Source organism: Lycium barbarum, chromosome 5 (genome assembly GCF_019175385.1).
Source record: "Lycium barbarum isolate Lr01 chromosome 5, ASM1917538v2, whole genome shotgun sequence".
Taxonomy (NCBI): domain Eukaryota; kingdom Viridiplantae; phylum Streptophyta; class Magnoliopsida; order Solanales; family Solanaceae; genus Lycium; species Lycium barbarum.
The window spans coordinates 35,697,875-35,842,053 of NC_083341.1; positions in this window are offsets into that span (position 1 = coordinate 35,697,875).

Sequence of the window (144,179 nt, forward strand, 5' to 3'; positions counted from 1 at the left end):
ATGGACTGATGCTTGTGAACGCAGTTTCCAAGAATTGAAGTATAGATTAACTTTAGCCTCAGTCCTGACACTCCCAGAAGGGCCAGATGGTTATGTGGTGTATTGTGATGCCTCTGGTGTTAGGTTTGGCTGTGTGTTGATGCAGCACGACAAAGTTATTGCCTATGCTTCCCGGCAGCTGCGAAAACATGAAAAGAATTATCCGACCCATGATCTTGAATTGGCCGCAATAATTCATGCACTAAAGATGTGGAGACACTATTTGTATGGCGTTCATGTTGACATTTATACAGATCATAAGAGTCTCCAATATATTTTCAAACAGAAGGAGTTGAATCTTCGGCAGAGGTGGTGGTTGGAATTATTAAATAATTATGATGTGAGTATCTTGTACCACCCCGGGAAGGCGAATGTAGTAGTTGATGCACTTAGCCATAAATCAGTGGGAATTCTATGTGAGGTTCCTTCAGAGAAGAAAGAATTAATTCGTGAGCTCCACCAACTTGCTAGCATCGGAGTTCGCCTAATTGATTCAGGCAATTCAGGAATTGGTATTCACAACCCAACTGCTTCGTCCTTAGGTATGGAGGTAAAAGAGCGCCAATATGAAGATCCCCAGTTAAGCCACCATAGAGATACATTCCATGAGAAAGAGTAGTCGCTATTTGAAATTTTTGCAGATGGAGTTCTTAGATACCGAGACAGGCTATGTGTTCCAAATGTGGCAGAATTACGTCATCGAATTCTAGAAAAAGCTCATTACACTCCGTATTCTATTCACCCAAGGGCGATAAAGATGTATCACGATCGTAAGCTAATGTATTGGTGGGATGGAATGAAGAAGGACATAGTAGCATTTGTAGCTCAATGCCAAATTGCCAACAAGTGAAGATCGAACATCAAAAGAGAGGAGGATTATTGCAGGCTATGAAGATTCCAACTTGGAAATGGGAAGTGATTAACATGGATTTCATTGTAGGGTTACCTCGCTCCCAAAGCAAGTATGACTCCATATGGGTGATCGTGGACAGACTCACGAAATCAGCTCATTTTCTTCCAGTCAAAACCACATATTTGGCAGAAGATTATGCAAGGTTGTACCTTAAAGAGATTGTGCGACTTCATGGTGTCCCGATATCTATTATTACAGATAGGGGAGCACAATTTACAGCCAAATTCTTGAAGTCTTTCCAAGAAGGTTTGTGTTATATCCCGTATTTTTATACGTCGAATTATTCGCAAGCTAATCAACATAAGTTAAGGACGGGATTCTTTTTGGATATGAAATAAGTGCCTTTAATTTTCGATTTTAACTAGTACACAAATTGCTTATAAATTTTATTTAGTGTAGAAATATTATTGGGGATTAGGGACTAATTAATTACTATTAGATTATTAAAGTAGGGATTAGTGATTAATTAACACTAATTAAGTTAATTATATCTTGTGGGCCCCACCCGTTTTTAAAAATAAAATAAAATAATAATAATAAAAAAAAGCAACCTTGGTGAGTCATAGGGGGGTAACACGTGTCCATTGGAAGGGCATCATATATATAGCTCTGATGATGAACAAATTGGATAATTCATTTTCATTTCACAAGGTTAAATTTGAAGAAAAAGGAGAAAGAACATTGCCATGGCTGCCAAGCCCTCGGCCAGCCATGGCTGTTGAGAAAAAATTATTTTGTTGCTTGTTTTGATTAAGTTCCAAGTGATTTTCAAGTTCAAGAAGGTGATAGCAACATTGGGTATTGAATTGAGGAAGAAGAAATAGTGAAATTGGAGCAAATAAGTGTAGAATTTCCTCCGAATAAATTAAGGTAAGATTTTCTTATTTTATGGTATAATTGTATTAATGGTGTTGTAATAGAAGGATTAAAATTGGATTGGATGAAATTTGAAGTAAGAAATTGCATGAAATCGTTGATATTAGGAGTTGTAGTTGTTATATGTAATTGTTGAGTTGAAAGGATTAAAAGTATGATTTATGTCCATATGATGTTGTTCGTGTTGTGGTCGTGTTGTCGTTGATGTGGATTCTAAATTTGGAAGAAAGAAGTGTATAACGTATCGTATACAAAGCGTATGTTGGTTTGTTTGGCGTATAATCTTAAAACGTTAATGATTTGAATTGGAAAAGGATTAAGAAGGGTTGTCGGATTGTTTGAATTGTTTATGGACTGAATTGTAAGGGTTTTATATGCATATCTCTATTACTGTCATTGTTGGTATTGCTGTGATAACAGGAGGTTAATTGGAAGTTCGGTTTAGGCGAGTATATAGGGGAAATGCTGCCCGGTTTCCGTTAAGTTCTTAACTAATGAAAATCCTAATCAAGAAAGTATGAATTAGAAAATGATTCCTATAAGTGATTGGTTACAGATTTATAAGCTAGAAAGTATAATTTACTAACGATAGCGTTACTTTCATATTAAATAGGCTAAAGAGGAGACGAAGAGAACTTGATTACGATTAACCTTTAGCAGGTATGTGAAGTTATTCTTTCTTTCTTTTTGGCATGATCTTTATGGAACGATCAGACGACGTGTATATAGTTCCAAAGAAAATCCCTATTCTTAGAGCCATTAGGATGGCTAATGTTCTTGACGCCCAGAACTTACTTTATTATGTTTTGATACGTACTTATGATATATGAAGTTCTATTTGATATGTTCCCTAGTGACACTCGAAAGATACTTGATATGACTATTGTCCTGATTTTCAAATGATGGTTCATTTTGATTATTCTATTGGGTCTCAGATATAATTTAGTTTGCATATGGTTGCTCACTACTCTGCTCGTACATGCCTCAATATGTCTTTCATTGAGTCCCGGGCCAGGATACGTTCTCGTGCACAGTTTCTTTGCATTGTTCACCGTGTCCCTCACTAGAGGGCCGGGATACGTTATATATATATATATATATGATGAGGTGATGGTGTGATGATGTGATTATGGCGCCAAGGATGGTATGTGGCGACCTTATTCACCGAGTCCCATAATGGGCCAGATATGATATACGATATTGATATGCATGATTTTCATTTCATAAGGCAAGTGTATTGATATTTTAGGAGTCATACTTGTTTCTGGTAATCTCTATTTCAGTTCTGATCCTCTTTATTGTATTCCATGCTTTATATACTCAATACATATGCCGTACTGACCCCCTTTCTTCGGGGGGAGGGGGGGGAGGGGGGCTGCGTTTCATGGTCGCAGGTACAGACGCTCGATTCGGTGATCCCCCAGCTTAGGATTTCCAATCAGCTGTCTTGGAGAGCTCCGTTGTTCTGGAGCCTAGACTTTTGGTACAGATCTTCCGATGTATTTATATATGTCTGTCCAGGGGTACGACGGGGCCCTGTCCCGTCATATTTCACTGTTAGTACTCTGAGAGGTCTGTAGACATGTGTGTGGGTTGTATATAGATTATGATCAGCTGTGTCTATATAGTTGTTGTGGATGTTTCTGTTTGTTGTGGCAGCCTCGTCGGCTTGCGTATCATATTATGTTTTGATTAGTTGTGACTCTTCAGGAGACAGGTTATCTGAATATATATATATATATGACGACATTATGAACCTTTGGAGTTCTTTTGCAAGTTTCCACATTGTCTATACTGTCAGTCTGAATATGTCTAACAGGTACGCATACGAGTGTCCAGCTCGGACACTAGTCATGGCCCACGGGGCTGGGTCGTGACAAAAGTGGTATCAGAGCAGTTCATCCTCGGAGTGTCTACAGACCGTGTCTAGTAGAGTCTTGTTTAGCGGTGTGTTGTGCACCACATCTATAAACAGGACGCTACAGGACATTTAGGATATTATCTTTCCTTCTGTCTTAAATCGTGCGATAGAGCCAGAACCTAGGAAATATTGTTTCTGACCCCTTTTCCTGTAGGTAGGTGCAGATTGGAGAGGAATGAAAAGGTCAGCTTTAGATAGTGAGGGTGCTAAGAAGGCCCCTAGAGTAAGTTCAGGACCCCAAGCTCCAGGACCGAGTAGGAGGAGCCTCAGTTTTTCTATCGAGACTGACCCCTCGTAGGACCCAGCGATAATTCCTCTAGAGTTTTTGATATCCATGGAGGCGGTCCCTGAAGCCATACCAGTTGCTCCTATGGCAGATGACCACGTTAGACCGGCTACCCCGGTAAGTGTTACAGATTACTCCAACCCCCTATCCTGGTCATCGGTAAACCAGGAGTTGCCCGATTATCTACATCCCCCGGACTCAGATGAGGAAGCCGATGAAGGCCAGACGAGTAGATGGCAGGCAGACGATGACGAGGAGCACACTTCACCTTCTAGATCACCAGATCAGACTAGAGACTGATCGACTATAGGTATATGAGGCTTTATTGAAATTTCCTATGTATGTGCATTTGCTATAGATTATTACCTAATAGCGGCGAGCGGAAATCAAAGGGGCCGACAACCAAGTATTGATAAGTCGACAACCAAATATTTATAAGTAACAGCGACCAAGGTGTTCCCATCACCATGCGAATTTTTGAAATCTAGGATGGAAGGTGCGGGTGAAGGTTGGATGTCGAGGTTACGTTATGAGAATTTGTATATACAGAATGGCAAACTGGCCATCATCAGGGTAAGTAATGGTAAGTGTAATAGGAAAATGGATTGAATGTGTATATATATTGTTGATAAGTTCAGTTATAAGGTGTGCACATAAGAAGCTAAAGGGATCAATAACGGTAAGCGGAATATATGTTAGATATAGTGTGAATGCTGCAGGTATGATTGAAACCTGCAGTTAAAGATTGAAAGGGAAAGTAAACAGGAAAGTATAACAGGTACGGTTGAGTTGGACATACGAGGTAAGTTATCATTTTCATACTGTTGTGGATATAGGGAGCCCTGTGTGGCTATGATATGATATATATGTATGTATGTTGGCCCTGTGAGGCATTGTTATTATTTCCTGCGTGCAAGTTTTGAGATAGTACGAAATACAGAGGAAACTCTGCCAAAATTTTCCTAGAAATAATAAAAAAATGTTAGGACAATTTGGAAGGGCTTGTGATAATAAAATATAATTTAGGAAGGGCTGGCAAACCTTAATAGGGTGTTATATTAAGGTGTCAACTGAATTGATCAGCAGGGATAAATTACTACGAGTTTACAGTTAAAAGGAGTAATAGTATGATTGAGACAAGAGTATGGAGGAGGAAGGATTGTGACGAATACGAATGTATTGATAAGAAAGCCTAGTGAGGAAGTGATTAAAAGAGATGATGTGATCTATGCGACTAAAGTGGAAGGGTAAATGTTTAATGGAAAGGCAAAGTATAGAACGAATGAGAAAGACTTATAAAGTTCTATAGGGAAAGTTAAGAATAAAGATTATGCGATAACGGAAATGAAAGCGAGAACAAGAAAAGAAGGAGGTAATTAAAAGAAGGAAATAAGAAGGAAGCGAGCGAGATAACAGTGTAGTAATAGGTTGTGACATGTATAGCTGAGGACACTAATAATATAAGTGACAGAACTGTGAAAGACCAAACTATATGAAGATGAGCAACGAAGCAGAATGAGTGCCAGAAAATGACTGGGATGATAAGAACAAATAGGGATGAACAGAATACATTTTGAAAATGAGACAGGGATTATACAGAAGTAGTGTTTTCTGAAGGATACAGGAGTAGCATGAGATTCCTCGTGCACAAAATAAAGGATGGACATAGACTGGAGAAATGAAAGGAATACTAAAGAAATCATCCAAGATAGACATAATCAATTGAGTACGAGTATAAAATAGGAGGGGAAATATATAGCTACGAACTTAGAGGTGCAGTACGACGACAAGGTGATAAGATAAGACCATTATTAAGACAAAATTGATATGGTTTTGAGTACGTTAGAAGTTAGTGTTAGGTATACCACAATGGTAAAAGAGCATAACGAGTAAAGGGGTACTATGTGTATATGACTTCACCTCGGAAATAGTGAAACAAATAAGGTATTGTGAATTTATTAGAGGAATAGATGATATAGGTTGGGGTAAAGATAATGTTACAAGAGAGCTTGGGACACTTATCATCAGAATATAAGTGCTACCAAATTGAGAATTTGGAATGACTACAAGTACTAATTAATTATTGATTGGAGTAAATAGAATATGGCCTTGGATAAATTGCTACATCGATTGCATTACTCGAGTACGGATTATCTGATGAGATTTTGCACTATATATAGAAAGGTTCTCGTCGCTTCGTGATTTTGTTAAGGTTTCGTACGTGGGTGATCAAGTTATAAATGATAAAGAAAAGACATGGATATGGTATAGCATACTAAGCGAATTGAAAAAAAAAAGATCATATGAGTTTGAAAATGGAAATGGGGACATAGAGCAGAATATAAATAGATAATGGTATAAGTACACCCTTAAGGGGGGAAGCGGATAAAAGAAATGCAAGTGTAAGATATAAACAATTGATATTATAATATATTTGATACAAATACTTAAACATCAAGTGAGATCCCTTGCTGAAACAAATTAGTAAGATTTGAAGGCCAGCAATAAACAGATAGAAGTCAGGATGGTATTTGAGACAAGACCAAGGATCATTTGTAAAGATCTTGTATGATATGACATTAGGAAGTGGGTACTTGTAAAAAGAAAGAGTACGACAAGAGAATGGTAACGAGTAACTTAAGAGATATTATAAAGGATAGCTACGGTATACGGGGTTAAAGGCTAAGATGTTGGCAATAGAGTTGTTCGCTAATGATATTGCGACTTATAAGTAGTAAGGAGAAGGGGTAAAGAATCTCCTATAGTAGGATACGAGAAAATCAAAGGGTGAATAAAGGAGGGGAAAGAAGTATGATAAGATAAACTACGAGCGCGTTTTAGTACGGATGAATTAAGTAGAGCATAATGAATCAGGAGAAGGAAAAGCTATGACTAAGATTGGATATGCTTTATATAAGTTGTACAAGAATAGTTATACAACTTACGCATGTTTGTATGCTAAGGATAAGACCAAGTGAGTACTTGATAAGAAGAGTAAGGATTCAGTAATATCAATGCGGTTGTGATATTTGGGGTACATTAAGGAAGGATGTAAATGTCACACCCTAATCTCACTAGGGTGTGATGGGCACCCGACCCTTACTTAGAGCCGAGCGAACCCTCTGACTCTTAATACATACATAACCTCTTTGAACTTTTAAATCAAATAAACATGAAATACATAGTAAGACATTCAGAAATATTCTTTTTCTTTGTTCTCAAATCAAACAAAATTTGTAATCATATGGAAATTTATCACATAACACAGAATGACACATCGGCTGATGGAGTCGCTTCCAAAACTGACATTCTATACCTACGACTCTGTCATCGCACATTTGTACCATATTTCAAATTATACTATTTTATATTCTGCCAAAAATCAGGCAGCATCTCCCCTGTTTATATACCTAGCCCGAATTCCAATTCAGCAACCAACAATATCAACAACAATACCAATAATATTAACATCATTTCCAATACCGACGTATACCATAAAACAGCCCGCACACTGTTTTCTAAATTTCTCAACTAACCAAATTTGAGATATAGCTATTTCATAATTTTATTTCCGCAAAGACGTTGAAGTTAATACCAATAACATCAATACTTACATCCTACAAGATAAATAAATAAATATACATTTTATCAAAAATTCTCCTCACGCCTCAAACCATAATCCAACCACACCGATAAACGAATTTATCACACTATTTTCTCCGTTCTAGTTCGGTTAAACTCTAAATAAACTTGCTAGCAATGAAAAGGAACCTTAATCTTACCTCAAGTGTGCAGCCACCACGTCCACCCTCTTCTTTTTGGTTGATGTTTAGGTCAAATTGAAGACAACGCGACGTACAACACTTTTCTCTTCATGAGCTTCGGGATTCGGGGCTCAGATTTCGATCAAAATTGGTTTTTCTTCTCCAAGACTCTTTTTCTCTCTCTCTCTCCAGAATTTTATGGGTGTTTTGGTCTGAAAAATGAGGAGAAAGGGCTGAAATCTCATTTAAATAGGCATGGGTCATGAGCCTAACCCGGTTGGGCCCGGATTGGGCCTAGCCCACTGACCTTTCTTCCTTAAAAAGTCCATATCTCCTTATCCCGACGTCGCCTGTGGACCCACGAGCTATGGTTGGAAAGCTAATTCAATTATCTACAACTTTAATTCTGAGAGATTTTTCCAAATTCCCAAACACCGATGGGGTTATGGACTCCCGAAGTCAGATCACCCAAAAACGTAACTTAAAAATATTTGTTTGGAGGGCTTCCACTTTGATTTGGCTCATGGGTTCTTCTTGAGTTGTGCTTAACTTCACATATGTGGTTCATATAACTTGTCACGTGTTCCTAAAAAAAATCTCGATGTGCGGGCCCCACCTCCGCTTACGACTAATCCGACGTGCAAAAATACGAAATATAATACTATCAACGTGAGTTTAAATTATGTAGTAACAACGTGATTGTCAATGTCTGAGGAAGCACATGTCAGGCTAAGGCTCTGAAAATGCGGGGTATAACAGTAAAAATGGTTTAAGCCAAATTACTGAGATAGAATTAGTACTAAGGGCAAATAGGACATGGCCATAGTTGAGCCCTGATACTGATTGAAAGATACGAGAGGAGAAGGCGAGGTTAAGCATGAAGACTAGTAAGACGATGCTAAGGTATTTCTTGGGCTAATTTGAGAACCCACGTATATTCATGTAAGATTGCAACATGATGCGTGATAGGAAAACTAAGAGTAAAATATGAATGAAGAGGCAATAGAAGAGTTTGAATGAAAGATAAAGAAACGACACGAGATGATATGCCTAAAGCGTTACAAGTTGGATCAAGGGGAAACTGCGAAGTGGTAGAAGCGAGATGAACAGAACGAGCTGATTAATAGAAGACAGTGAATTTATATATCAAATCCGGAACTCTTTTAGAATTATACCGGTTAACAATAGACAGATCATAGGCCAGCTATGTAAAGTTATAATATGAGGAAACCCCCGCGCTACTTGATAGCCAACTCTAAGAATTGAGATTAAGAGCTAAAAAGTAGGGTGACAATTAAAAGTCCTTTAAAGAAGTCGAGAAGTGATACATGATACCGAAGATTCCAGAAGATGGGCTGTAACAGCGAAGCAATATAAGGTTATTAAAGTAAAATAATGTACACCTTGGAAAAAATTTATTCGTAGAGTCTGCGAAGAGCCTACAGGTTACCAGAGGCATGAAACATTACAGGGATGGTAAAAGTCTAATAAATCAACAAGGGGCGTCTACGCGTTATAAAATCTTATATAAAGATTAAGAGGTAAGACGAAGTGAACGAAACGTCTTAAGGGAGTAACTTATATAGGAAGAAGGAGTATATCTATGACTAAGTGCACCAGAAAGAGAATAAAATTTCGGCAGAAGAGCTCGCAATACAACTGTCAACCAACTATGAAATAAAGAGGAGAGTAAAGACAATGACGCGAAATTACTACCTCGAGTGGCAATAACAAGAGGAAATATTATGGGAATAGTTACTTAGAGATCTGGAATGCGTCATAATAAATTGAAGGGAATCGACCAACGAAAAGGGCATGTGAAGGGCATAATTCAATAAAAGGACACCTGAGGAAGTATTGGGACTACAGGACTGGTTTAACATTCGGGGATGAATGTTCTAAAGGGGGGAAGGATGTTATATCCCGTATTTTTATACGTCGAATTATTCGCAAGCTAATCGACATAAGTTAAGGACGGGATTCTTTTTGGATATGAAATAACTGCCTTTAATTTTCGATTTTAACTAGTACACAAATTGCTTATAAATTTATTTAGTGTAGAAATATTATTGGGGATTAGGGACTAATTAATTATGATTAGATTATTAAAGTAGGGATTAGTGATTAATTAATACTAATTAAGTTAATTATATCTTGTGGGCCCCACCCATTTTTTTGAAAACAAAATAATAAGAAAAAGCAACATTGGTGAGTCATAGGGGGGTAACACGTGTCCATTGGAAGGGCATCATATATACAGCTTGGATGATGAACAAATTGGATAATTCATTTTCATTTCACAAGGTTAAAGTTGAAGAAAAAGGAGAAAGAACATTACCATGGCTGCCAAGCCCTCGGCCAGCCATGGCTGTTGAGAAAAAATTATTTTGTTGCTTGTTTTGATTAAGTTCCAAGTGATTTTCAAGTTCAAGGAGGTGATAGCAATATTGGGTATTGAATTGAGGAAGAAGAAATAGTGAAATTGGAGCAAATAAGTGTAGAATTTCCTCCGAATAAATTAAGGTAAGATTTTCTTATTTTATGGTATAATTGTATTAATGGTGTTGTAATGGAAGGATCAAAATTGGATTGGATGAAATTTGAAGTAAGAAATTGCATGAAATCATTGATATTAGGAGTTGTGGTTGTTATATGGAATTGTTGAGTTGAAAGGATTAAAAGTATGATTTATGTCCATATGATGTTGTTCGTGTTGTGGTCGTGTTGTCATTGACGTGGATTCTAAATTTGGAAGAAAGAAGTGTATAACGTATCGTATACAAAGCGTATGTTGGTTTGTTTGGTGTATAATCTTAAAACGTTAATGATTTGAATTGGAAAAGGATTAAGAAGGGTTGTCGGATTGTTTGAATTGTTTATGGACTGAATTGTAAGGGTTTTATATGCATATCTCTATTACTGTCATTGTTGGTATTGCTGTGATAACAGGAGGTTAATTGGTAGTTCGGGTTAGGCGAGTATATAGGGGAAATGCTGCCCGGTTTCCGTTAAGTTCTTAACTAATGAAAATCCTAATCAAGAAAGTATGAATTAGAAAATGATTCCTATAAGTGATTGGTTACAGATTTATAAGCTGGAAAGTATAATTTACTAACGATAGTGTTACTTTCATATTAAATAGGCTAAAGAGGCGACGAAGCGAACTTAATTACGATTAACCTTTAGCAGGTATGTTAAGTTATCCTTTCTTTATTTTTTGCATGATCTTTATGGAACGATCAGACGACGTGTATATAGTTCCAAAGAAAATTCCTATTCTTAGAGCCATTAGGATGGCTAATGTTCTTGACTCCCAGAACTTACTTTATTATGTTTTGATACGTACTTATGATTTCTGAAGTTCTATTTGATATGTTCCCTAGTGACACTCGAAAGAAACTTGATATGACTATTGTCCTGATTTTCAAATGATGGTTCATTTTGATTATTCTATTGGGTCTCACATATAATTTAGTTTGCATATGGTTGCTCACTAAACTGCTCGTGCATGCCTCAATATGTCTTTTACTGAGTCCCGGGCCAGGATACGTTCTGGTGCACAGTTTCTTTGCATTGTTCACTGAGTCCCTCACTAGAGGGCCGGGATACGTTATATATATATATATATATATATATATGACGTGATGGTGTGATGATGTGATGATGTGATGGTGTGATGATGTGATTATGGCGCCAAGGATGGTATGTGGCGACCTTATTCACCGAGTCCCATAATGGGCTGGATATGATATACGATATTGATATGCATGATTTTCATTTCATAAGGCAAGTGTATTGATATTTTAGAAGTCAGACTTGTTTCTGGTAATCTCTATTTCAGTTTTGATCATCTTTATTGTATTCCATGCTTTATATACTCAGTACATATTCCGTACTGACCCCCTTTCTTCGGGGGGGGGGGGGGGGGGGGGCTGCGTTTCATGCCCGCAGGTACAGACGCTCGATTCGGTGATCCCCCAGCTTAGGATTTCCAGTCAGCTGTCTTGGAGAGCTCCGTTGTTCCGGAGCCTAGACTTTTGGTACAGATCTTCTGATGTATTTATATATGTCTGTCCAGGGGTACGACGGGGCCCTGTCCCATCATATTTCACTGTTAGTATTCTTAGAGGTCGGTAGACATGTGTGTGGGTTGTATATAGATTATGATCAGTTGTGTCTATATAGTTGTTGTGGATGTTTCTGTTTGTTGTGGCTGCCTCGTCGGCTTGCGTATCATATTATGTTTTGATTAGTTGTGACTCCTCAGGAGACAGGTTATCTGAATATATAGATATTTGACGACGTTATGAACCTTTGGAGTTCTTTTGCAAGTTTCCACATTTTCTATAGTGTCAGTCTGAATATGTCTAACAGGTACGCATACGAGTGTCCAGCTCGGACACTAGTCATGGCCCACGGGGCTGGGTCGTGACATTTTGGGTACTCAAGTAAGGCTTAGCACAGTGTTTCATCCACAAACTGATGGGCAAGCCGAACGCACTATTCAGACCTTGGAAGATATGTTACAGGCATGTATGCTAGATTTCGGTTGTAATTGGGATGGCCACCTACCTCTTATTGAGTTTGCATACAATAATAGTTATATTCCATTATTCAGATGGCCCCGTATGAAGCTCTGTATGGAAGGAAGTGTAGATCCCCAATTGGGTGGTTTGAAGTAGGAGAGCTACAGCTAATAAGTCCTGAGTTGATTCAACAAGCAGTGGAGAAGTTCATGGTTATCCGAGATCGACTAGTGACACCTCAAAGTCGCCCGAAATCTTATACGGACAACCGTCAGCAAGACTTAGAATTCCAAGTTGATGATTGGGTATTCTTAAAGGTATCACCGATGAAAGGTGTGATGAGATTTGGCAAGAAGGGAAAAGTGATTCCTCGATACATTGGACCTTATAAGATTGTCCGCAAGATAGGACAAGTAGCATATGAACTGGATCTACCCTCAGAACTGAATCAGTCCATACAGTCTTTCACGTATCAATGCTCCGTAAGTGTGTTGGAGATCCTACTAGGATCGTGCCGGTAGATGATGTTCAGGTTACAGAAAATTTGACTTATGAGGAGGTACCCATCGCTATACTAGATAGGCAAGTACGGAGACTTAGGAACAAAAAAGTAGCTTCAGTCAAGGTCTTATGGAGAAACAATAACCGAGAGGAGATGACTTGGGAAGCAGAAGAAAACATGAAGTCCAAGTACCTCTACATGTTTCTACCCCCAGAAGAGATTCAAGATAAATATTAAACATTATGAGGTACGTAATGCTTTCTTTTATGCTTTTGGTTGTGTGTGGCCACAATTTCTTGTTATTGTGTTGTATCCCTGTGAGGCGTTGTTATTGTGGGTTGTTGTTACAGGATGGTAGCGCTATAATACATGGGAACTCTGGCGAAATTTTCATAGAATTCCCGGGAACTTAACATTCGAGGACAGATGTTTTTAAAGGTGAAGAATGTTACACTTCGGAAAATTTCATGTCGTTAAACAGTAAATATACTAAAGAAGGGTGAGGCATATATGATGTTTCCGCAAGTAAGAAATAGTACTTAACGGTTCCCATTAAGATTCCAAAGACGTTTAAAGCAAGGGAAGAGAGTTCGTTAAGAAAGGCAAAGTATACGTTGTGTTTCGGAAAGGATTTGCAAAGTACCGAGTTAATGTTGACTTAATTATGTCTTAAAGAAGTGTTATAACTCCCCTTAGATTGTTAATGAAGTGTTAAACAAGTGCTAAGAAAGTTCCATAAGAATTGGAGGCAAAACGAGTCGACGAGGATGAGTTTCGGGAAATTGTGGATTGTATGGTCCCTTATACGGACCATATAAAAGATACGTCCCGTATATCAGCCTGTAGAATCCTCCCAGAAGAGGATGAGATTCTAGAAGCATTATACGGTCACATAGAGGGACCGTATAAATTATACGGATCGTATAAAATGGTCGGGACAGATTTTAAGTTTTATAAAGGAGGCCCAAGTTCATTTATTTCATTTCCCATCTTCTCTCCAACACTCTCCACACCTATAGAACTTTCCACACTCTTCATTTACAAGAATCCAAGATAAATCAAAGATCAACATCACTAATCCAAGGGAATGAAGTGTAAGGGAGTCTCTAGGGTTGCCTAAAGTCAAGAAATCTCTTTGGATTGAAGCTAAGGTTTTTCGTCAAGGGAAGTATTTTCATCTAAACACCATTCCCACATTATCAAAGGTAAGTTTTATGATCATTTCATGTTATTTAGAATATTGAGGGGTTGAAAGACTTGGATTATGGAAGAAAATAGTATATGGAGCTCAAATGTGAAAATAATGATATTCTTAAATAGTAGTTGACATGAATCATGACTCTTGATGTATTATGAGAAAAATCTTGTTGTAAACGATACAAATGATGTTGAGAAGTATAATATGAAAACGAATACGATGTTGTGTGATAATGTTGGTTATGGGTGATTTGAAATGGGATTGGAAGAATTGAATAAGGTATAGTTTGATAAAGGTTGTTGATCGTGATATATGAATGTTGTTTTTGACGTTTGGGAGTTGTTATATCGTATGGAGAAAGTTGTATAAATAAAGGAGATGCTGTTTAATTTTCATTAGCTTTAGCTTAAGATTAAGGACGTTTCCAACTATCTAATTCTAGTACGAATTCCTTTGAATGTAGAATTATGAACTTGGAAGGAAGCGTATAGTCGGCAAGTTAGAAAGGCATAAAGGTATGTAAGGCTAGTCCCTACTTTTCTAAGGCATGATTCCTTTGACATGATTCCCTTTATCTTTCCATGACCTTCTTACATTCCGGAAAATATATGTCAATGTCTGTAAAAAGCTTTTTATGAGATAAAGGTTACGCTATGTGAGATACAGCTTACGCGATGTTATGAATCTAATAATGATTATGATGAGTCTAAGCCTAGAGATCCTAAAGTATGTGACATGATATTTCCACGAAGTTAATGATCCTTATACGGTTTCTTTGATGTTATTCATTATTGTTATACCCACCTTGTGATGCTAGTTCCTTCAAGGTGGGGTATGATGATTATGATTGTTCCATAATGGAATCGGGGGTTCTTGACCTTACGTCGCCTCGATAGAGTTATAGTTGTCTTTAAGTTCTTATGCATGCTTTATGAGATGTATATGATGATGAGATTACACCGTGCCTATAAGGCCGGACATGTCACCGCTAATGCGGGATGCTTATGATTACACCGTGCCTAAGTGGCAGGACATGTCACCGCGAAGGCGGGCTGCTTGTGAGTACACCGTGCCTAGAGGGTCGGACATGACACCACTAGTGGGCGGCGGGTGATAGTTACCCAGACGCGGGTTAACAATGATGGTATGTATGATATGCATACTTGTGTTTTCCTTTTAAAGGTTAAGCAGGTTATATCTTCAGCTCATGTTTCATTGTTTCTTCACTATGCTATTACTATTCATGCCTTACAGTAAAATGTTCGTATTGACGTCCTTTCTCTTTGGACGCTTTGTTCATGCCCACAGGTAGACAGGGAGATGGTGCGGATCCGTAGAAGCTTATCAGCAGATTCACAAGAGCACTCCACTATTTCGAAGGTTCTACTTATGATCATATTCTTTTGTGTATATATATTTTGGGCACGACGGGCTCCTGTCCCGTCCTTATGTCTAGTACTCTAGTAGAGGCTCGTAGATATGTAAGTGGGGGTAGTTGATGTTCCATGACGATCACATTGTACTTTTGTATATCATTTATGTAGCCATGAGGGCTTATTTATATAGATATGGGTTGCGTTGGAGACTATATATGTTCAAGTTGAGTATGATGATTAGCCTAATGAGAGGTGCTCGGTAGTCAGCTCCGGGTACCCGTCATGGCCCCCTAGTCGGGTCGTGACACTATTGTACTCTTCAATCCCCGAACTGCAATATAGAATGTATACTGCTTTAGCATTCAGTTCCATCATTCTAAAATCTTTCACAGAGAATTCCTCTTTCGTTTTGATACTCTTTGAGCCATCAAGTTTGATTAGAGTGAGGACAAGTGGTCCTCGTGTGGTGATTAACTAGAGATCATCGTCCATTCCCATCAAATACGTCTCCATGTCATTCTTCCACAGTGCAAAGTGTTCTCCTTTGAAACATGGTGGCCTATCAATTGATCTCCCTTCACTGAGTTCTGTAGATGGTGCAACTTCTCCTAAGGTGTTAGCCTCTTTGAGGAGAACCTGCTCTGATACCACTTGTTAGGTTGCACAACCTACTTTCTATCCTATTCAATATCCAATTTTTGCCTATAGGATGGAACACGTTGCTCTACCTATTCTATACTAGCGTCTTGCAGAATATAATTTGTAGGTAAATAAGAGCACAATGAATTTTACGTGGAAACCACCTAGCTCACAAGGGCGATAAAAACCACGACCCAAACCTCTGTCGGATTTGCCACAAACTCCACTACAATGGTGAGCCTCTGCAAATCCAAGTTACAGAATCTGTAACCTAGGATCTAACCTCTGATCCCAATATCACTAATCTCCCTAGACAAGTAAGCAACCTTCGAGTCTATCCCTAACTTGAAGTTTAATTTACAGTGTTTTTGTATCTACCTGTAATGCTTCTAATAAAGTGAATGAAGATGAAACTCGATAGCCCAACCTAATACAAGTTTTCTAGACTCAAGAATTATAAAACATAACCCTATTCTACAGCTTCTTCAATCTTCTTCTTCTACTAAGGACAGACGTTTAGATTCTGAATATTCTTGGTATCTTCGTCGATTGCTCAATATTCTGTAATCTCTCTTTTTGGATGAGAAAACCTTTTTCTTGGTAAGACCTGGATATATACAGCATTGAGTGCACATCAAGTCGGCAAACGCGCCTCTCCGAGTAGGCCCATGCAATATATTAGGGGTTGTGTTGTATTGGGATTCTTTCCTTTTGGAAAGACTTCATTGTCCTTAGAGGAGTCTGAAGAGCCTTGTTTAATTATGACAATGAATTCTATAAACTTTACCGTAGAGTCTTTACCATGAATCTGTAAATCCTAATTCTTATAGGACATGTGCTGGAACACGTTCACAAACCTATTTCATCCACCTAGTTTGTCCGCCTTTGAATCTTTGCATTGTCTGAGATGGAACATGTTCCTGAACCTATTTTATCATCCGCTTCTCGTTCATTCCTCTGACTCTATCTTGAGCCTGGTTTTGTGATGGGTGATGGATGATGGAACATGTTGACAGACCTATTTCATTGCATCATGCTATTTACTCTGTGTCTGTATTCTTCACTTGGATTTTTTCCTTGCTCGAATAAATTATGTCTTCAGCCTTTTCTAGCTCTGTGACTCTGATCATATTTTTGCACTGTGCTGGAACGTGTTTGCAGACACAGTTCATATGTTTTGTCTATAAATCTCTTTATTTGAACAAACTACTTCTAAGTCAACTTCACCATTTTAACTCATAATCTCCTCTCTCCTGATTCATTAATCAACTACTTTTGATGGCTCTTTGTGACAAAACATGTTTTCATACTTGTTCTATTCTTTAATAAGCAGCACCGTGACTAAGTCATCTTCATCTCCTTGTATCTGCATTTGTCTTTGTGATAGATCATGTATGTAGATGGTTCATTCTCTCTCGTATCTTGTCATTGCACTTGTCTTTGCATAGGCACACATGTTTGCAATCTGGGTTCATGTGTATGTTATTTTCTGTAGCTTCTTTGCAATGGAACATGCCTATGGACATGTTCTAACTAGCTTATGTTTCTTGCTTTGTCAGGCCATTTACATTGTCTAGAACCTCTACCTTCATCTCAACGAACTGTCTAGCTTTTTTTAATTACCTTGTCAATTATCTCCTGTATCTAGACCTGGTTCCTTTGCATTTTAGGTTTCCATCATCAATCATCAAAACCTCACACATGGCTTTATGCTAACACATCTCTGAGTGTAAATTCGAATCAGGTAAGGACTGTTACTATATCGATTCCTGAGGACACAAATTTCCTTTCTAGGCCCGTTGGTGTTGCAAACTACCTAAGACATCTAATCTCCTAATCAGACAAAGAGAAAATGAAAGAGGTTTCTGTGAAGTGTCTCATCAACGATGGCATGCACGCCACTAGCCAAGTAAGGCTTTCTTTATCACATATCTCGTACCTAATTCTTTTTCTTTTCATATTTTTTTATTTTCAAACCACTTGTTTCCTATTCAGGTTGGGGTTCTCATCGGTAAAGGCCTACACCTTTGCATCGATGATTTTGATAAGTTGAATGCCCAGTTGGGTGACATAAGGATTGAGCTTGAATTAAACAAGTCCGAGATGAGCAGAATAGATTCTCAATTGACTGGAGATCTCCCGATCTGGAACTGTCACGACCCGACTAGGGGGCCATGACGGGTACCCGAAGCTGACAACCGAGCACCACTCATTACGCTAGTCATCATACTCATCCTGAACACATATAAACTCCAAGACCAAACATAAAGATCCATAAGCCCTCACAGCTGCCAAAAATGATATACAATAGTATACAATGTAGTCACCATGGGTCATCCACTAGCCACACGTACGTATCTACGAGCCTCTACTAGAGTACTAGACATAAGGACGGGATAGGACCCCGCCGTGCCCAAATATATATACACAAAATACTGAATCAAAATGGCACCTCCGGAATAATGGAGTGCTCCTGAAAATCTGCTGGTGAACTCCTATGAATCTGGGCCACCTCCCTGTCTACCTGTGGGCATGAAGACAGCGTCCAAAAAGAAAGGATGTTAGTGTGAACATTGTACTGAGTATATAAGGCAAGAATAATACTAACATAATAGAGAAATACTGGAGCATGGGGTGAAGTACAACCTGCTTAGCCTTTTAAAGAAAACACATGTTATACATATCATATATACCATCATCGTTAACCCGCGTCCGGGTAACCATCGCATGCCGCCCACTAGTGGTGTCATGTCCGACCCTCCAAGAATGGTGTAATCATAAGCAGCCAGCATTAGCGGTGACATGTCCAACCATCTAGGCATGGTGGAATCGAATGCAGCCCGCCTTCGCAGTGATATGTCCGGCCCTCTAGGCACGGTATAATCATATGCACCCCGCCTTCGCGGTGACATGTCCGGCTATTTTAAGCACGGTGTAATCGTATCATCATTTACTTATCATATGACATGCATAAAAACTCCAAGAAAAACTATAACTCTATCGGGGTGATGTAAGGTCGAGAACCCTCGATTTCCATTATGGAGCAATCATAATCACCATGCCTCACCTTGGAGAAACTAGCATCATAAGGTGGGTCTAGCAATAATGAATAACATCAAAAAAACCGTATAAGGATCATTAACTTCGTGGAAATATCGTTTCATGGGCTTTAGGATCTCTAGGCATAGACTCATCATCATCATTATTAGATTCATAACATAGCATAAGCTTTATCTCATAGAAAGATCTTTATAAACATTGACTCATATTTTCCGGAATGTAAGAAGGTCATGGAAAGAAAAAGGGAATCATGTCATAGGAATCATGCCTTAGAAATGTAGGGACAAGCCTTACATACCTTTGCGTCTCTCCAACTTTATTAATCAAATGCGTTCCTCCAATGTTCACGATTCTACATTCAAGTGAATTCGTACTAGAATTAGATAATCGGAAACGTACTTAAGTTTAAGCTAAGGCTAACGAAAATTGGGTAGCATCTCCTTTGTTAATACAGCTTTCTCCATGTAACGTAACAACTCCCAAACATCAACAATACGCCCACAATATCATGATCAATGATCTTTGTTAAGTTAGTCATTATTCATCTCTCAAAATTTCCTCTTAAAGTCATTCATAACCATGGTTATCACCCAATGTCGTACTCATCCACATATAATGTTTCTCCCATATTCTTAATATCATTTATAACATAATTATACTCGTAATATGTCAAGAATCATGATTCATGTGGAGCTACTACTGAAAAATACTACTATTTTCATATTTGTAACCTATTTTCTACTTCCTTCCATAATCTAAGTCTTTCAACCTCTCAATACTCTAAATAACATGAAATGATCATAAGACTCACCTCTGATTTTGTAGAAATAATTTTTGGATGGAAATGCTTCACTTAAAGAAAAACCCTAGCTTCAATCCAAAGAGATTTCTTGACTTCTAGCAACCCCAAGGAGCTTCCTTGCACTTGATTCCCTTGGTTTGATGAAGTTGATCTTTGATTTCCCTTAGATATGTGTTGGTATGGTGTAGAGAGAGTTCTATAGGTTTCTTGAGGTGTGGAGAGAAAATGAGAAAATGAAGGAAATGAAATTGGAGCCTCCCTTTATAAAATTAAAAATCTGTCCGTCGGGTGTTATAAGGACACAATACGGTCCGTATAACTTATATGGTCTGTATATGTGGCAGTATAATGCTTCCAGTGGAGGACCCTTCTTTGGGCAGGTTATACGGTCCCTTATACGGACCGTATAAATTATACGGGATGTATAATTTGGCCGTACAACTTCCAGTTTTCCGAAGTTGCTCTCGTCGTTTCGTTTGATCTCCAATCCTTGTGGAACCTTCTTAGCACTTGTTTAAAACTTCATAAACCATCTAAGAAGCGTTATAACTTTACCTCAAGACATTATTAAATCAACATTAGCTCGGTACTTTGCAAAGCCATTTCCAAAACACGGCTTATGCTTGACATTCTTCAACGAACTTTGTTCTCTTGCCCCAAATGCCTTTGGAATCTTAATTAGGACCATTAAATACTACTTCTTACTTATAGAAACATCAAATAATTCTCACACTGTCATAGTCTATCTACCACATAACGACATGAAATTTTACGAGGTGTAACAGGAACGCTGAACTTGAGCAGGTTAAAAAGGACCTTCAACAGGACAACTAGGATCTCAAGAAATCCAATGATGAAAAATAAGCCTTCAGCCAACAAGCCAATCAGCTTCAGAAAAATCTCAACAAGCTTCAATTTGAATTTGATGCACAAGAGAAAGAATTGCATTCAAATATTCGAAGGGAGTCTACTCATGATGCCAAAGTTCGAAGACTCAATGTCGAACTCTCTGTTATTGATAATGAATGGGAGGCAATGGAGCAAGAACAAAATCATTATCTTGCATTGTGGAAAGATCAGAGTTACCAGTAGTCCTTGGCTATTAAAGGATTAGAAGCTGATTTGGCTGCCCGGACCAAAGAGAACAATGTTCTCAAAGCCCAATGTGATGAAGCTCTTTTGTAATGAGATGAGGCTCGTTCATACGTTGATGCCCAAGAGTCTTGGGTTATTTTTCATGTTGAGTATACCACTAGGAAAGTTCGGAGGTTCACTCTTGAACAAGCCATAAATGGCATTGAAAACCTCGAAGACAAAATTTAAGAAGCTCGTAGGCTTGAACTTAAAGCCTTTGAAGGATTGCCTCTTCCAATTAAAATTACTAACAAAGGCCTTGTATTTATGCTTATGAATAGGATGTCTCCTATTCATCTCAAGCATATTTGTTGCAAATTTTAACAAAGGCTTTAATTACCTTGATATGAAAAACCAAGTTAAATTAAGCCTAAATATTTGCTGAGAAAAAGTCTTTTATTGACTAGTGAATATCTCTTTGCAAATTACAATCATAGTCAAACTTAAAACAAAAGGGCTGCTTTGACTTCACCAGATTACTTTTCTTTTGACTTGTTTAGAGCCTAGAAACAATCCCCAGTATTCTAAGATATTACAATTTTCCTTCTGAGGTTACAGTATCCTCCACCCCCCCCCCCCCCCCCCCTCAAAAATGTTTGAGTATGAAACATGAGGACTCAAATAATATTTGATCCCTCCTTCGACATTCCCCAATATAAAATTTAGGCACTCTTTCGAGAAGCACTTCAGCAATCCGCTTCTTCCCTTACTTGGACCAAATTGGATATCCGTTCTGCTAAACTTAACACATTTTACATTGCTTCTACATTAAAAACCTTGCCGGAAAAACCATTTTTGGGACAAAAATCGGTCTAAGGGAAAAAGAGTGCAGCATGTGTTTTCAGTACATTGCGAACGGTTTCTGAATTGACTTTTTCTTTTCACGTACAAACACTTTTTCCTAAAAAACAAGATAGAATTCACCCAATCAATAGCAAAAACTGCACGTACCTTTAACAATAGTGCCGCTTCAAGTGACTGATGTTCCAATTGTTAGATAACTTTGTTTCATCTTCCATTTCTAGTTGATACGAACCCTTTCTCGTGACGCTTGCTATTCGGTAAGGTCCCTCCAAATTTGGACCCAGCTTTCCAGTGTTTAAGTCTCTAGTGTAAAGGGTGACCTTTCGTAAGACCAAATCTCCTACTTGAAAGTATCTGTGCTTAGTCCAGCGGTTATAATATTTTCCCATTCTTTGCTTTTGCACAAAGATTCAGAGCAAGGACATCTCCCTATGCTCTTCAGCTAGGTCCAAGTTGGCTGATAACGTTTCATTGTTGTCTTATTCATTCCCATAGGTATACCGTAAAGATGGTTCCCCAATTTCTATCAGAATTAAGGCCCCAGCCCTGTATACTAATGAAAATGGTGTTTATCTGGTGCTAATTGTTTTATCGTTCTGTGGGCCCATAGCATTTCTGGCAGCACTTCTCTCTACCTTCCTTTTGAAGATTCTAACCTTTTCCTAAAACTCTATACAATTGTTTTGTTTGTTGATTCCACTTGACGGTTTGCACTTGGGTGGTATGAAGTTGAAGTGATTCGTTTGATTTTTAACCTATCAAAGGATTTTTTTTACCCTGTTTCCCATAAACGGTGGCCCGATATCACAAGAAATCACCTGCTGGATTCCAAATGACAAAGTATGTGATCGTAAATGATGTCAATAACTTCCTTTTCTATTATTTTCTTGTAAGCTCCTTCTTCTACCTTTTTAGAGAAGTAGTCAATCATGATCAAATGAAATTTTAGTTGACCAGGAGCTACTGCCAATGGTCCTACAATATTCATCCCCTATTTTTGAATTGGCCTAGGTTACACCACTGGGTGCAAAAGTTCCGTTGGCTAACTAATCATTGGGGCGTGTCGTTGGCATGTGTTGCATTTCTGGACAAATGTTTTAGTATCTTCCTCCATTTGAGACCAATATTAACAAACCCTGATCAACTTCTTGACCAACAAGTCTGTTAATGATTTCCACAAACTCTTTCATGAACTTCTCTCATTATGTAACCAGGTTCCCCCTATCCTAAGAATCTCGCCAATGGATCGTAACACGATCACCTATTCAATTTCCCATTATACATGCAATATCGTATTGATTTTGTTCACAAAGCTCGAGATTCTTTTGCATCATCAGGTAATTTGTCATTATGTAAATAGTTTATGTACTTGTTACACTAATCCCAAGTAAACTCATTGAATTTACTTCATCATGAATGGTGTCTGACGCTGAATTTATTAACTGCACTACTTTCTCGGAATTGACTCCCCCTGCATTTGTCGAAGATTCCAGATTTTCCAAGGCATCTTCTTTCACATTTTTCTCTCATGACACATTCTCTAATGTCTGTTCCTTGAAACGGTGCATAAGTACCTATACTTTATCGAGATACCTTTGCATCTTGTCATCATCCTTTACATCAAAAACCCCATTAACTCGATTAACCATCAAGAGTGAATCGTTTTTAGCTTTAATGACCTAGGATCCCAAACTTAGGGCTAATTCCAAACTTGTAATCATTGCCTCATACTCAGCTTCATTGTTAGTCAATTGCACAGTTCAAATAGCTTATCTAATAACATCCCCGGAAGGAGTTTTAAGTACTATGCCCAACCCAGACCGTTTCATGTTGGTTGCCCCATCCGTAAATAAGGTCCAAACCCTATGTACCGCCCCAGAAGAAATTATAAACTCTTTTTACACCTCGGGCAACATGCTTAGGCTTAAATCAGCAACGAAATCAGCCAGCACTTAGGATTTTATGGCTGCCCGAGGCCTATATTTTATATCATAGCCACTAATTTTAACCTCCCATTTTGCTAACCTACCCCAAATTTCTGGCTTATGCAATATATTTCTCAATAGGTAAGTTGTTGAAATGCAAATGGGGTGGCATTAAAAATAAGGCCTCAATTTTCTAGAAGTTGTTATTAGTGCTAAAGCCAATTTCTCTAGATAATGGTATCTGGTTTCGGCACTTGTCAAGATCCTATTAACGTAATGAATAGGAAATTGCGCACTTTTTTCATCCTGAACTAACACTGCCTTGTAGCTACCTCAGATACAGCTAAATGCAACAACAACTGCTCATCTGCCACCAATTTAGATAATAATGGAGCACTTGATATATACTTTTTTAAATCTCTTAGTACTTGCTGACATTCCGAGTGTCACGACCCAGCCCCGTGGGCCGCGACTGGCACCCTACCTGGGTGCCCAGACTAAATCGCATATTCATTTCTGAATCCAAACTTATTTCAGAATTTTCAAGAAGTTATAACAAACATAATTTATATCGAGAAATATGTCTTAAGCGGTCATATCAAGTCAAACTCAAACAAAGCGGCGGAATAGACATCGTCGGTCAAAATACAAATATATACAAGAGGGCCCTTTGGGGCCATCATATCAAACAGACCGCTTCAAGACCCGAAAGCAAACTCAGACAATAAACACATAGGACCCTCGCCCCACATATATGACTACAGGCCTCTACGAACTCAAAACAAAAACATATGGCGAGACAGGGCCCCGCCGTACCCAGATAGTCAAATATACAAAGTATATACAGAGTAGAGGAGTCTGTACCAAGAGTGGACTCCGGACCCAGTAAGAGTACTCCGGAAAGCAAGAAGTGAAGCCTACTGCGGAGGATCACCGATGTCTGCACCTGCGGGCATAAAACGCAGCCCCCGGAGAGAGGGGGGTCAGTACGAAATATGTACTGAGTATGTAAAGCACGGAGTACAAAATTATGGAGCAAAACCGAAAGCAAATCAAATGTCAAAGTGGGGTACAAACTGGTATGTCAGAATCTGTATCGAAATCATATACATGTATTTTATGCAAACAAAATCATGCAAACGCTTAAGAACGTGGTCGCCACTCCGACGCTGGCGCCACACACAGCATAACACCAGAAGGTTTCAAATCTCCGTACATCCCCGAACATAATCATAATCATCGGTGAGCGTATCGCATCACGAGCCATATCACAGCATAACTCCAAACGGAACCCGGCCCTATGGCGAAGCCTTGGGAACCGTAACACAGCATACGGCCGAATTATCATAAAACGCACGAATCAAAACCGGCCCGGGAACCGGTGAACGAAGTCATAATAAGGCACGAGCGGAGTCATGAGCAAACAAATGCAGATCGTATTTCAAAATAGTGTTTCAAAACAAGGTAAACTCATAAATCAGATCCTATTACAAAATAGTCGAATACTTAGTCGACATAAGGTTTCATTTTGCAAAACGATTCCAAAATGGTCCATATAGTTCAAAACCTGGATTAGTGCATCGAATAGTCCAAACATACCCCGTGGAAGGATGTTCCAAAGATCAAAAGTGGTACGTTCAACTCTATTCTCAAAGATGGCCCGAAGGGCAAATCGGGCATTTTGGGGTAGCGGACCCACCTCGAGTCGAAGTGAGGTGGCGAACATATTTTTACGAGCAGTAATATTGTCAAGGGTCATACATAATCATTTCTAGGTTACCCGACCACATTTCGATAGGTTTCGGACGAATAATGGCATTCTAGCCAAAAGGGAGCCTTTAGGCTTCAATCGAATTGAATGAATAGTAACTTTCCTGTGGATTGGGTTTCGAGGAGCAGAAATGCTCCGGAAGGTCTCATATTCAACTAACACACTAAGATATGCCAAATAAAGAATTGGGAAGCTTTACATACCTCACAGACGTCGTAAGCCCTTCCAAAAGTCCCGCCCCGTTTCGTCAAAAATCTGCAAATGGTCAAAGTTACCAATTGAGATTCTTAGGCTCAAAATGCCTTTAACTCCATAATTTGCCTACCGAAATTTCGGCAGCATTTCCCCTATAAATCTAACATCCCCGAGGCGTAGCTCGGCTCAAATTAACCAACCACAACAGCCCACACATCAACCATAACAATATAAACAACAATCACACCATTCTAGCTTTAGAGTTCTACTTTGTTATCTAAGTTGGCAACTTCCATTCAAACTTTCAAAACTCCAATTCTATATCCACATAATTGTATTAATTTACCTATACAACATTAGTCAAACACATTCCAATTACAACCTAAGACATACACGAAATTGCACCAAAATCAATTAGTTTCCATAGTTCTTCAAAATATCAAAATTTTACGACGAACATTCTAACTAACGTCGTTTCATTCCGAATTCATCAATATCATTATAGATTCATATCTAAAGTCTCTAGCACCCCAAAATATACATTGATATACATAAGAAAACCAAGGATGTACACTTTCCGATAATATCCGAATTCGTTTTCCACCGCCAATTTAATTCAACAATCAATCAATTACGATCTAAGGGTCACAACAACACATTATGCCAACTTAAACAAGATCAATTCAAACCATTTCTTTCCTTCCATAACTCACGGCCAAACACACTACACACACACACCCACGACTTTCTATTTACGTTAAAATTACGGGATCTCCATCTACGTCCAATGATTAACACATTCACATCAATTCTATATCATAAAAGGGGCAAAATTCTTACCTTTTCTTGAAAACCCGACTTGTCGAAAACGTCGTCCTCGTGCCAAACTATTTATACCACGTCGGAGAGCGTCTTGAGTACTTCACAAATATGTAGAAATCAAGATTTTTGAATCACTACACAAGCTTGGAATTTTTCTCTTCTTTTCCTTTTTCTATTCGGCCGAACCCTTATGTTCTTGGTGTTCTTGGGTTGCTTTCTAATTAAATGAAATTTCCTAAGGGATTGTGGATATATATCCTATAATAGTCATGTGCTTAGCACATGACATTAAGTTGGTGGGTTGGGCTAGGCAAGGGGCCGGCCACTCCTCAACACTTGGGCCTCAATTTGTTGCTCAATTTCTCTTGGCCCACTACATTAAAATCCCCGTTTTGTAATTCCCGAAACTAATTTCCGAAATTCCAAATTTATCCTCGGCCCTCCCCGAGGTCTTAGCATTAAGGATTCCATAACCAACATAGTCATATTCTCAAAAATTAATTTATGTCCTTCTAACACCCGAGTCATAATTATTTCACGATTTCCAATTGTACGAAAACACGGGACATAACATTCTCCCCCCCTTAAGAACATTCGTCCCCGAATGTTAGATTAATCTTATAAGGTCTTATGATCAAGGCAGGAGTGTCCCTTTTTAATAATGACATACATAATTTATTTTCAATCAACACAACAAACTGAAAAAAAAGAATTAGATTACCTGTGGATGTCGGGAACAAGCGGGGATATTTCTTCTTCATCTCGTCCTCCGCCTCCCAAGTCATCTCCTCCCGATTATTGTTGCGCCACAGGACTTTGACGGAGGGCACTTCTTTAGTGCGTAGTCTCCGCACCTGTCGATCCAGAATAGATACAGACTGCTCGTCATAAGATAACTGCTCCGTCACCTGAATGTCGTCAACTGGGAATATCCTGGCAGGATCACCAATGCATTTCCGCAACATAGACACATGAAACACCGGGTGTACGGCCTCCAAGTCGGATGGTAAGTCTAGCTCATAGGCGACCTCGCCTATCTTTCGCACGATCTGATACGGTCCAATGTACCGGGGGCTCAACTTACCCTTTTTACCGAATCTCATGACACCCTTCATGGGCGACACCTTCAGGAATACCCAGTCGCCAATCCGGAACTCTAACGGTCGACGTCGTCTATCTGCATAAGCTTTCTGTCGACTCTGAGCAGCCAATAATCGCTCTCGGATAAGCTTTACCTTATCTACAGCTTCCTGGATCACATCTGGCCCAATCAGCTTAGTTTCGCCCACGTCAAACCAACCAATAGGAGATCTGCATTTCCTGCCATACAGGGCTTCATACGGTGCCATCTGGATGCTGGAGTGATAACTGTTATTATAGGCAAACTCAATAAGCGGCAAATGATCATCCCAGCTGCCCCTGAAATCAATAACGCAGGCCCGCAACATATCTTCGAGCGTCTGAATAGTGCGCTCGGCCTGCCCGTCGGACTGGGGGTGAAAAGCTGTACTGAGACTCACCTGAGTCCCTAATCCCTCCTGAAATGACCTCCAAAAATTTGCTGTAAACTGGGTACCTCGGTCAGTAATAATAGATATAGGGACTCCGTGAAGTCTGACTATCTCTCTGATATACAATCTGGCATAGTCCTCAGCCGAATAAGTAGTCCGAACCGGAAGGAAATGGGCTGATTTCGTCAGCCTGTCAACAACAACCCAGATAGAGTCGTACCTGCGTGGAGTGCGCGGTAATCCAACAACAAAATCCATATTAATCATCTCCCATTTCCAGGCTGGAATTTCCATCTCCTGTAATAATCCACCGGGCTTCTGATGCTCGATCTTAACTTGCTGGCAGTTCGGGCACTGACTAACAAACTCAGCAATATCTTTCTTCATGCCGTCCCACCAATACAAACACCTGAGGTCCCGATACATTTTAGTGGAACCAGGATGAACAGAATACCGTGCATTATGGGCCTCGCCCATAATCTGCCGCCGTAAGCCCGCAACATCCGGTACACAGAATCTGCCGTCATATAATAATACTCCGTCAGGCGAGATCTCAAACTGAGTCTTTGCTTTATTAAGGGCCACATCTCTGTACTGAATCAAAAGAGGATCCTCAAACTGGCGCTGCTTTACCTCCTGAATAATAGATGACTCAGCAACTGGACGAACAGAAATCCCAGAATCTCCAGAATCCACCAAACGAACTCCGAGGCTGGCCAGCTGATGAATATCACGAACCAAATCTCTCTTATCAGATGGAACATCAGCCAGACTGCCCACGGACTTGCGGCTAAGCGCATCAGCTACCACATTGGCTTTCCCCGGATGGTACAAAATATCAACGTCGTAGTCCTTTAGTAACTCAAGCCATCTCCGCTGCCGCAAATTTAGTTCCTTCTGTCTGAAAATATACTGAAGACTCTTATGGTCCGTATAGATATCAACATGGACCCCATATAAATAATGCCGCCAAATCTTCAGAGCATGAATCACCGCGGCCAACTCAAGATCATGAGTGGGATAGTTTTTCTCGTGCGGTCTGAGCTGCCGGGAAGCATAGGCTATGACTCGACCGTGCTGCATCAATACACATCCTATCCCAATACCAGAGGCGTCACAATAGACAACATACCCGTCAGATCCCTCTGGAAGAGCCAAAACTGGTGCTGTAATCAATCTCTCCTTCAGCATCTGAAAGCTGCGCTCGCAAGCATCTGTCCACTGGAATTTTGCTGCTTTCTGGGTAAGCCTCGTCAGTGGTGCTGAAATAGAAGTGAAATCCTCCACGAACCTGTGGTAATACCCAGCCAATCTAAGAAAACTACGCACCTCTGTCGGTGTAGTAGGCCTGGGCCAATTCTGCACAGCCTCAATCTTCTGCGTGTCAACCCGAATACCATCTGCGCCGATAATATGGCCCAAGAATGCCACAGAAGTCAACCAGAACTCACACTTAGAGAATTTAGCATATAACTTCTGCTGACGGAGGATGCCAAGTACCGTCCTCAAATGATCTGAATGCTCCTCGACCGATCGCGAGTAAATCAGGATATCATCAATAAACACAATAACAAACATATCCAGGAAAGGCCAAAATACCCGGTTCATCAGATCCATAAATACTGCTGGAGCATTAGTCAGCCCGAAAGACATAACTCTGAACTCATAATGCCCGTACCGAGTCCTGAAAGCAGTCTTCGGGATATCTGACTCCCGTACTCGCACCTGATGATAACCAGAACGCAGATCTATCTTTGAAAAGTGTCTAGCACCCTGCAGCTGGTCAAACAAGTCATCAATCCGGGGGAGGGGATATTTATTCTTAACAGTCACCTTATTCAGCTGCCGGTAGTCGATACACATCCGCAATGACCCGTCTTTCTTTCTGACAAACAGCACCGGCGCTCCCCAGGGTGATGTGCTGGGTCTAATAAAGCCCTTATCCAGCAAATCTTTCAGCTGCTCCTTCAACTCCTTCAACTCAGCTGGTGCCATTCTGTACGGAGGAATAGATATAGGCTGCGTATCCGGCATCAACTCAATAGAAAAATCAATCTCCCGCTCAGGCGGAAGGCCAGGAAGCTCGTCAGGAAAAACATCTGGAAACTCACTGACGACCGGAACAGACTGAAGGGTAGGTACCTCCGCGGCAATATCGTGCACACGAACCAAATGATAGATATAACCCTTCTGGATCATCTTCTTAGCCTTGAGGTATGAAATAAACTTACCCCTCGGCGATGCTGTAGATCCGAACCACTCTATGACTGGTTCTCCTGGAAACTGAAAACGGACTACCTTTTTCTGGCAGTCGACATTGGCATAACAGGAAGACAACCAGTCCATGCCCATAATGACGTCAAACTCAAGCATGTCTAACTCTATCAAATCAGCCTTAGTGCTACGATCATAAATGGTCACAGAACAATCCTTATAAATCTGCCTCGCTATAATAAAATCCCCAACTGGCGTAGCTACCTCAAACGGTTCTATAGGCTCAGACACTATCCCAATCTTACTAGCAACGAGCGGGGAAATATACGATAAAGTAGAACCAGGGTCAATCAATGCATATACAGATCTGGAGAAAACCAGCAATGTACCTGTGACGACGTTTGGCGAAGCCTCCTGATCCTGGCGGCTGGCCAAAGCATATATGCGGTTCGAGGGACCGCTAGAACCTGAAGTGCCACCGCGGCCTCGACCGCGTCCTGCCGGTGCTGAAATACCTCGCCCTCCAGGGCGTGCAACTGATGGAGCAGAAGAAGAACCGGCGGCTGACCCTGTCTGCTGAGCAGCACTACTAGAACCGCTAGCCAATGGAAAATCTCTCATAAAGTGGCCCTGACCGCCACAAGAAAAATAAGCTCCCGTCGCTCGGTAACACTCCCCGGGATGTGACTTCCCGCAATGAGGACAACGGGGCCTGGGTGGTCTGGCCTGGCTGGGACCCCTGGGTACCTGTGAACCTGCCACTCTGGAGCTCTGACCGGCCCCAGACGGTCCTGTACTATCGAATCTCCGGCTACCTGACTGAGTACCCCGGCCGGAAGGAGGAAAATACCTGTCAGACTGCTGCTGCTGCTGAGGCTGTCCGCCTCGAGAATCCCCTGAATAACCCACGGATCTAGCCCTCTTGGGCGGCCTCCTGTCTCGATCTCTGCCAGCAGGATCAGATCTGCGACGGTCCTCCATACCCATCGCATAGGCCTGAAGCCGGGAAATGTCCATGTCTGCCTGCAATGACACTGCCATACAACTATCAACCAAATACCGGTCCAATCCCATAACATATCTGTGCATCCGATCGGACATATCTGCTACCACGGCCGGTGCATATCGGGCCAGAGAATCAAACTCAAGGTTATACTCGCGAACACTCCGACCCCTCTGCTGCAGACGTAAGAATCGATCAGCCCGTGCCCGCCGTAACTCTGGGGGCAAAAAGTGGCGGGTGAATGCTGTCACAAACTGATCCCAAGTGGCTGGAGGGGCACCCTCTCCTCTAGACAGCTCCCAAGTCTCGTACCAGTGAGTAGCCACATCTCGAAGCCGGTGCGAAGCCAGCTCAACTGACTCGGTCTCTGAAGCCCTGACCAAGTCCAGTGAGCATCGCATCCCCCGAATGAAGTCGTGGGGGTCCTCGTCGGGCTTAGACCCGAAGAACTCTGGAGGGCCACATAGCAAAAACTCCCGAACTCTCAGGCTGTCCCGTCTGTCATCATCATCGTCGTCCCTCCGCCCGCGCCTGCGAGCCTGTCCTGCTACCAGTGTAGTCAACAGCTGTACAGCCTCCCTCAGGGTCCTATCCTCCGCCCCTGGCTGAGGAGCTGGAGTCTCAGGTGCGGGTACACGGACCTCTGGAGCTGCTGAAGGTCCTGCTCCAGGCTGTACTAGTGGGGGTGTAGCAGACCCCTCAGACCGCCCCTGGCTGAGGAGCTGGAGTCTCAGGTGCGGGTACACGGACCTCTGGAGCTGCTGAAGGTCCTGCTCCAGGCTGTACTAGTGGGGGTGTAGCAGACCCCTCAGAATGAGGCACATCCTCAGGCAAATCATAGACACGAGCCCGGGTAGCTCGCTGTGCCTGGCTAGTCTCTCCAATCCTCGCCTTGCCCTTCTGGGCCGCCGTTGCCTTCTTCGGAGGCATCACTGCAAACACGAAGGCGAGTCAGATCAAAATCATCCTAATAGCACAGCTCTATCGCACGATCTAAGATTACAAAGAAAGTAACATCCTAAATGCCCTGTAGCTTCCCGTTTATAGATGTGGTGCACAACACATCGATAAACAAGACTCTACGAGACGCGGCCTGTAGACATTCCGAGGACAAACCGCTCTGATACCACTTTTGTCACGACCCAGCCCCGTGGGCCGCGACTGGCACCCTACCTGGGTGCCCAGACTAAATCGCATATTCATTTCCGAATCCAAACTTATTTCAGAATTTTCAAGAAGTTATAACAAACATAATTTATATCGAGAAATATGTCTTAAGCGGTCATATCAAGTCAAACTAAAACAAAGCGGCGGAATAGACATCGCCGGTCAAAATACAAATATATACAAGAGGGCCCTTTGGGGCCATCATATCAAACAGACCGCTTCAAGACCCGAAAGCAAACTCAGACAATAAACACATAGGACCCTCGCCCCACATATATGACTACAGGCCTCTACGAACTCAAAACAAAAACATATGACGAGACAGGGCCCCGCCGTACCTAGATAGTCAAATATACAAAGTATATACAGAGTAGAGGAGTCTGTACCAAGAGTGGACTCCGGACCCAGTAAGAGTACTCCGAAAAGCAAGAAGTGAAGCCTACTGCGGAGGATCACCGATGTCTGCACCTGCGGGCATAAAACGCAGCCCCCGGAGAGAGGGGGGTCAGTACGAAATATGTACTGAGTATGTAAAGCACGGAGTACAGAATTATGGAGCAAAACCGAAAGAAAATCAAATGTCAAAGTGGGGTACAAACTGGTATGTCAGAATCTGTATCGAAATGATATACATGTATTTTATGCAAACAAAATCATGCAAACGCTTAAGAACGTGGTCGCCACTCCGACGCTGGCGCCACACACAGCATAACACCAGAAGGTTTCAAATCTCCGTACATCCCCGAACATAATCATAATCATCGGTGAGCGTATCGCATCACGAGCCATATCACAGCATAACTCCAAACGGAACCCGGCCCTATGGCGAAGCCTTGGGAACCGTAACACAGCATACGGCCGAATTATCATAAAACGCACGAATCAAAACCGGCCCGGGAACCGGTGAACGAAGTCATAATAAGGCACGAGCGGAGTCGTGAGCAAACAAATGCAGATCGTATTTCAAAATAGTGTTTCAAAACAAGGTAAACTCATAAATCATATCCTATTACAAAATAGTCGAATACTTAGTCGACATAAGGTTTCATTTTGCAAAACGATTCCAAAATGGTCCATATAGTTCAAAACCTGGATTAGTGCATCGAATAGTCCAAACATACCCCGTGGAAGGATGTTCCAAAGATCAAAAGTGGTACGTTCAACTCTATTCTCAAAGATGGCCCGAAGGGCAAATCGGGCATTTTGGGGTAGCGGACCCACCTCGAGTCGAAGTGAGGTGGCGAACATATTTTTACGAGCAGTAATATTGTCAAGGGTCATACATAATCATTTCTAGGTTACCCGACCACATTTCGATAGGTTTCGGACGAATAATGGCATTCTAGCCAAAAGGGAGCCTTTAGGCTTCAATCGAATTGAATGAATAGTAACTTTCCTGTGGATTGGGTTTCGAGGAGCAGAAATGCTCCGGAAGGTCTCATATTCAACTAACACACTAAGATATGCCAAATAAAGAATTGGGAAGCTTTACATACCTCACAGACGTCGTAAGCCCTTCCAAAAGTCCCGCCCCGTTTCGTCAAAAATCTGCAAATGGTCAAAGTTACCAATTGAGATTCTTAGGCTCAAAATGCCTTTAACTCCATAATTTGCCTACCGAAATTTCGGCAGCATTTCCCCTATAAATCTAACATCCCCGAGGCGTAGCTCGGCTCAAATTAACCAACCACAACAGCCCACACATCAACCATAACAATATAAACAACAATCACACCATTCTAGCTTTAGAGTTCTACTTTGTTATCTAAGTTGGCAACTTCCATTCAAACTTTCAAAACTCCAATTCTATATCCACATAATTGTATTAATTTACCTATACAACATTAGTCAAACACATTCCAATTACAACCTAAGACATACACGAAATTGCACCAAAATCAATTAGTTTCCATAGTTCTTCAAAATATCAAAATTTTACGACGAACATTCTAACTAACGTCGTTTCATTCCGAATTCATCAATATCATTATAGATTCATATCTAAAGTCTCTAGCACCCCAAAATATACATTGATATACATAAGAATACCAAGGATGTACACTTTCCGATAATATCCGAATTCGTTTTCCACCGCCAATTTAATTCAACAATCAATCAATTACGATCTAAGGGTCACAACAACACATTATGCCAACTTAAACAAGATCAATTCAAACCATTTCTTTCCTTCCATAACTCACGGCCAAACACACTACACACACACACCCACGACTTTCTATTTACGTTAAAATTACGGGATCTCCATCTACGTCCAATGATTAACACATTCACATCAATTCTATATCATAAAAGGGGCAAAATTCTTACCTTTTCTTGAAAACCCGACTTGTCGAAAACGTCGTCCTCGTGCCAAACTATTTATACCACGTCGGAGAGCGTCTTGAGTACTTCACAAATATGTAGAAATCAAGATTTTTGAATCACTACACAAGCTTGGAATTTTTCTCTTCTTTTCCTTTTTCTATTCGGCCGAACCCTTATGTTCTTGGTGTTCTTGGGTTGCTTTCTAATTAAATGAAATTTCCTAAGGGATTGTGGATATATATCCTATAATAGTCATGTGCTTAGCACATGACATTAAGTTGGTGGGTTGGGCTAGGCAAGGGGCCGGCCACTCCTCAACACTTGGGCCTCAATTTGTTGCTCAATTTCTCTTGGCCCACTACATTAAAATCCCCGTTTTGTAATTCCCGAAACTAATTTCCGAAATTCCAAATTTATCCTCGGCCCTCCCCGAGGTCTTAGCATTAAGGATTCCATAACCAACATAGTCATATTCTCAAAAATTAATTTATGTCCTTCTAACACCCGAGTCATAATTATTTCACGATTTCCAATTGTACGAAAACACGGGACATAACACCGAGGTCCACTCAAAATCATTCTTTTTTTAAAAAAGCGAGAAGAACTAGTAGAGTTTTTATGAAGACTGGGAAATAAAGTGACTTAACGCCGCCAATCTCCCTGTTAACTGTTGAACAACTTTTACATCTTCTAGTACCTCGGGTGTAACAGTTCGCATTTTTACTGGTGGGGTTAGCGCTTGGAAAAGCTACTTTAAACTTGTTGGTGCTCTTTCGGACTTTGTTTTAAAGATTCGCCACCTAATTTTTAGGAAATTAGGAAAATCAGTTTTGAAGGGTTTATTCATACACCGTGAAAAATCCTTCTTAATCCAAAGTTTTAGGTAAGGGTTCTGGTAATCCCCTTGGGAAGGTGCTAGGCACCCTAGTATTAAGGATCTGTACTATACGGTTGACCTTCGAATTCCAATCTGTGAGTATTTGCAAGAACTGTTTATTTGGTGTTTATTTCCCGTAAAAATCTTGTCATTTTTGCATATTATTTTTTTTTAAAATAATTAAATATATTCCCTTTACATATAGGGTATTTAGATTCGAATTTATAATATCCAGATACAACTATTTCCTTTTATATATGAGGATAATAGTTTTTCTATATATATAAAAATATAGATAGAAAAATTATTTATTTTATAATTTGGGGCGAATAGGTTTTGTTCATGCTTAACTCAGACATGGACCGGGTTAATCCGTTTAATATATTTCTAAAACATCCTTGCCTAAAAATTTTATAACTATGATTGTATAAAGATTGGACCATTTTAGTTTACCAAAAAGGAGATTTTTTCATAATTTTAGACATATTGAGCGTTGTTCTTTAAAAAATGAATTGAATTTTATGGCCAAACGACTTATATATCTTATGAAAAAGATGCTCGTTATTTTATTTATCTGAGTAAAATCTCATAAAGGAAAAAAAATCGACTTGAAGTCCATTTTTTTATTGGCCCAAAATACCTTATTTCAGTTATTTAAAATGTTGGCCTTGGCCTAAAATTTCTTAACTATATGATTTATACCAGAAAGAGTCAAGTGGACTCTAACCAAAAAATGATTTATATCATTGGTTTTTCAAAAGACAAAGCTGTATGGGCTCCGAAAATATTTTTTGAACACCTGGTTTTCTTTTAAAAAGAACTTAGGTGGGCTCTGGCACAAACTACCATGATTTGCCGACTCAAAACAAGGAAAACGTGTTTCATCATTGAAATGGATTTTGTCTAATTTACTTATATGCTTTAGTTTTGAACAATACATCGCATTATTTTTGTCACGCCCCAAATCTGGAGAGGCGTGACCAGCACTCGATGCCATAGTAGGCCTGAGCAAACAATTCTAAATCTGTAATGCTAGAGGAGAAGCCCCCAACTTAAACCGATAAAGCCTACTTGCACACAAAGAATATCGACAAGCCGACGAGACCACAATCTGGATATATATATATATATACTGACTGTCTCGTTGGAACGGAGCACACACTCCCAAAATATGTATACATGACTGAGCAAGCCGATGAGGCTACTATGATCGTACAAAGCCAATAATACCCAAACAGATATATACAAGCTGACAAGGCTATCACAAAGACACACTAAACACAAGACTCGTCTACAAACCTCTAGGGAAAGTATGACTGTGCCATGGTCGGGATAGGGCCCCGGCCTGCCTATCCAATCTGTAATCAAAAGAGAGAGACTCCAAAGACTAGGCAACTCCGAACAAAAAGGGAGCTCACCAATCAGCTGATATCAGATCCTGCCTACTGAGGAGGTGTATCAATCTGTCGATCTGTACCTGCAGGAATGAATGCAGCCCCCGGCAAAAGGGACGTCAGTATAAAATAATGTACCGAGTATGTAAGGCAAATGATAACTGAAACTGAACTGAAAACAATACAATCTGGAGGCCAAAGAATTCCCAGACTATCTCTCTGATCTGTGTCAAATGAAATGCAATACAATAGTATCGTATATCTCACTGACCAAGTGGCTAGGCAAATGAGAAATCTCACTGACCCATCGGCCAGACAAATCTGTCTCACTAACAAAGTGGCCAGGCTAAATAAATGTGTCACTGACCCGTAGGCCAAGCATATATGTCTCACTGACCAAGTGGCCAGGCTAAGGAAAAATATATGTACAACATGCATGTGCTGGAAAAAAATACTGATACTGTAACAAGTCTCTTCTGTCTCTCTATGAACTCTTGGACATAGGGAGGGTATATGGGCCCTTAGAAAGATTAATATGACACTCGGAAGCTACGCAACAATATGATAAGCTCTACTTTGATAAATCTCTAGTCACAAGGTTCATTATGCTCTTACCATATATAGAAGCATGCCAAAGAAAGAAAGAATAACCTTAACATAGCTTGTAGCTTACTTAACCACTCAACGTCTATCCTTCTGAGCACGTAAATCTACATTCAAGACAATTCATACTAGGGTTAAGCCTTTGAAACGCTTATAACGTCAAACTAGACTAATAAATGAGCTAACGAAATTCGGGCAGCATTTCCCCTATATCATTTACTTGCTCTAAATCTCAAAATAATGCCCAAACACAACAACAACACCAATGATACCATAGCCAAGAGATAATATTCAAATTAAACTTAAGTCAATCCATAATTCTCTTTAAAAATCAACCCATAATCATCAACTTCAACTTAATATCTCATGACTTCTCTATCACCATGCTCTTGACTTTAAGACTTACTAAAGCTCCAATTCAACTCAACATAAGCAATAAGATGAAGAACAGACCTTGTATTAAAAGAACTTCAACCCACACAACTTGTCTCAATGCCAAGTTGATCATGCTATCTATCATACTCAACCTGGGCATACATCATTCTCAACACAAGACTTATCATGAAACAACCTCCAAGTATCTCCCAAACCATGTATATGTGCATAAACCCACGAGGCTACAAAGCACAGAATATACAATGAAGAAGTCACATAGCATCTACAGCCCACACATAAGTATCTACGAGCCTCTAACTGGAGTACTGAAGTCATAAGGACGGGACAGGACCCCGCCATGCCCCAATATGTACACAAAAGAATATACCAATAGGCGGCAACTCCGGAGTAGTGTAGTGCTCCTGCAAATCAACTGAGTAAGCTCCTAAGCATCTGCGAAGTCTCCCTGTCTACGTGTGGGCATGAACACAACGTCCATTAAAAAAGGATGTCAGTACAAACAATGTAATGAGTATGTAAGGCATGTACAACAGCAAAATAAAGAAATAAAGGAGCATAAGATGAAGAGCAAACCTGTAACTGATTGTGTATTAAGGCGGAGTCATGCATGCTAACTTTTATAGTAAAAATAATATCATATCACCCATATATAAGCTGCCCGACCATATAGGTACGGTGTAATCATCATTATCCCTCGTCCAGGCCTTCTGCGTCCGGGGCGCAAGCTGCCCACTGCAGTGGTGTGTCTGCTCGGCCGCCTATAGGGTGGCGCGGTGTTATATTGCCCGACCATGTAGGCACGGTGTGATCATACATTAAAATAACATAAAGCATGCATAAGAGCCCAAATGAAAGCTATGACTCTATCGGAGTGACGTAAGGTCGGTGACCTCCGATTACAGCATGAAATGGTCATCATCGCTACGTCTCACCTTGAAGGAACTAACATCATGAGGTTAGACAGCAATAAGAAACAACATCAATGAAATCACAAAGGTAGGATCGTCAAGATCATATTAGCATCGTCTCATAGACTTCGGAATCTCTGAAATGGCATTATTATCATCACCATTATCATGAAACATACCTCATCTTTATCTCATAGAAAATTTCGAAAGATCATGAACTCTCAAATCTTAGGATGAAATAAGATCATGGAATATAGAAAAGAAATCAAAGCATAGAAGTCATGCCTTTGAAAGAAGGGGACTAGCCTTACATACCTTTACGTCTCCTTAACTTTATCAACTAAACCCTTTCCTTCCAAGCTCACGATTCAACATTCAAGAGAATTCATACTAAGATTAGATAATCGAAAACATACTTAAACTTAAGCTAAAGTGACTAAGAGCTAATGAAAATTAGGCAGCATTTCCTTTGTTTCTACAAGTTTCTCCATATAATAAACAACTCCCAAATAGCAATAGCAACACCCATAATATCATTATCAATAAACTTCTTCAAGTTAAACATTATTCAATCCTCACAATTCTCTTTCAAATCATCCACAACCATGACTATAATACAACAACATATTCATTTTTTCACATAATGCTACCTCAACGATAATAGCATCATTAATAATAAGATTATACTCATTTCATGCTACGAATCACGACTCAAATGAACTTACTACTCAAAATACCCTTACTTTCATATTTTGGGCTCATATTTTACTTTCTTCTCTAATCCAAGTCTTTCAACTACTCAATACTTGTTATTACATGAAACAGATGTAAAACTCGGAATACATTATTCATCAGATTCATAAACACCGCCGTAGCATTTGTTAACCCAAATGACATCAATCGGAATTCATAGTGGTCATATCTCGTTTTGAAAGCTGTTTTGGGAATATATTCTTCTCTAACTCTCACTTGATTATGTAAGAATGATCTTTGGATGAAAATACTTCACTTGGGAAAACCTCCAACTTCAATTCCAAAGGAAACCTTGACTTTTATCAACACTAGTGAGCATCCACACACTTGATTCTACTAATTCTTGGTGTTTAATATTTTATTTCTCTCAGGTATGAGTCAATAAGGTGTGGAGAATATTCTAGAGTCACCAAGACTTGTAGAAGAGGTGGAATCTGAAAAATGAGGACAGGGTTTATCTATTTATAACTGGAACTGGAAAGTTATACCTAAGCGGTTAGACGAGCGGGTCAACGACCCGTCGACGTGGTGACGGTCCATCGACTTGCTCCGTCAAATTACACCTGCAAATATCTGATTGCAGAAACACGTGGACGGTGCACAGCGACGGTCCGTCGACATGACAATGGCCTGTCGACACTGACTGGTGTCTGCAGCATTTCCTGAATCAGTTCACATTTCGTCAATTCGATCCGTTCAACTTATAATCCTGTAAATTACCAGGAATACCCACTGGTACATTTGTGTATGGGGTAAAACGCTCTCTAGCTTAACTTTCTCCAACAAGCTTTCTTCTCTTGCCTTAAATGTCTTTGGAATTTTAATTAGAATCATTATGTACTCCTTCTTACTTGTAGGGACATTATATACCCCTTAACTTGCGTTAGTCTTTTCATCGCACAATAACCCAAAATTCTGAGGTGCAACATTCTCCCCCCCTTAGGAACATTTGTCCTCGAATGTTATGTTCTCGGGGATTCTACAAAAATTTCGCCAGGGTTTCTCCTGTAATATGGCACTACCATCCGGTCATAACAACCCAGAATAACATCACCTCACAGGGTTACAAGAACAATGGCAAAAAAGACATGGCCACACACGACCAAAAGCATTAAAAGAAAGCATTACGTACCTTAGGACAATGATGTTCCATCTTAAATCTCTTCTGGAGGTGGAAACAAATGCGGATACTTGGACTTCCTAGTTTCTTCCACTTCCCAAGTCATTTCCTCTCTGTTATTGTTTCTCCACAAGACCTTAACTGAGGCTACCTCCTCGTTTCTGTGTTTCTGCACTTGCCTATCTAGTATGGCAATGGGCACCTCTTCATAAGCCAACTTTTCGGTAACTTGAACATAATCCACTGGCACAATTCTAGAAGGGTCTCCAACACATTTACGGAGCATCGACACATGAAAAACTAGATGGACTGATTCAAGCTCTAGAGGTAAATCCAGCTCGTAAGCCACTTGGCCCACCTTGAGCACAATCTTATAGGGTCCAATATATCGAGGACTAAGCTTGCCCTTCTTACCGAATCTCATTACACCTTTCATCGGCGACACCTTCAGGAATACCCAATCATTGATTTGGAATTCCAAGTTTCGTCAGCGATTGTCCGCATGAGATTTTTGGCGACTTTGAGCTGTCAACAATCAGTCTCGGATAAGCTTGATCTTTTCTATCACTTACTGAATCAATTCTGGACCTATCAGTTGGGTCTCTCCGATTTCAAACCATCCAATTTGCGATTTACATTTCCTTCCATACAGAGCTTCATACGGAGCCATTTGGATGCTGGAATGATGGCTGTTGTTATAGGAAAATTCAATAAATGGAAAATGATCATCCAAATTTCCTCCTAAAACCAATACACATGCCCGCAACATATCTTCCAAGGTCTGGATAGTGCATTCAGCTTGTCCATCGGTCTGTGGGTAAAATGATGTGCTGAGTCTCACTGGAGTTCCAAACCTTCTTGAAAAGACTTCCAGAATTTAGCTGTAAATTGTGCCCCTCTATCTGTGATAATGGATACCGGTACACCATGAATTCACACTATCTCTTGAAGATACAACTTTGCATAATCTTCTGCTGTGTATGTAGTTTTTACCTGAAGAAAATGGGCTGATTTCATAATTCTATCAACAATTACCCATATGGAGTCATACTTATGCCAAGAACGAGGTAACCCTACAATAAAATTCTTGTTCATCACTTCCCATTTCCAAGTTGGAATCTGTATCGCTTGCAGCAATCCTCCTGGCTTTTGATGCTCAATCTTCACTTGTTGGCAGTTTGGGCATTGGGCTAAAAATTCCGCTATATCTTTCTCCATACCATCCCACCAATAAATTGACTTAAGGTGTTACACCTCAAAAAATTCTCCGTTGATGCACAGTGAGTAGACTAACGAAGGATATGAAGTATTCGATATTTTAATAAGTAAGAAATAGCATTTGATGACCCTAATTGAGATTTCAAAGACATTCGAGGTAAGAGAAGAAAGTTGCCAAGGAAGGCAAGTTATTCGTTATGTATCGGAAAGGATTTACGAGTACCGAATTAATGATGACTTAATGATGTTTTGGAGGATATCGTCCCTTAGATTGTTAGTGAGGTGACAAAAAAGTGTTAAGAAGGTTCCATAAGGATTGGAGATCAAACGAGTCGACGAGATCGAGTTCGGAGAAACTGGGCATTATACGGCCCAAAATACTAGCCGTATAAAATATACTGGCCGTATGTTAGGCCATATATTTAGCCCAGATTTCTAGCCTCACTGGACCAAATCTACGGCCAGACATACAGTCAGTATAAATTATACGGACCGTATGTTGGTCCGTAGAATTTGGTCGGGACAGATTGTGTATTATTAAAAAGGGGATCAAGTTCATTTCGTTTAATTTTCTCTTCACTCCCCTCCTGTCTAGAACTGTCTAGAACATTTCTCCACACCTCTCCAAAAATAATACAACAAATATTAATGACCAACTTCATCAAACCAAGAGAATCAAGTGTAAGAAACTCATTAAAGCTCATCCAAGACAAGAAATCAGAGTGGAGGTGGAACTAGGGGTTTGCTCAAGTGAAGTGTTTCCACCCAAGGCCCATTCCTACACCTTCTAAGGTAAGTTTTATGGCCTTTCCATGATGTTTAAGGTATTGAGAGGTTGAAAGACTTGGATTGTAAAAGGAGATAGGAAATGGGTCATGAATGTGAGAATAGTGATATTTTTTAGTAGTAGCTTGGATTGAGTCATGATTGTTGATATGTTGTGATTATGATTATGTTATAAATGAAATTTAGCACCTGGGATAGACATTTTATATGAGTGAACGTAATATTGTGCTATGACCATGGATATGGATGATTTGAAGTGAATTAGGAAATATGGATAACGTAGGTGAATAAAGACTATTAATAAGTTGTTGTGAAGGTTATTATTGATGTTGGGAGTTGCTATATGATATGGAGGAAGTCGTATAAATAAAGGAGATGCTGCCCAATTTTCTCTAGCTTTAGTCAAGTATGCCAAGCTATCGATTTTCTAATGTTAGTATAACTCTAATGAAGGTAGAAACGTGAGTTTTGAAGGAGAACGTTCAAGCGATAGAATAGTCAAACAAAAAGGTATGTAAGGCTAACCCTTCTTTCAATAAGGCATGGCTCTTTGGCCATATATCTCTTCCTTCATGAGACTATGATGTCCTCCAAATGATTCTATCTCTAAAGCTACTAAAGCTTACGATTCTTGTTCTGTTATGATTCTATGAAAATCCTTATATGATGAGTGATCCTCCAAGGATATATGTAATGAAACAATGATAGTAATGATGTCAAAGATGCTAATGGACTCTCATGTATATGTGTTTATGTATGACTGTTATGTAACCTCGAGCTTATATGGCCGGGTATGATATGTATTGCGGGGGCACCACTGTAGTTGAGTACGGATGACCCTGAGCCTTGGTAGGGCCAGGTATGTATAATCGTCGATGCCTTGTCATGGCCGGGTATGTAAAACACCGATTCTTCATGGTCGGGTATGCTATGAATATGAATATGTAAACGAATATGAATACAATTATGAATATGAATATGGGTATGAAAATGTAAATGAGTACGATACGAATACGGATACAGATATGGATGTATGTACACAATCACACATTAGAAATGGAAGGTCCCTATGAAAATCAAATAAGTGTTTATGGTGATGTTTCTACTACCTCCTTTCTTATGCTATTTCTTATGTTGTCTATTATGCTTTTATAATGATGTTGCTCATGCTTTACACACTCAGTATATTCTTCGTACTGACATCCTTTTGTCTGTGGACGCTGCGTCATGCCCGCAGGTAGCCAAGGAGACTAGTTTGATCCATAGCTTTATTACTTAGGGACTACGTAGAGGAGCTCTATTTCATTCGGAGCTACAGCTTTTGGTATCTATTCTTTTGTGTACATACTTATGGGCATGGCGGGGTCTTGTCCCGCCTATATGATATGACATACTATCCTTAGAGGCTCGTAGACATGTATATATGGTTAGATGTATTTGGCCTTGTCGGCCTATATTTTGGATATCATATTGTTAGCCTCGTCGGCTTATGTACATTGTTGTGGGCATAGTTGTTGATGGTGATATAAATGCATTGTTGCCTAATGGAAATAGTATGAATGATGGATAGAAAGTATGATTTAGCTATGTGGCTCACCTAGACGTAAATGTGAATGTATGATAAGAGGTGCCCGGGTGGGTTAGCACCGGGTACCGGTCATGGCCCTCTGGTTGGGTCGTGACAAAAGTGGTATCAGAGCAGTTCTGTCCTAAGGTGTGTCTACGAGCCGTGTCCAGTGGAGTCTTGGATATGGGTGTGTTGCGCGCCACACTTATAAACAAGAGGCTGCGAGAATTTTAGGAAAGAATGACCTTCTTTCTTCATAAGATCGTGCGATAGAGCCATAATATATGGATTTCTCTTTTCCTTAACTGTGTATTGTGTATTTCAGAGATACCTGTGAAGAAAAAGGCTATGGGAGCCCAACGGGCTAGACATTGGCACGAAAGCGGGTTGAAAGAGCACCGCCAACGGTTATGTCATGCCCTAATCCCGCTAGGGTGTGATGGGCACCCGATCCCGTACTCGGAGCCGAGCGAACCCGCTGACTCTTATTACATACATAATCTTTTGGACTTTTAAATCAAATAAAGATGAAACGCATAGCACAACTTTCAGATATATTCTTTTTCATCGCTTTCAAGTTAAACAAAATTTGTAATCATATAGAACTTATATCATAACACAAATGACACATCGGCTGATGGAGCCGCTTACAGAACTGACAACCAATACCCACGACTCTGTCTGCAAAGTCTCTAACTTCGAACAAAACTTCATAGCACACATACTCTGACTCGGCAACACTCCAGGAGCAATTGGAGTTGCCAATCCAGCTGAAGCATCTTCTACCAGTATCCTTTACTCATCTGGGTGTACCTGCGTGGCATGAAACGCAGCCCCCCGAAGAGAGGGGGTCAGTACGGAATATGTACTGAGCATGTAAGGCAAGGATCACAGTAAAAGAGAATCATAGCTGAAACAGAGATTTACCAGAATCAAGTACGACCTTTTCAAAACGTCAAGTACATGCCTTTTTAAATGAAAATCATGCATATCCATATCATATATCATATATACAGATAACGTGTCCCGGCCGTCCTGTGAGGGACTCGGTGGATAAAATCATACATGTCTACATCATATATCATATATGCATAACGTGTCCCGGCCCTCAATTGAGGGACTTGGTGGAGGGAGAATCATGCATGTCAACATCGTATATCATGTAAGCATATAACGTGTCCCGGCTGTTACATCCGGCATTTTTGCATATTCAAAAAAATTCGAGATAACTTGGCTTGTAATGAATGAGGTCATATTTGGACCTTACTTGGTATGAATGTGTCGGCTATGAATACGTTGGTGTGGAATTACGAAAGGAGGCCAAGGGCAAAATTGGAATTTTGGAAACTTGCTTCATGAATTATAAAATTTAACCAACAATTTGGGCTCACAAAATAATAAGAAAGTGAGGCCCAAATCCAAGAGGCCCAACCGGCCATAGATGGGTCCAAACCCATAAATTATTTTATTGTGAAATCAATTATATAAGTCATCTTATCATGTAGAAGGTTCAAGAAATCAAAAGAACTTGAGAGCAAAAAAAAAAAGAGAGAGCTCACGGCTAGAGAAAGAGAGAAAATAAAAGAAAAGAAAAATTCTTGGAGCCAAATCCTTTGGTTCAAAAATCCATTTCTTGTGGGATTATTACTAAGTGCAAGATCCTCTACAAAGTGACATAATTATTTTGGCAAGAAAGTAGCTTTGGTGGAAAGTGAAGAACTTGAAGGAAAGGTAAGGATTTCATGTCTTTGTCATGTTATGGGAGGTGTATGCATGTTGTAGTGTATGGAATTGAGTAAAGAATATGAAACTTGTATGCTATGTGTGTGAACGTGTGTGGCAGTGAGTGTGTGTTAATGTGTAGGTGATATGAATTGGATTTTATGTGGTAATCTAGTTATGGTTATGGTAGAAATTGTATTGGAAGTGAAAGTTGAATGAATTAGTGGAAGTTGGAAATTATAGTGTGTGGCCGTGTGGTATCATGTTGATGATGGAATGCGAATTTAATTCCGCTAGTATGTTAATTGTGTTATTGTGAAATGAATGGAAGAATAATGGTCCTTGTTGTTATGGAAAATTGGTTGTTAAGTTGTTGTAGGAAAACATGCAAGTTTATTGTAACTTATGTAAATGTGGAATTGAAAGTAGGAAGATGCAAATTATGATTATCATTGATGAAGTTGGAAGATAGAAATATGTCATGAATATGTTTGCTAAAAGATTAGAAGTTGTGGGTGAAATATGACTTTGGTAGGAGGCTTGTATATTGTGTATACCTTATGAATATTTGGTGAAAACGATATGATATGCCTCCGAATTATGTTGTAATGATCTTGATGAGTGATGAATATGAAAATGGTAAGATTGGTTTGGAAGTGTAAGGTCGGAATGAACGATGTTATGTTATGCCGGAAAGATGGCTAGTTATGCCATATTATGTGTTTTGTGATACTTGTTGTTGTTATTGATGTTGTTGTTGGGTGTTGTGTTGATATATTAAGCCGAGCTAAGTCTCGGGGATGTTATATATACAGGGGAAATGCTGCCGAAATTTCGGTAGGCAAGTATGTAATAAAACTTGGATTCTTAAAGGCTTAAATTTGACAATTGGTAAACATGACCATTTGTAGATTCTGGACGAAATTGAAAGTGAAGCTAAGCGAGCATAAGGCGCAATTGAGGTATGTAAAGCATACCCCTTCATTCTTAGGCATGTTCTGAACATAATAAGCTCGGCCGCGAGCCTTAAATACGACTCCGTTCCTCGGAATTCGAGATGGAAATCCGCTCCAATTCCTTCAGTAAGATTGAATCACTTTTCTTATAACTTGTCTCTAAAGTGAACTTTTGAATGCAATTGTCCCAAACGGAGTCGGAATGCTTCCAAATGACTATGGACGACCTCATAAGGTCTATTATCAGTAATTTACGTATGTCGCCTCAAGTTGGTCCGAGGTGGGCCCACAAGACCCCGACACTTTTTGTATAACCTAAATTACCTTATTTCTGTCCGTTTCTCACAGGCAACATCTGGACTATTATTCTGATCATGATATGACTACTTTTTATATAAATCTTACAAAATGGTTTTGACATCTGGAAATCTGATTCCGGTAATAATCTGTCGTGCCTTCCCAAGTAGGATATAGGCGCTTATTATGAACACTATCCGAATACTCTGATTTGAATCACCGTTCGGCATACTTCAGTTTGATTGAGTCTGTATAATGATCTGTATGTATGTGGTTTCTCATTAATCTATTCGTGGATATCTCAAAGCTTCCTTCACTGCGTCCCGGGCCAGGTTCTGTTATCGTGCATATTCCTCTGCATTGTTCACCGCGTCCCTCGGTGTGCGGGCCGGGATCTGTTTATATCTGCATGATATTATGATTTGTGTATGGGGATGGCGGCCAGGATGGCATATGATCTGATTCTGTCTGTACACCGCGTCCCGTACTAAGAGGGCCGGGTTCTGTTATCGCGTCCCTCATGAGAGGGCCGGGATCTGATATAGGTATGTATGTATATGCTATCTGCATCTGTATAAGCATATGACTCTGTATGACTCTGCATGCATGATTCTGTCTGTCCGATTGGGTTATGAATCTGTCCGGTACACTTCTGTCTGTCCGATTGAAATATGGTTCTGTCCGCTACACTTCTGTATCTCTGGCTATGATTACGACTATGCCAGCCATACTCTGTGCCCCTGATTCGTATGATGATTTTGCCAGCTAAACTATGTATATCTGTTTCAGATTCTGGATCATGATTCTGTCCGCTATATTTCTGTACTTCTGGTTCAGACTATGATTATACTTGTTCTATTTTTGCTTTACATACTCGGTACATTTTTCGTACTGACCCCCAGTTCTTGGGGGGCTGCGTTACATGCCCGTAGGTACAGACGCACCCGGTGATACGCCGCCAGTCTAGGGCGTAGATTCTGCTAATTTGGAGAGCTCCTTTGATCCGGAGCGTGTACTTTTGGTATATATATCTCTTCTGACATCTGTATATTCTATACGTATGGTAATTCTGGGTACGGCGGGGCCCTGTCCCGTCATATGATTCTGTATGTCTGTTAGAGGCCTGTAGATATGTATGTGGGTTACGGATTGCTAAGATTCGGGTAGGTACGTACGATTTTGTGACTCTGTCCGTCATGTTGGCCTCATCGGCTTATATGTAATTTCAGTATGTTCGGGTATGTGTATGTTATAGCGCGCTGCATTTGTATTGGCTTAAGTCTGTATACAGTTAGTGTGAATTATCTGTCTGGTATGCCGATTCTGTCAGGTAGGTACGTTTGGGTATCCAGTTAGGATACCAGTCGCGGCCCACAGGATTGGGTCGTGACACCAGTCCTCTTTTGAGGGACTCGGTGGATACATATAACGTGTCCCGGCCCTCTTTTTGTAGGTCTCGGTGAATGAAATCATCATATGCCATCCTGGCCACCATCCTCATATCATCATAACATCATATACATATAACGTATCCCGGCCCGCAAGTGAGAGGGACTCGGTGAACAATGCAGTGAAATACGCACGAGAACATGTCCTGGCCCGGGCTCAGTGAAATCCAAACTGAGAATTGCATGAACAGAATAATACGAAACCATATGTACATAAATCAAGACTCGATAGACAAGTGTACTTACCGACTCCTGAAGGCTCAGAAACAAGTTTCGGGTCAATCCGACTTAGTACGAGAAAGTTATGGACGTTTGAAGTACAAAACCTTCTACGAACATTTCAGAAGCCATTTTTGGAAAATCGAAGCAATAATCATATCAAGTATCTTTCGGATATCGTGTGGATCAAATCAGATATAGCTTTTGGAATCATATGTACATATCAAAATGTATCAAAGACTCAATGTAATAGTCGAACGTGCTAGCATTTGAAAATCAAAACTTTAGTCATATCATTTATCTTTCGAATGTCATTTCGAAACACACAGAACTTTTACAAACGTTTCAAAGCAAATCCGAGGTCTTTTCCGAAAGTTAGGGACATTAAAACTTACAGAACTCTTTTAGGAACAAAACTCTTTATGCTCATCTCGTTATTCAACCATACAATAAGTTCAACTATATCGAACGTACTCATGTTAGGAGTGAATAAGAATCATAGACAGACTCGGAAACATATCAAATAGAGCTTCGGAAATCATAGATACATATCAAAAGGTGGATACAAATCATAAACAAACTCGGAATCACAGAATAGAGTAGCCCCAAGATGCATATCATACCTTATTTGGCTCTAAGACATGCCAAAAGAAAGAAAGGGTAAGCCTTACATACCTGCTCCAGGTCCTATTAGCTACGCTTATGCGTCCAAACTTGCTAGTCTACATTCAAGAGAATTAACATAATCATTAGATTCATCGACATATACTTGTCTTTAGTCTTTCAAATGAATTCATTCATATTCTACCGAAATTTTGGCAGCATTTCCCCTGTAAATACACCATCCCCGAGAATCTAACTCGGCCAATTTATCAACAACAATTTGAGAATTCAACTCGGCCAAATTATCAACAACAATACCAGCAATCATATCTCCAACTTCAACAATTATTTTGAAATACATTCTAACATTAACAACTCTTGTCGCACAATTCAACGACATTTCATTTATATTCGATTCCATCACATATAATCAAGCCAACATCAATGCTTACACATTTAAATACTTGCCCAAGACCTTACAAACACAATTCAAGAATACTTCAAACATGTCATACGATATTCAAAATAATCTAGCTAATATGCCATTTCACCCGAAACCTTCCAAATGCAACAAGAACCATAACAACACACTTCCTTCTTTCAAATTCAATTACAACAACCAAACTTACAATCTTTCAAACACATGTCGCATTTCCAAATTCATGAAGAATATTTACAACATACACATTAGCAACTCTATTCTTATAATTATAAGGAACCATACTAATGTCACATTAACTTCTTCCATAATCCACAAACGATTACAACTTCATTTTCAACCATTGAATTCTCATTTTACATCATGGAATTCACAACTATAACAATCAAAATACTAAATAAAATCAACTCATCATATCTACACAACCCTACTACATATTCGGCCACAACCACCATATTCATGTTTCATGAATTTCATCCATTTCTACCTTCCACAATACTCACAAATCATCCATAAAACAAGTAAGAGAAGGTTGAACACATACCTCTTTCCCCTTATCTCTTTACTCGGCTAGGGGCATGTATTGCACAAATGAATGATTTAATTGCTCCAACAACTCCTTCATGTTAATTAGGTCCCTCAAATTAGTTGGAATACTAGAAGAAATAATTTTTTCTTGATCAACTCCATGGAGCCAATTTCCTCTAGCCATGGCCGAATGGCTCCTTAATTTTTCTTCTCCAAGTTTCTTCATCTTTCTAAAAGATGAAGATAATATGTCTTATTTATTTATTTTTCCATCACTTGTCCATATATATACTTAAGTCCCATAAATAAAAATAGGGACACATGGCCATGGGTGGGACCCATTCTTTATACCACACGGCCAAGTAGCATTTTCAAGAATTTTCTTGAACTTTGTGTGAAATTCCCATTTTGCCCCTAGCCTTCCACAAAATTACCATGGGCCATTTTGCGAATTTTCCTTTTTACCCTTTGCCTTTCTCAATATTTCCATACTAATAGTATTCATAACCAACTTGTTCATTATAATACTTTTGGAAAATGGTCTTGCCCTTAACTTACCACGACTACCTCGAAATTTCCGAACGTACAAAATACGGGCTATAACATCCTCCCCCCCCCCCCCCCCCCGTTAGAACATTCGTCCTCGAATGTTCAACTGACCTCATGGGGTGTCATAATACTTCGGGAGGGTCCCTCTCATAGTTATTCTTTTCTTCATGCCCAATCCTTATCATTCACCTTACTTTCTTTATAATCGAACTCTTCGGTCTTTACATGAGTCTTCATTCCATGTCATGGGTTTTTCCAATCCATTGCGTCAATTCGTTATCCTTGTCCTTCCCAGGTCATCTCTTTTCTGTTACTGTTTCATTATAATACCTTAATAGGAATCACGTGTTGGTACGTAACCTTTTTATCTGACGATCCAATATGGCCACAGGCTGTTCCTTGCTCTTATTTGATCTACAGTATTGCAGTCTCGCTTATCATGCTATAAATATTCGTCTGCCTTTGGTGTTCTCCTTTCATCGCTCCCTGTTTCTTTATACCTTTGTCACTATCTCTTCTTAATCTTTCATCCTAAATGTTCATCCAAAAATGTATGTACGAAATGTTTCCTCGTTTACTATCCTTCATAGTCCAGTTATCCTTATGGTAGCTTATGATCCGAGTTCACTTAACTTCTTAGTTCGCAACATCTCTAAGTTCTCATTACAACTTTTTCTTTGCTTCCTTCCCTCAGATTTCTCGACACAAGTATACTTGTCCTTGGTGCCTTTGTATTGGTGCTCATTTCATCCATCGTTATGATAGTCGTCCTCGTTCCAAATATCCTTGAATTTTTTTTATCATTCTCTCCATTATCCTTTAAATCTTATCATTTTCTCCATCATCCGTTGTGAACTTAGCTTGTAGCCCTTTCTTACTCTTTCTATTTCTCTCTAAAAACATGTCGCCGCGTACTCAGGTACGGCGCAATTTGCCTGACATGAGGGATTCAATTTATGGTCCAACCATGTCATAATTCATGCTGATACGAAACATTCTCTTAAGGTGTCTTTCATCCTTTCCTTTCTTGTCGGCCTCATCGTACCCTCATTGTCAACTCGTTTCCATCTCTTTCATGTATTCTCTTGGTATGCCGATATGTTTTGAATTCTAGCCCCGAGCTAATAAATTTCCTCCTTGGACTTGAAGCCTAATATAATATGTTCTCCCCCCGCCTCCCCCCCCCCCCCCTTTTAAGGGGCTCCTTATATGCCAGCAGTCCTTTTGTGAAATCTTTTTCCAACTCTGTGCATAACATATCGAAACTTCTTACCATAAGTTTTGTCTACACCATCATTCTTGTCAATATTCCCATACCTTTCTATCCACTATTAATCCTTTCACCCGCTTAGTTCACTTACTCGTAATTCTTCTTAACTACGCGTTTGTATTGTAGTCGTGCGTCCATATTTCTCAAGTGTCCCGCTTCTTTTGCTCTTAGCAAAGAATTCTTACAATTTTCACTCTCTTTATCCTTATTCATCGAATCTTTAATTATATTCATGACGCTATAACCGAGCGGTCTCCTATGTACATTCCTTACATTTTATTCCATTTTTTTTCTAAGATCAAATCTCTCAGATCTTGCATGAATTCCTATCCCCTATCATTAATTTCCAAACCAACAATGTTGGCCCATTACCCTTATTCTTTCCTTGGTGCGTAACCGGGTTCCTATCGCTAATTTGTTAAGGTATCTTCCTTACTCCTATGGTTAGAGGTTTCAAATTAATTTTCTCTCAAATGTTCTCCTCTTCCTTCGATCAACCCATTAGTATACCTTTTCTACTTTCATCCTTAACCCTCCTTGGGTTTCTTCCTACTCGAGCACCTTTCCTTTCCTTTTGCCATTTGTGGCATCGGCTTTGAAATTCGTGAAATTTTCACTTTAGGCTCGCAATTCATTTTCATTTCTAAGTCATCCTTTCAGGAGAACACTTCCATGTCCGAGGCAACCACATTAATATGGTTGCACCTTTATTCCCTTATATACCTTCCAAGGGCCGAAATCTTCTAACATCGTCACAAGGCTTAATCATTCTCTTCCTGCTTTACATCCCTTGTCATAATAACTATTCCTTCAGTGCCACTTATTGAAATTGGTTTTCGAACTTCACACATTCCTCTTTTGTTCCATATTACCATACGTTATCCTATTTCCCATGTCTACCTTTGAATTTTTATCCAAATAGTCTCGTACCTTGCCGGTAATTTTCTCTCGGGGGTTTCACTCACTGAGGTTTTCTCACCTTTCACCTCTTTCCGACATTTTGATCTCTTTATTTCCCATCTACTCACTCACTTTCTTTTTCCAAATATCGTTGTATTAAAATTCCCAATCTTGACCTGTAGTGAAAATAATAGCATCTTATCTTATAATACTTGCACCATTTATTTTTACTGTCACTCGGGCTTCGGTATCCTTTACTCGATTGAGGCCTTCTTTACCGCAGCGCCGGTTACTGGGACTCACATGTCCACTGATACAATCACAAATGAGATATCATACGCATTCATACATATACATATAATTATTATCAACTAGCCCACAAAATACTTCCAAACGCTATTCAAGCTTATCCAAATTCCAGAGCTGTGACGTACTTTCTGTCTCTTCTCCAATCTAGCCTGTCGCGTGCTATGTGGCCTTTTATGGTCTCCAACCATCCCGTATACTCTAATTTCACTCAGGCTATTCTAGCTTTTCATTTGTCTCTTATGTCTAATTCTTTAGGATATCTTACATACTTTCCAGGGGGTTCACCCATCCTAAGATTTCTCTCACCCCAGCACGCTCAACTCCGAAACTTTGATGAAATCCGGTGCCTTAATGCTGATATAATCGCGTCTGGTTCCTCGCATGACCTTTATTACATGATTTGGGGCTAGTCGAGGTCTTACAGATCCCGAGGCACTCTCGTAACACGTCTTTCTCCTTTACAATTACTATTTTACCCCTTTCGACCCTCAACCTTCACCTTTCGCTTACGTGCATAACTATCTTTCGTCCTAGATTCCCAGATTCCCGATGGTAGTGAATATGCCTTCGTCGCCGTTTCTTATGAATACTTCGGGTATCAGCCCGTTCGGATTTCCACTCACCATTCTTATAGAATAATCTACAATAAAACCGATTGTCGACTTTCTGAATCTTCCAACAGACCTCACTCTTACTAAACCTCAGATGTTATCCATTTTAATCCTCTGGACTGCTAATCATCTTTCTCACAATCATTTTTCACGCCATACCCAAATTCGTAGCTTCTCTAAAATATCACATCCCGCTTATTGTCTATTTACAATATTCCCTTTCCACACTTGATTTTGAAAAGATTCTGACCAGGTCTCCTTTACCAGTCTTACCATTCAAAATCTGTACGCAGCAAATACCAACAATGCCTTACAGAGCATACAGCTATATATCACATTCTAGCCATCCAGAACTTCCAGTTCCAGGTGATAGAACAAATATGTCCATACTTACCCTTGTGACTTTCTATATCGCCGTTCACTTCTTCCGTCGTATGTAAGGCTCACATAAGGAGTTTCATTTTCCTATGACTTGGCTCTATCGCACGATCTAAGACAGAAAGAAGGTCAACAATCCCTAGAAGCCCCGTAGCCTCCTGTTTATAAATGTGGCGCGCTTCACACCAAAAACAGGACTCTACTGGACACGACTTTGCAGACAACCCCTAGGACAACCTGCTCTGATACAACTTTGTCACACCCTAATCCCGCTAGGGTGTGATGGGCACCCGACCCCATACTCGGAGCCGAGCGAACCCGCTGACTCTTATTACATACATAATCTTTTGGACTTTTAAATCAAATAAATATGATACACATAGCACAACTTTCAGAAATATTCTTTTTCGTCGCTTTCAAGGTAAATAAAATATGTAATCATATAGAACTTATATCATAACACAAATGACACATCGGCTGATGGAGCCGTTTACAGAACTGACAACCAATACCCACGACTCAGTCTGCAAAGTCTCTAACTTCGAACAAAACTTCATAGCACACATACTCTGACACGGCAACACTGCAGGAGCAATTGGAGTTGCCAATCCAGCTGAAGCATCTTCTAGCAGTATCCTTTACTCATCTGGGTGTACCTGCGTGGCATGAAACGCAGCCCCCCAAAGAGAGGGGGTCAGTACGGAATATGTACTGAGCATGTAAGGCAAGGATCACAGTAAAAGAGAATCATAGTTGAAACAGAGATTTACCAGAATCAAGTATGACCTTTTCAAAACGTCAAGTACTTGCCTTTTTAAATGAAAATCATGCATATCCATATCATATATCATATATACAGATAACGTGTCCCGGCCCTCCTGTGAGGGACTCGGTGGATAAAATCATACATGTCTACATCATATACCATATATGCATAATGTGTCCCGGCCCTCAAGTGAGGGACTCGGTGGAGAGAGAATCATGCATGTCAACATCGTATATCATGTAAGCATATAACGTATCCCGGCCCTCTTTTGAGGGACTCGGTGGATACATATAACGTGTCCCGGCCCTCTTTTGCGGGTCTCGGTGAATGAAATCATCATATGCCATCCTGGCCACCATCCCCATATCATCATAACATCATATACATATAACGTGTCCTGGCCCGCAAGTGAGAGGGACTCGGTGAACAATGCAGTGAAATACGCACGAGAACATGTCCTGGCCCGGGCTCAGTGAAATACAAACTGAGGCTTGCACGAACAGAATAATGCGAAACCATATGCACATAAATTAAGACTCGATAGAAAAGTGTACTTACCGACTGCTGAAGGCTCAGAAACAAGTTTGGGGTCAATCTGACTTAGTACGAGAAAGTTATGGACGTTTGAAGTACAAAACCTTCTACGAACATTTCAGAAGCCATTTTTGGAAAATCGAAGCAATAATCATATCCAGTATCTTTCGGATATCGTGTGGATCAAATCAGATATAGCTTTTGGAATCATATGTACATATCAAAATGTATCAAAGACTCAATGGAATAGTCGAACGTGCTAGCATTTGAAAATCAAAACTTTAGTCATATCATTTATCTTTCGAATGTCATTCCGAAACAAACAGAACTTTTACAAACATTTCAAAGCAAATCCGAGGTCTTTTCCGAAAGTTAGGGACATTAAAACTTACAGAACTCTTTTAGGAACAAAACTCTTTTTGCTCATCTCGTTATTCAACCATACAATAAGTTCAACTATATCGAACGTACTCATGTTAGGAGTGAATAAGAATCATAGACAGACTCGGAAACATATCAAATAGAGCTTCGGAAATCATAGATACATATCAAAAGGTGGATACAAATCATAAACAAACTCGGAATCACAGAATAGAGTAGCCCCAAGATGCATATCATACCTTATTTGGCTCTAAGACATGCCAAAAGAAAGAAAGGGTAAGCCTTACATACCTGCTCCACGTCCTATTAGCTATGCTTATTCGTCCCAACTTGCTAGTCTACATTCAAGAGAATTAACATAATCATTAGATTCATCGACATATACTTGTCTTTAGTCTTTCAAATGAATTCATTCATATTCTACCGAAATTTCGGCAGCATTTCCCCTGTAAATACACCATCCCCGAGAATCTAACTCGGCCAATTTATCAACAACAATCTGAGAATTCAACTCGGCCAAATTATCAACAACAATACCACCAATCATATCTCCAACTTCAACAATTATTTTGAAATACATTCTAACATTAACAACTCTTGTCGCACAATTCAACGACATTTCATTTATATTCGATTCCATCACATATAGTCAAGCCAACATCAATGCTTACACATTTAAATACTTGCCCAAGACCTTACAAACACAATTCAAGAATACTTCAAACATGTCATACGATATTCAAAATAATCTAGCTAATATGTCATTTCACCCGAAACCTTCCAAATGCAACAAGAACCATAACAACACACTTCCTTCTTTCAAATTCAATTACAACAACCAAACTTACAATCTTTCAAACACATGTCTCATTTCCAAATTCATGAAGTATATTTACAACATACACATTAGCAACTCTATTCTTATAATTATAAGGAACCATACTAATGTCACATTAACTTCTTCCATAATCCACAAACGATTACAACTTCATTTTCAACCATTGAATTCTCATTTTACATCATGGAATTGACAACTATAACAATCAAAATACTAAATAAAATCAACTCATCATATCTACACAACCCTACTACATATTCGGCCAAAACCACCATATTCATGTTTCATGAATTTCATCCATTTCTACCTTCCACAATACTCACAAATCATCCATAAAACAAGTAAGAGAAGGTTGAACACATACCTCTTTCCCCTTATCTCTTCACTCGGCTAGGGGCATGTATTGCACAAATGAATGATTTAATTGCTCCAACAACTCCTTCATGTTAATTAGGGCCGTCAAATTAGTTGGAATACTAGAAGAAATAATTTTTTTCTTGATCAACTCCTTGGAGCCAATTTCCTCTAGCCATGGCCGAATGGCTCCTTAATTTTTCTTCTCCAAGTTTCTTTATCTTTCTAAAAGATGAAGATAATATGTCTTATTTATTTATTTTTCCATCACTTGTCCATATATATACTTAAGTCCCATAAATAAAAATAGGGACACATGGCTATGGGTGGGACCCATTCTTTATACCACACGGCCAAGTAGCATTTTCAAGAATTTTCTTGAACTTTGTGTGAAATTCCCATTTTGCCCCTAGCCTTCCACAATATTACCATGGGCCATTTAAGGAATTTCCCTTTTTACCCTTTGCCTTTCTCAATATTTTCATACTAATAGTATTCATAAATAATATTCATAACCAACTTGTTCATTGAAATACTTTTGAAAAATGGTCTTGCCCTTAACTTACCACGACTACCTCGAAATTTCCGAACGTACAAAATACGGGCTATAACATATAGAGGAAAGTGAGTCCCAGAATGCGGCTCAATCTTAGTCCTCTCATTCAGTGCCTACTTCTGAGGAGAATGAGGGAGCCTCAGCCTTAGCTCCAGAGCCTCCAGCTCCTTCACTGGATGCTTCAGGCCAAGATGTAAAAGAGGACATTCATTTGCTTACTCAATTGGTTGCCGCCCAGACTCAGCGGCAAGGTACAGGGCAAGGTGATAAGGTTGTTACTGAAGGGGTCCATGATTTTATTAGCTTGAACCCTCCAGAATTCTTTGGATCAAAGCCGGATGAATACCCTCAGAATTTTATTGATGGAATGTTGAGGACGCTTCGGTTAATGCATGCTTCGGATATTGAATTGGTGGAGTTAGCATCCTATAGATCGAGGGATGTCGCGATTCATTGGTACACGGTATGGATGGCTCTACAGGGAGCCAATGCGCCTCCCCCGTTATGGCAGGAATTTGTAGATATCTTTCTCCAACATTACCTGCATCCAGAGGTTCGGCGAGCTAGAGCCGATAAGTTCTTGAATTTGAGGCAAGGAAGTATGAGTGCTTTAGAGTATAGTCTCCGCTTCAATTCTTTGGCTAGGTATGCTTCAGTCATGGTAGCAGATATGGGTGACCGAGTGCACCAATTTTTTAGAGGCCTAGGGCCACATTTGATGGGTAGGTGCTTGACTGCATCCCTTCAGGATTATATAGATATTTCATGCATTCAGGCCTATGCAAAAAATTTAGAGGGAAGCCAACAACAACAAAGAAGTGAGCGTGAGCATGATAGAGGGTGTAAAAAAGGGCTAGATCTTCGAGTCCGATGAATGAGTTTAGAGGCGGGCACAGACAGCAGTTTTCTTGGCATTCAGTCCATTCCATGACTAGTGCGCCTCCACTGTTTACAGGCTAGAGATTTGATAGATCCACTCATTTCGGGTCAAGTCAGATTTTTTCTGGTTCACAATTTAGAGGTGATTCGGGTCAGGCGAGGCCACCCGTGCCACAATGTTCCCAGTGTGAGAAGTTACATTGGGGCCAGTGCTGATTAGGCTTAGAGGTTTGCTATGCATGCGGTCGGCCAGGCCATATTATGCGTGATTGCCCCTCAATTGGTGGTAGAGGTAAGACCCAACCTTCAAAGTCGATAGCCGAATCTTCATCATCTATACGCCCTATGGGGCCAGGTTCACATGTCACACCCTAATCTTGATAGGGCATGATGGGCACCCGATCCCATACATAGGGCCGAGCGAACCCCTTTTAGCTCTCGTTATGTTCATAACCTCACTGGACTCTTGAGTTACGAAATGAAATGCATAATAAAACATTGTCAAAACCATTCTTTTCGTCGTTCTCAAATCAAGTAAAATCTGTAGTCATATGGAATTTGTAACATAATGCATAATGGTACGACGGCTTGCAGAGCCGCTTACAAGACTGACATGCTATACACGTGACTCTGTCTTCAAAGTCTCTAACATAAATCAAGATACCATAATCATGAATACTCTGACTCGGCAACACTCCGGAAGGAAATGGAGCTCGCCAATCCAGCTGGTACATCTCCTAGCAATGTCCTCTACTCATCTGTATACACCTGCGTGGCATGAAATGCAGCCCCCGAAGAAAGGGGGTCAGTACGAGCAATGTACTGAGTATGTAAAGCATGGATAGTAACATAGTAAGGGATGTAAAGTATGAGTAATGACAGCATGGACATATAGGGCATACCGTAAGATAAAAGAGTAACCTGTACAATGAATGCCTTTTGGCGGTACCATGCATGCTGAGTGCTGCGGAACGTGCAACCCGATCCACTTATATACATATATACATAGTAATACTTCCTTTGAAAAACATTTCTTGTTCATATATATATATATATATATATAGAAAATAAAACATATCATGTTGCCGAGGCGTCGGCTTCGATCCATTTAGCCACATATATCCCACGTCCGGGCATCCCGCGTCCGGGCATCCCGCGTCCGGGATGATATCATGTCATATACAGATACATGTATCGTGTGCATATCCCAGCGTCTATAGCGCTCTGACCCCTTTTTGCCATCTTCCCCATATACATATACATATATCATGTTCATGTATCATGTGCATATATCTTGTTCATGTATCATATACATATATCATGTAAGCAGCATGCAGGAGAGCCCAAGGAAAGTTATGTCTCTATCGGAGTGACGTAAGGTCGGTAACCTCCGATTATATTATGGAATAATCATCATGGATTTGTCTCACCTTGAAGGAACAATTATTATAAGGTGAGACTAGCAACGAATAATAGCATTAAGAGAACATAGAATAAGATTATAAATCTCATAAGGCGTCACTTCATATACTTTGAAAACTTTCAGAAATAGTCGTCATCCATGAATAAAATTGGGAAATCAAGAAATAGCTCAACATTCATATATCATCATTGAAATCGTAAACTTGGAACCTTTAAACATGAAATTGTTCTCATAATAATTACCGTAGAGAGATATTCTCATTTTTGGCATCATTGCCATCATGATAAAAACATGTCCATCCTTGTTGTCATAAGGGCTTTCAAAATCATAAACCTCTAGTTTGGGAAAAATACGGCATTTTGGAAAACAACTATGAATTTTTAGGAAAGGAATTATGCCTTGGAGTCATAAAGATCTAACTTTTGAGAACAAGGAAGATATGGAAATATTTATGAAGCCATAACATCGGAATCATGCCTTCGAAAGAAAGGGACGAGCCTTAACATACCTGTTCCACCTCCTATTAGCTATGCTTATTTGTCCAAGCTCGCTAGTCTACATTCAAGAGGATTTACACAATCATTAGACTCATCGTTATACGCTTATCTTAGTCCTTCGAATAAATTCATTTATAATCTGCCGAAATTTTGGCAGCATTTCCCCTGTTTATATGCCTAGCCCAAAATTACAATTCAGCAACCAATCGACAACAAAAATAATACCAACATCAACAACACCATTATTCATACCAATATATTCCATAAACATCCCACACGATGTTTTTCTCCATATACAACAACAATATACACTTCTTTCCATCCCAATCAAGGAGTATAATCTCATCAACACACCAACAATGTTAGATACCATTTTTTATACGCATAAATTAGTCCATCCCCACGGCCACAACATGTTCAAAACAGCCCATAAACACAACAACTACAACACAACACTTTATGACCCTTCCTCCATAACTATTTTCATTTTTAAAGCTTGCTAGACCTTCAAATAAACTCAACACAAGAGATGGGATGAATAACATACCTTATATTTGAAGAAACTCAGCCACATCAACTCTTTCCAGCACCAAGATTAAGTAGAAGCAATATTATTCACCTTTCACGGACTAGTTTGGCGTAATTTTGTTAAATTCTTGGTTTATCGGACTATAATGTTTGGGGGAGGTGTGGAGAATTTTCTAGGACCTTTAAGAATGTTATTATGCTGAAAACATGAGGTTGATGGGGGTATTTATACCCCTGTTAGGTCGGTTTCACCGACCTCCTCATGTGGGGCCCGCGGAGCCATTTTGGCCCATTTTGGCAGCTTAGGGTCTTGCTCTTAAAATGGCCATAACCTTTGATCCCGACATCGTGTGAGGGCCCACGACCTATGGTTGGAAAGCTAATTCAATTATCTACAACTTTCATTGTTTGTGTTTTTCCAAATTCCAAACGTATAATATCGTTTTGGCCCCTCGAAGTCGGATCATCCGAAAACGTTTCCTTAAATCATCCTTTTAGAGGGCTTATGCCCATTTTTGGCTTATGGGTCCTTCTTACGACTTGCTCAACTTTCCATATACTACTCGTATGTCTCTTCATATATCATTTATAACACTCCGATGTGTGGGTCCCACTTAGCTTGCCGCGACGAGGGCTTTTCATCAAGTGTCATATGAACCAATTCACCCCATAGGGTCTCCAGATGTCATATATACGTTATTATTACATTCTTATAATATAACCTCCACCCCGACTCTGAGCCTCAAATTTTGTTCAGCGCGTTCGCACCGTATTGGCCCTAGGCCCTCTGCGCGTTCGCGCAAACCATTTTTCCCGGTCTACCAGCCCGACTTGTAACGTCCATATCTCCTTACCCCGATGTTCGATAGACGAGCGGTTTGTTGCGTTGGAAACTAGAGTTCCCGAACTTCACTTTTAAACTTTTGTTTCACTTCAAAAATCTAAATACACCAAAACATATTCTTGCCCAACTTTCCTTCAGAGCCTCGGAAGCCTAATCTCCTTAACTCACTGGTTTTCCAATCCTCCTATAACCTATTACGTGAACTCAAACTCTTATAATCGTAACACGAGTACCTATGATCTTGCATCCTCTCGATACCAATTCCGATGTCTGCGATTGAATAGGTAATGCCTCACAAATCTCAACATACAGAAATTACGGGGTGTAACATCACATGTGCCAGTCGGCCATGGTAGAGGCAGAGGGAGAGTCCCCAGTTCTAGTGGTCCTCAGCACCGTATTTATGCTTTGGCTGGATGCCAAGATTAGCCAAGATCTTGAGTCTTCTCCTGATATTGTCACAGGTATATTATCGGTATTTTCTCATGATGTGTATGCTTTGATAGATCCGGGCTCCACATTGTCATATGTTACTCCATATGTTGCGGGTTGGTTTGAAGTCAAACCGGAGTCGATCAAACCTTTTGAGGTGTCTACACCCATTGGTGAATCAGTAATAGCTAGCCGAGTATATAGAAATTGCATATCTGTGATTTGTGACCATCGTACTATGGTTGACTTGCATGAGTTAAAAATGGTAGATTTTGATGTCATCATGGGTATGGATTGGTTGGCTTCTTGCTGTTCTAATGTTGATTGTAGAATGAAAACGGTTCGTTTTCAGTTTCCGGGAGAACCAGTTTTAGAATGGAAAGGGACTACTGCATCACCAAAAGGTAGATTTATTCCCTGTGTAAAGGCAAGGAAAATGATCACAAAAGGTTGCATTTATCATCTAGTTCGGGTTCAAGATGTAGAAGCGGAACCGCCAACTCTTTAGTCAGTTCCCGTGGTGAATGAGTTTCCGGATGTATTCCCGGAAGAGCTTCCAGGCCTTCCTCCGGAAAGAGAGATTTATTTTGCTATTGATGTGTTGCCAGACACCAAGCCTATATCTGTTCCACCTTATAGAATGGCTCCCGCAGATTTGAAAGAATAGAAGGGGCAATTGAAGGACTTGCTTGAGAAAGGCTTTATTAGGCCTAGTTTTTCCCCGTGGGGAGCACCCGTGTTGTTTGTCCAAAAGAAAGACGGCTCCTTGAGAATGTGCATTGACTATCGACAATTGAATAAGGTGACAATTAAGAACAAATATCCTGTTCTGAGGATTGATGACTTATTTGATCAATTACAAGGCGCCAAATGGTTATCAAAGATAGATTTGAGATCCGGGTATCATCAAATGAGAGTTAGGGAGCAAGATATCCCTAATACAACCTTCAAAACAAGATATGGCCATTTTGAGTTCCGAGTAATATCATTTGGACTAACTAATGCCCCAACAGTGTTTATGGATTTGATGAACTATGTGTTCAGGCCTTTCCTAGATTTATTTGTGATTGTATTCATCGATGATATCTTGGTGTCTTCTAGATCCGAGGCAGAACGTGCGGATCATTTATGTACTGTCCTTAGAGTTCTTCAAACTCGAGAGTTATTCGCCAAATTTTCTAAGTGTGAGTTTTTGTTGAACTAAGTGACATTTTTGGGGCACATTGTTTCAGCCGATAGTATTCGGGTAGATAGCCAAAAGATTGAGGCCGTGAAGACTTGGCAAAGGCCAACGACTCCTACGGAGGTTCGTAGTGTTTTGGGCTTAGCAGGTTATTACAGGAGATTTGTAGAAAGCTTTTCTTCTATTTCTGCACCACTCACCAAGCTGACCTAGAAATCTGCAAAGTTTCAATGGACGGATGCTTGTGAACGTAGTTTCCAAGAGCTTAAGGATAGATTAACTTCTGCCCCAGTCCTGACAATTCCAGAGGGATTGAAAGGTTATGTTGTTTATTGCGATGCTTCAGGCATTGGGCTAGGCCGTGTGTTATGCAACATGGTAAGGTGATTGCGTATGCTTCAAAGCAATTACGGAAGCATTAGAAAAATTAACCTTTAATTGGCTGCGGTGATTCATGCATTAAAGATGTGGAGACACTATTTGTATGGTGTCTATGTGGATACTTATACAGATCATAAGAGCCTTCAGTATATCTTCAAGCAGAAAAAGTTGAATTTGCGGCAACGACGATGGTTGGAATTGCTAAAAGATTATGATATTGATATCCTATATCACCCCGGAAAGGCAAATGTTGTGGCTGATGCTCTTAGCTGTAGATCTTTTACACCTCGGAAAAATCCTCCCTTGTTGTCCAAGTGAATGGACCCGCGAGGAGTATGAGTATCCGATGTTTTCATTTGTAAGAAATAACATTTGACGACCCTCAGTAAGATTCCAAAGGCAATTGCAATAAGAGATAGGTTATGCTCCATAATGAATAATTATAGGTTCTAAAAATGTGGAAAGCTGCAGATCTGCATTTTGGCCAGTTGCACGTAAAATGAATTACGGACCGTAAAGTGGTATATGGCCCGTAAACTGCCATGTCGTATTTTGGCTTCCAAAACTTCAACTTTCTGCCAAATGATCAAACGGTTAAATACGACCTGAAATACGGACCGTAAAGTGGTTTACAGCCCGTAAACTATGTGCGTAAATCACCACGTCTCAGCCTGAGTTTCTGGTTCTGTTATGATTAAACACGACCACGAAGGACGGTCCGTAAACTGGAATACGGACCGTAAACCGGAATATGGACCGTAAACCAAGTTTACGACCACTGTGTTGTTCACTCCAAACCAGATTTTAAGTCATTAAATAAGGGATCCAAGTTTATTATTTCATTTTCACATTTCATCCCTTCTCTCTAAAACATCTCTCTACATTTATTCCATAAGATTTCAAGGGTTATTAGTCATCAATAACACAAATCAAGTGAATCAAGTGTAAGGAAACCCATTAAGATTATTCAAGTCAAGAAAATCTTATTGAAGGAAAACTAGGGTTTTTGCTCAAGTGATGTATTTCGACCAAGGCTCGTTTCTACAACATCTAAGGTAAGATTTATGGTATTTATATGTTGTTCAAGGTTGTTGAGAGTTAAAATGCTTGGACATTAGATGAGTATAGAAAAATGGGTCATGAATGATGAATAGTGACATTTTGAGAGATAGTTTGAATTGAACCATGATTCTTGTTGTATTGTGATATGAATGTGTTATAAATGATGTTAAGATCATGAAAATGGACATTGTATATGAATGGACGAAGTCGGGTGATATGACCATGAATATGGGTGAATTGGAAGCGAATTGAGAAATCTAGATAATGTGGTTAACCTAAATGATTAATGGCCATTGTTATGGTATTGTGAATGTATTGTGGTCATTTGGGAGTTGAATTACGATATGGATAAATGTTGTATAAATAAAGGAGATGCTGTCCGATTTTCTTTAGCTTTAGCCATGTGTGCTAGTTGTCGATTCTAACGATAGTATGACTTTAATGAAGGTATAAACGCAACCGTTGAAAGAGAACGTGCAAGTGGTAAATAGTCGAACTAAAAGGTATGTAAGGCTAACCCTTCTTTCATAAGGCATGGTTCTTTGGCCAAACGTCTAAACCTTATATAAGACTATGATTTCTTCAAATGATTTGATCTTCCGAGCTAGTAAGCTCACGATGCTTGATACATTACGGCTGTACCAAGTTCCTCATATGACGAGTAGGCCTATAAGATAGAGGCAATGATAACAACGAAGATAGTGATAATGATAGTAATGATGATGAGAATAATATGATGTTAAAGATGCCTACGGGCTATTGTATGTATGTGTGCCTATGAAGGGCTATAATAGGACCCCGAGCTTATGATGTCGGGTATGATGTATGTATATGAATATGTATAGAGTATGTATATGATTACGTAACGCGCGCACACTTCTACAGAAGATACGGATAACCCTGAAGCCTTGGTAGGGCCAGGTATGTATGACCTTGAGCCTTGGTTGGCCAAGTATGTATGAAACACCGATCCCTTATGGTCGGGTACGCTATACAAAAGCTATATAAAGGCTATATATATATATATATATACATATGACATCAATATGAGTACGAATATGCTAAGGATATGTAAATGTTTTGCAAAGGCTATGTATAAGCAATGTATATGAGATGTAGATGCTAGGAATATGAATATGAATGGGAACATAAATACGAATACGAAAATGAAGGTGAAGGTAAATAAGTACGGATATGGATGTATGTACACGGATACGCAATAGAATTGGGCTGTCCTTGTGGAAAAGCAAGTAAGTGCCATGACGACGATATTATTATCTCCCATCCTATGTTGTCTCATATGTTGTATATTATGATTCTATATTGTTGTTGATCATGCTTTACATACTCAGTACATTCTTCGTACTGACGTCCTTTTGTTTGTAGACGCTGCGTCATGCCTGCAGGTGCACAAGGAGACAGGCTCGATCCATAACTACATTCTCAGAGACTACATAGCAAAGCTCCATTTCCTTCGGAGCCATAGCTTTTGGGTACTAATTCTTTTGTGTACATAATTATGGGCATAGCGGGGTCCTGTCCCGCTTATGTGATATGTTATACTCTTCTTAGAGGCTCGTAGACATGTGTATGTGGTTAGATGTGTTTGGCCTTGTCGGCCTATATTTTGTATACCATTTTGTTGGCCTCGTCGGCCCATTTATATTGATGTGGCATAGATGCCTATGATGATATAAAGAGGTTGTTGTCCAAAGGGGACTAGTATGATTGATGGATAGAAATGTATGTTTTTACTATGTGGCTCACCTAGATGTTATGTGAAAGTATGTCAAGGGGTGCCTGGGTGGGATAGTACCGGGTGCTCGTCGCGGACCCCTAGTCGGGTCGTGACAAGATCTATGTGAAGTTTGTGTGATGTTCGGCCTGAGAAAAGAGAAATGGCTTGGGAGCTCCAGCAGTTAGCTAGCCGAGGAGTTCAAGTAGTGGACTCAGGTAGTATGGGAGCTACCATTCAGAATTCAGCAGCCTAGTCACTAGTAGTGGAAGTGAAAGAACGACAATACGAAGATCCCATGCTAATTCATTACAGAGATACACTCCCTCAGAAGGAGAAGTCATCATTTGAGATCTCAGGAGATGGAGTTCTCTGATGCCGAGGGAGGTTATGCGTTCCTGATGTGGCAGGATTACGCCACCAAATATTGAAAGAAGCCCATTGCTCCCATTATTCTGTCCACCCCGGAGCAATGAAAATGTATCAGGATCTTAAATCTATATTTTGGTGGAATGGGATGAAGAAGGATATAGCAGAATTTGTAGCTCAATGTCCCAACTGTCAACAAGTGAAAATCAAGCACCAAAAGCTGGGAGGATTGGTGCAAGCTATAGAAATTCCAACTTGGAAGTGGGAAGCAATTAACATGGATTTCATTACAGGCTTACCCCGTTCTCGACGTAAGTATAATTCTATATGGGTGATTATGGATAGACTCACGAAGCCATCTCATTTCTTACAAGTCAGAACTACATATGTGGCAGAAGATTATGCGAAGCTTTATGTTAAAGAGATAGTGCGATTTCACGGTATTCCAGTATCTATTATCTTTGTTAGAGCAACTCAGTTTACAACTAATTTTTTGATGTCCTTCCAAGAAGGTTTGGGGACTCAGGTAAGCCTTAACACGACAATTCACCCGCAGACTGATGGATAAGCTGACCGTACCATTCAGACTCTCGAGCATATGCTACGGGCATGCATGCTGGATTTTGGAGGTAATTAGGATGATTATTTACCACTTATTGAATTTGCTTATAACAATAGTTATCATTCTAGCAACCAAATGGCACTGTATGAGGCTTTATATGGGCGAAAGTGTAGATCCCCAGTTGGGTGTTCGAAGTAGGAGAGACCAAATTGATAGGGCCAGACTTGGTCTAGCAAGCCATAGAAAAATTTAAGCTCATACAAGATCGGTTATTAGTAACCCAAAGTCGTCAAAAGTCCTATGCAGATAATGGTCGAAGGGACTTAGAGTTCCAAGTGAAAGATTGAGTATTCTTAAAAGTGTCGCCAATGAAGGGCATTATAAGATTTGGCAAGAAGGGGAAGCTTAGTCCCCCGTAAATTGGGCCTTATGAGATTGTGCGCAAGGTAGGCATAGTGGCTTACGAATTAGATCTACCTCCTGATTTGGAGTCAGTTCACCCAGTTTTCCATGTCTCGATGCTTCGTACATGTGTTGGAGATCCTACTAGGATCGTGACAGTAGATGATGTTCAAGTAACAGGAAATTTGACTTACAAAGAGGTACCCATTGCCATATTAGATAGGCAAGTACGGAGGCTTAGAAACAAAGAAGTGGCCTCAGTTAAGGTTTTGTGGGGAAACAATAACCAACAAGAAATGACATGGGAAGCGGAAGAAAATATGAAATCCAAGTACCCGCACTTATTTCAACCCCCAGAAGAGATCCAAGATGAGACATTAAGATCATGAGGTATGTATGTTTTCCTTTTTATGCATTTGGGTCGTGTGTGGCCAAACTCAATTGCTATTATGTTGTGGCCTGTGAGGCATTGTTATTATGGGCTGTTGTGATAGGATGGTAGTGCCCTATTACAGGGGAAACTCTGGCGAAATTTTTATAGAATCCCCGAGAACTTAACATTCGAGGACGAATGTTCTTAATGGGGGGAGAATGTTACACCCCGGAAAATTCTCCGTTGATGCACAGTGAGTAGACTAACGAAGGACACGAAGTATTCGATATTTCAATTAGTAAGAAATAGCATTTGATGACCCTAATTGAGATTTAAAAGACATTCGAGGTAAGAGACGAAAGTTGCCAAGGAAGGTAAGGTATACATTACGTATCGGAAAGGATTTACGAGTACCGAATTAATGATGACTTAATGATGTTTTGGAGAAGAGTTATATCATCCTTAGATTGTTAATGAGGTGATAAAAAAGTGTTAAGAAGGTTCCATAAGGATTGCAGATCAAACGCGTCGACGAGATCGAGTTCGGAGAAACTGGGCATTATACGGCCTAACATACTAGCTGTATAAAATATAATGGTCGTATGTTAGGCCGTATATTCAGCCCAGATTGCCAGCCTCACTGGACCAAATCTACGGCCAGACATACGGTTAGTATAAATTATACGGACTGTATGTTGGTCCGTAGAATTTGGTTGGGACAAATTGTGTATTATTAATAAGGGGATCATGTTCATTTCATTTCATTTCCTCTTCACTCCCCTTCTCTCTAGAACTCTCTAGAACATTTCTCCACACCTCTCCCACAAGAATTCAAGAGATATTAGTGATCAACTTAATCAAACCAAGAGAATCAAGTGTAAGAAACTCATTAAAGCTCATCCAAGACAAGTAATCCAAGTGGAGGTGGAACTAGGGTTTTGCTCAAGTGAAGTGTTTCCACCCAAGGTCCATTCCTACACCATCTAAGGTAAGTTGTATGGTCTTTCCATGTTTTTTAAGGTATTGAGAGGTTGAAAGACTTGGATTGTAAAAGGAGATAGGAAATGGGTCATGAATGTGAGAATAATGATATTTTTAAGTAGTAGCTTGGATTGAGTCATGATTCTTGATATGTTATGATTATGATTATGTTATAAATGACTTTTATAACATGGGATAGACATTGTATATGAGTGAACGTAATAGTGTGCTATGACCATGGATATGGATGATTTGAAGTGAATTGGGAAATATGGATAATGTAGGTGAATAAAGACTATTATTATGATGTTGTGAAGGTTATTGTTGATGTTTGGGAGTTGCTATATGATATGGAGGAAGTTGTATCAATAAAGGAGATGCTGCCCAATTTTCTCTAGCTTTAGTCAAGTATGCTAAACTATCAATTTTCTAATGTTAGTATAACTCTAATGAAGGTAGAAACGTGAGCATTGAAGGAGAACGTTCAAGCGATAGAATAGTCGAACAAAAAGGTATGTAAGGATAACCCTTCTTTCGATAAGGCATGGTTCTTTGGCCATATATCTATTCCTTTATAAGCCTACGATGTCCTCCAAAAGATTCTATCTCTAAAGCTACAAAAGCTTACGATTCTCGTTGTGTTACGATTCTATGAAAATCCTTATATGATGAGTGATCCTCTAAGGATAGATGTACTGAAACAATGATAGTAATGATGTCAAAGATGCTTATGGGCTCTCATGTATATATGTTTATGTATGACTACCATGTAACCCCGAGCTTATATGGCCGGGTATGATATATATTGCGCGCGCACCACTGCAGTTGAGTATGGAATACCCTGAGCCTTGGTAGGACCAGGTATGTATAATCACCGATGCCTTGTCATGTCCGGGTATGTGAAACACCGATCCTTCATGGTCGGGTATGCTATGAATATGAATATGCAAACGAATATGAATACGATTCTGAATATGAATATGGGTATGAAAATGTAAATGATTACAAATACGGATATGGATGTATGTACACAATCGCGCGTTAGAAATGGAATGTCCCTATGAAAATCAAGAAAGTGTTTATGACGATGGTTCTACTACCTCCCTTCTTATGCTATTTATTATGTTGTCTATTATGCTTTTATAATGATGTTGATCATGATTTACACACTCATTACATCCTTCATACTGACGTCTTTTTGTCTGTGGAATCTGCGTCATGCCCGCAGGTGGCCAGGGAGACAGGCTTGATCCATAGTTTTATTAATTAGGGACTACGTAGAGGAGCTCCACTTCATTCGGAGCTACAACTTTTGGGCATGGCGGGGTCCTGTCCCGCCTATATGATATGACATACTCTCCTTAGAGGCTCGTAGACATGTATGTATGGATAGATGTATTTGGCCTTGTCGGCCTATATTTTGGATATCATTTTGTTAGCCTCGTCGGCTTATGTACATTGTTGTGGGCATAGTTGTTGATGGTGATATAAATGTATTGTTTCCCAATGGAAATAGTATGAATGATGGATAGAAAGTATGATTTAGCTATGTGGCTCACCTAGAATTAAATGTGAATGTATGATAAGAGGTGCCCGGGTGGGTTAGCACCAGGTACCCGTCATGGCCCTCTGCTTGGGTCGTGACAAAAGTGGTATCAGAGCAGTTCTGTCCTAGGGTGTGTCTACGAGTCGTGTCCAGTAGAGTCTTGATTATGGGCGTGTTGCGCGCCAAACTTATAAACAAAAGGATGCTGTTTATACATACCTATTGGATATAGTCAAACTGAATCTAAGAACCATATGGAAACTTGCCAAAGAACTCTCTGGTTCATAACGTCGTCACGTATATTTATATCCAGATAAACAGTCTCCTGAGGAGTCACTACTAATCAAATCATAAGATGATACGCAAGCCGACAAGGCTGCCACTACATATCAATATCATATGCAAGCCGACAAGGCTGCCACTACAGACAAACATCATGTCATAGCACATCGTATAGACACAGCTGAACAGAACTTATACACAACCCACACATATGTCTACAGACCTCTAAGAGTACTAACAGTGAAATATGACGGGACAGGGCCCCGTCGTATACCTGGATAAACATATATATATATATATATATATATATATCATAAGACCTGCACCAAAAGTCTAGACTCCGGAACAACGGAGCTCTCCAAGATAGCTGAGTAGGAGTCCTCTGCTGAAGGGTCACCAAACCGACTATCTGTACCTGCGGGCATGAAACGCAGCCCCCCAAAGAAAGGGGGTCAGTACTGAATATGTACTGAGTATATAAAGCATGAAATACAATAAAAAGGATCATAACTGAAATAGGGAGTGCAGGAGACAAGTATAATATCCAGAATACCAAAACACTTGCCCTTTTGAAACCTAAATCATGCATGTCAATATCATATGTCATACCCGGCCCATTATGGGACTCGGTGAATAAGGTCGCCACCTACCATCCTTGGCGCCATAAACACATCATAACACCATAAACACATCAGAACTCCATAAACATATCATAACGCCATCATATATATATATATATATATCGTATCCCGGCCCTCTAGTGAGGGGCTCGGTGAACAATGCAGTGAAACTGTGCACGAAAACGTATCCTGGCCCGGGACTCAGTGAAAGACATATTGACGCAGGCACGAGTAGAGTAGTGAGAAACCATATGCAAATTAAAACATTATCAAAGACTCAATGGAATAATCAAAACAAACTATCATTTGAAAATCGAGACAATAGTCATGTCAAATACCTTTCGAATGTCACAGTGGATTATATCAAAATAGAACTCCTGGAATCATATACACGTATCAAGATACAATAAAATAGCGTCTGGAAATCAAGAATAGTAGCCATCCTAGTGGCTCTAAGAATAGGAACTTCTTTGGAATCATATACATATCGTCTATTCGTTTCATAAAGATCATGCCAAAAAGAAAGAAGGGTCAACTTTACATACCTGTTGAAGGTTAATCGTAATTACGTTCGCTTCATCGGCCCTTTAGCCTATTTAATATGAAAGTAACGCTATCGTTAGTAAACTATACTTTCTAGCTTATCAATATGCAACCAATTACCTATAGGAACCATTCTTCAATTCATACTTTCTTGATAAGGATTTTTATTAGTTAAGAACTTAATGGAAATCGGGCAGCATTTCCCCTATATACTCGCCTAACCCGAACTTCCAATTAACCTCCTGTTATCACAACAATACCAACAATGACAGCAATAGCAATATTCATATAGAATCCTTACAATCCAACCCATAAACAATTTAACAACCTTTCTTAATCCTTTTCCAATCCAAATCATTAACATTTAAGATTATACACTAAACACACCAACATATGTTTTGTATACGATACGTTATACACTCCTTTCTTCCAAATTTAGAATCCACATCAACGACGACACGACAACAACACGAACAACAACATACGAACATGAAACATACTTTTAATCCTCTCAACTCAACAATTCTGCATAACAACCACAATTCCTAATATCAACGGATTCATGCAATTTCTTACTTCCAATTTCATCGAATCTAATTTTAATCTTTCCATTTCAAAGTCATCAATACAATTATACCATAAAATGAGAAAATCTTACCTTAATTTACTCGGAGGAACTTCTACACTTATTTGCTCCAATTTCACTATTTCTTGTTCCTCAATTCAATATCCAATGTTGCTATCACCTCCTTGAACTTGAAAATTACTTGAAACTTAACCAAAATAGCAACAAAACTATTTTTTTCCTCCATCCATGGCTGGCGGAGAGCAGCCATGGAAATGTTTTCTCTTTTTTTTTTTTCTTAAGCTTCAATTTACTTTGTGAAGATGAAATGAAATTTTCCTTGAACTTTATAAGCTGCCCATACCTTTGATACGTGCCCAACAATGCATCACCAATTTTTTTAAAAATTAATTACGGGTGGGGTCCACAAATTATAATTAACTTAATTAATTTTAATTAATCACTAATCCCTACTTAATAATATAATCATAATTAATTAGTCCCTAATCTCCAATAATATTTCTACACTAAATAAAATTTATAAGCAATTTGGGTACTAATTAAAATTGAAAATTAAAGGTTCCTATTTCATATCCAAAAATAATCCCGTCCTTAACTTATGTCGATTAGCTTGCGAATAATCCGACGTGAAAAATACGGGGTATAACATCCTTCCCCCCTTTGGAACATTCGTCCTCGAATGTTAAACTAGTTCTGCGCTCCCAATATTTCCTTAAATGTCCTTTTTATTGAATTATGCCCTTCACATGCTTCTTTCGTTAGTCGATTCCCTTCAATATATTATAACGCATTCCAGATCTCTGAGTAACCATTCCCGTGATATTCCCTCTTTCTATTGCTTCTCGAGATGATAATTCCGCATTGTTGTTCTTACTCTCCTCCTCATTTCGCAGCTGGTCGACGGCTGCACTTAGTCATAACTCGACTCTTTCTTCTTCTATAGTTACTCCCTTAAGATGTATCATTCACTTCATCTTACCTCTTTAAATAAGAGTTTATAATGCGTAGACGTTCCTCATCAATTTATTAAACTTTATAATCCTTGGAGTATTTCATGCCTCTGGTAACCTGTAAACCCTTCGCCGACTTTACGAATAAAACAAAATTTCTCAAGGTATAATTTTATTTCATTTCAACAACCTTATATTATTCTGCTGTTAATGCCCATACCCTGGAATCCTCAGCATTATGTATCACTTCTCGACTTTCTTTTTAAAAGATTTTAACTATCACTTTGCTTCTAGCTCTGGATCTCAATCTTTAGAGTTGGCTATCAAGTAGCGCTGGAGCTTCTTCTTATAATAACTCTACGTAGCCGCTCTGTGATTTGTCTATTATCAATCGGTATAACTCCGAAAGAGTTCTTGATTTGACATATGAATTCACTGTCTTCTAGTAACCAGCTCGTCCTGCTTGTCTCGCTTAAACTACTTCACAATTTCTCTTAACCCAACTTGTAACACTTTAGGCATTTTCTATTGCCCCTTTACTCAGATTTTGTCCTTAGTTCTCTTATTACACGTCAAAATATGCGTAAATTCTCAAATCAACCCGAAAATACCTTAGCGTCGTCTCACTAGTCTTTATGCAGACCTTACATTCTTTCCCTATATCTTTCAATTGATGTCGAGGCTCAACTATGGCTTTTTCCCCCAGTACTAATCCCATCTCGGAACTTTTATTCAAACTATGTTACACCTTTCCTTAATGTATCCAAAATATACTCTTCTTATCAAGTACTCACTTGGTCTCATTCTTAACGTACAAATATTCGTAGGTTGTATAACTATTCTTGTACCATTTGTATAAAATAGATCCAATCTTAGTCATAGTCTTTCTTTCTCCTGGTTCATTCTGCTTTACATATCTCATCTGTACTAAAACTCGCTCGTAGCCTATCTTGTCATACTCCTTTCCCTCGATTCCCCCTTTGATTTTCTCATATCCTATTATATGAGATTTTCTGTCCCTTCTCCTTTGCTACTTGTAATTCACAATATCATCAGCAACCAACTCTATGGCCAACATCTTAGCCTACTCGTTTCCATGCCCTTGTCGTATTCTTTCTTTTCATAAGCACCCACTTTTTAATGTCATATCCTTCAAAATCTTACAAATAATTCGCAGCACTTTTTCAATACCATCCTGACTTCTATCCATTCATTGCTGGCTATCAGAGCTTATTAACTTGTTTTAGCAAGGAATCTCAATTGAAATTTAAGCATCTATATCAAATATATTTCAGTGTCAATTTTTTCCATTTATACTTACTTTGCTTTCACCCGCTCCCCCCCTTTGGGGTTGTACTTATACCATATCCATGTCTTTTCTTTATCATTTATAACTTTGATTCCTCACGTACGAAACCTTAACCAAATCACGAAGCGATGAGAACTCTCGATATATAGTACAAAATCTTATCTGATGGTTGGTACTCGAGTAATGTAATTAACGTAGCAATTTATCCAAAGCCACATTCCATTGATTCCGGTCAGTAATTAGCTAGTGCTTATAGTCATTTCAAATTCTCAATTAGATAACACTTATATTCCGATGATAAGTGTCTAAAATGCTCTTGTAGTATTATATGTTTCCTCTAATAAGTTTACAATACATTATTTGTTCCTTAGGCCTACAGTCCTTGCCCTTTAAGGATTTCACTAATTCCGAGATAAAGTCATATACATGCAGCACTCCTTGATGCCTTATGCTCTTTCACCCTTGTCGTGTACGCAACACTAACCTCTAACTTACTCAAAATCATATCAAATTCATCTTAATAATGGTCTTATCTTACCACCTTGTCGTCGTACTGCACTCTTAAGTTCGTAGCTACATATTTTCCTTTCTATTATACTCGTACTCACTTGATTATGTCTGTCTTGGGTGTTTTCTTCAGTATTCCTTTCATTTCTCCAGTCCATGTCCATCTTTTATTTTGTGTACGAGGAATCTCATGCTACTCCTGTATCCTTCAGAAAACACTACTTCTACATAACCCCTTTCTCATTTTCAAAGTATATTCTATTCATCCCTACTTGTTCTTATCATACCAGTCATTTCTGGCATTCATTCTGTCCCGTTGCTCATCATCATTTAGTTCGGTCTTTCACAATTCTGTCGCTTATATTACTCATTTTCTCAGCTACGCATGTCATGACACATTGCTAAACTGTAATCCCACTCGCTTTCTCCTTATCTTCTTCATTCTATTAACCCCTTCTATTCCTGTGCTCGCTTTCATTTTCGTTACCACTTGATCTCCATTCTGAACTTCCCTATAGGACTTTGTAAGTTTGTTTTTTCTATAATTGCTTTTCCATTTCACACTGATCACATCATATCCTTTAGTTACTTCCTTGCTAGGCTTTACTCATTTCTATAACAATCCTTATGGTATTCACATTACATCCTGTTCGTAATCCATCCTATAACGTAACACTTCCTAACCTTATTCACGATTCTTACTATGTTTTAATCGCACTCTGTGGAGTAGGCGTATTTAACCCTTCACCCTTTCTGATCAATCTTATCCTTAATATCTCACAAGCTGTCTTATCAATACCTTCATAGTTTGTCATAATTCTTCCTCCTTCGTACTTTTATCTCAATCATACTATCACTCCTTTTAACTGTAAACTCGTCGTAATGTATCCCTACTTATCAGTTCACTCGATACTTCAATAAAACATTCTGTTAAGATTTGCCACCTTTTTTAAACCATCTCTTAGTGTCGCAAGCCCTCCCAAATTATCCTAGCATCTCATCAACAACACGTGAAACACATGATCTAAGACAGCTCACAAGTTTGAGTTTTCCTTGCATAAATTCCTTCTCCAATTAGTTGATTAAAAACTAATAAACTCAAGGATATGATAAAATGTTACCTCAAGAACACAAGAATGCTCCAATTCCAAGATTATGTCACCATGAAGCATCCTCCAAAACCACCACAAGAAGAAGAACTAGAATCCGACAAGCACCACGAAACTTCTATTGCTTGATTCACATAGTTTACCTACAGATTTGTTCTTGAGTCGTGAACGAATTATTTAGTTCCTAAACTACTTGCTGTATGCTTTGTACTTTTCAATAAAAGTAAAACTTAATTGTGGACGTTTTTGCTCTTCAACCTGAGCCTCTTCTAAGGTAACATGTGGCTGGAAAGTATTCTGGTCCATTCAAATGAATTCCAAACTTTGCTACTCATATATGCTTCTTCGAAATAAAATTTCCCAAGTAACAATGGTGCCTCTTACGGATGTCATGGAGGGTATCTCTTAAAGCTTAAATCCAACGTAATAAATTTACCCTATCGGTATCGACTTTCAAGACATATTATGAACCTATATCTCATTCTCTCTTTTCTATTTCTGGAAAAATTTGGGCAGAGTTTCCTCTGTACTTCTTACTATCCCAAAACATGCACGCAGGAAATACCAACAATGCCTCACAGGGCCAACATATATACGTATATATATCATATCGCCACAGAGGGCTCTCAATTTCAAGTAAAAAGTATAAAGGTGTCAAAACTCACCTCACATATCGCACCTAGAGACGTACCTGATCCTTTAACGATCTGCCCTGTTATACCTTCCTATCTACCTCCCCTTCCATTCTTCAACTTTACATGTCAATCATACCCCAATATTCTTACCTTACCCGACATGCCTCTTTCGCACCGTGGCTTGCCTGTGTACTGTGTAACTTTTAATATCATCAGTCACTTTCTTCTGTCGATGTCGTTCTTCAGCTGAAATCAAAGGTTAGTATAAGGAATTTCATTTCCTATGGCTGGGCTCTATCGCACGATCTAAGATAAGAAGGAAAGATAACATCCTAAATGTCCTGTAGCTTCCTGTTTATAGATGTGGTGCACAACACACTGATAAACAAGACTCTACTGGACACGGTCTGTAGACACTCCGAGGATGAACTGCTCTGATACCACTTTTGTCATGACCCAACCCCGTGGGCCGTGACTAGGGCCCGACATGCACACTCGTATACATACATGTTGGATATAGTGAAACTGAATATAAGAACCATATGGAAACTTGCAAAAGAACTCTAAGGTTCATAACGTCATCACGTATATATATATCCAGATAAACTGTCTCCTGAGGAGTCACAACTAATCAAATCATAAGATGATACGCAAGTCGCCAAGGCTTCCACTACATATCAATATCATATGCAAGCCGACAAGGCTGCCACTACAGACAAACATCATGTCATAGCACATCGTATAGACACAGCTGAACAGAACTTATACACAACCCACACATATGTCTACAGACCTCTACGAGTACTAACAGTGAAATATGACGGGACAGGGCCCCGTCGTATCCCTGGATAAACATATATATATATATATATATATATATATCATAAGACCTGCACCAAAAGTCTAGACTCCGGAACAACGGAGCTCTCCCAGACAGCTGAGTAGGAGTCCTATGCTGAAGAGTCACCAAACTGACTATCTGTACCTGCGGGCATGAAACGCAGCCCCCTAAAGATAGGGGGTCAGTACGGAATATGTACTGAGTATATAAAGCATGAAATACAGTAAAAAGGATCATAACTGAAATAGGGAGTGCAGGAGACAAGTATAATATCCAGAAATACCAAAACACTTGCCCTTTTGAAACATAAATCATGCATGTCAATATGATATGTCATACCCGGCCCATTATGGGACTCGGTGAATAAGGTCGCCACCTACCATCCTTGGCGCCATAAACACATCATAACTCCAAAAACACATCATAACGCCATCATATATATATATATATATATATATATATATATATATATATATATATATCGTATCCCCGCCCTCTAGTGAGGGGCTCGGTGAACAATGCAGTGAAACTGTGCACGAAAACGTATCCTGGCCCGGGACTCAGTGAAAGACATATTGAGGCAGGCACGAGTTGAGTAGTGAGAAACCATATGCAAATTAAAACATTATCAAAGACTCAATGGAATAATCAAAACGAACTATCATTTGAAAATCGAGACAATAGTCATGTCAAATACCTTTCGAGTGTCACAGTGGATTATATCAAAATAGAACTCCTAGAATCATATACACGTATCAAGATACAATAAAATAGCTTCTGGAAATCAAGAACAGTTGCCATCCTAGTGGCTCTAAGAATAGGAACTGTTATATCCCGTATTTTTGAACGTCAAATTAATTGCTGAGGTGGGACCCACACATCGAGATTTTTTTTGGGACATCTGAAAATTCATATGAATCACATATGAGAAGTTAAACACAACTCAAGAAGGACCCTTGGGCCAAATCAAAGTGGAAGTCCTCCAAACGAATATTTTTAAGAAAACGTTTTCGGGTGATCTGACTTCAAGGGGCAAACACGGTATTATAGGTTTGGAATTTGGAAAGGTACCAAGAACTAGAAGTTGTAGATAATTGAATTAGCTTTCCAACCATAGGTCGTGGGTGCCCAGGTGACGTCGGTACAAGGAGATATGAACGTTTTAAGGTCGAAAGGTCAGTGGGCTAGGCCCAACTCGGGACCAAACCGAGTTGGCCCAAAAAAATCAAAAAACAATAATAAGGCCCAAAATTTGTGAGGACCAACCGGCCATGGTTATGGCCCAAGCCCATATTAAATACAATTTGGTCAATAAATAAGATAACTAAGTCATCTTATTCCACATAATGTTCTAGAAATTTCAAGAAAAGAAAGAACAAGAGAGAGAGGAGAAAAACTTAAGGCCATTTCGGCCAAGAGCAATTTTCACAAGAAAAATTTGCAAAAATTCTCCAAAAATCATTTTCTACCAAGTATAGGGTGATTAACAAGGTGGAGTTGTTGTTGGAGCAAGAAAAATTCAAAATCATACAAGTTGTCAAGTTGTAGTCAAGTGAGAAGTTGAAGAAGAAAGGTGAGTTTTGATCTTGTTTTATGTGTTATATATGGTTTATATGTGTTGTAGTATGCTAAAATGGATGAAATTCATGAAGGAGAGAAATATAGTATATGGCCGTGTATATATATGTGTGTGTGGGAGTCATGCTTCAATTATTTTAATTAGTGTTTAGTTGTTATTGTTGTGAATGATATGTGGAAAATGGAAGTTGAATGAGTTTGGAGAGATTGTAGTGGTGTATACATGTTGGAGCCGTGTGAGTGTGCATGGTATATGTGGCCGTGTATACTTGATGTATAGTCGTGTATATTGGTGAGTTGTGAAAGAATAATGAGCGAGTTGTAATTAATATCTTAATCGTTGTGTTGTAGATGTTATATCGCAAATAAAGACTTGACAAGTTTGGTGAAGTATTGGCAATTGGAAGTTTGTGTAAATTGAAAATAATGTTTTTGTATGGAAGACATGTAATGGTATTACTATGATGTTGTTGGAACATATGTATTATAAGGTTATTGTTGTTTCATTGGAATTGGAGAGTATTGAAGGAGGTAGAATGTTAATTGAAGTGTTGGAATGCACCTTGAATGGAATATGTGAATTTTTAGTGTGATTGTTGAATTATGTTAATAGTTTGGCCGGGTTTGAATTGCCGGATTGTGATTGATGAGAATTTGGCTATGTTGAATGTTGAGGATGGTATATTTACAGAGGAAGTGCTGCCGAAATTTCGGTAGCCAAGTGGTTCCTTAAGATTCTAACTCTAAGTACCCTAATGAAAGTTTGGGTAAATGTGACCAATTTGCAGATTTTGACGAGATTGCAACGTGAATTCGGAATAGCAAAAGAAGCGGAAAGAGGTATGTAAGGCTTCACCCTTCTTTCTATGACATGTCTTAGTTGAAATAAGTTGGGTACGATCCTCGGGGACAACTCGGTTCCCCGGAATCCGCACCTAAAGTTTTCCACTTTTTGTTCAATAGAATTGAACTAGAACGTGTGCCAATTGTTGGAAAAACCACCTACACCCTTACAACTTGTATAAATGGGACCCGATTACCCTAAGACCCTCACAAGTAACGCTATGACACGTAACATACGTAAATCGTATACGCTACCTCATCCGGCCCGAGGTGGGCCCGCTACTCTCGGATATTTCCTTACAGTCTTGCTTGACTTACTTGAAGTGAATCCAAAGGGAACCTTTGATCCCGATTTCGATACCAAATGATAAATACTATGACTCCTCTAACGAGGGCACTTCCATGACGATAATGATAATAATGATGTTAGATAAGAGAATATGCCTATGATACGTACTACCGGAACGACTCTATGACTAAGATGACTAAGCTAAGTATCTTATGTAAACATGAAAATGATAAACTAATTTTTGAATCTTATTTATATTTCCTAGCTATGACTTTATTTTCTAAAAGATTTCAAAGTCTATGAACCGTCATCTATGATGCCCCGATTTCATTCTACGTTTACTTTAATATTTTTCCTCATTGGTAGTCTCACCTTAAAATACTCGTTCCTTCAAGGTGAGACAAAGCGATCACGAGTATTCTATAATATAATTGGAGGTCACCGACATTACGTCACTCCGATGACTACATGATTCTTCTTTGGGCTTTCCTGCGTGCCTTTGAGACATATGTATATAGGATACGTAAATGCATATAAGACATGTAAATGTATGTAAGATATGTGTATATATTTTTTTAAAATATGCACATGACGAAAGAGATAGAGCGCTATAGACGCTGATGTACCTACACGACACACGTATATGTATATGATAAAAGAGCTAGAGCGCTATAGACGCTGATATATGTACATGATATATGCATGTGTATACGGGGAAAATGGAGGTAAGGGCAGAGCGTTATGAACGCATATCCACCTGATCAGTTGGCATTACATGATATGATATCGTCCCGGACGCGGGATGCCCGGACGCGGAATGTGTATATTTATGGTTAAATGGATCGGCTGCCGACGCCTCGGCAATATGAGATGTCCTATTTTATATGTATATGTATATAAACAAGGAAAGATTCTTAAAGGAAAGCTAAGTACGCATAGCACCTGCCAAGGGTATATATATATACAGGTTATGTTTCTATCCCAGGACATGTGTTGTAACTCTCTTATGTCATTATACATGATTCATATTTTCTGTATATTACTATTCATGCCTTACATACTCGGTACACTATTCGTACTGACGTCCCTTCTTGTGGACGCTGCGTTTCATGCCGCGCAGGTCAGCAGACAGGAGGATTTGATACTTAGAAGCTCTACGAGCAGTGTTGACAGTGCTCCAGTTATTCCGGAGCCTCACTTCCTTGGTACTATTTTGTGTATATATATTCGGGCACGGCAGTACTCAGCCCTTTATATGTATAAGTGTACTACGTCTAGAGGCTCGTAGACAGTTATGTACAATCAGTTAAGTATAGTTAGATATATGGTGTTTTGGCATGTTAATGTTGATGTATAAGTGATAACGAAGTTTATTAGTCTATGTTCAGAATGACGCCGCTAATGTTAATGTTAAAAAAAATGGCTCTATTTACATGGATTGCTAAGAGGTAAAGGTAAAACGATAGACAAGGGGTGCTCGGTACAAGTATCGGGTACTCGTCACGGCCCCTAGACGGGTCGTGACAGAAGTGGTATCAGAGCAGTTCGGTCCTAGGTGTTTGTCTACGAGCCGTGTCCAGTAGAGTCTTGTTTATGGGTGTGTTGCGCACCACACTTATACACAGGAGGCTACAGGGCATCTAGGAAATGTTGACCTTCTTTCTGTCTCAGATCGTGCGATAGAGCCCAGTCATAGGAAATAAGATTCCTTATACTAACCGTCGATTTTCGTAGACGCCTAGTGGTGACGAAAGAAGACAAGTGACGAGATGGCAAGTTACAAAGGTAAGCCTGGATAATTGTTCTGTTACTCGGAACTGGAAGTCCTGGACGGTGGGAATATGATATATAGCCGCATGTTCTGTGAAGTATTATTCATATTTGTTACGTACAGACTGTGAAGAGTAGGAATGGTAAAGAAGATTCCGTAAGAATGGATACGCCTAACAGGAAGGCGCGTGGAAAGGAAATATTGCAAACCGGCAATAGGTGAGATGCGTTGTTCCAGAAAGGTTATGGGTTTGGCATGAAGACGAAGGTGCGATTACTATAATCGGGAATCTGGAAGCCCAAGCCAGGAGGTGGTCATACACACAGGCGGAAGGTGAACATCGGGAACCAAAAGGGTAAAATGGTAATTACAAAAGAAGGGACGTGTTACGAAAATGTTTTGGGAACTGTAAGACTTTGACTTGCTCCAGAGCATGCAATAAAGATCATGTGAGGAAGCTTACGCGAAAATATCGGCATCAAGGCATCGAATTTCAGTGAAGCTTTTGGGTTAAGCGTGCTCAGGTGGGAGCAATTCCATGATGGGTGACCCCCTGGGAAATATGCTAAAATTTTCACAAATGTGGGAACAAGAGACGAATGTGAAGCTAGGTAGTCCAATGTAAATTAGAGTGTGTGGAGTGGTTACAAACCCTATAAAAGTCATGTAGGCTGAGACGGACGAGACTAACGGAAGAGGAGAAAGCGTGACAAAAAAGGGACTTATTAACGTGGGGCCAACGTTCGGAGCTTACTCAGTGAACTTACGACATAAAAGCGACCTAAGCGACATGTGAGATGTCTACGAAGGAGACCTCCCCGAAGTATTATGATACACTATGAGGCCAGTTTAACATTCGAGGACGAATGTTCTAAAAGGGGGGAGAATGTTATATCCCGTATTTTTGAACGTCAGATTAATTGCTGAGGTGGGACCCACACATCGAGATTTTTTTGGGACATCTGAAAATTCATATGAATCACATATGAGAAGTTAAACACAACTCAAGAAGGACCCTTGGGCCAAATCAAAGTGGAAGTCCTCCAAACGAATATTTTTAAGAAAACGTTATCGGGTGATCTGACTTCAAGGGGCAAAAACGGTATTATAAGTTTGGAATTTGGAAAAGTACCAAGAACTAGAAGTTGTAGATAATTGAATTAGCTTTCCAACCATAGGTCGTGGGTGCCCAGGTGACGTCGGTACAAGGAGATATGAACGTTGTAAGGTCGAAAGGTCAGTGGGCTAGGCCCAACTCGGGACCAAACCGAGTTGGCCCAAAAAAATAAAAAAAAAATAATAAGGCCCAAAATTTGTGAGGCCCAACCGGCCATGGTTATGGCCGAAGCCCATATTAAATAAAATTTGGTCAATAAATAAGATGACTAAGTCATCTTATTCCACATAATGTTCTAGAAATTTCAAGAAAAGCAAGAACAAGAGAGAGAGGAGAAAAACTTAAGGCCATTTCGGCCAAGAGCAATTTTCACAAGAAAAATTTGCAACAATTCTCCAAAAATCATTTTCTACCAAGTAAAGGGTGATTAACAAGGTGCAGTTGTTGTTGGAGCAAGAAAAATTCAAAATCATACAAGTTGTCAAGTTGTAGTCAAGTGAGAAGTTGAAGAAGAAAGGTGAGTTTTGATCTTGTTTTATGTGTTATATATGGTTTATATGTGTTGTAGTATGCTAAAATGGATGAAATTCATGAAGGAGAGAAATATAGTATATGGCCGTGTATATATATGTGTGTGTGGGAGTCATGCTTCAATTATTTTAATTAGTATTTAGTTGTTATTGTTGTGAATGATATGTGGAAAATGGAAGTTGAATGAGTTTGGAGAGATTGTAGTGGTGTATACATGTTGGAGCCGTGTGAGTGTGCATGGTATATGTGGCCGTGTATACTTGATGTATAGTCGTGTATATTGGTGAGTTGTGAAAGAATAATGAGCGAGTTGTAATTAATATCTTAATCGTTGTGTTGTAGATGTTATATCGCAAATAAAGACTTGACAAGTTTGGTGAAGTATTGGCAATTGGAAGTTTGTGTAAATTGAAAATAATGTTTTTGTATGGAAGACATGTAATGGTATTACTATGATGTTGTTGGAACATATGTATTATAAGGTTATTGTTGTTTCATTGGAATTGGAGAGTATTGAAGGAGGTAGAATGTTAATTGAAGTGTTGGAATGCACCTTGAATGGAATATGTGAATTTTTAGTGTGATTGTTGAATTATGTTAATAGTTTGGCCGGGGTTGAATTCCCGGATTGTGATTGATGAGAATTTGGCTATGTTGAATGTTGAGGATGGTATATTTACAGAGGAAGTGCTGCCGAAATTTCGGTAGCCAAGTGGTTCCTTAAGATTCTAACTCTAAGTACCCTAATGAAAGTTTGGGTAAATGTGACCAATTTGCAGATTTTGACGAGATTGCAACGAGAATTCGGAATAGCAAAAGAAGCGGAAAGAGGTATGTAAGGCTTCACCCTTCTTTCTATGACATGTCTTAGTTGAAATAAGTTGGGTACGATCCTCGGGGACAACTCGGTTCCCTGGAATCCGCACCTAAAGTTTTCCACTTTTTGTTCAATAGAATTGAACTAGAAAGTGTGCCAATTGTTGGAAAAACCTCCTACACCCTTACAACTTGAATAAATGGGACCCGATTACCCTAAGACCCTCACAAGTAACGCTATGACACGTAACATACGTAAATCGTATACGCTACCTCATCCGGCCCGAGGTGGGCCCACTACTCTCGGATTTTTCCTTACAGTCTTGCTTGACTTACTTGAAGTGAATCCAAAGGGAACCTTTGATCCCGATTTCGATACCAAATGATAAATACTATGACTCCTCTAACGAGGGCACTTCCATGACGATAATGATAACAATGATGTTAGATAAGAGAATATGCCTATGATACGTACTACCGGAACGACTCTATAACTAAGATGACTAAGCTAAGTATTTTATGTAAACATGAAAATGATAAACTAATTTTTGAATCTTATTTATATTTCCTAGCTATGACTTTATTTTCTAAAAGATTTCAAAGTCTATGAACCGTCATCTATGATGCCCCGATTTCATTCTACGTTTACTTTAATATTATTCCCCGTTGGTAGTCTCACCTTAAAATACTCGTTCCTTCAAGGTGAGACAAAGCGATCACGAGTATTCTATAATATAAATGGAGGTAACCGACCTTACGTCACTCCGATGACTACATGATTCTTCTTTGGGCTTTCCTGCGTGCCTATGAGACATATGTATATAGGATACGTAAATGCATATAAGACATGTAAATGTATGTAAGATATGTGTATATATTTTTTTAAAACATGCACATGACGAAAGAGCTAGAGTGCTATAGACGCTGATGTACCTACACGACACACGTATATGTATATGATAAAAGAGCTAGAGCGCTATAGACGCTGATATATGTACATGATATATGCATGTGTATACGGGGAAAATGGAGGTAAGGGCAGAGCGTTATGAACGCATATCCACCTGATCAGTTGGCATTACATGATATGATATCGTCCCGGACGCGGGATGCCCGGACGCGGGATGTGTATATTTATGGTTAAATGGATCGGCTGCCGACGCCTCGGCAATATGAGATGTCCTATTTTATATGTATATGTATATGAACAAGGAAAGATTCTTAAAGGAAAGCTAAGTACGCATAGCACCTGCCAAGGGTATATATATATACAGGTTATGTTTGTATCCCAGGACATGTGTGTAACTCTCTTATGTCATTATACATGATTCATATTTTCTGTATATTACTATTCATGCCTTACATACTCGGTACACTATTCGTACTGACGTCCCTTCTTGTGGACGCTGCGTTTCATGCCGCGCAGGTCAGCAGACAGGAGGATTTGATACTTAGAAGCTCTACCAGCAGTGTTGACAGTGCTCCAGTTATTCCGGAGCCTCACTTCCTTGGTACTATTTTGTGTATATATATTCGGGCACAGCAGTACTCAGCCCTTTATATGTATAAGTGTACTACGTCTAGAGGCTCGTAGACAGTTATGTACAATCAGTTATGTACAGTTAGATATATGGTGTTTTGGCATGTTAATGTTGATGTATAAGTGATAACGAAGTTTATTAGTCTATGTTCAGAATGACGCCGCTAATGTTAATGTTAAAAAAAAATGGCTCTGTTTACATGGCTTGCTAAGAGGTAAAGGTGAAACGATAGACAAGCGGTGCTCGGTACAAGTATCGGGTACTCGTCACGGCCCCTAGACGGGTCGTGACAGGAACTTCTTTGGAATCATATACACATCGTCTATTCGTTTCATAAAGATCATGCCAAAAAGAAAGAAGGCTCAACTTTACATACCTGTTGAAGGTTAATCGTAATCACGTTCGCTTCGTCGGCCCTTTAGCCTATTTAATATGAAAGTAACGCTATGGTTAGTAAACTATACTTTCTAGCTTATCAATCTGCAACCAATTACCTAAAGGAACCATTCTTCAATTCATAGTTTCTTGATTAAGATTTTTATTAGTTAAGAACTTAACGGAAATCGGGCAGCATTTCCCCTATATACTCGCCTAACCCGAACTTCCAATTAACCTCCTGTTATCACAGCAATACCAACAATGACAGCAATTGCAATATTCATATAGAATCCTTACAATCCAACCCATAAACAATTTAACAACCTTTCTTAATCCCTTTCCAATCCAAATCATTAACATTAAAGATTATACACTAAACAAACCAACATATGTTTTGTATACGATACGTTATACACTCCTTTCTTCCAAATTTAGAATCCCCATCAACGACGACACGACAACAACACGAACAACAACATACGAACATGAACCATACTTTTAATCCTCTCAACTCAACAATTCCGCATAACAACCACAACTCCTAATATCAACAGATTCATGCAAATTCTTACTTCCAATTTCATCAAATCAATTTTAATCTTTCCATCTCAACATCATCAATACAATTATACCATAAAATGAGAAAATCTTACCTTAATTTACTCGGAGGAATTTCTACACTTATTTCCTCCAATTTCACTATTTCTTCTTCCTCAATTCAATATCCAATGTTGCTATCACTTCCTTGAACTTACAAATTACTTGATACTAAACCAAAATAGCAACAAAACTATTTTTTTCCTCCATCCATGGCTGGCCGAGAGGAGCCATGGAAATGTTTTCTCTTTTTTTTTTCTTAAGCTTCAATTTACTTTGTGAAGATGAAATGAAATTTTCCTTGTCATCAAATGAACTTTATAAGCTGCCCATACCTTTGACACATGCCCCACAATGCATGACCCATTTTCTTTTTCTTTTTTAAATTAATTACGGGTGGGGCCCACAAATTATAATTAACTTAATTAATTTTAATTAATCACTAATCCCTACTTAATAATCTAATCATAATTAATTAGTCCCTAATCTCCAATAATATTTCTACACTAAATAAAATTTATAAGCAATTTGGGTACTAATTAAAATTGAAAATTAAAGGTTCCTATTTCATATCCAAAAATAATCTCGTCCTTAACTTATGTCGATTAGCTTGCGAATAATCCGACTTGCAAAATACGGGGTATAACAGCTGCGGGCATTTTAGGAATCAATGACCTTCTTTCTTCATAAGATCGTGCGATAGAGCCATAAGGCTACGGGAGCCCAAAAGGGCAAGACATTGGTAGGAAAGCAGGCTAAAAGAGCACCGCTAACAGTTGTAGAGGAAAGTGATTCCCAGAATGCGGCTCAATCTCAGTTCTCTCATTCGGTGCCTATTTCTGTGGAGCATGAGGGAGCCTCAGCCCCAGCTCCAGAGCCTCCTCCTCCACCGGATGCTTCAGGCCAAGATGTAAAAGAGGCCATTCATTTACTTACTCAATTAGTTACCGCCCAGACTCAGCGACAAGGTACAGGGCAAGGTGATAGGGTTGTAAGTGCATGGGCCCGTAATTTATTAGCTTGAACCCTCCGAAATTCTTTGGGTTAAAGCAGGATGAGGACCCTTAGAATTCTATTGATGGAATGTTGAGGACACTTCGGTTAATACAAGCTTCAGACATTGAATCGGTGGAGTTAGCATCCTATAGATTGAGGGATGTCGCGATTCATTGGTACACGGTATGGGTGGATTCATGGGGAGCCAATGTGCCACCCCCGGTATGGTAAGAATTTGTAGATGCCTTCCTCCGACATTACTTGCCTCCAGAGGTTCAGCGAGCTAGAGCCGAGATGTTCTTAAATTTGAGCCAAGGAAGTATGAGTGCTTTAGAGTATAGTCTCCACTTCAATTCTTTGGCTAGGTATGCTTTAGCCATGGTAGCGGATAGGGGTGACCGAGTGCACCGATTTGTGTGAGGCCTAGGGCCACATTTGATGGATAGGTGCTTAACTGCATCCCTTCAGGATAATATGGAGATTTCACGCATTCAGGCCCATGCTCAAAATTTAGAGGAAAGCCAACAACAACAAAGAAGTGGGCGTGAGCATGATAAAGGGTATAACAAGAGGGCTAGATCTTCGAGTCTGATGAGTGAGTTTAGAGGCAGGCACAAATAGCAGTTTTCTAGGCATTCAGGTCATTCCATGACTAGTGCGCCTCCACGGTTTACAAGCCAGAGATTTGATAGATCCACTCATTCCGGGCCGAGTCAGAGTTTTTCTGGTTCACAGTTTAGAGGTGATTCAGGTCAGGTGAGGCCACCCGTACCACGATGTTCCCAGTGTGAGAAGTTACATTGGGGCCAGTGCCGATTAGGCTCAGAGGTTTGCCATCCATGTGGTCGGCCAGGCCATATTATGCGTGATTGCCCCTCATTTGGTGGTAAAGGTAAGACCCAGCCTTCAGGGTCGATAGCTAGATCTTTATCATCTATACGCCCTATGGGGCTAGGTTCACATGCGCCAGTTGGCCATGTTAGAGTCAGAGGGAGAGTCCCCAGTTCTAGCGGTCCTCAACACCGTATTTATGGTTTGGAAGGATGCCAAGATCTTGAGTCTTCTCCTGATGTTGTCATAGGTATATTATCGGTATTTTCTCATGATGTGTATGCTTTGATAGATCCAGGTTCCACATTGTGATATGTTACTCCATATATTGCGGGTCGGTTTGGAGTCAAACTGGAGTCGATCAAACCCTTTGAGGTGTCTACGCCCGTTGGTGAATCAGTAATAGCTAGCCAAGTATATAGAAATTGCATAGTTGTGATTTGTGACCATCGTACTATGGTTGACTTGCATGAGTTAAAAATGGTAGATTTTGATGTTATCGTGGGTATGGATTGGTTGGTTTCTGGCTATGCCAATTTTGATTGTACAATGAAAATGGTTCGTTTCAAGTTTTCGAGAGAACCCGTTTTACAATGGAAAGGAATACTGTGTCACCAAAAGGTAGGTTTATTCCCTATCTAAAGGCAAGGAAAATGATCACTAAAGGTTGCATTTAGCATCTAGTTCGGGTTCAAGATGTAGAAGCGGAATCGCCAACTCTTTAGTCAGTTACCGTAGTGAATGAGTTTCCGGATGTATTCCTGGAAAAGCTTCCAGGCCTTTCTTCGGAAAGAGAGATTGATTTTGCTATTGATGTGTTGCTGGACACCAAGCCTATATCTATTCCACCTTATAGAATGGCTCCCATAGAGTTGAAAGAACAGAAGGAGCAATTGAAGGACTTTCTTGAGAGAGGCTTTATTAGGCCTAGTTCTTCCCCGTGGGGAGCACCCGTGTTGTTTGTCCGAAAGAAAGACGGCTCCTTGAGAATGTTCATTGACTATAGGCAATTGAATAAGGTGACAATTAAGAACAAATATCCTCTTCCTAGGATTGATGACTTATTTGATCAATTACAAGGTGCCAAATGGTTTTCAAATATAGATTTGAGATCCAGGTATCATCAAGTAAGTGTTAGGGAGCAATATATCCCTAAGACAGCCTTCAGAACAAGATATGGCCATTTTGAGTTCCCGGTAATGTCATTTGGACTAACTAATGCACCGACAGTGTTTATAGATTTGATGAACGATGTGTTCTGGCCTTTCCTAGATTTATTTTTGATTCAATTCATCGATGATATCTTGGCGTATTTTAGATCCGAGGCAGAACGTGCGGATCATTTGCGTACTGTCCTTAGAGTTCTTCAAACTCGAGAGTTATTCGCCAAATTTTCTAAGTGAGTTTTGGTTGAACTCAGTGAAATTTTGGGGCACGTTGTTTCAGCCGATGTGTCACGACCCAACCGGAGTGCCGCGACGGGTACCCGGTGCTAACCCACCCGGGCACCTCTTATCATACTTTCGCATTTACCTCTAGGTGAGCCACATATTAAATCATACTTTCTATCCATCAATCATACGATTTCCATTGGGTAACAATACAAATATACGTATCACCATTAATAGAAATGCCATAGCAATGTACATAAGCTGACGAGGCTAACAAAATGGCATCCAAAATATAGGCCGACAAGGCAAAACACAACTAACTATATACACATATCTACGAGCTGCTAAGGGGAGTATGTCATATCATATAGGCGGGACAGGACCCCGCTATCCCATAAATTTGTACACAAAAGAATCAATACCAAAAGCTACGGCTCTGAATGAAATGGAGCTCCGCTAGGTAGTCCCTGAGAATGTAGCTATGGATCAAGTCGGCCTCCCTGGCCACCTGCGGGCATGACGCAGCGTCCACAAAAAAAAAGGATGTCAGTACGAAGAATGTACTGAGTATGTAAAGCATGATCAATATCATTATAGAAGCACAATAAGCAACATAGGAAATAGCATAAAATGGGAGATAGGAGTATCATCGCCATAAGCACTTACTTGCTTTTCTTAGGGACTTTCCATTGCTAATGCGAGATTGTGTACATACGTCCGTATTCGTATCTGTACTCATATCCGTACTCATTTACATTTCGTATCAATAGTCGTATTCATATACATATTCTTATTCGTATTCGTATCATATTCGTATTCATACTCATATTTATATCATATACATATCCACATCATATATATAACATACCCGACCACGAAGGTTCAGTGTTTCACGTACCCGACCATGGCTAGGCTCGGTTATCATACATATTTGGCCAACCAAGGCTTCAGGGTTAAACATACTTGGCCCTACCAAGGCTTCAGGGTTATCCGTACTCAACTGCAGAGGTGCGCGCGCGTTACATATATATACATATTCTACCCGGCCTTATAAGCTCGGGGTTCCATAATAGTCATGCATAGACACATATACATAATAGCTCACAAGCATCTTTAACATCATTATTATTATCATCGTCATCATTATTATCATCACCATTATCTTCGTTCATTACTTCTATCTTTATAGGATTACTCGTCATCTGAAGAATCTAGTACAATCGTAACGTATCGAGAATCATGAGCTTAGTAGCTTTTGAAGATAGAATCATTTGAAGGAAATCATAGGCTCATAGAAGAATAGATATTTGGCCAAATAACAATGCCTTATAAAAGAAGGGTTAGCCTTACATACCTTTTCGTTTAACTATTTTGTCACTTGCACGTTCTCCTTTCAATGCTCACGTTTCTACCTTCATTAGAGTTATACTATCATTAGAAAGTCGATAACTTAAAATACATGAATAATGCTAGAGAGAATTTGGACAACATCTCCTTTATTTATACGACTTCCTCCATATCATATATCAACTCCCAAACGTCAATAATTCATTCACAATATCATAACAATATTCCTTATTCATCCACATTATCCATATTTCTCAATTCACTTCCAATTCATCCATAATCATGGTCATAGCACACTATTATATCCACCCATAAACAATGTCTATCCCATGTTCTTAATGTCATTTATAACATGATTATAATCATAACATATCAATAATCATTACTCAACCCAAACCATTACTCAAAAATGACACTATTCCCACATTCATGACCCATTTTCTATCTCCTTCTACGATCCAAGTGTTTTAATTTTCAAATACCTTAAGCAACATGGAAATACCATAAATCTTACCTTAGATGTTGTAGGAATAAGCTTTGGATGAAAATACTTCACTTGAGCCAAAACCATAGTTAATCTCCAATGAAATTTCTTTGCTTGGATGATCTTTAATGAGTTTCTTACACTTGGTTTGCTTAGTTTGATGAAGTTGATCATAAATTTCTCTTGTGTTCTTGTAGATGAAGAGTGGAGAGGGTTTCTAGAAAGTTCTTGAAGAGTTGGAAGAAAAATGAAATGAATTAATGACTTGGTCCCTTTTTAATAGCGTGAAATCTAATCTGTCGAGAAAATTATACGGACACTTATACGGTCCGTATAAACTTATATGGTCCGTATAAGTGATTGTGAAATCGCCCCTTTAATCACTCGATTCTGTGTCCATTATGAGACACATTATACGGGTCGTATAATTTTATACGGTCCGTATAAGTGACCGTATAATCTCACCAGTGAGGGACTTGACTGTGACAATCCTGTGGTCCATTATATGGACAATATAACATTATATGGACCGTATAATCGACCGTATAACTCATTTTTTCACTGATCTTGTTCTTGTAACTTTGTTTGATCTCCAATCCTTATGGAACCTTCTTGACACTTGTTTGTCACCTCATTAAAAATCTAAGGGACGTTATAACTCTTCTAAAAAACATCATTAAATCATCATTAACTTGTTACTCATACTTTCTTTTCGATACCTATCGCATGTCTTGCCCTCTCTTGGAAAACTTTCCTTCCTTATCTCGGATGTCTTTGAAATCTTAATTAGGGTCATCAAATGTCATTCTTCACTCATTGAAATACCGTATAATTCGTGCTCTTCGTTATTCCATTCACTGTGCATCAACGAATTGTTTTTCCGAGGTGTAATATTCTTCCCCCCTTAGGAACATTCGTCCTTGAATGTTAAATTCTTGGGGATTCTATAAACATTTCGCAAGAGTTTCCTCTGCAATATGGCACTACCGTCCTGTCACAACAGCCCATAATAACAACGCCTCATAGGGCCACAACATAATAGCAACAGAGTTTGGTCACACACGACCCAAAAGCATAAAAAGAAAACATACATACCTTATGATCTTGATGTCTCATCTTGGATCTCTTCTAGGGGCTAAAATAAATGCGGGTACTTGGATTTCATATTTTCTTCCACTTCTCATGTAATCTCTTCTCGGTTATTGTTTCTCCACAAAACCTTAACTGAGGCCACTTCTTTGTTTCTAACTCTCTGTACTTGCCTATCTAATATGGCAATGGGTTCCTCCTCATAAGCTAACTTTTTTGTCACTTGTACATCATTTACTGGCACGATCCTAGTAGGATCTCCAACACATTTACGAAGCATCGAGACATGGAAAACTGGGTGCACTGACTCCAAATCAGGAGGTAGATCTAATTCATAGGCCACTCTGCCTACTTTGCGTATAATCTCATAAGGCCCAACCGGGGACTAATCTTCCCCTTTTTGCCAAATCTCATTACACCCTTCATTGGTGACACTTTTAAGAATACCCAATCATTAATTTGGAACTCTAAGTCCCTTCGACGCTTATCCGCATAGGACTTTTGACGACTTTGGGCTGCTAATAACCGATCTTGTATGAGCTTAACTTTCTCTATGGCTTGCTGGACCAAGTCTGGCCCTATCAATTTACTCTCTCCTACCTCGAACCACCCAATTGGGAATCTACACTTTCGCCCATATAAGCCTCATACGGTGCCATTTGAATGCTAGAATGATAACTATTGTTATAAGCAAATTCAAGAAGTGGTAAGTAATCATCCCATTTACCTCCAAAATCTATCATACATGCCCGTAACATATCCTCAAGAGTCTGAACGGTACGCTCAGCTTGTCCATCTGTCTGCGGGTGAAATGTCGTGCTAAGGCTCACTTGAGTTCCCAAACCCTCTTGGAAGGACTTCCAAAAATTAGCTGTAAACTGAGTTCCTCTATCTGAGATAATAGATGCTGGGACACCATGGAATCACACTATTTCTTTAACATAAAGCTTTGCATAATCTTCTGCCACATACGTCGTTATGACTGGTAATAAATGAGCCGACTTCGTGAGTCTATCCACAATCACCCATATAGAATCATACTTACATCGAGAACGGGGTAAGCCTGTAATGAAGTCCATGTTAATCACTTCCCACTTCCAAGTTGGAATTTCTATAGCTTGCAATAATCTTCCCGGATTTTGGTGCTCGATTTTCACTTGTTGACAGTAAGGACATTGAGCTATGAATTCCGCTATATCTTTCTTCATCCCATTCCACCAATATATAGATTTAAGATCATGGTACATTTTCGTCGCTCCAGGGTGGACAGAATAACGGGAACAATGAGCTTCTCTTAATATTTGGTGGCGTAAACCTTCCACATTAGGAACACATAATCTGCCTCGGTATCGGAGAACTTCGTCTCCTGCAGCCTCAAATGATGACTCCTCCTTCTGAGGGAGTATATCTTTATAATGCATTATCATGGAATCTTCGTATTATCGCTCTTTCACATCCACTACTAGGGATGAGACTGCTGAATCCTGGATGGTAGTTCCCCTGCTGCCTGAGTCCACTATTTGAACTCCTAGGCTAGCTAACTGCTGGAGCTCACGAGCTATTTCTATTTTCTCTGGTCGTACATCACACAAACTTCCCATGGATCTGCGGCTAAGAGCATCAGCCACAACATTTGCCTTTCCAGGGTGGTATAGGATATCAACATCATAATCTTTTAGCAATTCCAACCATCGTCGTTGCCGCAAATTTAACTCTTTCTGCTTGAAGATATGCTAAAGACGCTTATGATCTATATAAATATCCACATGGACAGCATATAAATAATGTCTCCACATCTTTAATGCAGGAATCACTACAGCCAATTCTAGATCATGGGTTGGATAATTTTTCTCATGTTTCCGTAATTGCCTTGAAGCATACGCAATCACCATACCATGTTGCATCAACACGCAGCCTAGCCTAATGCCTGAAGCATCGCAATAAACAACATATCCTTCCAATCCCTATGGAAGTGTCAGGACTGGGGCAGAAGTCAACCTATCTTTTAACTCTTGGAAACTACGTTCATAAGCATTTGTCCATTGAAACTTTGCTAATTTCTGGGTCAGCTTTGTGAGTGGTGCAGAAATAGAAGAAAAACCTTCAACGAATCTCGTGTAATAACCTGCTAAACCCAGAAAGCTACGAACCTCCGTAAGAGTTGTGGGCCTTGGCCAAGTCTTCATGGCCTTAATCTTTTGGCTATCTACCCGAATACCATCGGCTGCAACAATGTGTCCTAAAAATGTCACTGAGTTCAACTATAACTCAAACTTAGAAAATTTGCCAAACCACTCTTGAGTCTGAAGAACTCTAAGGACAGTACACAAATGATCCGCGTGTTCTGCCTTGGATCTGGAATACACCAAGATGTCATCGACGAATACAGTCTCAAATAGATCTAGGAAGGGCCTGAACACATTGTTCATCAAATCCATAAATACTACCGGTGCATTAGTTAGCCCAAATGACATTACCCGGAACTCAAAATGGCCATATCTTGTTCTGAAGGCTGTCTTAGGGATATCTTTCTCCCTAACTCTCACTTGATGATACCCGGACCTCAAATCTATCTTGGAAAACCATTTGTCACCTTGTAATTGATTAAACAAGTCATCAATCCTCGCAAGAGGATATTTATTCTTAATCGTCACCTTATTCAATTGCCGATAGTCAATGTACATTCGCAAGGAGTCATCTTTCTTTCGAACAAACAATACGGGTGCTCCAAATGGGGATGAACTAGGCCTACTAAAGCCTTTCTCAAGCAAGTCTTTCAATTTCTCCTTCAACTCTTTCAATTCTGCGGGAGCCATTCTATAAGGAGGAATAGATATAGGCTTAGTGTCTGGCAACACATCAGTAGCAAAATCAATCTCTTTCTCGGGAGGGAGGCCTGGAAGCTCTTCCGGGAACACATCCGGAAACTCATTCACTACGGAAACTGACTGAAGAGTTGGGGATTCAGTATCTACATCTTGAACCCGCACTAGATGATAAATACAACCTTTTCTGATCATTTTTCTTGCGTTTAGATAGGAAATAAACCTACCTGTTGGTGACGCAGTATTTCCTTTCCATTCTCTAACTTGTTCTCCCAGAAATTGGAAGAGAACTATTTTCATTCTACAATAGCAAGAAGCCAACCAATCCATGCCCATAATAACATCGAAATCCACCATTCTTAACTCATGCAAGTCAATCATAGTACGACGGTCACAAATCATAACTATACAGTTTCTATATACTCGGCTAGCTATTACCGATTCACCAACGGGTGTAGACACCTCAAAAGGTTTGATCGACTCTGGTTTGACTCTAAACCGACCCGTAATATACGAAGTAACATATGACAATGTGGAGCCCGGATCTATTAAAGCATATACATCATGAGAAAATACCGATAATATACCTGTGACAACATCAGGAGAAGACTCAAGATCTTGGAGTTCAGCCAAAGCATAAATACGGTGCAGAGGACCCTAGAACTGGGGACTCTCCCTCTGTCTCTACCATGGCCAACTGGCGCATGTGAACCTGGCCCCATAGGGCGTATAGATGATGAAGATCTGGCTACCGACCCTGAAGGCTGGGTCCTATCTCTACCACAAACTGAGGGGCAATAACGCATAATATGGCCGGGCCGACCACATGAATAGAAAATCTATGAACCTAATTGGCATGGGCCCCAATGTAACTTCCCACACTGGGAACATCATGGCATGGGTGATCTCGCCTAACCCGAATCACAACTGAGATCCCGAAAACCTCTGACTCAGCCCGGAATGAGTGGACCTATCAAATCTCTGGCCTGAAGATCGTTGAGGCGCACTAGTCATAGAATGGCCTAAAGGCCTAGAAAACTGTTGTCTGTTCCCTCCTCTATACTCACTCATCGGACCCGAAGATCTAGCCCTCTTGCTATGTCCCCTATCGTGCTCACGCTCACTCATTTGTTGTTGTAGGCTTTCTTCTAAATTTTGAGCATGGTCCTAAATGCGTGAAATATCCATATTGTCCTGAAGGGACGCAGTCAAGCACCTATCCATCAAATGTGGCCCTAGGCCTTTCACAAATCGGTGCACTCGATCACCCATATCCGCTACCATGGCCGAAGCATACCTAGCTAAAGAATTGAAGTAGAGACTATACTCTAAAGCACTCATGCTTCATTGCCTCAAATTCAAGAACTTATCGGCTCTACCTCGCCGAACCTCTGGAGGAAAATAATGTCGGAGAAAAGCATCAACAAATTCTTGCCATACCGGGGGAGGCGCATTGGATCCTCGTGAAACAATCCAAACCGTGTACCAATGAACCGCAACATCCCTCAATCTATAGGACGCTAACTCCGCCGATTCGGTGTCCGAAGCATGTATCAACCGAAGAGTCCTCAACATTCCATCAATAAAATTCTGAGGATCCTCATCCGGATTTGATCCAAAGAATTCCGGATGGTTCAAGCTAATGAAGTCACGGGCCCTTGCACTAACAGGCCTATCACCTTGCCCTGTACTTTGCCGCTGAGTCTGGACAGCAACCACTTGAGTAAGAAAATGAATTGCCTCTTTTACATCTTGGCCTGAAGCATCCGGTGGAGGAGCCGAACGTGCTGGAGCTGGGGATGAAGCTCCCTCACGCTCCGCAGAAATAGGCACTGACTGGGAGGACTGAGATTGAGCTGCATTCTGGGGCTCACTTTCCTCTACAACTGCTAGCGGTGATCTTTCAGCTCGCTTTTCTGCCACTGTCTTGCCCTTTTGGGCTGCCATAGCCTCTCTTTACAGGCATTTCTGAAATACATAACACACCGTTAAGGAAAAAGAAGTTCTTATGTCATAGCTCTATCGCACGATCTTATGAAGAAAAAAGGTCATTCATTCCTAAAATGCCCGCAGCCTTTTGTTTATAAGTGTGGCGTGCAACACACCCATAACCAAGACTCTCCTGGACACGGTTCGTAGACACACCCTAGGAAAGAACTGCTCTGATACCACATTTGTCACGACCTAACCGGAGGGCCACAACGGGCACCCGGTGCTAACCCACCCGGGCACCTCTTATCATACTTTCGCATTTACCTCTAGGTGAGCCACATATTAAATCATACTTTCTATCCATCGATCATACGATTTCCATTGGGCAACAATACAAATATACATATCACCATTAATAGCAATGCCCATAGCAATGTACATAAGCCAACGAGGCTAACAAAATTACATCCAAAATATAGGCCGACAAGGCCAAACACATCTGTTATATCCCGCATTTTGCACATTCGGATAATTTGAGATAATTGTGACTAGTAAGATATAAGGCAATATTTTTTATCTTATTTAATACATAAGTTGTTCGTGAAAATATTGATGCGGAAATATTGAGGAAGGCCAAGGGAAAAATTGGAAATTTGGAAAATAGTTTCATGAATTACAAAAATTAGTCATGAAATAATTGGGCTTGGAAAAACAAAAAAAAAGGAAAAAGGGGCCCAAGGTTGCCGGCCATAGGGGGACATGGGCCAAGGCCCATGTAAAGGCTAAATTATGTAAATAAAAAGCGAAAGGGCCACCATTATTTGTCATTTACTCAAGAACATTCAAGAAAAAGAAATTGAGAGCAAGAGAGAAAGGCCATTCGGCCAAGAGAAAAAGAAGAGAAATTTTTTTTGAAGCCATCAATCTTGATCCAAAAAAATAGATTCTCCTAGTATGTTTACTAATTCAAGGGTCCTCTTTAACGTGGTATAATTGTTGAAGCAAGAAAACTACTCTTTGTTGCAAGTCCAAAATTCTAGTCAAGTGGAAAGTTAAGGAAAAAGGTAAGAATTAATCCTCTTTTATATGTTATGCATGGTTTATGTGTGTTGTAGTATGTAGAAATGAATTAAAATCATGGAAATAATGTGTGTTGTGTGTGTGGCCGTGTGGGTGTGTGTGTAGAATTGAGGCCGTGTGGTTGTTGTATGGCGGAGGAGAGACGAATTAATTTTACTTAGTATATTAGTTGTGTTGTTGTGGACTTTATGATGCAAATGAAGGTTTGATGATTCAAGTTGGCATTGTCATTGGTTGTGGGTTGTTGTAGGAATAAATTTGATTCTAATATGATTTTATGTAGTTATGAGAAGGAAATTGCTAAAGTGTGAATTGTTGTTGTAGTTTATGAATTTGAAAGAAGGAAATGTGTTGTTGTGGCTTTTGTTGCATTTGGAAGGTTTCGGGTGGAATGGCATATTGGTTGGATTATTGTGAACATTGTGCGGATTGTTTGAAGCACTCTTAATATTATGTGAATGGTTGCGGATTAGAACTTGAATATGTATGCAACTATGAATTGAACGAAAATGGAAAGTCGTCAAAGTTTGTAGAAAGAAGTTGCTAATGTTAGTATGCGTTTTGAATCGATCGTGGACATTACTAGAGTGATTGTTGGTATTGTTGTTGATATTTTGGCCGAGCTAAATTCTCGGATTTGTTGTTGATGATATAGCCGAGTTGGATTCTCGGGGATGGTAGTATTTACAGGGGAAATGCTGCCGAAATTTGTGTAGATTAAGTGTTGGTTTAGAAATGGGACTCTTAAGTGTTTATGACTAATGTTTGGTATGTGTGAATATTATTGTAGATCTTGAGAAGCCAAAGACTTAAGTTCGGGTTAGCATAGAAAGCGGGCGAGGTATGTAAGGCTCACCTTTCTTTCTTTTGGCATGGTCTTTATGAAATAAACAAATGACATACATGTATTATTTCAAAGAAAGTTCCATTCTTAGAGCCACTAGGATGGCTAGTATCCTTGATTTCCATAAGCTGTTTCATATGATTTTGATTCGTGTCTATGATGTCCGAAAATCTATTTGATATGTTGCCGAAATAGCATTCAAGAGATAAGTGATATGATTAATGTCTTGATTTACAAATAATAGTCTGTCAGATTATTCCGTTAAGTCTTGATATATTACGATATGTACATATGACTCCAAAAAGCTATATTTGATTTGATCCATAACGACACCCGAAAGATACTTTACATGATTATGGCTTTGATTTTCCGAAAATGGCTTCTGAAACACTTATAGAACGTTATGTACTTCAAACGCTCATAACTTTCTCATGCTAAGTCGGATTGACCCGAAACTCGTTTCTGAGCCTTCAGGGGTCGGTAAGTATACTCATCCATCGAGTCTTGATTTCTGTGCATTTAGTTTCTCACTACTCTGCTCGTGCATGTGTCATTACTTCTTTTGCCGAGTCGCGGGCCGGTATGTATCGTACGTATGGTTCGCTGAGTCCCTTGCTTAAGGGCCGGGTTCCATATATATATATATATATATATATATATATATATATATATATATATATATATATATATTCCGGAGTATGATGTGTCCGGGTCCGGGGTACCGTGTATATGTGTCCGGTCCCCGGTTACCGTGTATATGTTATGGAGTATGATGTGTCCGGTTCCCGGGTTCTCGTGTATATATGTCCGGTTCCCGGGTACCATGTATATGTTATGTGTGACGGAGATTACAGAGTAAATCTTCTGGAGTATGATGTGTGTGGCGCCAAAGTTAGGGTGGCGTCACGTTCCCCGGGTCCCGCAAAGGACCGGATACCGTTCTTGGCATGCATGGTTTGTGTTTCCAGTAAGTTGTTTTACTTATTTTGCATATCGTGCTTACTTTCTGTACTAATCTTCTGTACTACTTATTCCGCTTGTGATTCTGTTCATATTACTCTATGCTTTACATGCTCAGTACATATTTCGTACTGACCCCCTTTCTTCGGGGGCTGCGATTCATGCCCGCAGGTACAGACGTTCGTGTGAGTGACCCGATAGCTTAGGCTATCTGTTCTGCTGCCTTGGAGTGCTCCCTTGTTCTGGAGCCCACATTTTGGTACGGACTCTTCCGTTATAAATGTGTATGTGTATATTCAGGGGTACGGCGGGGCCCTGTCCAGTCATATGATTCTGTTGTGTTTGTTAGAGGCCTGTAGACATATATGTGGGTCGTTATTGTTCGGTTATGTCTGTGATTAGCGTGTAAGCGGTCCCATTTGCTATGACGGCCGAACGGCCTGTATGTCTGTGTATGCATATATATATATATATATATATATATATATATATATATATATATATATATATATCGTTGGGCGATGTGTTTGATGACAGCCTTACCGGATTTTGTGTGATACGTTTGCTATATGTGACCGCTTAAGACGACATCTGTTCTTCGCATCTGTATAAATCAATGTATGTTAAATATGGGTAAATATGTTGTATGTCGATTTGGTAAGCAAGGGTGTATGAGTGTCCAACTCGGGCACTTGTCACGGCCCACGGTGTTGGGTCGTGACAACATCTAACTATATACACATGTCTACGAGCCTCTAAGGGGAGTATGTCATATCATATAGGTGGGACAGGACCCCGCTATGCCCATAAATTTGTACACAAAAGAATCAATACCAAAAGCTGTGGTTCCGAATGAAATGGAGCTCCACTATGTAGTCCCTGAGAATGTATCTATGGATCAAGTCGGTCTCCCTGGCTACCTGCGAGCATGACGCAGCATCCACAAGCAAAAGGACATCAGTACGAAAAATGTACTGCGTATGTAAAGCATGATCAATATCATTATAGAAGCACAATAAGCAACATAGGAAATAGCATAAGATGGGAGATAGGAGTATTATCGCCATAAGCACTTACTTGCTTTTCATAGGGACTTTCCATTGCTAATGCAAGATTGTGTACATACGTTCGTATTCGTATCCGTACTCATATCCGTACTCATTTACATTTCGTATCCATAGTCGTATTCGTATACATATTCGTATTCGTATTCGTATCATATTCGTATTCATAATCATATTTATATCATATACATATCCACATCATATACATAGCATACCCAACCACGAAGGTTCAGTGTTTCACGTACATGACCATGGCCAGGCTCGGTTATTATACATACTTGGCCAACCAAGGCATCAGGGTTACACATACCTGGCCCTACCAAGGCTTCAGGGTTATCCGTACCCAACTGCAGAGGTGCGCGCACGTTACATAAATATATATTCTACCCGGCCTTATAAGCTCGGGGCTCCATAATAGTCATACATAGACACATATACATAATAGATCGTAAGCATCTTTAACATCATTATTATTATCATCGTCATCATTATTATCATCACCATTATCGTCGTTCATTACATCTATCTTTATAGGATTACTCATCATCTGAGGAATCTAGTACAATCGTAACGTATAGAGAATCATGAGCTTAGTAGCTTTTGAAGATAGAATCATTTGAAGGACATCACAAGCTCATAGAAGAATAGATATTTGGCCAAAGAACTATGCCTTATGAAAGAAGGGTTAGCGTTACATACCTTTCCATTCAACTATTTTGTCATTTGCACGTTCTCCTTTCAATGCTCACGTTTCTACCTTCATTATAGTTATACTATCATTAGAAAGTCGATAACTTAACATACATAACTAATGCTAGGGAGCATTTGGACAGCATCTCCTTTATTTATACGACTTCCTCCATATCATATATCAACTCCCAAACATCAATAATTCATTCACAATATCATAACAATAGTCCTTATTCATTCACATTATCCATATTTCTCAATTCACTTCCAATTCATCCATAATCATGGTCATAGCAAACTATTATATCCACCCATATACAATGTCTATCCCATGTTCTTAATGTCATTTATAACATGATTATAATCATAACATATCAAGAATCATAACTCAACCCAAACCATTACTCAAAAAGGACACTATTCCCACATTCATGACCCATTTTCTATCTCCTTCTACAATCCAAGTATTTTAATTTTCAAATACCTTAAGCAACATGGAAATACCATAAATCGTACCTTAGATGTTGTAGCAATAATGTTTGGATGGAAATACTTCACTTGAACCAAAACCCTAGTTCATCTCCAATGAAATTTCTTGGCTTGGATGATCTTTAATGAGTTTCTTACACTTGGTTTGCTTAGTTTGATGATGTTGATCATAAATTTATCTTGTGTTCTTGTAGATGAAGAGTGGAGAGGGTTTCTAGAAAGTTCTTGAAGTGTTGCATGAAAATTGAAATGAATTAATGACTTGTCCCCTTTTTAATAACGTGAAATCTGATCTGTCAAGAAAATTATACGGACACTTATACGGTCCGTATAAGTGACCGTGAAATCGCCCCTTTAATCACTCGATTCTGTGTCCATTATACGGCACATTATACGGGCCGTATAATTTTATACTGTCCGTATAAGTGACCGTATAATCTCACCAGTGAGGTACTTTACTGTGACAATCCTGCGGTCCATTATACGGACCATATAATCGACCGTATAACTCATCTTTTCACTGATCTTGTTCTTGTCACTTGGTTTGATCTCCAATCCTTATGGAACCTTCTTGACACTTATTTATCACCTCATTAACAATCTAAGGGACGTTATAACTCTCTTCCAAAACATCATTAAATCATCATTAACTCATTACACGTACTTTCTTTTCGAGACCTATCGCATGCCTTCCCCTCTCTTTGGCAAACTTTCTTCCCTTATCTCGGATGTCTTTGAAATCTTAATTAGGGTCATCAAGTGTCATTCTTCACTCATTGAAATACCGTATATTCCGTGCACTTCGTTAGTCCATTCACTGTGCATCAACGGAAAAACTTTTCAAGGTGTAACACGATGGTATTCGGGTAGATAGCCAAGAGATTGAGGCCGTGAAGACTTGGCCAAGGCCCACGACTCCTACGGAGGTTCATAGTTTTCTAGGCTTAGCAGGTTATTACAGGAGATTTGTAGAAATCTTTTCTTCTATTTCTGCACCACTCACCAAGCTGACCTAGAAATCAGCAAAGTTTCAATGGACGGATGCTTGTGAACGTAGTTTCCAAGAGCTTAAGGATAGATTAACTTCTGCCCCGTTCCTGACACTTCCAGAGGGATTGAAAGGTTATGTTGTTTATTGCGATGCTTCAGGCATTGGGCTAGGCCGTGTGTTGATGCAACATGGTAAGGTGATTGCGTATGCTTCAAGGCAATTACGAAAGCATTAGAAAAATTATCCAACTCATGACCTTTAATTGGCTGCGGTGATTCATGCATTAAAGATGTGGAGACATTATTTGTATGGTGTCCATGTGGATATTTACACAGATCATAAGAGCCTTCAGTATATCTTCAAGCAGAAAGAGTTGAATTTGCGGCAACGGCGATGGTTGGAATTGCTAAAGGATTATGATGTTGATATCCTATAGCACCCCGGAAAGGCAAATGTTGTGGCTGATGCTCTTAGCCGTAGATCTATGGGAAGTTTGTGTGATGTTCGGCCTGAGAAAAGAGAAATGGCTTGGGAGCTCCAGCAGTTAGCTAGCCTAGGAGTTCGAGTAATGGACTCAGGTAGTATGGGAGCTACCATTCAGAATTCAACAACCTCGTCACTAGTAGTGGAAGTGAAAGAGCGAAAATACGAAGATCCCATGCTAATTCATTACAGAGATACCCTCCCTCAGAAGGAGAAGTCATCATTTGAGATCTCAGGAGATGGAGTTCTTCGATGCCGAGGCAGATTATGCGTTCCTGATGCGACAGGATTACACCACCAAATATTGAGAGAAGCCCATTTCTCCCGTTATTCTGTCCACCCCAGCGCAACGAAAATGTATCATGATCTTAAATCTATATATTGGTGGAATGGGATAAAGAAGGATATAGCAGAATTTGTAGCTCAATGTCCCAACTGTCAACAAGTGAAAATCGAACACCAAAAGTCGGGCGGATTGTTGCAAGCTATAGAAATTCCAACTTGGAAGTGCGAAGTAATTAACATGGACTTCATTACAGGCTTACCCCGTTCTCAACGTAAGTATGATGCTATATGGGTGATTGTGGATAGACTCACGAAGTCACCTCATTTCTTACCAGTCAGAACTACAAATGTGGCAGAAGATTGTGCGAAGCTTTATGTTAAAGAGATAGTGTGAATTCACGGTGTTCCAGTATCTATTATCTCTGATAGAGGAACTCCGTTTACAGCTAATTTTTGGAAGTCCTTCCAAGAAGGTTTGGGGACTCAGGTGAGCCTTAGCACGGCAATTCACCCGCAGACTGATAGACAAGCTGAGCGTACCATTCAGACTCTCAAGCATATGCTACGAACATGTATGCTGGTTTTTGGAGGTACTTGGGATGATCATTTACCACTTATTGAATTTACTTATAACAATAGTTATCATTCTAGCATCCAAATGGCACCGTATGAAGCTTTATATGGGCGAAAGTGTAGATCCCCAGTTGTGTGGTTCGAAGTAAGAGAGACCAAATTGATAGGTCCAGAGTTGGTCCAGTAAGCCATAGAGAAAATTAAGCTCATACAAGATCGGTTATTAGCAGCCCAAAGTCGTCAAAAGTCGATAATCGTCGAAGGGACTTAGAGTTCCAAGTGAAAGATTGGGTATTCTTAAAAGTGTCGCAAATGAAGGGCGTTATGAGATTTGGCAAGAAGGGGAAGCTTAGTCCCCATTACATTGGGCCTTATGAGATTGTGCGCAAGGTAGGCAAAGTGGCTTACGAATTAGATCTACATCCTGATTTGAAGTCAGTTCATCCAGTTTTCCATGTCTCGATGCTTCGTAAATGTGTTGGAGATCCTACTAGGATCGTGCAAGTAGATGATGTTCAAGTAACAGGAAAGTTTACTTATGAAGAGGTACCCATTGCCATATTAGATAGGCAAGTACGGAGGCTTAGAAACAAAGAACTGGCCTCAGTTAAGGTTTTGTGGAGAAACAATAACCGTGAAGCAATGACATGGGAAGCAGAAGAAAATATGAAATCAGTGTACGCGCACTTATTTCAACCCCCAGAAGAGATCCAAGATGAGACATCAAGATCATGAGGTATGTATGTTTTCTTTTTTATGCATTGGGTCGTGTGTGGCCAAACTCTATTGCTATTATGTTGTGGCCTGGGAGGCATTGTTATTATGGGCTGTTTTGATAGGATGGTAGTGCCCTATTACAGGGGAAACTCTGGCGAAATTTTTGTAGAATCCCCGAGAACTTAACATTCGAGGACGAATGTTCTTAAGGGGGGAAAAATATTACTCCTCGAAAAATTCTCCGTTGATGCACAGTGAGTAGACTAACGAAGGACACGAAGTATTCAATATTTCAATAAGTAAGAAATAACATTTGATGACCCTAATTGAGATTTCAAAGACATTCGAGGTAAGAGAAGAAAGTTGCCAAGGAAGGCATGGTATACGTTATGTATCGAAAAGGATTTACGAGTACCAAATTAATGATGACGTAATGATGTTTTGGAGAAGATTTATATCATCCCTTATATTGTTAATGAGGTGATAAACAAGTATTAAGAAGTTTCCATAAGGATTGGAGATCAAACGAGTCGACGAGATCGAGTTCGGAGAAACTAGGCATTATACGGCCCAACATACTGGCCGTATAAAATATACTGGCCGTATGTTAGGCCGTATATTCAGGCTATATTGCCAGCCTCACTGGACCAAATCTACTGCCAGACCTACAGTCAGTATAAATTATACAGACCGTATGTTGGTCCGTAGAATTTGGTCGGGACAGATTGTGTATTGTTAATAAGGGGATCAAGTTCATTTCATTTCATTTCCTCTTCACTCGCCTTCTCTCTAGAACTCTATAGAACATTTATCCACACCTCTCCCACAAGAATTCAAGAGATATTAATGATCAACTTCATTAAACCAAGAGAATCAAGTGGAAGAAACTCATTAAAGCTCATCCAAGACAAGAAATCCAAGTGGAGGTGGAACTAGGGTTTTGCTCAAGTGAAGTGTTTCCAACCAAGGTCCATTCGTACACCATCTAAGGTAAGTTTTATGGTCTTTCCATGTTGTTTATGGTATTGAGAGGTTGAAAGACTTGGATTGTAAAAGGAGATAGGAAATGGGTCATGAATGTGAGAATAGTGATATTTTTTAGTAGTAGCTTGGATTGAGTCATGATTCTTGATATGTTGTGATTATGATTTTGTTATAAATGACATTTATAACATGGGATAGACATTGTATATGAGTGAACGTAATGGTGTGCTATGACCATGGATATGGATGATTTGAAGTGAATTGGGAAATATGGATAATGTAGGTGAATAAAGACTATTATTATGATGTTGTGAAGGTTATTATTGATGTTTGGGAGTTGCTATATGATATGGAGGAAGTAAATAAAGGAGCTACTGCCCAATTTTCTCTAGCTTTAGTCAAGTATGCTAAGCTATCGATTTTCTAATGTTAGTATAACTCGAATGAAGGTAGAAACGTGAGCATTGAAGGAGAACGTTCAAGCGATAGAATAGTCGAACAAAAAGGTATGTAAGGCTAACCCTTCTTTCAATAAGGCATGGTTCTTTGGCCATATATCTATTCCTTCACGAGCCTATGATGTCCTCCAAATGATTCTATCTCTAAAGTTACTAAAGCTCATGATTCTCGTTGTGTTACGATTCTATGAAATTTGTTATATGATGAGTGATCCTCGAAGGATTGATGTAATGAAACGATGATACTGATGATGTCAAAGATGCTTATGGGCTCTCATGTATATGTGTTTATGTGTGACTATTATGTAACCCCGAGCTTATATGGTCGGGTATGATATGTATTGCGCGTGCACCACTCTTGTTGGGTACGGATAACCCTGAGCCTTGGTAGGGCCAGGTATGTATAATCACCGATGCCTTGTCATGGACGGTATGTGAAACACCGATCCTTCATGGTGGGGTATGCTATGAATATGAATATGTAAACGAATATGAATGCGATTATGAATATGGGTATGAAAATGTAAATGAGTACGGATATGAATGTATGTACACAATCACGCATTAGAAATGGAAGGTCTCTATGAAAAGCAAGTAAGTGTTTATGACAATGGTTCTACTACCTCCCTTCTTATGCTATTTTTTATATTGTCTATTATGATTTTATAATGATGTTGATCATGCTTTACATACTCAGTACATTCTTCGTAATGACGTCCTTTTGTTTGTGGATGCTGCGTCATACTCGCAGGTGGCCAGGGAGACAGGCTTGATCCATAGCTTTATTACTCAGGGACTACGTAGAGGAGCTCCATTTCATTCGGAGCTACAACTTTTGGTAGTTATTCTTTTGTGTACATACTTATGGGCATGGAGAGGTCCTGTCCCGCCTATATGACATGACATACTCTCTTTAGAGGCTCTTAGACATATATATGGTTAGATGTATTTGGCCTTGTCGGCCTATATTTTGGATATCATTTTGTTAGCCTCGTCGGCTTATGTATATTGTTGTGGGCATAGTTGTTGATAGTGATATAAATGTATTGTTGCCCAATGGAAATAGTATGAAAGATGGATAAAAAGTATGATTTAGCTATGTGGCTCACGTAGACATAAATGTGAATGTATGATAAGAGGTGCCCAGGTGGGTTAGCACCGGTTGCCCGTCATGGCCCTCCGGTTTGGTTGTGACATAAGGTCATGGTACATCTTCGTCGCTCCTGGATGGATAGAATACTGGGAGTAATGAGCTTCTTCCAGAATCTGACGACGTAGCCTTGCAACATCTGGAACACATAGCCTGCCTTGGTACCTGAGATTCCCATCTGCATAAATCTCAAATGATGACCATTCCTTCTAGGGGAGTGTATCTCTATAATGACTCTACTGGGGATCTTTATATTAGCGTCTTTTCACTTCCATATCTAAGGATGAAACAGATGGATTATGAACAACAACTTCTGCATTGCCCGAGTCTATCAAGCGGACTCCTAGTCTAGCTAACTGGTGGAGTTCACGGACTAGTTCTTTCTTTTCCGACTGAATATCACATAGAATGCCCATGGATTTTCGGCTAAGAGCATCGGCCACCACATTTGCCTTTCCGGGATGATATAAAATACTCACATCATAGTCTTTCAGCAACTCTAACCATCGCCTCTTCCACAGATTCAACTCTTTCTGCTTGAAGATATACTGGAGACTCTTATGAACTGTGTAAATATAACCGTGAACACCATATAAATAATGTCTCCATTTCTTCAGTGCATGTTTAACCGCAACCAATTCAAGATCACGGGTCGGATAATTCTTCTCATGTTTCCTCAACTGCCTGGAAGCATAGGCAATAACCTTACCATGGTGCATCAACACTGTCACGACCTAACCCCATGGGCCATGACTAGTGCCCGAACTGGACACTCGTATACCAACCTGTTAAATATAGTCAAACTGAAACTAAGGACAATATGGAACTTATAAGAACAAACGAAGGATTCACAACGCCACATATCATAAACCTATCTCCCCTGGAGTCACGGCTAACCACAGCATAACAATAACACAATACGCAAGCCGACAAGGCTTCCACTATACACGGGGATATGCAAAGCAAACCATATAGACACAGCTGACCAAAACGTATATATAACCCACACATGTCTACAGACCTCTAAGAGTATAAAAGTGAAATATGGCGGGACAGGGCCCCGCCGTACCCCTGGACATATACATAAGTCTATATCAAAAGATCTGTACCAAAATAGTCTGGGCTCCGAAACAATGGAGCTCTCCAAACAGCTGAGCAGAAGTCCTAAGCTGGAGGATCACCAAACCGAGTGTCTATACCTGCGGCCATAAAACACAGCCCCCCGAAGATAGGGGGTCAGTACGAGATATGTACTGAGTATATAAAGCATGAAATATATTAAGGAAACTCATAACTGAATAAAAGATTACAGGAGGAAAATATGATAATCAAAGACACCAATACACCTGTGCCTTATGAGATGAGAATCATGCATGTTTATATCATATACCATACCTGGCCCATTATGGGACTCGGCGAATAAAGTCATCATATACCATACTTGGCGCCATAATCACATCATCATCATCATATATATATATTTAAATATATATATATATATATATATATACCGTACCCGGCCCTCTAGTGAGGGACTCGGTGAACAATGCAGTGAAACTGTGTATGAAAACATACCCGGCCCGGGACTCGGTGAAAGATATATTAACGGCATGCACGAGCAGAGTAGTGAGCAACTATATGCAAACTAAATCATTATCTGAGACTCAATAGAATAAGTAGAATGAACCAACACTTGAGTATTAAAGACAACAGTCATGTCAAGTACCCCTCGAATGTCACTATGGATTATATCAAATAGAATTTCAGGAATCATAGACACGTATCAAGACAATGTGAAATAGGTTCTGTACGTCAAGAACATTAACCACCCTAGTGTCTCTAAGAATAGGAGTTTTTTTGGAGCTTATACATTCGTCGTCTGTTGTCTCACGTAGATCAAGCCAAAAAGAAAGAAGGGATAACTTTATATACCTGTTAGATCAATCGTAGCCAAGCTTGCTTCGTCGCCCCTTTTTCCTATTAATATGAGAGTAACACTATTGTTAATAAACTACGACCTTCCAAACTTATAAATCTACAACAAATCACTTATGGGAATCACTTCTTAGTTCATACTTCTTGATTCGTATTTTAATTAGTTAAGAACTTAATGGAAATCGGGCAGCATTTCCTCTATATAATTCACCTAACCCGAACTTCCAATAAATCTCCAATTAGCACAACAATACCAACAACAACGATAACAACTCAATAATCTCTCTTAATCCTTTTTCAATTCAAATCGTTAACATCTAAGATTATACACTAAACAGACCAACATACGCTTCGTATACGATACCTTATACACTTGTTTTCTTCTAAATTTATGATCCATATCAACAACAACACGACAACAACATCAACTACCATCCATGTACAAGAAAATTACTTCAATATCATTTCAATATCAAGTTCTAAACAGTCCATTGAAACTACAATATCGAAATACAATCTTCGACCTTTACTTCGCAAAATCACAAACACATGGAAAAGAGTATAATATTACTATGAACAACAACACCCATACATATCTATAACTATATTTGCAGACCTTCAACATAAACAAATTACCTTCAAACACAATACAACAATAACAACAACACTAATCAAACTTAATCCATCATTATTAAATTAGAACAACCCCAACACGGCCCAAACAGAACCTTAACACTAACGTGTACAATTCCTTGCATCCAATTCCACTTAATAAGAGTTAATCTCTTAATTACAACACCATCTACTCCAATGACACCATAAGAAGAGAAAATCTTACCTTAATTTAATTAGGACAGATCCTATAATCATTTGCACCAATTACACCGCTTCTTCTTCCTTAATTCAATATCCTTATGTTTCTGCCTCCTTGAACACGTAAAGCACCTTGGGATTTAATTTTTCTTCCTTCAAAGCGTTGAGCTTATCCATGAGCTGCCATGGCTGTGAGCTCCTCTCTTTCAATTGAATTGGAAATGGAAATGAAGTGTATGACTAATATTAGTCATCACTTATGACTTTATATTGTTGACACCCAATTTTGTCCCTCCCTTATTTAATTTTATTTACTCGGGCTTCTAAATTTACTGACGAGCTAAATACGTTATTTTCACTATTATTTTATTGCTACTACTATTAATATCATTACTTCACTACTTTACTATCAACATTACTAGCATTACTTTATTATAAATTTTAAATGGTTCATCATCATTTCATTTTAGGATTCGTACTCGTTAAATTAATTTTACTTTATACATACTAATTACTATTTTGCTTCACATAATATATATTGTACTGGTTGTTAAGTTAAAAGCCCAAGAATAATTAAAATGAAGGAGGAATGATCACAATTTCAACCAATTCACATTATTTTAAGCTCAGCAGCTCATTACCCATTCTCACCCGTCTGGCCCAAACGATCCATTACCCAAACCGACCAGATCAGCCCACTATCTAAAATATACCCGATCCAGTCCAACTAAAATACCTGACCCGGCCCAACCCCCACATTTTCATCATCTATCCAAAATAAAACACTAAACCTAATCCCTTCTCTTTCTCCTTCAAACCGCCCCCCTCCCCCCCCCCCCCCCCCCCACTTCCTCATCTCTCTCTTTCTTCAACCCACGCTCCTTCCACTTCCCCTTGTCCCCCACGCCTATCTCCTCCATCCCTCTCTGTCCCCGCTCATTCGTCTCTCTCCCACGCTCCTCTCTTTACTTTAATACAAATGAAACCCTATAAATGTAATCCTAGTTGAATCGTTTTAGGGAAGGGATTTTTCTTGAGCAAAAAGCCGAATCAACTTTAGATAAATAGACCGGAAATCCCTGAAAAATAATATCTTGACAGATCAGAAAACCGCTGAGAAACAAGATCTTGAACCCCAAAACTCCTCCAACGTTCGAATCTCCAACCAGTTTTGACCAGATTTCGATTTTCTAAAGTCTTGGGTTTTCTTTTAGTTTTCAAAAATCTGGTCCTGAACTTTTTCAAATCAGAAAATACTTTCTGTTATGAGATTTGTGTTGAAAAAAATTAAGTTTCACAATTCGATCAACTTTCGTCGCTGTTCGATAAAAGCATTTTGATTACGACAGAAGCACTTTAATATTGACTCGAGCGTCGAATCTATCAATACGAGAGTAGATTCGAGGCTTTGACGCCCCATTTCCCTGTACGCAAAACAGGTCAGAAATCCTCCTTCTAACTCTGTTTTTAAATTCTGTTCTATATAAATTGATGTGTTTAGATTCTCTTAATTTCGTATGATTTTGATTCGACATGGTGATTAGCTATTTTGAGAAGTGGTTTCAGTCCTTTAAGTGTTTTGTACTGTTTATGTAAACGTTGTTCTCGCATTTATGTTCAGCGGTTCTTTGGTTCTTGTGTGTTGAGTGCGTTGGCTGTAGTTGCATCCATGTTTGGTTCGGATGTTTAGTTTACTATTGTAATTTAGCTCAATCGTTATAGTTGCTGTTTCGGATTAGTGTTCAGATTAAGTATCTAGTCCGTCACCTTTCTTCTTCTTGTTTTTGATTTTGAAAAATCTGGCTGAATTTGTATTTTACTGTCATGGACGTACTGTTAGTTTTGCTTTAACTACTTTTGTATGTCGGCATTGTAAAAAATAAGTATACAGCATCACCCTACTTGACCATTGATTTAAATCGTCATTCTATGTTCATTGCTTTAGTTAAAATCACATGTTGAAGTATTTTTTGCCGCTGTCCTGTTTTAGAAATCATGTGTTGCGGCGAATTCGTTTCAAGCGATATAGTGTCAAAATGTGACTGTTAGGCATTCAACCAAATATCTACATGAAAATATTTTTTTTTTGTTTTGTAAAGTTTTGGATTGGACTTCTCATGCTTAGATGTTATGTGTTAGAAATATCATTAGAAATCAACCATGTTCACGTACTCTCTGCTGATCTTGTTTGCTGGGATAGCTTTTGAAAATGGCTGCATCTCTGCTCCCCGTCCTTATGCACACAAATATGTTTTTTTTTCTGTTAAGCCTTGGTATATATTCTCCTACTAAGAGAAGTCTTCTTGTAGAATATCATATCATGCCTGGAAGGATAAAGGTTAAAGATTAACTCTTCATGTCTTAGAGAATTCGTTTCGCTGTAGTTTAAATGTGATGGACTTTGGGGATCATTTTTATGCTTTGAAAATCAAGCATGTATCATGGATTAGTTGTTTTTTTTTTTAAAGTTGTTTCAAGTATCATCAGTTGCAAGATGGGTACCTCGTTCGGCATTTGTGTACTTCGTGTTCTGGACAGCATCTTTGTTGTGTGTTATTTTGCTATATATATTTTATTCAACATCTTTTAAAACTTGAATTGACTTACTAATTTCATTACTCTCTTATTTACATGTACACTTCGGAGCGAAAATGGAGTCTTCATAAAGTCCCATTACCCGAACAGTCTCATTTTGAGATTATGCAGCATTTGGACCTTGCATGCGCATTCCTATTCAAAGCTCTCATTCTTTAACACTCCTCTGAATAGACAACAACGAGAGTGGCTAGCCAAGTGGCGAATCACCGGAAACTTCGTCCGCTTATGGGAGCCAAATACAGCTCTAATCATCTCCTTTACGCTCTTTGATGTTTGTTTGCTTGTTGTATGACTGATATTTTAGTTTAATAATTAGCTTCCATTAGCCTTGTCTTACGTGACTATTCGGATTCACTCCTTAGCCTTATAGCAAGAATCATTTATTTATTAGGGAGCATATTTTAAGATTTGGGAAATCAGTTTAGTCTAACCAGGAATTCCCACTAAAGCTAGCTAATTACATAGGTCTTTTTGGTCACTGGTTAACGATTGAAAACGATAGTTAAAATTAGTAAAACAATTTGCCAACCAAACATCTCAACTCTAGAATGATTTATAGTGTGAGTCTAACTTTTAGCTCAAACTTGTTCTCATAAACTTAAAAGATATTTCAAAAGTTCACACAATACTGTTTCAAAACTCCCACTCTTCTTAGTTTAAATCAATTACCTTATAGGTTTATACATAATTTTTATAACTCACACTCAGCCTAATTAAATTTTAGTTCGGTCGGTTAACCATTGTTAATGGGTCTTAAAGGATGCCTAATACCTTCCCTTTAGATTAATTGAACCCTTACCTAGAATCTTAAATTTCGCAGACTGTAAAACGGAGTTAACTTTAAAATAACTTTAATAAACTTTAGGTGTCCTAATATACCATAAATAATTAGGTGGCGACTCCCGTACTTTAAATAACCCCGGGATTATTGGGATGTTGTAAACTATTTTGACTCCGGTTAAAATAGGGTATAACATATATGCTGCCGACCATGTTGACACATGTCCCACTATGGCATGGACCAATCAGATTTGGCCATGTTGTAGGAGGGTCCATTTAGCACTCTAATTGACTTAACTAATTATAAATCCCCACTTAATAATCTAATCATGGCTATTAATTAATCCCTAATCTTCACTAATATTTCCACACTAATTGTAATTAATTAGCAGATCGTGCACTTGTTAAAATCGGGATTAAAACGTCCTTGCCTAATATCTCAAAAAATAATCTTGTCCTTGAACTTATGTCGATTAGCTTACGAATAATCCAACGCACAAAATTACGGGATATAACATCCTTCCCCCCTTTAGAACATTCGTCCTCGAATGTTAAACTAGTCCTGCACTCCCAATACTTCCTCAAGTGTGCTCTTATTGAATTATGTCCTTCACATGCCTCTTTCATTAGTCGATTCCCTTTAATTTACTATAACGCATTCCAGATCTCTAAGTAACCATTCCCGTAATATTCCCTCTTGCTCTCGCCTCTCGAGGTAATAATTCCACATCATTGTCTTTACTCTCCTCTTTATTTCGCAGTTGGTTGACAGTTGTATTGCGAGCTCATCTGCTGAAATTTTACTCTCTCCCTGGTGCACTTAGTCATAACTCAACTCTTTCTTCTTCTATATGTTACTCCCTTAAGATGTATCGTTCACTTCATCTTAACTCTTAATCTTTACATAAGATTTTATAACGCGTAGACGTCCCTCGTCGATTTATTAGACTTTACAATCCCTGGAGTATTTCATGCCTCTGGTAACCTGTAGACCCTTCGCAGATTCTTACGAATAAAATGAATTTTTCCAAGGTGTTACATTATTTTACTTCAACATCCTTACATTGCTCTGCTATTCCAGTGCATATTCTAGAATCTTCAGCATCATGTATCACTCCTCGACTTCCTTAAAAGACTTTAACTGTCACTCAAATTTTTAGCTCTTAATCACAATATTTAGAGTTAGCTATCAAGTAGCGCTGGAGTTCCCTCATATAATAACTTTACATAGCTGATCTATGATCTGGCTATCATTAACTGGTATAATTCAGAAAGAATTTTTGATTTGACATATAAATTCACTGTCATCCAGTAACCCGCTTGTTCTGATCGTCTCGCTTAAACCATTTCACAATTTCCCTTAATCCAATTTGTAACAATTTAGGCATATTATCTCATGTCGTTTCTTTATTTTTAATTCAAACTCTTCTATTTCCTCTTTACTCAGATTTGCTCTTAGTTTTTCTGTCACACATTATGTTGCAATTTTTACAAGAATATGCGAAGGTGCTCAAATTAGCCTAAGAATTACCTTAGCGTCGTTTCACTAGTATTCATGATTTACCTTGCATTCTCCTCTGGTATCTTACAATCGGTATCGAGATAAATCTTCAGCTCAACTATGGCCATGTCCAATTTTCCCTCAGTACAATTTTTATCTCGGTAATTTGGCTCAAACCATCTTACACCTTTCCTTGATGTACCCAAAATATCATAACCGCATTGTTATTACTGAATCTATACTCTTCTTATCAAGTACTCACTTTGTCTCATTCTTAGCATACAAATATTCGTAGGTTGCATAACTATTCTTGTACAACTTGTATAAAATATATCCAATCTTAGTCATAGTATTTCCTTCTCCTGGTTCATTATGCTTTACATAACTCATCCGTACTAAAACTTGCTCGTAGCCTACCTTGTTATACTCCTTTCCCTTCCTTTATTCACCCCTTTGATTTTCTCATATCTTACTATAGGAGATTTTCTATCCTTTTCCTTTGCTACTTATATGTCACAATATCATTAGCGCACAATTCTATTGCCAAATCTTAGCCTCTAATCTAGTATAGCATTTCTATCCTTTACAATATCTCTTAAGTTACTCGTTACCATTCTCTTATCGTACTCTTTCTTTTTATAAGACCCACTTTCTAATGTCTTATCATTCAAGGTCTTTACAAATAATTCTTAGCACTATCTCAAATACCATTCTAACTTCTATCCATTTATTGCTGGCTTTCAAATCTTACTAACTTGTTTCAGCAAGGGATCTCACTTGAAGTTTAAGCATCCATATCAAATATATTGCAGTGTCAATTGTTTCCATCTTACACTTGCATTTCTCTCACCCGCTTCCCCCCTTAAGGGTGTACTTATACCATTATCTGTTCATATTCTGCTCTATGTCCCTATTTCCAATCTCAAATTCATCTGATCCCTTTTCCAATTCACTTGGTATACTGTACCATATCCATGTCCTTTCTTTATAATTTATAACTTTGATTATCCACGTACGAAACCTTAACAAAATCACGAAGTGACGAGAACCTTTCTATATATAGTATAAAATCTCATCTAATAATCTATACTCGAGTAATGCAACCAATGTAGTAACTCACCCAAGGCCACATTCCGTTTACTCCAATCAACAATTAATTAACACTTGTAATCGTTCCAAATTCTCAATTAGGTAACACTTATATCCTGATGATAAGTGTCCAAAGTTTTCTTGTAACATTGTCTTTATCCCAACCTATATCCTCTGTTTCCTTTAATAAATTTACAATACATCATTTGTTCCTCAAGCCTACAGTCCTTGTCCTCTAAGGATTTCACTGTTTATGAGGTGGAGTCATATACATGCAGTACTCTTTTATGCCTTATGCTCTTTTATCCTTGTTGTGTACCCAGTACCGACTTCTAACTTATTCAAAATCAAATCAAGTTCATCTTAATGATAGTCTTATCTTATCACCTTGTCGTCGTACTACACCTTTAAGTTCGTAGCTATATATTTCCCTTTTTCTTTTATACTCGTACTCAATTAATTACGTCTATCTTGGTTGCTTCCTTTAGAATTCCCTTACCATTTCTCCAGTCTATGTCCACCTTTTATTCTGTGCACGAGGAATCTTATGCTACCTCTCTATCCTTCGGAAAACATTACTTCTGCATAACCCCTTTCTCCTTTTTAAAATGTATTCTGTTCATCCCTGTTTGTTCTTATCATCCTAGTCATTTTCTCGCACTCATTCTACCTCGTTGCTCATCTTTCTGTAGTTTGGTCTTTCATAATTCTGTCACTTATATTACTCGTGTTCTCGGCTATACGTGTCATAACCCGTTACTACACTATTATCTCGCTTTCTTCTTATTTCCTTCTTTCAATTACTCCTTCTTTTCTTGTGCTCACTATCATTTCTGTTACCACATAATCTTTATTCTGAACTTTTCCATACAGAACTTTATAAATATTTCTTATTCGTTCTACATCTCGCTTTTCCGTTTCACACTTTCCTTTATACTCTAGTCACATAGATCACGTCATATATTTTAGTCACTTCCTCACTAGACTTTACTCATTTTCATAACATTCCTCATTATATTCGCATTATATCCTGTTTGCAATGAATCTTATAGTGTAGCACTTCTTAACCTTATTCATGATTCTTACTATGGTTTAACTACACTCTGTAGAGTAGGTGTACTTAAACTTTTACCCTTTCGGGTCAATCTTATCCTTAATACCTCACAAGCTGCCATATCAATACATTCATATTTGTCACAATTCTTCTTCCTCTATACTCTTGTATCAATCATATTATTACTTCTTTTAACTATAAATTCATCGTAATTTATCCCTGTTTATCAATTCAATCGATACCTCAATATAACACTCTATTAAGATTTGCTAGCCTTTTCTAAGTCATGTCTTAGTTTTACAAGCCCTTCCAAATTATCCAAGCATTTCTTTTTACCATATCGATATTGACCTCATGATTACTATTTCCATCAATTCAACAGTAGACTTATTTCTCGAAGTCAGTTGTACTCACCACTTAGTCAAATCCTATCATTACTATTGACACGACCTTTCAAGAATATTATGAACTTATATCTCATTCTCTTTTTATTTCTAGGAAATTTTTGGCAGAGTTTCCTCTGTATTTCTTACTATCTCAAAACCTGCACACAGGAAATACCAACAATGCCTCACAGGGCCAACATATATACATATATATTATATCGTATCATAGCCGCACAAGGCTACCCATATCAATAACAATATGAAAATGATGAACTTACCTCGTATGTCCAACTCAAACTGTACCTGTTTCACTTTCCTGTTTATTTTCCCTTTCAATCATTAACTGTAGGTTTCAATCATACCTGCAACATTCACACTATATCTGACATATACTCTGCTTACCGTTACTGATTCCTTTAGCTTCTTCTGTGCGCACCTTATAACTGAACTTATCAACAATATATATACATTCAATCCATTTTCTTACTATACTTACAATAACTTACCTTGATGATGGCCAGTTTGCCATTCTGTATATACAAATTCTGATAACGTAACCTCAATGAAATATCCTACCCCTGTAACTCCAAGTATCATTTTTTTTACCTCCTCTTGTCGACACCATTCTCCTGCTGAAATTAAAGGTCAGTATATAAGGGATATCATTTCCTATCTCTTGACTCTATCGCACGATCTAGAGTAAGAAGGAAAGGTAACATCCTAAATGTCCTGTAGCTTCCTATTTATAGATGTGGTGCACAACAAACCGATAAACAAGACTATACTAGACACGGCGTGTAGACACTCCGAGGATGAACTGCTCTGATACCACTTTTGTCACGACCCAACCCCGTGGGCCGTGACTAGGGCCCGACCTGTACACTCGTATATATACCTGTTGGATATAGTCAAACTGAAACTAAGGACAATATGGAAACTTATAAGAACAAACGAAGGATTCACAACGCCACATATCATAAATCTGTCTCCCCTAGAGTCACGGCTAACCACAGTATAACAATAACACAATACGCAAGTCGACAAGGCTGCCACTATACACGAGGATATCCAAAGAAAACCATATAGACACAGCTAACAAAAACCTATATAAAACCCACATATGTCTACAGACCTCTAAGAGTATAAAAGTGAAATATGACGGGACAAGGCCCCGCCGTACCCCTGGACATATACATAAGTCTATATCAAAAGATCTGTACCAAAATAGTCTGGGCTCTGGGACAATGGAGCTCTCCAAACAGCTGAGCAGAAGTTCTAAGTTGGAGGATCACCAAACCGAGTGTCTGTACCTGTGGCCATGAAACGCAGCCCCCCGAAGATAGGGCGTCAGTACGAGATATGTACTTAGTATATAAAGCATGAAATACAATAATGAAACTCATAACTGAATAAAAGATTACAGGAGGCAAATATGATAATCAAAGATACTGATACACCTCTGCCTTACGAGATGAGAATCATGCATGTTTATATCATATACCATACCCGGCCCATTATGGGACTCGGCGAATAAAGTCATCAAATACCATACTCAGTGCCATAATCACATCATATATATATATATATATATCAAATAGAATTTCAGGAATCATAGACACATATCAAGACAATATGAAATAGGTTTTGTACATCAAGAACATTAACCATCCTAGTGTCTCTAAGAATAGGAGTTTTTTGGAGTTTATACATTCGTCGTCTGTTGTCTCATGTAGATCAAGCCAAAAAGAAAGAAGGGATAGCTTTATATACCTGTTATAGATCAACCGTAACCAAGCTTGCTTCGTCGCCCCTTTAGCCTATTAATATGAGAGTAACACTATTGTTAATATACTACGACCTTCCAAACTTATAAATCTACAACAAATCACTTATGGGAATCACTTCTTAGTTCACACTTCTTGATTCGTATTTTAATTAGTTAAGAACTTAACGGAAATCGGGCAGCATTTCCTCTATATAATTCGCCTAACCCGAACTTCCAATAAATATCCAATTAGCACAACAATACCAACAACAATGATAACAACTCAATAATCTCTCTTAATCCTTTTTCAATTCAAATCGTTAATATCTAAGATTATACACCAAACAGACCAACATACGCTTCGTATATGATACCTTATACACTTATTTTCTTCAAAATTTATGAGCCATATCAACAACAACACGACAACAACATCACCTACCATCCATGTACAAGAAAATTACCTCAATATCATTTCAATATCAAGCTCTAAACAGTCCATCGAAACTACAATATCGAAATACAATCTTCGACCTTTACTTCGCAAAATCACAAACACGTGGAAAAGAGTATAATATTAGAATGAACAACAACACCGATACATATCTATAACTATATTAGCCCTCAACGGAAACAAATTACCTTCAAACACAATACAACAATAACAACAACACTAATCAAACTTAATCCACCATTATTATATTAGAACAACCCCAACACGGTCAAAATAGAACCTTAACACTAACGTGTACAATTCTTTGCATCCAATTCCACTTAATAAGAGTTAATCTCTCAATTACAACACCATCTACTCCAATTACACCATAAGAAGAGAAAATCTTACCTTAATTTAATTAGGACATATCCTACAATCACTTGCACCAATTACACCGCTTCTTCTTCCTCAATTCAGTATCCTTATGTGGCTGCCTCCTTGAACACGTAAAACACCTTGGGATTTAATTTTTCTTCCTTCAAAGCTTTGAGCTTATCCGTGAGCTGCCATGGCTGTGAGCTCCTCTCGTTCACTTGAATTGGAAATGGAAATGAAGTGTATGACTAATATTAGTCATCACTTATGACTTTATATGCTGCCTACCATGTTGACACATGTCCCACTATGGCATGGACCAATCAGATTTGGCCATGTTGTAGTGGGGTCCATTTAGCACTCTAATTGACTTAACTAATTATAAATCCCCACTTAATATTCTAATCATGGCTATTAATTAAATCCCTAATCTTCACTAATATTTCCACACTAATTGTAATTAATTAGCAGATCGGGCACTTGTTAAAATCGGGATTAAAACGTCCTTGTCTCATATCTCAAAAATAATCTTGTCCTTGAACTTATGTCGATTAGCTTACGAATAATCCAACGCACAAAAATACGGGATATAACAAACACACAGCCCAATCTGACACCGGAGGCATCGCAATAAACAACATCACCTTCTGATCCTTCTGGAAGTGTTAGGACTTGGGCTGAAGTCAATCTATCTTTTAATTCCTGGAAGCTACGTTCACAAGCATCGGTCCACTAAAATTTTTCTGATTTCTAAGTCAGCTTCGTCAATGGTGCTGAAATAGAAGAAAAACCTTCCACAAATCTTCTATAATAGCCCGCTAACCCTAAAATGCTACGGACCTCTGTAGGTGTTGTAGGCCTTGGCCACGTCTTTACGGCTTCAATTTTCTGAGTATCAACCCGAATGCCATCAGTTGAGATAATATGTCCCAGAAAAGTTATTGAATTCAACTAGAACTCACATTTTGAAAATTTAGCATACAATTCACGAGTCCGAGGAATTCCAAGGACAGTACGTAAATGATCTGCATGCTCTTCTTCTGACCGAAAATATACTAGAATATCATCAATAAACATGATCACGAATAGATCTACATAAGGCCTAAACACATTATTCATCAAATCCATGAACACTGCCAGAGCGTTAGTCAACCCAAATGACATTACCCGGAATTCATAATGAACATATCTAGTTCTGAAAGCCGTCTTCGGGATGTCTTCTTCTTTGACTCTCACTTGGTGATATCCTGATCTCATATCTATCTTTGAAAACCACTTAGCATCTTGTAATTGATCAAACAAATCATCAATTCTTGAAAGCGGATACTTATTCTTTATCGTCACCTTGTTCAACTGCCTATAGTCAATACACATTCGTAAAGAACCATCTTTCTTTCTTACAAACAAGACAGGTTCTCCCCATGGCGATGGACTAGGTCTAATAAATCCCTTCTCGAGCAAATCCTTCAATTGTGCCTTTAGCTCTTTCAATTTTGCAGGAGCCATTCTGTAAGAAGGAATAGATATGGGGTCGATGTCTGGAAACACATCGATAGTAAAATCAATCTCCCGTTGCGGTGGAAGACCTGGAAGTTCATCTGGAAATACGTCCAGAAACTCATTTACTACCGGGACAGATTGAAGAGTTGGCAGCTTTGCTTTGGTGCCATGAACCCGGACCAAATGATAAATATAGCCTTTTGCAATCATCTTCCTTGCTTTGAGATAGGAAATAAACCTACCCCTTGGGGACGTTGTATTACCTTTCCACTCAAGCACTGGTTCTCCCGGGAATTGGAATCGAACCATCCTTGTTCTGCAATCCACATTTGCATAACAAGAGGCCAATCGATCCATGCCCATAATCACATCAAAATCCAACATTTTCAGCTCAATATGGATAGTATAGCTGTAACCACATCAGGGGAGGACTCAAGATCTTGTCGTTTGGCTAAAGCATAAATACAGGGCTGCTGAGGGCCACTCAAACTAGATGCTCCCCTCAGCCCCTACCACGACCTGCTGAAATCTAGGGAGTCTACCCTACAGGGTGCACGGATGAAGTAGAACTCGCTGCAGATCCTGCAGGCTGGGCCCTATCTTTGCCACTGATCGAGGGATAATCACGCATCATGTGCCCAATCTGACCACAGTCATAAAAAGCATCGGAGCCTCGGCGACACGGACCCAAATAACATCTACCACACTAGTTGCATCGTGGTAACGGTGGTCTCCTCTGACAGGGATCACCTACAGACTGGGAACCCGAAACTCTCTAACTCTAACCTGGTACAGAATAAACGGGGCGACTAAATCTCTCTCCCGTGAATCAAGGAGGTGAACTACCAGCAGACTGGCCTGAATATCTGCATTACTTTTGCCGCTGACCCCCTCTATACTCTCTACTAGCACCGACAGATCTGGCCCTCTTGTTCTGCCCTCTATTCATATCACGCTCACCCCTTTACTGCTGCTGCTGCTCTTCTAAATTCTGAGTGTGAGCCTGAATATCGGAGATGTCCATCCCCGCCTGTAGTGAAGATGTCAAACAATTTTTGATTAAATGTGGCCTTAAGCCACTCACAAATCGATATACTCGGTCTCCCGTATCGGCCACCATGGTCGGAGCATACCGGGATAATGAATTGAAATGAAGGCTATACTCCCGAGCACTCATATTCCTTACTTTAGATTTAGAAACCTATCAGCTCGAGCTCGGCGAACTTCATGTGGCAAATAATGGCGAATAAAAGTGTCAACAAACTCCTGCCAAACCAGGGGAGGTGCATTTTCCTTCCTTGAAAATATCCAATTATTATACCATAGAATGGCAACATACCGCAGCCTATAAGATGTCAACTCCGTTGAATCGATATCGGAAGCATGTATTATTCTCAGCATCCTCAACATCTTATCTACAAAGCCCTGCGGTCTTCATCTGGCTTTGACCCAAAATATTCTGGAGGATTCAAACTCATAAAATCACGGGCTCTGGCACTAGTCACCCTATCACTGGGAACCGCACTCTGTCACTAAGCATTAGCAGCAACTAGTTGGGTCAATAGCTAAATAGCCTCGGTCATCTGTTGACCCGAAGCACCCGGTGGAGGGACTAGAGGCACTGGAGCTGGAGCTGAGGCCCCTTCATGCTCCTCTAATATAGGCGGAGTATGAGAAGTCCGAGATGGAGCCTCATTATAGGACTCACCCTCTTCTATATTCACCGGGGACTCCTGTTCAACTCGCTTTCCTGTCACAATCTTACCTTTCTGGGCAGTTGTTGCTTTCCTCTTTACCAGCGGCGCTGAAATCATAACGCACAATTAGTGAAAAGGAAACCTTATAACATAGCTCTATTACACGATCTACTAAGGAAAAAGACAGTCATTATTCCTAAATGCCCCGTAGCCTCTTGTTTATAAGTATGGCGCGCTTCACACCCATAAACAAGACTTTACTAGACACGGCTCATAGACACACCCTAGGACGGAACTGTTCTGATATCACTTTTGTCACGACCCAACTAGTGGGCCATGACGGTTACCCGGAGCTGACTACCGAGCACCACTCATCATGCTATCTATCATACTCAACCTGTGCATACATAAATCTCAACACAAGACTTATCATGAAACAACCTCCAAGTATCTCTCAAACTATGTATATGCGCATAAGCCCACGAGGCTACAACAATGATGTACAAAGTATACAATGAAGAAGTCACATAGCATCTACAGCCCACACATAAGTATCTATGAGCCTCTAACTGGAGTACTGAAGTCATAAAGACGGGACAGGACCCTGTCATGCCTAATATGTACACAAAAGAATATACCAATAGGCGGAAACTCCGGAGTAGTGGAGTGCTCCTGGAAATCTGCAGAGTAAGCTCCTAAGCGTCTGCGCCATCTTCCTATCTACCTGTGGGCATGAACACAGCGTCCATAAAAGAAAGGACGTTAGTACAAATAATGTATTGAGTATGTAAGGCATATACAACAGGAAAATAAAGAAATAAAGGAGCATAAGATGAAGAGAAAACCCGTAACTGATTTCCTCTTAAGGCGGAGTCATGCATGCTAACTTTTATAGTAAAAATAATATCATATCACACATATATAAGCTGCCCGACCATATAGGTACGGTGTAATCATCATTAGCCCGCGTCCAGGCCTCCCGTATCTGGGGCGTAAGCTGCCCACTGCAGTGGTGTGTCTGCCTAGCCGCCTATAGGACGGTGCAGTGTTATACTGCGCAGCCATGTAGGCATGGTGTGATCATACATGAAAATAACATAAATCATGCATGGGAGCCCAAATTAAAGCTATGACTCTATTGGAGTGACGTAAGGTCGGTGACCTCCTATTACATTATTAAATAGTCATCACCACTACGTCTCACCTTGAAGGAACTAACATCATGAGGTGAGACAGCAATAAGAAACAACATCAATGAAATCACAAAGGTAGGATCATCAAGCTCATATTAGCATTATCTCATAGACTTCGGAATCTCTGAAATAGCATCATTATCATCACCATTATCATGAAACATACCTTATCTTTATCTCATAGGAAACTCTGAAGGATCATGAACTCTCAACTCTTAGGATGTAATAAGATCATGGAATATAGAAAAGAAATCATAGCATAGAAGTCATGCCTTTAAAAGAAGGGGACTAGCCTTACATACCTTTACACACCCTTGACTTTATCAACTAAACGGTTTCCTTCCAAGCTCACGATTCTACATTCAAGAGAATTCGTACTAAGATTAGATAATCGAAAACATACTTACGCTTAAGCTAAAGCGACTAAGAGCTAACGAAAATTGGGCAGCATTTCCTTTGTTTCTACAATTTTCTCTATCTAATAAACAACTCCCAAATTGCAATAGCAACACCCATAATATCATAATCAATAAACTTCATCAATTTATAAATTATTCAATCCTCACAATTCTCTTTCAAATCATCCACAACCATGACTATAATGCAACAACATATTCATTTTTTCACATAATGCTCCATCAACGATATTAGCATCATTCATAACAAGATTATACTCATTTCATGCTAAGAATCATGACTCAAATGACCTTACTACTCAAAATACCTTTACTTCCATATTTGGGGCTCATATTTTACTTTCTTCTCTAATCCAAGTATTTCAACCACTCAATACTTGTAATAACATAAAATACATGTAAAACTCACCTTTGATTATGTAGGAATGATCTTTGGATGAGAATACTTCACTTGGAAAAACCTCCAACTTCAATTCCAAAGGAAACCTTGACTTCTATCAAACCTAGTGAGCATCCACATACTTGATTCTACAAATTCTTGGTGTTTAATCTTTGATTTCTCTTGGATATGAGTTAATAAGGTATGGAGAATATTCTAGAGTCTTCAAGACTTATGGAAAAGGTGGAATCTGAAAAATTAGGACAGGGGTTGTCTATTTATAACTGGAAGTGGAAAGTTCCAGCGAAGTGGTTCGATGAGCGGGTCGACGACCCGTCGACTTACACCTGCAAATCTCTAATTGCAGAAAGACATGGACAGTGCACAGTGATGGTCCGTCGATATGTCGATGGCCCTTCAACACTGACTGGTGTCTGCAGCATTTCCTGAATAAGTTCAGACTTCGTCGATTCGATCCGTTCAACTTATAATCTTGTAAATTACAAGGAATACCCGCTGGTATATTTGTGTATGGGGTACGAAACTCTCTACCTTAACTTTCTCCAATGGGCTTTCTTCTCTTGCCTCAAATGTCTTTGGAATCTTAATTAGAATCATTAAGTACTCCTGCATACTTGTAGGGATATCATATACCCCTTAACTTGCGTTAGTCTATTCACCGCACAATAACCTGAAATTCGAAGGTGTAACAGTAACTCCTCAAATCCTAGGAGATATGCCACTCTCAAGTTGGACCAAAATTTCCTGTCCAAAATTTTGTCAAGTTTTCTATTACACCCCGGAAAAATTTCTCGCTACAAAATCATAGACGGCGTAGTACGAGCTCGAAAAGGAGTTAAGTCAAACAAGGATTAAGGATGAAGATTGGGTGATCTAAGTCTAAGAATATATACATATACGACATTTGGAGACAATATGGTGTGAATTGGTTCATAAGTTATTTAACGAAAAACCCTCGTTACAGTAAGTTAAGGTGGGGCCCACACATCGGGACCTTATAAAAGACATATGAAGAGATATATGGGTAGTACATGTGAATTTGAGCAAGTCCTAAGAAGGACCCATAAGCCAAAAATGAGTGTAAGCCCTCCAAAAGGACGATTTAAGAAAACGTTTTCGGATGACCTAACTTCTAATTAAGATTTTGTCTGTTATACGTCTGCGCCTCTGACTTTGATGAGGCTCTGTCTATTATTCCTCTGTACTTCGGAATCTGATTACGTTTCTGTCTGATATGCCTCTGCACGTTCGACTCTGATTACGAATCTGTCTGATACATCTCTGTACATCTGATTCTGATCAAGGATTTGTCTGACATACTTCCATACGTCTGACTTTGACTACGAATTTGTCCGCCGTAGTTCAGTACATCTGACTCTAATTATGGATCTGTCCGATATGCTTCTATGCGTCTGACCCTAGTTATGAATTTGTTTGATATGACGTGGGATTATGATAACGTTGTAAGGAACCGAGAAGTGTGACAAAAAGTGAAAGATGTGGATGGTTGGACCGGAAAAGAAAGGACAATAGCATTGTAGAATATAGAAGCGAAAGATATGTTAGAATAGGAAAAGCAGGAGTTGGGAAATGAATGCCCTCATAAGTGGGCAGATTAAATACGAGTACATAGTTGGTAAGGGGACCTCCACGAAATATGATGAAGCTTCATAAGGACAGTCGAACATTCGTGGACGAATGTTCTAAAGGGGGGGAGAATGTTACACCCCGGAAACATTTCGCGCCACAAAATCATACACGGCGTAGTACGAGCTCGAAAAGGAGTTAAGTCAAACAAGGATTAAGGATGAAGATTGGGTGATCTAAGTCTAAGAATATATACACATACGACATTTGGAGACAATATGATGTGAATTGGTTCATAAGTTATTTAACGAAAAACCCTCGTTACAGTAAGTTAAGGTGGGGCCCACAAATCGGGACCTTATAAAAAACATATGAAGAGATATATGGGTTGTACATGTGAATTTGAGCAAGTCCTAAGAAGGACCCATAAGCCAAAAATGAGTGTAAGCCCTCCAAAAGGACGATTTAAGAAAACGTTTTCGGATGACCTAACATGGAGGGGCAAAAACGGCATTATAAGTTTGGAATTTGGGAAAACTCCCAGAAATAAAGGTTGTAGATAATTGATTTATCGTTCCTACGGTAGGTCGTGGGCCTACAGGTGACATCGGAATAAGGAGATATGAACATTTTAAGGCAGGAGGGTCAAGTTGAACAGTAAATCCGGCCCAACCCGAATCCAATTCGGGTCAGGCCCATTACCCATGCTTTTTAACTAAAATTTTTGGTTTCTCTCCCTCATTTTCAGACCAAGAGAACCTAGAAAACTCTAGAGAAAAATAGAGAGGAGAGCCTAGAGAGAAAATCAATTTTTGACCAAAATCGGAGCCCCGAATCCCGAAGCCCATGAAGAGAAAAGTGTTCTACGTCGCGTTGCCTTCGATTTGAGATAAAAATCAACTAAAGAGAATAGGGTGGATGTGGTGGCTGTGCACTTAAGGTATGAATATGGTTCCTTTTCATTGTTAACAAGTTTATTTAGAGTTTTAACGGATTAGAACGAAGAAAATAGCGTGATAAACTCGTTTGTTGGTATGGTTGAATTGTGGAATGGGGTTTGAAGAAAATTTTGGACGAAAAAAAAATGTATTTAACTTGTAGAATGCGGAGGATGTTGTTAGTGTTAATTTCGACTTCTTTACGAAAATAAAATTATTAAATAATTATATCGCGAATTGGTTGGTTGGAAAATTTGGAAAATAATGTGCGGGATGTTTTACGGCATATGTTGGTGTTGGAAATGATGTTAATATATTTGGTATTGTTGTTGATGTGTTGGTTGCTGAATTGTAATTCTGGGCTAGGCATATAAACAGGGGAGATGCTGCCCAAATTTTTGTAGACAAGTGTTGAGTTAAGATTGAATTTTTAAAGGCTTATAATCAATGTTTGGTATTTGTGACCAATTGTAGATTTTGGGGCAATCGTGACTTGAAATTGGAGGAGCGTAAGAAGCGAAAAAGGTATGTAAAGCTCACCCTTTCCTTCTCTTGGCATGTCTTAGATGTATTAGGTTTGAAGTTGGACCTCGGGGACTACTCTACTCTTCGGAATCCGCGTCTAAATTTGCCCCTTTTCCATTCAGTGGAATTGAACTAATTATGTTGCAAATGGTTAGGAAAGTTGTTTAAATACCTAGAACTTGTGTAAATAAAATCCGATTACCTTAAAACCCTTATAAGAGACTCCATAAAGTGTATTACACATACTTTGTGTCCGCCACCTCGTTTGACCCGAGGTGGGCCCACTACTCCCGGATTTTTCTGATTTGCTCCGTTTGACTTGTTCTGAAGTAGAATTCAAGGGAAACTCTTGGCTACTCTCCTAACTACCATATGATGTTTGTTTGAATTATTTGGTTTACTTCCATAATGCATTTTGAAACATGAAAACGATTTCAGAAAGCTTATTTTGATATAAACCATCGTGACATCCGAAAGGCATACGCTATGATTACCGTTCAATCTCTTTTATATGATTTGCCATCTGAGTTATGCTATCGAGATTCTGTAAATGTTATATTTTGATATGTTCAAACAATGCCAAAAGCTTTAATTCGATATAATCCCCCGCGACATCCGAAAGGTACGTGCTATGACTATCGTCTGATTTCTTTCTTAAATGACCTGTCATTCGGATTATTCTGTCGAGTCTTTGTAAATATTTTATGATGCAAAAGTTTCTCACTACTCCACTCGTGGATGCCTCAATGCTTCCTTCACTGATCCGGGGCCAGGATTTGTTATCAAGTGTATTCCACTGCATTGTTCGCCGTGCCTCGATGTGAGGGGGCAGGTATGACATGTACATGGGTCCGGAGTATGATGTGCCATGTACACCTATGTTCTGATATGATATGATATGATATGATGTGGCCATCTGATATGTTATGATATGTTACGGAGCTATTATTCCCTACTCTGAAGTATGATGTGTTGTGGCGCCAGTGACGGGGTGGGGCCACATTCTGTTCACCGAGTCCCGTATTGGGGCCGGATTTGGCATATGTTTCTGCATGCATTATTTACGTTTTGTAAGTATACATTTTGATATCCTGGACTTTGCACTCATTTTCTGTATTTTCTGTTCCGGTTATGATTTCGTCTACTGTACTTCATGCTTTACAAACTCAGTACATATTCCGTACTGACCCCCTTTCTTCGGGGGATGCGTTTTCATGCCGCACAGGTACAGACGACAGGTTTGCTGATCCGCCCGCTTAGGACTTTGTTCTGCTATTTTGGAGCGCTCTTTTATCCGGAGCCTATATTTTGGTATAGTATTCTGCTATTGTATATATGTACGCTATTCAGGGGTACGACGGGGCCCTGTCCCGTCTTATGTTTCTGTTATTACTGTTGGTAGAGGTCTGTAGACACATATGTGGGTTGTTATATGTTCTGGGAAATACGTGTTCTGTGATGGCCTTATCGGCTTCTGTGCGCTACATCTGCTTATGTACGATAGCTTGTGACTCCGTTTGGCTTTATATATTTATGTATCTAATTTATATGTTGGTCCGGGGTTACTGGGTACGTAAGGTGTCCTGCTCGGACACGAGTCGCGGCCTACGGGGTTGGGTCGTGACAGAAGTGGTATCAGAGCGGTTTGTCCTCGGAATGTCTACAGGCCGTGTCTAGTAGAGTCTTGTTTATCGGTGTGTTATGCACCACATCTATAAACAGGAGGCTACAGGACATTTAGGATGTTACCCTTTATTTGAATCTTAGATCGTGCGATAGAGTTGTATGGTTAGGATATTTCTCTTCCTACGAATTGTTGTATCTACAGCGAGGCTCCAACGAGCAACAGTGTCAGCATTTGGGAATTTGTTTCTGATCCTCTTTTTGCAGGTGACTGTAGATTGACAAAGAATGAAAAAGACAGCTCCTGACGATGGGGATAGGGGTGCTAAGAAGGCCCCCAGGATATCACCAGGACCGAGTAAACAGAGCCCCAGCTACTCGATTGAGACAAACCCTTCGGAGGATTCAAAGACAATTCCTCCAGAGTTTCTGATCCCAGAGCAGAGGATCTCAGAGAAGATAGTTATGATACTGACCATTCGAAGGATCCGGCGACGATGCTTCCAGAGTTTCTTACCCCCAGGGAGGAGGATAGCCACGATACAGATCCACTAGAGCATTCCTCTGGGACGCCGGAGGAGGAGGTTTCCGGGGACATGCCAGCAGCTCCTGTGGTGGAGCACTATGTTAGACAGGCCTCCCCGGAGAGTGTTACGCCCTACTCCAGTCCTTTGTCCTGGCCATCAGTGAACCAGGAGTTGCCGGGCTACCTATACTCCTCCTATTCGGATGCAGGTAATAGCGGGAGCCAGACGAGTGGGGGGCAGACAGACGATGATGATGGACACATTTCCCACGGCAGCTCCCCAGGTCAGGCCCGAGATGGATCATTTATAAGTATATGAGTTTCCTAGAATTTCCTATGTGTGTATGATTTCTGTAGAATATTATTCAGTGACGGCAACGGAACAATTTTAAAAGGATTAAAGACCCAGTGGTTAAAAGCAAGGGCGACTGAGATGTCCCCGCCACCAGTGTGAATCTAGAAACCCCAGATGAAAGTGAATATTGAAGATTCAGAAGGGCAATATGGTAATTGTATGGATTAAACCGGAGTGGGGCCCGTTACGGGAACTTTTCGAAAATTTACTAAGACCCCGATCTGCCCTAAATCACGTGACAAAGGGTCGTGTGGGGCAGTCGACACAATTATTTTAGCATTAACGCATCAAAACGCATGAAAGTTTCGAGGTTAGGCGTGCTGGGGCCAGAGCAATTCTGGGATGGGTGACCCCCTGGGAAGGATACAAAAATTTTCACAAGTGTAAGTATAAGATATAAATGGAAATTTGGGGTAACCTAAAGGAAAAGAGAACGTGTGGAGTAGCTAGTACCCTCACAGGAGTCGCGGAGACCGAGGCGGACTAAATGGGTGAAAGGAAAAAGTGCAATACCGCTCGGAAATTTGGGGCGAATTTGAAAAGCGGTTGGAGACGTTTGCAGGTAAGATAGTGGGAAATGTATATGTATGTATATGATTTTCCTCTGGTGACCATTTTGATCAAGAGCTGAGTCCCGGCGACTAATGTTGCGATAGACGGAAGGTTTTACTAAACGGAATGCATGAAGCGAAGCGGAGATTAGGGTACGAATGTTGTCAAAGAATAGACAAACCCTGACTACATTACAAATTAGTCTAGTGCGACGATATCTGGAAAAGAAAATGAGTACGGACATTAGAAAAGATGAAGGATAAGAAATGTGATTAAGCAAAACCTTCGAAAGAGTCGACAAGCGACACATAAACCTATTTGTGCGGAAATTTGACGAACAAGTCTCTAAATGAGTGAACAGGTTTTGATGAAATAACTCGTGGTACAACGATCAAGGTGAGTAATGAAACGCCGACAGGGAAAATTTTCGTAAATCACTGAAGCCTTAGTGGATGTGGTCTGATTCTAATTAAGATTCTGTCTGTTATACGTCTGCGCCTCTGACTTTGATGAGGTTTGTCTATTATGCCTCTGTACTTCTGAATCTGATTACGTTTCTGTCTGATATGCCTCTGCACGTTCGACTCTGATTACCAATCTGTCTGATACATCTCTGTATATCTGATTCTGATCACGGATTTGTCTGACATACTTCCATACGTCTGACTTTGACTACGAATCTGTCCGTCATAGTTCAGTACATCTAACTCTGATTATGGATCTGTCCGATATGCTTCTATGCGTCTGACCCTAGTTATGAATTTGTTTGATATGACGTGGGATTATGATAACGTTGTAAGGAACCGAGAAGTGTGACAAGAAGTGAAAGATGTGGATGGTTGGGCCGGAAAAGAAAGGACAATAGCATTGTTGAATATAGAAGCGAAAGATATGTTAGAATAGGAAAAGCAGGAGTTGGGAAATGAATGCCCTCATAAGTGGGCAGATTAAATATGAGTACATAGTTGGTAAGGGGACCTCCCTGAAATATGATGAAGCTTCATAAGGACAGTCGAACATTCGTGGACGAATGTTCTAAAGGGGGGGAGGATGTTACACCCCGGAAAAAGTTCGCGCTACAAAATCATAGACGGCGTAGTACGAGGTCGAAAAGGAGTTAAGTCAAACAAGGATTAAGGATGAAGATTGGGTGACATAAGTCTAAGAATATATATACATACGACATTTGGAGACAGTATGGTGTGAATTGGTTCATAAGTTATTTAACGAAAAACCCTCGTTACAGTAAGTTAAGGTGGGGCCCACACATCGGGACCTTATAAAATCCATATGAAGAGATATACGGGTAGTACATGTGAATTTGAGCAAGTCCTAAGAAGGACCCATAAGCCAAAAATGAGTGTAAGCCCTCCAAAAGGACGATTTAAGAAAACGTTTTCGGATGACCTAACATGGAGGGGCAAAAAAGGCATTATAAGTTTGGAATTAGGGAAACCTCCCAGAAATAAAGGTTGTAGATACTTGAAATAGCTTTCCAACGGTAGGTCGTGGGCCTACAGGTGACATTGGGATTAGGAGATATGAACGTTTTAAGGCACGAGGGTCGAGTTGAACAGTAAATCCGGCCCAACCCGAATCCAATTCGGGTCAGGCCCATTACCTATCCTTTTTAACTAAAATTTTCGGTTTCTCTCCCTCATTTTCAGACCAAGAGAACCTACAAAACTATAGAGAAAAAGAGAGAGGAGAGCCTAGAGAGAAAATCAATTTTTGACCAGAATCGGAGCCCCGAATCCCGAAGCCCATGAAGAGAAAAATGTTCTACGTCGCGTTGCCTTCGATTTGAGCTAAAAATCAACTAAAGAGAAGAGGGTGGACGTGGTGGCTGTGCACTTAAGGTATGAATAATGTTCCTTTTCATTGTTAACAAGTTTATTTAGAGTTCTAACGGATTAGAACGAAGAACATAGCGTGATAAATTCGTTTGTTGGTATGGTTGAATTGTGGAATGGGGTTTGAAGAAAATTTTGGATGAAAAACAAATGTATTTAACTTGTAGAATGCGGAGGATGTTGTTAGTGTTAATTTCGACTTCTTTACGGAAATAAAATTATTAAATAATTATATCGCGAATTGGTTGGTTGGAAAATTTGGAAAATAATGTGCGGGATGTTTTACGGCATATGTTGGTGTTGGAAATGATGTTAATATATTTGGTATTGTTGTTGATGTGTTGGTTGCTGAATTGTAATTCTGGGCTAGGCATATAAACAGGGGAGATGCTGCCCAAATTTTCGTAGACAAGTGTTGAGTTAAGATTGAATTTTTAAAGGCTTATAATCAATGTTTGGTATTTGTGACTAATTGTAGATTTTGGGGCATTCGGGACTTGAAATTGGAGGAGCGTAAGAAGCGGAAAAGGTATGTAAAGCTCACCCTTTCCTTCTCTTGGCATGTCTTAGATGTATTAGGTTTGAAGTTGGACCTCGGGGACTACTCTACTCTTCGGAATCCGCGTCTAAATTTGCACCTTTTCCATTCAGTGGAATTGAACTAATTATGTTGCAAATGGTTAGGAAAGTTGTTTAAATACCTAGAACTTGTGTAAATAAAATCCGATTACCTTAAAACCCTCATAAGAGACTCCATAAAGTTTATTACACATACTTTGTGTCCGCCACCTCGTTTGACCCGAGGTGGGCCCACTACTCCCGGATTTTTCTGATTTGTTCCGTTTGACTTGTTCTGAAGTAGAATTCAAAGGAAACTCTTGGCTACTCTCCTAAATACCATATGACGTTTGTTTGAATTATTTCGTTGACTTCCATAATGCATTTTGAAACATGAAAACGATTTCAGAAAGCTTATTTTGATATAAACCATCGTGACATCCGAAAGGCATACGCTATGATTACCGTTCAATCTCTTTTATATGATTTGCCATCTGAGTTATGCTATCGAGATTCTGTAAATGTTATATTTTGATATGTTCAAACAATGCCAAAAGCTTTAATTCGATATAATCCCCCGCGACATCCAAAAGGTACGTGCTATGACTATCGTCTGATTTCTTTCTTAAATGACCTGTCATTCGGATTATTCTGTCGAGTCTTTGTAAATATTTTATGATGCAAAAGTTTCTCACTACTCCACTCGTGGATGCCTCAATGCTTCCTTCACTGAGCCGGGGCCAGGATTTGTTATCAAGTGTATTCCACTGCATTGTTCGCCGTGCCTCGATGTGAGGGGGCAGGTATGACATGTACATGGGTCCGGAGTATGATGTGCCATGTACACCTATGTTCTGATATGATATGATATGATATGATGTGGCCATCTGATATGTTATGATATGTTACGGAGCTATTCCCTACTCTGAAGTATGATGTGTTGTGGCGCCAGTGACGGGGTGGGGCCACGTTCTGTTCACCGAGTCCCGTATTGGGGCCGGATTTGGCATATGTTTCTGCATGCATTATTTACGTTTTGTAAGTATACATTTTGATATCCTGGACTTTGCACTCATTTTCTGTATTTTCTGTTCCGGTTATGATTTCGTCTACTGTACTTCATGCTTTACAAACTCAGTACATATTCCGTACTGACCCCCTTTCTTCGGGGGCTGCGTTTTCATGCCGCACAGGTACAGACGACAGGTTTGCTGATCCGCCCGCTTAGGACTTTGTTCTGCTATTTTGGAGCGCTCTTTTATCCGGAGCCTATATTTTGGTATAGTATTCTGCTATTGTATATATGTACGCTATTCAGGGGTACGACGGGGCCCTGTCCCGTCTTATGTTTCTGTTATTACTGTTCGTAGAGGTCTGTAGACACATATGTGGGTTGTGTATATGTTCTGGGAAATACGTATTCTGTGATGGCCTTATCGGCTTCTATGCGCTACATCTGCTTATGTACGATAGCTTGTGACTCCGTTTGGCTTTATATATTTATGTATCTAATTTATATGTTGGTTCGGGGTTACTGGGTACGTAAGGTGTCCTGCTCGGACACGAGTCGCGGCCTACGGGGCTGGGTCGTGACAGAAGTGGTATCAGAGCGGTTTGTCCTCGGAATGTCTACAGGCCGTGTCTAGTAGAGTCTTGTTTATCGGTGTGTTGTGCACCACATCTATAAACAGGAGGCTACAGGACATTTAGGATGTTACCCTTTCTTTGAATCTTAGATCGTGCGATAGAGTTGTATGGTTAGGATGTTTCTCTTCCTATGAATTGCTGTATCTACAGCAAGGCTCCAACGAGCAACAGTGTCAGCATTTGGGAAATTGTTTCTGATCCACTTTTTGTAGGTGACTGTAGATTGACAAAGAATGAAAAGGACAGCTCCTGACGATGGGGATAGGGGTGCTAAGAAGGCCCCCAGGATATCACCAGGACCGAGTAAACAGAGCCCCAGCTACTCGATTGAGACAAACCCTTCGGAGGATTCAGAGACAATTCCTCCAGAGTTTCTGATCCCCAGAGCAGAGGATCTCAGAGAAGATAGTTATGATACTGACCCTTCGGAGGATCCGGCGACGATACCTCCAGAGTTTCTTACCCCCAGGGAGGAGGATAGCCATGATACAGATCCACTAGAGCATTCCTCTGGGACGCCGGAGGAGGAGGTTTCCGGGGACATGCCAGCAGCTCCTGTGGTGGAGCACTATGTTAGACAGGCCTCCCCGGAGAGTGTTACGCCCTACTCCAGTCCTTTGTCCTGGCCATCAGTGAACCAGGAGTTGCCGGGCTACCTATACTCCTCCGATTCGGATGCAGGTAATAGCGGGAGCCAGACGAGTGGGGGGCAGACAGACGATGATGATGGACACATTTCCCACGGCAGCTCCCCAGGTCAGGCCCGAGATGGATCATTTATAAGTATATGTGTTTCCTAGAATTTCCTATGTGTGTATGATTTCTGTAGAATATTATTCAGTGACGGCAACGGAACAATTTTAAAAGGATTAAAGACCCAGTGGTTAAAAGCAAGGGCGACTGAGATGTCCCCGCCACCAGTGTGAATGTAGAAACCCCAGATGAAAGTGAATATTGAAGATTCAGAAGGGCAATATGGTAATTGTATGGATTAAACCGGAGTGGGGCCCGTTACGGGAACTTTTCGAAAATTTACTAAGACCCCGATCTGCCCTAAATCACGTGACAAAGGTCGTGTGGGGCAGTCGACACAATTATTTTAGCATTAACGCATCAAAACGCATGAAAGTTTCGAGGTTAGGCGTGCTGGGGCCAGAGCAATTCTGGGATGGGTGACCCCCTGGGAAGGATACAAAAATTTTCACAAGTGTAAGTATAAGATATAAATGGAAATTTGGGGTAACCTAAAGGAAAAGAGAACGTGTGGAGTAGCTAGTACCCTCACAGGAGTCGCGCAGACTGAGGCGGACTAAATGGGTGAAAGGAAAAAGTGCAATACCGCTCGAAAATTTGGGGCGAATTTGAAAAGCGGTTGGAGACGTTTGCAGGTAAGATAGTGGGAAATGTATATGTATGTGTATGATTTTCCTCTGGTGACCATTTTGATCAAGAGCTGAGTCCCGGCGACTAATGTTGCGATAGACGGAAGGTTTTACTAAACGGAATGCATGAAGCGAAGCGGAGATTAGGGTACGAATGTTGTCAAAGAATAGACAAACCCTGACTACATTACAAATTAGTCTAGTGCGACGATATCTGGAAAAGAAAATGAGTACGGACATTAGAAAAGATGAAGGATAAGAAATGTGATTAAGCAAAACCTTCGAAAGAGTCGACAAGCAACACATAAACCTATTTGTGTGGAAATTTGACGAACAAGTCTCAAAATGAGTGAACAGGTTTTGATGAAATAACTTGTGGTACAACGATCAAGGTGAGTAATGAAACGTCGACAGGGAAAATTTTCGTAAATCACTGAAGCCTTAGTGGATGTGGTCTGATTCTAATTAAGATTCTGTCTGTTATACGTCTGCGCCTCTGACTTTGATGAGGTTTGTCTATTATGCCTCTGTACTTCTGAATCTGATTACGTTTCTGTCTGATATGCCTCTGCACGTTCGACTCTGATTACGAATCTGTCTGATACATCTCTGTATATCTGATTCTGATCACGGATTTGTCTGACATACTTCCATACGTCTGACTTTGACTACGAATCTGTCCGCCATAGTTCAGTACATCTGACTCTGATTATGGATCTGTCCGATATGCTTCTATGCGTCTGACCCTAGTTATGAATTTGTTTGATATGACATGGGATTATGATAACGTTGTAAGGAACCGAGAAGTGTGACAAGAAGTGAAAGATGTGGATGGTTGGGCCGGAAAAGAAAGGACAATAGCATTGTTGAATATAGAAGCGAAAGATATGTTAGAATAGGAAAAGCTGGAGTTGGGAAATGAATGCCCTCATAAGTGGGCAGATTAAATATGAGTACATAGTTGGTAAGGGGACCTCCCTGAAATATGATGAAGCTTCATAAGGACAGTCGAACATTCGTGGACCAATGTTCTAAAGGGGGGGAGGATGTTACACCCCGGAAAAAGTTCGCGCTACAAAATCATAGACGGCGTAGTACGAGCTCGAAAAGGAGTTAAGTCAAACAAGGATTAAGGATGAAGATTGGGTGATATAAGTCTAAGAATATATACACATACGACATTTGGAGAAAATATGGTGTGAATTGGTTCATAAGTTATTTAACGAAAAACCCTCGTTACAGTAAGTTAAGGTGGGGCCCACACATCGGGACCTTATAAAATCCATATGAAGAGATATACGGGTAGTCCATGTGAATTTGAGCAAGTCCTAAGAAGGACCCATAAGCCAAAAATGAGTGTAAGCCCTCCAAAAGGACGATTTAAGAAAACGTTTTCGGATGACCTAACATGGAGGGGCAAAAAAGGCATTATAAGTTTGGAATTTGGGAAACATCCCAGAAATAAAGGTTGTAGATACTTGAAATATCTTTCCAACGGTAGGTCGTGGGCCTACAGGTGACATCGGGATAAGGAGATATGAACGTTTTAAGGCAGGAGGGTCGAGTTGAACAGTAAATCCGGCCCAACCCGAATCCAATTCGGGTCAGGCCCATTACCTATGCTTTTTAACTAAAATTTTCGGTTTCTCTCCCTCATTTTCAGACCAAGAGAACCTAGAAAAATATAGAGAAAAAGAGAGAGGAGAGCCTAGAAAGAAAATCAATTTTTGACCAAAATCGGAGCCCCGAATCCCGAAGCCCATGAAGAGAAAAGTGTTCTACGTCGCGTTGCCTTCGATTTGAGCTAAAAATCAACTAAAGAGAAGAGGGTGGACGTGGTGGCTGTGCACTTAAGGTATGAATAAGGTTCCTTTTCATTGTTAACAAGTTTATTTAGAGTTTTAACGGATTAGAACGAAGAAAATAGCGTGATAAATTCGTTTGTTGGTATGGTTGAATTGTGGAATGGGGTTTGAAGAAAATTTTGGATGAAAAAAAAATGTATTTAACTTGTAGAATGCGGAGGATGTTGTTAGTGTTAATTTCGACTTCTTTACGGAAATAAAATTATTAAATAATTATATCGCGAATTGGTTGGTTGGAAAATTTGGAAAATAATGTGCGGGATGTTTTACGGCATATGTTGGTGTTGGAAATGATGTTAATATATTTGGTATTGTTTTTGATGTGTTGGTTGCTGAATTGTAATTCTGGGCTAGGCATATAAACAGGGGAGATGCTGCCCAAATTTTTGTAGACAAGTGTTGAGTTAAGATTTAATTCTTAAAGGCTTATAATCAATGTTTGGTATTTGTGACCAATTGTAGATTTTGGGGCATTCGGGACTTGAAATTGGAGGAGCGTAAGAAGCGGAAAAGGTATGTAAAGCTCACCCTTTTCTTCTCTTGGCATGTCCTAGATGTATTAGGTTTGAAGTTGGACCTCGGGGACTACTCTACTCTTCGGAATCCGCGTCTAAATTTGCCCCTTTTCCATTCGGTGGAATTGAACTAATTATGTTGCAAATGGTTAGGAAAGTTGTTTAAATACCTAGAACTTGTGTAAATAAAATCCGATTACCTTAAAACCCTCATAAGAGACTCCATAAAGTGTATTACACATACTTTGTGTCCGCCACCTCGTTTGACCCGAGGTGGGCCCACTACTCCCGGATTTTTCTGATTTGCTCCGTTTGACTTGTTCTGAAGTAGAATTCAAGGGAAACTCTTGGCTACTCTCCTAACTACCATATGATGTTTGTTTGAATTATTTGGTTTACTTCCATAATGCATTTTGAAACATGAAAACGATTTCAGAAAGCTTATTTTGATATAAACCATCGTGACATCCGAAAGGCATACGCTATGATTACCGTTCAATCTCTTTTATATGATTTTCCATCTGAGTTATGCTATCGAGATTCTGTAAATGTTATATTTTGATATGTTCAAACAATTCCAAAAGCTTTAATTCGATATAATCCCCCGCGACATCCGAAAGGTACGTACTATGACTATCGTCTGATTTCTTTCTTAAATGACCTGTCATTCGGATTATTCTGTCGAGTCTTTGTAAATATTTTATGATGCAAAAGTTTCTCACTACTCCACTCGTGGATGCCTCAATGCTTCCTTCACTGAGCCGGGGCCAGGATTTGTTATCAAGCGTATTCCACTGCATTGTTCGTCGTGCCTCGATGTGAGGGGGCAGGTATGACATGTACATGGGTCCGGAGTATGATGTGTCATGTACACCTATGTTCTGATATGATATGATATGATATGATATGATGTGGCCATCTGATATGTTATGATATGTTACGGAGCTATTCCCTACTCTGAAGTATGATGTGTTGTGGCGCCAGTGACGGGGTGGGGCCACGTTCTGTTCACCGAGTCCCGTATTGGGACTGGATTTGGCATATGTTTCTGCATGCATTATTTACGTTTTGTAAGTATACATTTTGATATCCTGGACTTTGCACTCATTTTCTGTATTTTCTGTTCCGGTTATGATTTCGTCTACTGTACTTCATGCTTTACAAACTCAGTACATATTCCGTACTGACCCCCTTTCTTTGGGGGCTGCGTTTTCATGCCGCACAGGTACAGACGACAGGTTTGCTGATCCGCCCGCTTAGGACATTGTTCTGCTATTTTGGAGCGCTCTTTTATCCGGAGCCTATATTTTGGTATAGTATTCTGCTATTGTATATATGTACGCTATTCAGGGGTACGACGGGGCCCTGTCCCGTCTTATGTTTCTGTTATTATTGTTCGTAGAGGTCTGTAGACACATATGTGGGTTATGTATATGTTCTGGGAAATACGTATTCTGTGATGGCCTTATCGGCTTCTGTGCGCTACATCTGCTTATGTACGATAGCTTGTGACTCCGTTTGGCTTTATATATTTATGTATCTAATTTATATGTTGGTTCGGGGTTACTGGGTATGTAAGGTGTCCTGCTCGGACAGGAGTCGCGGCCTACGGGGTTGGGTCGTGACATTTTCCCAAAATTTTAACAAACTTAGTTTCCTCGGTTCACTCGATCTTGGAACCTTTAGAAACTTTCTTAGCACTTTTTAAGAGTATTCCTTAACATTATAAGGGTTCTATGACCTCTCTAGGTTTACTTTAGTTTAGTTACGACTCAAATAACGTGAAAATATTTGGGGTATAACATCCTTCCCCCCTTAGAAACATTTGTCCTCGAATGTTAAACTCTCAGGAATTCTATAAAAAATTTGGCAGAGTTTCCCCTGCAACTGTACCACTACCAACCTGTCACAACACAACCCAAAATATACAATGCCACACAGGGCCACAAAAAGCAATAACAACAATGTCCTCACACCACCAATAATCATAAGGGATGAAACATTATGCACCAGAAAGTAACGGTGTCTGTGTGTAGACCTCCTTCGAGAGTGGAAATAAATGCAGATATCTAGATCTCATATCTTCCTCAGCTTCCCAAGTCATTTCCTCGCTATTCCTGTTCTTCCAAAAGACTTTAACTGAAGCTACATCCGTAGTCCTCAAACTCCGAACCTGTCTATCTAGAATGGCTATGTGAACCCCGTTCATATGATAGTTGCTCGATAACCTGAACATTATCAATGGGTACAACTCTCGAAGGATCTCCAATACACTTATGGAGCATGGATATATGGAAGACTGGGTGCACAGACTCTAAGTCGGAAGGAAGATCAAACTCATGCCGCCTTGCCTACTCTACGGATAATGTTATAAGGTCCAATGTATCGAGTGCTTAGCTTGCCCTTCTTGCCGAATCTCACTACACCTTTCATAGGTGATACCTTCAAGAATATCCAGTCGTCTACCTAAAACCCCAAATCTCATCGTATATTATCTGTATAAGACTTCTGGTGACTCTTGGCTGCCAATAGCCTTTCTTGAATAAGCTTAACCTTATC